This window comes from Podarcis tiliguerta (assembly GCF_965153285.1).
Source record: "Podarcis tiliguerta genome assembly, chromosome: 8".
NCBI classification, from domain to species: domain Eukaryota; kingdom Metazoa; phylum Chordata; class Lepidosauria; order Squamata; family Lacertidae; genus Podarcis; species Podarcis tiliguerta.
Window position 1 is genome coordinate 81,897,627 of NC_139541.1, and position 121,896 is coordinate 82,019,522.

Below are 121,896 nucleotides of genomic sequence, written 5' to 3' on the forward strand. Positions count from 1 at the left end.
GAATGTGGAAAAGGACATTCTGATCTAGGAGTAGCCTAGAGTACTCATGAGTGAGATCAGCTGATGGGTGGGTTAAAGTGGTTTGGGGGAAATGGCCTTGCAGGCCAACTTGTACCCCCTCCATTTCCCATAGACTGTAGGTAGCGCACAGCTACTGGATGCTACTTGGGGCGGAGATCATTGGAAGGATTTTGGCCACTATGGCACTGACGATGCTGCAGGCATCCTCAGTGCCACCATTATCACTGTGGCCGTCGTCGCTCCAGCTCAGCTGAGTCTCACAAAGCAACTGTTGATTAAAGTTTTTCCCCGGCAAGTTTAGTTTAAGAGTGCAAACTTGTTGAGAGAAAGATGAATTTTTTAAGCTCTCAGGGTCTCGAATGACAGAAATGTGATCAGATCAGAATCCCTAGGAAATAATAGAATGGGGGAAATATCTCTGTGTGCCACCCCTGGTGTTTGAAAATTAAAAACTCCTTTCCTGCCGCGTATAGGTTCCCCTCCTTTTCCCCCAAAGAGTCTACATGAAATACTGCTGGTATCCCAGGCCCTTTCCTTAAGAATTCTGTAACATTCTCTCCCAACTGCTCACACCATTGTAAGCCAGAGAAAATTGCATCTAAAAAAAAAAAAAAAGATTTAAAATAAAAATGGGGGATATAGGCCTGTTCTCCATTTTCATGTTCCTTGTGGTTTAAAACCTCAGCGCGTTGGAGAATTAAATAACTGTTTTCAAAAAGAATATAAAACACATTCTCCTGCCCCGTATTTCATTCTTTCTTTCTTTTCCCCCCTACCAAAGTTAAAGAGTGAGATTTGACTCCAAATCTGATGCTGAAATCTTTGAGCAAGGTGGTTGTTTTCAAGCATTCCTAGGAAGCTTCTGTGGAATAGTTCAGTGAAAAGATGGAAGGACAATCTTGCACAGCCTGCTCAACCCCCACCCAATTGCCTTACAGAGGCAGGAGCTTGGCATCATAGAATTTCAGAGTTGGAAGGGACCCTGAGGATCATCTAGACCAACCCCCTGCAATGCAGGAATATGTAACTGTGCCATATGGAGATTGAACCTGCAACCTTGGCAATTTCAGCACCATGCTCTAGCCAGCTGAGCTATCCAGGTGTTGTGTGTCCTGGGTTTGGGGCAATGGATGATGCCCAGCTGTTGGTGGTTTGGTTAAATAATTTTAGACTCTGGGCTTAATGGTTAGGAGTTTTTTTGCGGGGGTGGAGAGGGTGGCTTTCTTTAGATGGTAATGTGCATCACTTCCTTCAACATGTGGCATCATTGTTATTATTTTTATCATCATTTAAGGTGCTGGTTTAAACCTTTAAAGCCCTATACGGCCTAGGACCCTCGTACCTACAGGACCGCCTCTCCTGGTATGTCCCACGGAGGACCTTACGGTCTTCAGACAAAAACATCTTGGAGATCCCAGGCCACAGGGAGGTAAGGCTGGCCTCAACCAGAGCCAGGGCTTTTTCGGCTGTGGCCCCGATCTGGTGGAACACTCTGTCACAAGAGGCTAGGGCCTTGCGGGACTTGACATCTTCCCGCAGGGCCTGCAAGACAGAGCTGTTCCACCAGGCCTTTGGCCAGGGCACAGCCTGACCCCCTCCTTTGGTAATCCTCATAGAACGCTAGCCCAATGGTTGCCATTAATTTGATTCTGAATTGATTTTAGAATGAATTGATTTTAGAATGTATTTCAATTATCTGATTGTGATTTTATGTAAACTGTGTTAGTTTTACTGTTGTTAGCCGCTCTGAGCCTGGCTTCGGCTGGGGAGGGCGGGATATAAATAAACATTTATTATTTTGTTATTATTATTTTTATCATCATCAAAAGCTGCCTTGTTGTTGTTGTTTAGTTGTTTAGTCGCATCCGACTCTTTTTGACCCCCTGGACCAGAGCACGCCAGGCACTCCTGTCTTCCACTGCCTCCCGCAGTTTGGTCAGACTCATGCTGGTAGCTTCGAGAACACTGTCCCACCATCTCGTCCTCTGTTGTCCCCTTCTCCTTGTGCCCTCCATCTTTCCCAGCATCAGGGTCTTTTCCAGGGAGTCTTCTCTTCTCATGAGGTGGCCAAAGTCTTGGAGCCTCAGCTTCAGGATCTGTCCTTCCAGTGAGTACTCAGGGCTGATTTCCTTCAGAATGGAGAGGTTTGATCTTCTTGCAGTCCATGGGATTCTCTTCACACTACTGCCTTAGACTGAGCCAGATAATGGTCCATCTGGCTCATTATCGCCTGCCCTGGCTGGCAGCAGCTCTCTGGAATTTCAGACCGGGAGTCTCTCCCAGCCCCATCCAGAGATGCTGGAGATTGACCCTGCATGCCCAGACATTCTACATCCCCCTGCCATAATAATAATAATAATAATAATAATAATAATAATAATAATAATAATAAATTATTTATACCCCACCCATCTGACTGGGCTTCCCCAGCCACTCTGGGCAGCTTCCAACAAAATATTTAAATACAGTAATGCATCAAACATTAAAAGCTTCCCCAAACAGGGCTGCCTTCAGATGTCTTCTAAATGTCTGGTAGTTGTTGTTCTCTTTGACATCTGGTGGGAGGGCATTCCACAGGGCGGGCGCCACCACCGAGAAGGCCCTCTGCCTGGTTCCCTGAAACTTGGCTTCTCGCAGTGAGGGAACTGCCAGAAGGCCCTCAGCACTGGACCTCAGTGTCCGGGTAGAACAATGGGGGTGGAGACGCTCCTTCAGGTATACTGGACTGAGCCAGATGAGTCAATTGTCTATGGGTGCTTCCAGACTATCACCATTTTTGGTGGGACCCAATTCCATTCCAGTAAGTATAGCTGATTGCACAACAAAACCTGCTGGCCTGCAAGCTAATCTGAATGAATGCCTATGAAATGCCCAGCACCTTCGTTTCTCCCTGCAAACATAGCATGTTGAATGCTCAGGTCACCGCTGCCTGGAAGTGCCCTTATACAAACGAGCTTCCTACATTCCTCTGCATGCAACCAGCCCAAATGTCATAAAACAGCAAGTCAGTTTTTGACTTTGCCATAACTGTGCTGCATCAATAGGAGTATAGCAACTAGATCAAGGGAAGTAATGGTGCCACTGTATTCTGCTCTGGTCACACCTCACCTGGAGTACTGTGTCCAGTTCTGGGCACCACAGTTCAAGAAGGACACTGACAAACTGGAACGTGTCCAGAGGAGGGCAACCAAAATGCTCAAAGGCCTGGAAATGATGCCTTATGAGGAACGGCTAAGGGAGCTGGGCATGTTTAGCCTGGAGAAGAGGAGGTTAAGGGGTGATATGATAGCCATGTTCAAATATATAAAAGGATGTCACATAGAGGAGGGAGAAAGGTTGTTTTCTGCTGCTCCAGAGAAGCAGACACGGAGCAATGGATCCAAACTACAAGAAAGAAGATTCCACCTCAACATTAGGAAGAACTTCCTGACAGTAAGAGCTGTTCGACAGTGGGATTTGCTGCCAAGGAGTGTGGTGGAGTCTCCTTCTTTGGAGGTCTTTAAGCAGAGGCTTGACAACCATATGTCAGGAGTGCTCTGATGGTGTTTCCTGCTTGGCAGGGGGTTGGACTCGATGGCCCTTGTGGTCTCTTCCAACTCTATGATTCTATGATTCTATAACTCTCCATCAGGCTGCATGTTAAGCAAAGTGCAGGCTGGGGTGAGATACAGCTGGCTTAGTATCAAAGCTGTAACGTCTGCGTTGGTCAACAATTCATTTTTGTTGCACAGTCTTAGAAGGGGGTACGTGGCTGTAGGGATTGTCAGGAAGAACGCTTGCGCTTCGGAATTTACTACTGCACCAAGGAGCCAGGTTGACTCCAAATTGCCAGGATTTTGCAAGAAGGATTGAAATGCATGCCAGAAATATGGGTTTGGGCAATTATGGTGGATGAAAGTGCTCTGTCGCCCCAGGCACAATTGTCATTGTCAAACTGCTCCCCCGCCTGCCCAAAATCAGAACAAATGCTCAATAATGACTGGACATTCCTCTGCCCGGAAGCATTCAGCAAACAAATCAATATGAATGTTCAAGAAAGAGGTTTCTGGAGGAGCTTTCACTGTGCTATGGTTGTTTGCCAGGCAAACTTGGGGCCCCTGCATGTGCATTTGAGGGCTCTCCTTCTCACTCAATTGAGAAATGGAGGAAAGGACGTCTGCCCCAAAGTCCATTGACAAAGGTAAAGGGATCCCTAGACAGCAACCTAGACAGCATCTTAAAAAGTAGAGACATCACCTTGCCAACAAAGGTCCATATAGTAAAAGCTGTGGTTTTCCCAGTAGTGATGTATGGAAGTGAGAGCTGGACCATAAAGAAGGTTGATCGCCGAAGAATGGATGCTTTTGAATTCTGGTGCTGGAGGAGACTCTTGAGAGTCCCATGGACTGCAAGAAGATCAAACCTATCCATTCTGAAGGAAATCAGCCCTGAGTGCTCACTGGAAGGACAGATCGTGAAGCTGAGGCTCCAAGACTTTGGCCACCTCATGAGAAGAGAAGACTTCCTGGAAAAGACCCTGATGTTGGGAAAGATGTAGGGCACAAGGAGAAGGGGACGACAGAGGACGAGATGGTTGGATAGTGTCTTCAAAGCTACAAACATGAGTCTGACCAAACTGCGGGAGGCAGTGGAAGACAGGAGTGCCTGGCGTGCTCTGGTCCATGGGGTCACAAAGAGTCGGACACGACTAAACGACTAAACAACAACAAAGGGACCCCTGACCATTAGGTCCAGTTGTGGCTGGCTCTGGGGTTGCGGCGCTCCTCTCGCTTTATTGGCCGAGGGAGCCGGTGTACAGCTTCCGGGTCATGTGGCCAGCATGACTAAGCCGCTTCTGGCGAACCAGAGCAGCGCACGGAAACACCGTTTACCTTCCCACTGGAGTGGTACCTATTTATCTACTTGCACTTTGACGTGCTTTCGAACTGCTAGGTTGCCAGGAGCAGGGACTGAGCAACGTGAGCTCACCCTGTTGCGGGGATTCAAACCGCCGACCTTCTGATCAGCAAGTCCTAGGCTCTGTGGTTTAACCCACAGCGCCAGGTGCCCCCCAAATACCTTAAGTACTCCCCCCAAATGCCATGCTTTCTTTAGGGCTTTCATGCCTGAGTTGGCGCCATGAACAAATGGAAACGCTTAACTGCAAATTCAAATTTGGCTCCCTATTAATAGTTGCTGGTGCTGAGGATGACGACAATTGCTGGCTCCGAGACATTAGGATCTTGCTTTATCGTCGTCACTAGATGAGCAATCTTTTAGTAGGAGGCAGGTCCTTTTCCTGATAGCTGAGCTGGTGAAGAAGAATCTCCTTTATTAGTTCTGTCAGTCAACAACAACAACAACAACAACAAAAAGCTAAATGGCTTTGTGCGATGTGGGTGAGTACATCTCCTCCAGCAATGACTGCTTTGTTTACTTGCAGAAGAACAGCAGTAGCAGCCAACCTCCAGAGGTTGTTGGACTACAACTCCCATCATCGCTGACCAGTGGTCATGCTGGCTGGGGCTGATGGGAGTTGGAGTCAGTGTGGTGTAGTGGTTAAGAGCGGTGGACTTGTAATTTGGGGAACCGGGTTCGCGTCTCCGCTCCTCCACATGCAGCTGCTGGGTGACCTTGGGCCAGTCACACTTCTTTGAAGTCTCTCAGCCCCACTCACCTCACAGAGTGTTTGTTGTGGGGGAGGAAGGGAAAGGAGAATGTTAGCCGCTTTGAGACTTCTGAAGGGGAGTGAAAGGCGGGATATCAAATCCAAACTCTTCTTCCTCTTCTTCTACAGCTTCTGTAGAGCACCACAATGGCCAGCTCCCAGTTTTACCTTACTTACTTATTGTTTGATTCTATTTTTAATATTCCGTTTGGAGCTGCCTTATTATTATTATTATTATTATTATTATTATTATTATTATGACCCACTCATCCTCCATGGCACCTCCTCTCCTTGTCTTTCAGCTCTTGGGTGACTCGATAAATTCCTGCCTGCAACCTTCACTCCTCCATCTGCACTACCCTGAGTCGGCTGCCTCCCTTCTCAAGACTGCCCATTTCCCGTTGCTGCTCCCATGGGATCCCTAGATCTCCAGCTCCTTCAAAGGGTTCTACTCTTTCTCCTTTGCTTCCTCTCAGTCCTGGATGCCCCAGAATAGGGAGTCTGTGGTCCTGCAGATGCAGAGAACCAGTGTGGTGTAGTGGTTAAGAGCGGTAGTCTTGTAATCTGGTGAACTGGGTTCGATTCCCCGCTCCTCCACATGCAGCTGCTGGGTGACCTTGGGCTAGTCATACTTTTTTGAAGTCTCTCAGCCCCACTCACCTCACAGAGTGTTTGTTGTGGGGGAGGAAGGGAAAGGAGAATGTTAGCCGCTTTGAGACTCCTGAAGGGGAGTGAAAGGCGGGATATCAAATCCAAACTCTTCTTCTTCTGCTGCTGATGGACTCCAGATTCCCATCAGCCCCTGCTTGTAGGCATGAAACATCTGGTCCCTACAGTGGGGCCTTCTCTTTCTGGCCAGATGTCCCCAACTCTATGATCCAAACATTTCCATTTAGCCAAGCCTATCTAGACATGTAAACATTGCAGGTGTTTTATTTCTTCTTAGCTATTGTTGATTTCAACAATCTTTTGGATACTTTTTCGAGGCCTGCTTTAAACTGTTTTTTAAAAAGAGAATGGTAATGTTTCAGTTTCTGTTTTTGCAAACCGCTGAGAGGTGTTCCTACAACCAAGGAGGGACAGCTAAGTTGCTAGAGCGTGAGACTCTTAATCTCGGGGCCGTGGGTTTGAGCCCCATGTTGGGTGAAAGATTCCTGCTTTGCAGGGGGTTGGGCTAGATGACCCTCACGACCCCTTCCAACTCTACAATTCTGCGATTCTTTTCTATGATTCTATGGCTCTCCCAGAACACCTACACAGTGCACCTCTCCTCCTTCAAATATTTCTAATGTTTAAATATTTCCTGTTTAAGTTGCATTCTGCCCTTTGGCACAGGCCAGAGCCCTGAAAGTAGTTCCTCAAAAGTAACCTCTTCCAGGTGCTGTGTGTCTAATAATATATATCTATATCTATATATCTATATATATCTATATATCTATATCTATATCTATATATCTATATATCTATATATATATATCTATATATCTCCCACCCTCCCCAGCCGAAGCCGGGCTCAGAACGGCTAACAACTGTAAAAATAACACAGTTTACATAAAATCATAATCATTTAATTGAAATACATTCTAAAATCAATTCATTATAAAATCAAGAGTCAAATTAATGGCAACCATTGTGCTAGAGTGCTATGAGGATTACAGAAGGAGGGGGTCAGACTGTGCCTTGGCCAAAGGCCAGGTGGAACAGATCTGTCTTGCTGGCCCTGCAGAAAGATGTCAAGTCCCACAGGGCCCTAATCTCTTGTGGCAGAGCGTTCCACCAGATTGGAACCACAGCCGAGAAAGCCCTGGCTCTAGTTGAGGTCAGCCTAAACTCCCTGTGGCCTGGGACCTCCAAGATGTTTTTATTTGAAGACCGTAAGGTCCTCCGTGGGACATACCAGGAGAGGCGGTCCCATAGGTACGAGGGTCCTAGGCCTTATAGGGCTAGTTAAAACCAGCACCTTAAACCTGATCCTGTACTCCACCGGGAGCCAGTGCAGCTGGTATAGCACTGGGTGAATGTGATCCTGCAGCGAGGACCCCATAAGGAGTCTCGCCGCGGCATTCTGCCGCGGGATAGAGCCAGGGATGGGGAAATCTGTGGGGCTCTAGATGCTGCTAGAATCTATCTCCCATCCATCCCAGAGAACATGGCCTATTGTGCTTAATAATATCCAAACTGCAGGCTCCCCATCCTTGGCTTAACCCAGGCATAGGCAAACTCGGCCCGCCAGATGTTTTGGGACTACAACTCCCATCATCCCTAGCTCACAGGACCAGTGGTCAGGGATGATGGGAGTTGTAGTCCCAAAACACCTGGAGGGCCGAGTTTGCCTATGCCTGGCTTAACCCCTCAGCCCTTGACCACAACTATACCCACACCCTACATTTAAAAACACATGGCTCCCCCCAAAAGAATCCTGGGAAATGTAGTTTTCCCCTCACAGAGCATTCCCAGCACCTCCTCACAAACTACACTTCCCAGGAGTCTTTGCAGGGAAGCCATGCTTTTTAAACAGGCTTTGAATGTATGGTGTGAGGGTGACCCAGCCAGTGACTCCATCTGCCCCTATCAATCCTTAGTTTGCCTCTCCTCTTCTCTCCCTTCCCTCCTTCCCATCCCCTTTTCCCTTAAACTTGCCAAGATTAATATTGTAGGCTCCTTGGAGCAGAGACCTGCCCTTTCTCTGCCAATGTCAGTCCAGGGAGGGCGGGCGCTGGCACTGTATAAGTAATTAAATGATAATTGAAAATCAATGGGGCTTACTTCAAATGAAATGCGCTTACGAACAGGAAGAGGTGTAGGCTTATGCCCTTTACTTTGCCAGAGAATTGCTTACCCGCGTCCCCAGGACCGAGAAGAGAATAAAAAAATTCCAGGAAAGTTTCTTCTTTGGAGAAAAGAGTTTTATTGCAAATCTGTGCACAGAGACAGTCAGCAGAATATAGTTTCTGAAATCTGACTGTCCAGCAATACGCATCTGCAAGCCTTCTTATACTTTAGAGTATTTACCCACCTCCCAGACCTCCCCCCAAAACTTCCCCAATCAGCTGGCAAGTTTCCAACTTATTCCTTATATGGCACATCTATATTTGCTGGCTAAGGCTGCTAGCTAAGCACTTCTTCTGCTGGTTAAGCATTTTCTCTGCTCAGTAAGCACCCCCTCCCACCTCCTTGTACACGTGTATTCTTTTGCTAGCTAAGCATTCCCTTCGTATCTCTTCTTATCTTGCATTACTTAAAGCAGAAGCAAAGCAGGAAACATCTTGCTAGTGGTTTTTAGTTGACAGCAGTTTTTGGCTAGGCAGGAAACGACCTTCTGACCTGTAACTAACATCAGCAGTTTCAGATAGCTGGTTAGACAGGAAACGGCCTCCTGACCTGTCTGATTTAGACTTTGCAAATAACTGCATTTTTGGGTTTGAGCTTGTGTAACCATCCTAGCAGAGTGCCGGAATTTACTATGTGTAGATAATATTAATGATTAACCGTTCCCCTCTCCCTTCACTCCCTCCTCTTCTTCTGAACAACCTAATACTTAGGTTCGTTCTGGGGTATGGGCCTATACTCCCTCATCACAGCGATGACTGTGGGTCCTAGCTTCCGTGACAGGAGTCTTTGCATCATTTGCTGCAAGCATTGCAATAAGCAGGGGATACAGAGGCAAAGAAGCAAAAGGATTAATAGAGGTCCTGCTAATAATACTATAACATTCCTGAGCCAACTGCCATCAGGGAGCCAGGAATACATCCAACCCCATGCATCACTCCCTGTGGCTTTCAGCGGGTTTTCAGCTATCATTGTTTCCATGTGGTTGATGGTGGCTGAAATATTTGCTGACTGGTCTGAAATGTACATGCAGCAATGGGAATGAATTAAGGCACAAACTCCGCCCTTAGAGGCAAGGACTACATCCAAAGCGTAACGATTTTGAAGGACTACCTCCCTTATCTCTGACATTTCCTTATTAATTGCTTTTAAGGCCGAGATGGTGGAGTTAAACAAAGCCTCGGTCCAGTTTGCCAATCTATGCAGATCCCGGTAATTCATGGCTACACCCAAAGGGGGTAGAAGGGACCTAGAGATGGCTGTGCCGGTATACTGGTTAATAGGTGATTTCGCGTCCCTTTTGTTACGCAGACGGACTGTTGGGAGCTTATCCATCTTATACACCAGGGGTACGACTACTCCTAAAGTACAGGTTCCAGAAAAGGCAGAGGGGATTTCTTTGTAGGCTCTTGTGCCGCAGAGCAACCACAAATCAGACTGGAGCAGGCAGTTAGATCTGCTGCGCGCCGTCATCCAGGTAAACCAAGTATAAAAATCGACACACATAGCATCATAAATGGAAGTACCTTTTTGGAAGCAGGAGGATCCGTTAATATACTCATAAGTCCAATTGCAATATGGATAGTGACCTAAAAAATTGCTGCTGTTATGATTGAAACGGAGACAACGAGGTGCCTGTTCCATGAGTGACAGAAACACTGGGGGTGAATAGGTGCGACCATCTGACATAAGATTACTAATTCTAAATGACTCATTTATTGGAATACTATGCAGTAGTATGCCAGGCTTCTTAAATTGTGGAGGGATATGCATACAAACCCAGCATTCAGAAAGATTAAGCATAGAAGAGAAACGATCTATATCTCTAACATAGGTATTATTACTCCAAATCTGATGATAGGGCTCTGACCGGCCGGTTTTCCGTATATGTGAGTCATCTCCCAGACCCAACCCAAGTAGGGCTAGTACCAGAAGGGTCAAGGGGATGGGGGCTGGTTGTTCCCTCCCACAAAATCGGTGACGCTCATGCCAGCAAAAGAAAACACACATCCATATGACAAGAGCGGTTGAGATAACCCCTATCCACCAACCCCAATCCTTCCATGGTTCCTCCCACCAATATTCAGGGGGTGTGCTCATTGTTGAAGAGCTCACTGATATTTGTGCCCGACTATCTGTTGAGCCTCAAGGATGAGAGTCCACTGGTGAGCTGATGCTCCCACTACGTGGGTCAACTTTTCTGCTAACCCTGATGGGTGGATTGAACCACTTGTTTAGCAATTTCAATGCACACCTGGTTAAGGCTCCCACCCCTGCAATACTTGCATTAAGATAGGTTCCGTCCCATCTATCGCCTGCATTAAGAGTAGGACCTGGTCTATCAAATGAGGTTGGTACAGTGCTCTACCTCCCATATAACAGTTGACTACCCTCCCACAACAGCAAAAGCGGTCCAGAACTCGATAGAGTTCGAGCGTCTCTGCAACTTCCCGTATGAGCACTATCCACGCATGCCGGACAGTGGTGTGGGAGAGGAGCCACAACGGGGCAGTGGGGTGTTTTAAGACGGCAATCTCATCAAATCCCAGTTTCCAATAGCCATAGAGCACACCATCTCTTACCACCGGTAAGACGAACCAGTCGTAGCAGAGTCCATCAGGCCAATAAATGCGGTATGGCTCAGTGGGGTCAGGGCTGTGGGACATAAAGCAGATAACAAAAAGAAAAGAGAAAGTCCCTATGGAAATATTAAATGTCCTGGTGAGCTTCCTGGGTTAGTCCTGGCACGGAGTTGGGGACGCTGCCCGCGGGCGCCCCTCCCATCCAATTCTTCAGCTGTGCGTTGAGATATCAGCTTCCGGTGTGATATCAGCAGAGCGGTCGTCTGCCAGGCGTCTGGAGATGGTCAGCCGAAGGGAGTTCTCTGGATCTGGTGTTACTGTCCAATCCGAGATGGCTTTCTTCACTCGAGTATGGTGGACCCACGGGGTGATGCCGGCAACCTTCACAGCAGTAGGAGTAGAGAGTAGCACGGTGTATGGTCCCCTCCAGCAGGGCTGTAGGGGGGCTCGCTGCCAGTCTTTCACCCACACTTCATCACCTGGCTCGAACTGATGGAACGGTTCAGTCAACACACATGGGGTGCGAGCCTGGGTTCACCTGTTGAGATAAGAAAGAACTCGGGAGAGTGACTGTACATAATTATTCAGTTGCACATCTTGGCTAACATACGGATTTAACATTCTAACATATGGGACTGGTCTCCCAAACAGAACTTCAAAAGGTGACAAGTGGGTCCGTTTTGACGGAAGACTGCGGACCCTGAGTAATGCCAAGGGCAACATGGCCACCCAATTAGACCCGGTTTCCTGTGTCAGCTTGGACAGCTGATTCTTTAGAGTTCTGTTCATTCTCTCTACTTTTCCAGAACTCTGGGGTCTATAAGCAGTATGCAGCTTCCAGTTGATCTGGAGCGCTTTTGCCAGCCCCTGTAGGATTGCATGAACAAATGCTGGTCCATTATCAGATCCTATGGACCTTGGCAATCCATAGCGAGGGATGATTTCCCTAAGCAGGCACCTGGTTACTTCAAATGCCTTTTCAGTCTTTGTGGGCCATGCTTCGACCCATCCGGTGTAGGTGCACACTGCTACCAGCAGGTAGCGGTGCAGTCCACAACGGGGTAATTCAGTAAAGTCCACGACAAGATCTTCCATAGGTGCCGTTCCACTGTGCTGAATCCCTGGGGGAGCCAGTGGTCCGGCTCTGGGATTATTCTTCTGACACAGCAGGCATTTCCTGGAAATCTGGGCTGCCAGTTGGTAGAGGTGGGCTATATAGAAGCATTTTTCCAGCTGCTTGGTTGTAGCATCGGGTCCTATGTGGGTTGAATCATGGTACCTCTGAATTATTTGCCGCGAAAGAGACTCTGGAATCCATATCCTGTCATCAGGGGTAAGGTACCATCCTTCTTTGGTCAATGTCAGTTCCTGGGCGTCTGCAGTGTCCTTTTCCTGCTTGGTATAAGCTGGCTTGTCAGCGGTGCTTAAAATCTCTTCTGGGACTAGTGCTCCGATAACCGGGATGGGGGCTAGTTCCCGAGCTGCTTCCTTGGCCACTTTGTCTGCCAATCGATTTCCTCTGGCCACTTCCCCTGGTCCAGTTGTGTGTCCATAACAATGGATAACCGCTACCGCTTCAGGCTCCCATACAGCATCCAGAAGGTTCAACAAAGCTTGTGGGTGGGCCACCTGGTTTCCTCTGGAGGTAAGCAAACCTCTCTCTTTCCATAAGGCTCCGTGGGCGTGTAAGGTCAGGAATGCATACTTAGAATCAGTATAGATGTTTATCTTCTGTCCCTTTGCCAGGCTCAGGGCTCTGGTAAGCGCAGTTAGTTCTGCCAGCTGGGCCGATGTTCCAGGCGGGAGTGACTTTGCTTCGACCACCTGGTCGTCCAGGGCTACCACTGCATAGCCTGCTTTTCGCTGCCCAGCCTCGACAAAGCTGCTTCCATCCACAAACCATGAAAGCCAGTGGGGGTCTGCTTTGTCTTTGAGATCAGGCCTGCTGGAATATACTTCGTCCATTACTTCAATGCAGTCGTGCGTCTGCTCCTCACCTTCTCCTACCGGCAACAGGGTAGCTGGGTTGAGGGCGGTGGTGACCTGGAACTTCAAACGTGGGTGCAACAATAACATCTGACACTTCCTCATCTTCGCTTGGGAGAGGAAATAGGTACCCTTCATGTCAAGCAGTGCTGGGACTGCATGCGGAGTCACACAAACAGTGTCTTGGCCAAAAGTAAATTTGTCTGCTTTGTTCAGTAGGGTGGCTACTGCCACAACTGCTCTCATGCACGGCGGTAAGCCTTGTTCTGTAGGCGACAGGCGCTCAGATAGGTATGCCACGGGCTGCTGCCAGCTTCCCAATTTTTGGCATAGCACTCCCTTTGCTGTTCCCTGGTCTTCATCCACAAACAGGGAGAAAGGCTTCTCAGGATTTGGGATACCCAGCGCTGGTGCTTGCTGCAATGCCCTTTTCAGATCCTTGAAGGCCTGCCGTTGCTCCTCTCCCCACACAAAGGGGTCCTTTTCAGTTCCTCTGGTTGACTCGTGCAGAGGCTTGGCAATTGTGCTGAAGTCAGGGATCCATATTCTACAGAATCCTGCCGAGCCCAAGAAACCACGAAGTTCTCTGCGATTCTTTGGCTCTGGAATCTGGATAATGGCTTGCTTCCTTTCTTCTCTAAGGGTCCGTTGCAGATGGGATATATCAAATCCAAGGTATTTTACAGTGGGTAGGCATATTTGGGCCTTCTTCTTAGATACCCGGTATCCTGCTTCAGCCAAGTGATTCAACAAATCCTTGGTGGCTTTCATACACGTGTCCTCGTCTGAGCAGGCCAAAAGAAGGTCATCCACGTACTGTAACAAGACCCTGTGTGGGCTGGTGGGGAAGCTAGACAGGTCCGAGGCCAATGCTACCCCAAAAAGGGTTGGAGAATTCTTGAAACCTTGTGGAAGCCTCGTCCACGTATATTGCACCTTGGTGCCTGTTCCTGGATCCATCCATTGAAATGCAAACAGGGGCTGACTTTCCTCTGCCAGACGGCAGCAGAAGAATGCGTCCTTCAAGTCCAGTACCGTGAAATAGCAGGCAGTAGGAGGTATTAAACTCAACAGTGTGTAAGGATTGGGCACATTGGGGTGGAGGGTTTCCACGGCTTGGTTGACCAATCGGAGGTCTTGGACCGGACGATACGAGTTATCTTCCTTCTTCACCGGCAAGAGTGGGGTGTTCCACTGAGATTGACACTGCCTCAGGATGCCATGGCGAAGTAACCGTTCCAAATGTACCCATACTCCTTCTGCAGCTCGCCGGGGGATAGGGTACTGGTTCACAGCCACAGGGTTGGCGAATGGTTTGGGCTTGACTATTATAGGTGGGATGTTCTTTGCCATTCCGGGCGGGTTGCCTTCTGCCCATACACCAGGGTTTACTTTTTGCAGGAGGTCTTCTGGAATAATCCCCTCCTCTTCTTTTACCATCATTAAGCGCCAGTGTTCCCTTAAGGGTACTTCTAAGGAAAGCTCTCCTGTTTGCCCTGTAGTCATTGTCACTTCTCCTGTCGGTTGAAAGGAAATCTGGGCTTGCAATTTTGATAGCAGGTCTCGGCCCAATAATGGGATGGGACACTCTGGTATATATAAAAACTTGTGTTGGACTACTTGGCCACCCAGGCGACAGACAACAGATTGCAGGAATGGGGCTCTTTGTGATTTGCCTGTAGCTCCTATTATGTTAATTGTTTGCTTGGTGGGCTTGGACACTGGTACTGGCAAAACAGAGTGGGCGGCTCCTGTGTCAACCATAAAGGGGATAGTTTGGTTCCCTGTTTGTATTTTGACCATGGGCTCACGGGAACCTAAAGCAGCTGGGCCCGGTCTGTCCTAGTATTCTTCCTCCTCTCTCAGGCTCATCATGCCGGGCTGCCTTTGGGCTGAGGGGTACCAGGGAGGTCCCTGTCCACGTCCTCTACCCCTGCTGGCATTTGTCGATGACCAAGGTCTCAGTTCCTGTCCAGGTCCCCTGGGGGTTGGGCCTGGGGCTCGTTCTCCTCGTCCTCTCCCTCCTAAGTGGGCCTGTGGGCATTCTCCTTTCCAGTGCCCTTCCTGCCGGCAGATGGCGCACTGATTCCTCCCCAGGCGGCCTTGCCCTCCTCCCCGGGCACTTCCTCTTTTCTGAGGGATGGGTGCGGTGGCCTGTAATGCCATCAACTTCTTTGCTTGATACTTCTCCTTTTTCTTTTGTTCCTCTTCTTCCCTCTGATTGTAAGTGGTTTGAGCCAGTTCTAACATCCACTCAAGGGTGTGGCCCATGAACCCCTCGTGTTTTTGAATTTTTCGGCGGACATCGGGCGCTGCCTGAGCTACAAAAGCAGCCTTTACAATAAGGGCGTTGGCAGCCTCATCTGGGTCTACAGGAGTATACTGACGGTAGGCTTCCTTCAGGCGTTCCAGGTAAGCCCCTGGGGCCTCTTCATTCCCCTGCACTACCTCTCTGACCTTCACAAAGTTGGTGGGTTTCCTGGCTGCCCTTCTCATACCATTTAATACGTTCTGGCGGTAGGTAGTGAGGGTTTTCTGGCCATCAGCAGTCTGATAATTCCAATTCGGGGTACTATCAGGGTATCCTGTTATAATGTCTGGATCCGGTGTTCCCTGTGCTCTCATGTGTACTCGAGCTTCAACATGGATTCGCCTAGTTTCTTCTGTGGTTAGCAGCGCATCCATCAAATACTGCACATCATCAAAAGTGGGATTATAGGTTTTAAAAATCCCTTCAAACAATTTTATAATTTTAGCTGGATTCTCCTCAAAGGAAGGATTTTGATTTCTCCAATTACAAACATCTGCACTTGAAAAGGGTATATGCTGGACCGTGTAGGTCCGTGGTGCCTCCGCCCCACCAGGCCCTGGAGGTCCCGGTGGGTCATAAACCCTTCGGAGGGGCATTACTCCGACCCCACCCTTTTTCTGTGCCTCATGGGACTTATGGAAGGCTGCCCTGGTTGCTGCTTCTATCCATTCCTTCTGCCATTTCTTCCCTTGTGTTGAGGAGCATCCTGCTGCAGCCAACACGTGGGGGCTAACATCCACTTTTTCCGCATAGGGTTGTACATACTGTTGCAATCTCAAAGACTGATACTGAGTCCACTCTCTTCCCTTCTTTGCTAACTCAACCAATCCCTTTACAAATTCCTCATCATCCTCTTCTTCCTCTTCTGATTCATCAGCCTTGGGGGGTTCAGGCTGGGGGCTAGCTCCTCCCGGTGCTTGGGGACCTGGGCCTGGGGGAATTGCTAGAGGGGCAGTTGGTGGAGCATAGGGTGGTGGCGGTTTGATGATTCCCCCCTCCTCATCTTCTGGGTCTGGTATCACCGGGGGCTTTTCTGCCTTCCCTGCCGGTCGAACTGTACAAATTGTATTTCGTGGGGCGTCGCCTTGGCAGGCTTTCAACCACGGTGGATTCTTTTCTACATTGGTTTTCCAAGTAGAAATGTAAGGGATTTGGTCGGGGTGGACATTCAATATGTTCTGGTATAATGGGCTGATTAGTTGCAAATCAAAGCTTCCTCCTGACGGCCAATTAGTTTGTGCGGGCCAGTCAACTTCACATAATGTCCTCATTCTCTGTTTTCGCAATCTGATTCCCCAATCATCATGCTTTGTGGCCGCTTTCCAGTTCTTTAAAAAACATTCCAGAGGACTACATTGGCTTGCCCCAGACCCCATTTTTTTTTTTTTTTTTTTTTTTTTCAGATACTCCGCACCTGACTGGGCTGTAAATTCTTTCACAGTTCACACGATACAGATTGTGGTCTGCACGAGGTCGCCCTGGCAGAAAACGCACAACCCTGCAATCGCTCGGCCAAGGGGAACGCTAGGCCCCGACCCACACTTGACAACAATTCAGTCACTGGAGTATCTGACATGCAACATATAACATACAAATCACACCATTATAATTTCAACATGCAACACACAAAACACACCAATACAACTTCCCCTCTGTTTCCCTTTTACCCAACCTTACTGGCGGCAAACTACTGCAATCGGCCAGTTCTCCCCTCTGTTTCCCTTGTACCCAACCTTACTGGCGGCCCTCTGCACAACCAGGTGAGGCTTGATCAGACCTCGCCCCCCTTTTCCTTGGGGCCCACGCCCTGTCCCTTGGGCTTACCGTTTTCCGCTGCGGATTCCCTCCTGGCCAGTCCTCTTTCCTCCCTCGACCGAGGTCCCTACTCAGGAGCGGTGTGGCCGGTTTCCCCCACGAATCAGTAGGGTGCGCGCTGAAGCCTGCAAACTCCGGTCCGAGCTGTTCACCTGGTCGAGCCTGGCTCTTCCCGGCCCCCTTGGGGTGGGGCAATTCCCGGCCAACGCACCAAGCTGTAGGCTTATGCCCTTTACTTTGCCAGAGAATTGCTTACCCGCGTCCCCAGGACCGAGAAGAGAATAAAAAAATTCCAGGAAAGTTTCTTCTTTGGAGAAAAGAGTTTTATTGCAAATCTGTGCACAGAGACAGTCAGCAGAATATAGTTTCTGAAATCTGACTGTCCAGCAATACGCATCTGCAAGCCTTCTTATACTTTAGAGTATTTACCCACCTCCCAGACCTCCCCCCAAAACTTCCCCAATCAGCTGGCAAGTTTCCAACTTATTCCTTATATGGCACATCTATATTTGCTGGCTAAGGCTGCTAGCTAAGCACTTCTTCTGCTGGTTAAGCATTTTCTCTGCTCAGTAAGCACCCCCTCCCACCTCCTTGTACACGTGTATTCTTTTGCTAGCTAAGCATTCCCTTCGTATCTCTTCTTATCTTGCATTACTTAAAGCAGAAGCAAAGCAGGAAACATCTTGCTAGTGGTTTTTAGTTGACAGCAGTTTTTGGCTAGGCAGGAAACGACCTTCTGACCTGTAACTAACATCAGCAGTTTCAGATAGCTGGTTAGACAGGAAACGGCCTCCTGACCTGTCTGATTTAGACTTTGCAAATAACTGCATTTTTGGGTTTGAGCTTGTGTAACCATCCTAGCAGAGTGCCGGAATTTACTATGTGTAGATAATATTAATGATTAACCGTTCCCCTCTCCCTTCAGAGGAAGAAAGGGGAGCCGGGGTCAGAGAGATATCACGATGGGAACATGTTTGATCATGAAATTCCACCCCAGTCGCCTTCCCCGCCCCCTTTTCTCTCCCAAACTGCCTTGTTCTCCAAGGAAGGGCGATTATCACCCTCCTCTCTTCTGCATGATCTATTTACCATACTAAAGACAGGAGCCTTTGAACTTTTATTATCCAATACCAAGGCTGACTTTTCTTCTCTCTCTTTTTTTGGAATCCAATCCTTAAAATACTCAAAAGACCTTCCTCTAGAGATTTACTTTAAGAAAGATGTTGAGCTGGGACAAGGGGAGGGGGTAGGGGGAGCTTAATTTCCAGTATTCTTGAGTTTCTTCTCTTTCATGGCACTCAAAGGGGAAAATTGATTTCAGCAATATTACACCCTCTGCCCACCTTCCGAAAGAGCAGCAGTCTCCATCAAGTTCGCTGCAGCAGATTTGGTTTAGGTGGGACGTTGTCCTCATTTGCAGTGTGGGAGTGTTGTGTGTACAAGGCCACAGGTAGACACATCTGTGTAGACTATGAGGATATACTACAGAGCAGGGGTCAGCAACCTTTTTCAGCCGGGGGCTGGTCCACCGTCCCTCAGACCATGTGATGGGCCACACTATATTTTTTTGGGGGGGGGGGAATGAAGGAATTACTATGCCCCACAAATAACCCAGAGATGCATTTTAAATAAAAGCACACATCCCACTCATGTGAAAACACGCTGATTCCCAGACCATCCATGGGCCGGATTGAGAAGGCGATTGGAGAAGAGGAGGTTAAGGGGTGATATGATAGCCATGTTCAAATATGTAGAAGGATGTCACATAGAGGAGGGAGAAAGGTTGTTTTCTGCTGCTCCAGAGAAGCGGACACGGAGCAATGGATCCAAACTACAAGAAAGAAGATTCCACCTAAACATTAGGAAGAACTTCCTGACAGTAAGAGCTGTTCGACAGTGGAATTTGCTGCCAAGGAGTGTGGTGGAGTCTCCTTCTTTGGAGGTCTTTAAGCAGAGGCTTGACAACCATATGTCAGGAGTGCTCTGATGGAGTTTCCTGCTTGGCAGGGGGTTGGACTCGATGGCCCTTGTGGTCTCTTCCAACTCTATGATTCTATGATTCTATGACTATGAGGATATAGTACAGAGCAGGGGTCAGCAACCTTTTTCAGCCAGAGGCTGGTCCACCGTGGACAAATAATCAGCGTGTTTTCACATGAGTGGGATGTGTGTTTTTATTTAAAATGCATCTCTGGGTTATTTGTGGGGCATAGGAATTCCTTCATTCCCCCCCCCCCAAATATATAGTGTGGCCCATCACATGGTCTGAGGGACGGTGGACCAGCCTCTGGCTGAAAAAGGTTGCTGACCCCTGCTCTGTACTATATCCTCATAGTCATAGAATCATAGAATCATAGAGTTGGAAGAGACCACAAGGGCCATCGAGTCCAACCCCCTGCCAAGCAGGCAACACCATCAGAGGGTCTTTTCCAGGGAGTCTTCTCTTCTCATGAGGTGGCCAAGGTATTGGAGCCTCAGCTTCAGGATCTGTCTTTCCAGTGAGCACTCAGGGCTGATTTCCTTAAGAATGGAGAGGTTTGTTCTTCTTGCAGTCCATGGGACTCTCAATAGTCTCCTCCAGCACCACAATTCAAAAGCATCCATTCTTCGGCGATCAGCCTTCTTTATGGTCCAGCTTTCCTTCCATACATCACTACTGGGAAAACCATAGCTTTAACTATACAGACCTTTGTTGGCAAGGTGATGTCTCTGCTTTTTAAGATGCAATGTCTATATTACATTCCAGGAATTATTTTTATTAAATCAACAGGATTTCGTTTGTGTGTGTGTGTGTGTTTTAAAATAAATAAGAGAAAAGGGAAAGATAATACACAATTCTGCATGGTGTTTCTTTTGTAGTTTAGCCCATCACCCCCATTTCCAGTTATACCTGGAAATGTCTAACATTCCCCCCATATCATAAACTTTACAAAAAATGGAAATTGTGGTAATAAACCTTTGCCAAAGCAGCTCTGTAAGGCTGTTAGCGATTAAAGGTTTCTGTAGCTGAACAACCTCCGCACTTTTAACTGATTCATCAACTAATTTGCCAGTTCAAATAAATGTTACATTATCTTCATACAGGTAATCATCTAGTAATAATTTATATTTCAACAGGTTTGGGTTCTTTTTTCACTGGTAGATTTAAGTTATGGGTAGGCAAACTAAGGCCCAGGAGCTGGAGCCGGCCCAATCGCCTTCTCAATCCAGCCCACAGACGGTCCGGCAATCAGCGTGTTTTTATATGAGTAGAATGTGCCCTTTTACGTCAAATGCATCTCTGGGTTATTTGTGGGGCCTGCCTGCTGTTTTTACATGAGTAGAATGTGTCCTTTTACAATGGTACCTCGGGTTAAGTACTTCATTTGTTCCAGAGGTCCGTTCTTAACCTGAAACTGTCCTTAACCTAAAGCACCACTTTAGCTAATGGGGCCTCCTGCTGCTGCCGCGCTGCTGGAACACAATTTCTGTTCTCATCCTGAAGCAAAGTTCTTAACCCGAGGTACTATTTCTGGGTTAGCGGAGTCTGTAACCTGAAGTGTATGTAACCTGAGGTACCACTGTATTTAAAATGCATCTCTGGGTTATTTGTGGGGCATAGGAATTCGTTCATTTTTATTTTTATTTTTCAAAATATAGTCCGCCCCTCCCACAAGGTCTGAGGGACAGTGGACCAGCCCCCTGCTGAAAAAGTTTTCTGAACCCTGAATTAAGTGATCTGGGGGCATCTTTGCTTCGTTTGGGGAAATGGTCTTGAAGGGAGAAAAAATAAGATCCCCCTGTGAGAAGGCAGGCCATTCAAATCCTTATGGAAATCTCTTTGCAAGGAAAACACCAATTAGGTGCTGACACCTTGAACCTTAGGTTTTATGCAAGCAAAACCCATGCATCCTAGGAAGCCATAAGTTGTTTGTTTGTTTTCAGGGTGGCAATATCATGCCAGCTGATTGCTTCTGAGACCTGTGCTGCCCACTCATTAACTAGTTTTAGCCAATTAATTATCAACCTAAATGAATTGATCTTACATTATGTTGAAAATAAATATGCGTATTCCACCTCAGTAGCTTTCTGACAATATTGTCAGCAGTGTGAAATTCTAACCTGTATTCTCGGAGGTGAAACCTACCCACGCCTCTCCGAGAGGAAATGTTTGTTTTCATTCCCTACTGTGGCAATGCACCAGAACGAAATAAATAAAAATAAGCATGTGTGCCCTTATTTTGTGGACAAACTCCTTCAGCTTGTTTCGTTCTTTGAAACGGATACATTTGTTAGGGCTGCCATACGTCTGGATCAGGGGTCAGCAAACTTTTTCAGCAGGGGGCCGGTCCACTGTCCCTCAGACCTTGTGGGGGGGCCAGACTATATTTTGAAAGAAAAAAAATGAACAAATTCCTATGCCCCACAAATAACCCAGAGATGCATTTTAAATAAAAGCACACATTCTACTCGTGTTAAAGCTATGGTTTTTCCAGTAGTGATGTATGGAACTGAGAGCTGGACCATAAAGAAGGCTGATCACCGAAGAATTGATGCTTTTGAATTCTGGTGCTGGAGGAGACTCTTGAGAGTCCCGTGGACTGCAAGAAGATCAAACCTATCCATTCTGAAGGAAATCAGCCCTGAGTGCTCACTGGAAGGACAGATCCTGAAGCTGAGGCTCCAATACTTTGGCCACCTCATGAGGAGAGAAGACTCCCTGGGAAAGACCCTGATGTTGGGAAAGATGGAGGGTGGAAGGAGAAGGGGACGACAGAGGACGAGATGGTGGGACAGTGTTCTCAAAGCTACCAGCATGAGTTTGACCGAACTGCGGGAGGCAGTGGAAGACAGAAGTGCCTGGCGTGCTCTGGTCCAGGGGGTCACGAAGAGTCGGACACAACTAAATGACTAAACAACAACAACAATATAGACTTTAGAGTCTCTATACCGGTCCTGTCTCCAGAAGTTCCTTTTCCTATATAGATAAGTCTATTGCCTGATCAAAGATATCTCAGCCATACCTGCATATACAGTGGGCTGCAGCATTATTTGTGGCAGAAACTGCCCTCTTAGAAGAGGCTTTCACTCCTGTGTGGGAGAGGATGAGAAGGAATTATTATTATTATTATTATTTGTATACTGCCCTTCCTCTGAATATCGCAGGGTGGTTCGTAAAAGAAAAATACAAAATGAGAATACATCTTGTTAGGTTGCCCCAACCACACATGGATATTGTAAGGGCTTGCACTGTAAACAATGGTTTGCACCCACAGAGGTCCTCACACGAGTGAAAGGGGCTTCCGTTTATAGGAGTGGAATCTCCACTTTCCACCTTCTCCCCTTACGCCAGACACAAGCTCCCACGTGCCTCATCATGAGCTGTTCCTCGCAAGAAGCTTTTCATCAGCTTTATGGAACTGAGGTGGAGATGCACCCATAGAATTGCATCCACGATCCGAATCCCTTAATCTTTTGTAAAATTGGCTGCTCGATTACTTGTGGCACCTTTTTAATCCATCGAGCAGTTTCAAAACTATCAATCTAACTAAGTGGCTAATTGAAGAAATGCTGCAGCCTTAATCAAATATAATGTATCATGTCTTCATCGTGGTGTCACCTTTTTCGCATCAACTCTGCTCCTGTGCTCTGATCATCGTCAGCCTGACTCACAGAAATTGAGTGAGTGAAGTTTGTCCCTTCACCTTGGTTCCATTTGGACAGAAAGGAACTTAACCTCCAGCAGGGCTCCTTCCCTAAGTTCAGTATTATGTCCAAATCCTAAACTGTGGTGAATCTCTAGGCCGGTCCTATCATTAGGCAGAATCAGGTGGCTGCCTTAGGCGACAGAGTTGGGGTGGTGATTGGGGAAGGAGGTGATGGAGAGCATGCCATGTGGCCTAATATCTACCCACGAGTGCAGTGCAAAAAATTATCCCATGGTCAGCATTGAAGGAAAATTCAAGTGCCAGTTAAGACAGTGGAAATGGAAGAGGACACCATCTTGCCCTTTGCTTCTGGCAGAAAAATGTCTTGGGCCACCTCTGGTGAACGCTTACTTTAGTTTGTTGAAACAAGCCAGTTTCATAACCTATGGTTTGACTTGTTTCAGCAAACCATAGTTAACAGTAATCACAGTTTCTTGGATCTGGATAACACAGCAAACTGAGGTTAATTAAAATGGAAACAAAACCTTCCAAACACCTCCTTGCAGCCACAGCAGGTAAAGGTAAAGGGACCCCTAACCGTTAGGTCCGGTCGTGGCCGACTCTGGGGTTGCGGCGCTCATTTTGCTTTATTGGCCGAGGGAGCCGGCGTACAGCTTCCGGGTCATGTGGCCAGCAAGACTAAGCCGCTTCTGGCAAACCAGAGCAGCGCACGGAAACACCGTTTACCTTCCCGCCAGAGCAGTACCTATTTATCTACTTGCACTTTGACGTGCTTTCGAACTGCTAGGTTGGCAGGAGCAGGGACCCATCAACGGGAGCTCACCCCATCGTGGGGATTCGAACCGCCGACCTTCTGATCGGCAAGTCCTAGGCTCTGTGCTTTAACCCACAGCGCCACCCGCATCCCATTTACCTTCCCGCCAGAGCAGTACCTATTTATCTACTTGCACTTTGACGTGCTTTCGAACTGCTAGGTTGGCAGGAGCAGGGACCCATCAACGGGAGCTCACCCCATCGTGGGGATTCGAACCGCCGACCTTCTGATCGGGAAGTCCTAGGCTCTGTGCTTTAACCCACAGCGCCACCCGCGTCCCACAGCCACAGCAGAGGCAGGCATAAAAGCCCGATGTTTGACGGGGCTTGTTCCTATCACAGTAAACCATGGTTTATCATGATGTCCAAACCCAGTCATCATCCCCAAGCCTTTAAATGTTTGCCTCTTAAATCTCTGCATATTATTAGACGGTTGTTCAGAATACAGGAGCCAAGCCAGTTAAAAAGGCTTGACAAGCCCTATTTATCTTTTCTCTCCCGCTTGCTAATTTTCCGACCGTTTAACTTATTAATATACAATGCTTGCTCGCTCATTTTAAAGCACCTTTTTAGTATTTTTAATCTTGTTGTCCCAATTAGGTAGCCTTGTAAAAAGTTGCACGGGAACGAGGAAACATCCACACACCCCCTTTAAAAAGAACTACAGCCACACCACAGTGTTTTCCCTTTTATTAATTTATCTGGAGAGAAAAGTGATTCCCAAAGGCAAGAAAAGGACGGGGGGGGGGGGGAGAGATGCCTTTGCCCCCTTGCTTTCAGCCTGAGAATGAATTATTAGATGGGCAGAAAGAGAGGGTGGGGGGGGAGCAGAGAAAAGATTTCTTTTAACTGAAAATTGTATGTAACGAGAGGTCATAAATGTGAGTACTGCACCTTTAAATTCACAGCTGCCATGCAATAAATATATTTTACGTGGTGGGGCATTTCAAAGGCGGGCATTCCTGGCGTGTTTTCTTGTCTATAATGGAGGGGCTGGTTTAACGCAGCAACATAAACACTCTGGGTCCTGTTGATTTTATGGACTAGCACGCCTGTAATTTATGATAAAGTATCTGAGCACCGGGCAGCTCTGGACGGCTTTGGGGAGGGGGCGTGAGAGGGGGAGAGAAAGAAAGGGGGAAGATAAAAGGGGGGCGGAATTACAAGCATGCATTACTTGAAATCTGAAACAATATGAAAGGCTTAAAAAGAATGGCGGTGGCGGATTAAATTATGCCGCGATCCCGGAGGCCTTAAGACGTCCAAGGTGCAGGCTGTTCTAGCACTGCTGGCGTGTTGATGAAACTGTGGGCTGGACTTGTAAAGAGCCACTGGTCTGCTTGCTCCAAGAAGCTCAGAGCAACCTGCAGAGTTCCCTATCTCCTGTTTTCTCCTGGTAGTGTTAGGAACGCATAGGACAGTTTAGGAACTAAGATTAAGAAACTGCTAAGAAAAATTAAGATTAAGAAACTGCTAAGACATTAGCTTGCCAACAAAGGTCCGTATAGTAAAAGCTATGGTTTTCCCAGTAGTGATGTATGGAAGTGAGAGCTGGACCATAAAGAAGGCTGATCGCCGAAGAATGGATGCTTTTGAATTCTGGTGCTGGAGGAGATTCTTGAGAGTCCCATGGACTGCAAGAAGATCAAACCTCTCCATTCTGAAGGAAACCAGCCCTGAGTGCTCACTGGAAGGACAGATCCTGAAGCTGAGGCTCCAAGACTTTGGCCATCTCATGAGAAGAGAAGACTCCCTGGAAAAGACCCTGATGCTGGGAAAGATGGAGGGCACAAGGAGAAGGGGACGACAGAGGACGAGATGGTGGGACGGTGTTCTCAAAGCTACCAGCATGAGTTTGACCCAACTGCGGGAGGCAGTGGAAGACAGGAGTGTCTGGCGTGCTCTGGTCCAGGGGGTCACGAAGAGTCGGACACGACTAAACATCTAAACAACAACAACAAGAAAAATTAACTGAAACCATAAGCTTGCTCATGCCTGTAAATAAACTCGATTATTAGTTAATGTTAAGTGGAGAGCCTAAGGGAGAAGTGGGAAAATGCCGTCGGTGGGAACTTCATGCAGAAGCACAAGAGCGAGGGGAAAGCTGGCTGGGAGTAGGGGAGGATAGCTTGGAGGGGGAAGGCGGGGAGATTGGAAGACAGGGTTCCCAGGATGAAAGGCGGCGGATTAGGGGTGTAATGGCGTTGGTGATAACTTGAATCACCAAGTTTCTCTTTTTGTTTTGAATCTAACCCTATTTTTCAAATCTACTCCTTGCCCTTCCTTTCACTAATGGTAACTTAGCCAAAATATGCAACACTTTTAATGGTATAAAATGTCCGCTGAAGAAGCCAGTTGGGTAGCTCAGGCTGAAGGAGAGCGGGATTGGCTCCGAAGGACACCCAGGGAATTTCATACGTACATTGGAAGCTTCCTGGTGTGAAGAGAGACCGTTGCTCCATCTAGCTCAGCAATGTTTACACCAGGGGTCCCCAAACTAAGGCCCGCGGGCCGGATAAGGCCTGAAGGACTCGTTTATCCAGCCCGCGGCGACGCCCGATTACTGGCGCTGCGCTGTGCGGCTGCCCACTTCCAGGTCGGAGGAGCACCGGAAATAGCTTGTGTGCATGCGCAAGTGTTATTTCTGGTGCACATCCGGGCTGGAGGAGGTCTGTGCACATTTCCCAGAAGTGCGCCAGAAATAGCGTGTGTGCACGTGTATGGGCACGCGCTCCCCCGCCCCCCGGCCTGCCAAGCAATCGGCGCTGGAGATACTAGCCTGAGGTGCGGTAGGTTTGCTGACCCATGGTTTACACCAATGGGCAGCACTCCCTGATTTCAGACAGAGTTGTCTCCCAGTCCTAGCAAAGTAGATTAGATGCTCCTCCACTGAGCTATAAAGGTAAAGGGACCCCTGACCATTAGGTCCAGTCGTGACCGACTCTGGGGTTGCGGCGCTCATCTCGCTTTATTGGCCGAGGGAAGCGGTGTACAGCTTCCAGGTCATGTAGCCAGCATGACTAAGCCGCTTCTGGCAAACCAGAGCAGCGCACGGAAATGCCGTTTCCCTTCCCGCCGGAGTGGTACCTATTTATCTACTTGCACTTTGACGTGCTTTCGAACTGCTAGGTTGGCAGGAGCAGGGACCGAGCAACGGGAGCTCACGCTGTCACAGGGATTCAAACTGTCAACCTTCTGATCGGCAAGTCCTAGGCTCTGTGGTTTAACCCACAGCGCCACCCGCGTCCCTTCCACTGAGCTATAGCACTTCCCCAATTGGCTCCATACTCACGAACTGCCCATGCACCCTCCAGATGTTTTGGACTACAACTCCCATCAGCCCTGGCCCATCAGCCATGCTAGTTGGGACTGATGGGGCTTTTAGCCCAAATTTCTGGAGGGTACACCAAGTTGGTGAAGGCTTTGATGGACTTTTGTAACATTATGGAAGGTATAAGGTAAAGGGACCCCTGAGCATTAGGTCCAGTCATGGCCGACTCTGGGGTTGCGGCGCTCATTTCGCTTTATTGGCCAAGGGAGCCAGCGTACAGCTTCCGGGTCATGTGGCCAGCATGACTAAGCCGCTTCTGGCGAACCAGAGCAGCGCACGGAAACGCCGTTTACCTTCCCGCCAGAGTGGTACCTATTCATCTACTTGCACTTTGACGTGCTTTTGAACTGCTAGGTTGGCAGGAGCAGGGACTGAGCAATGGAAGCTCACCCCGTCGCGGGGATTCGAACCGCCGACCTTCTGATCGGCAAGTCCTAGGCTCTGTGGTTTAACCCACGTCCCTATGGAAGATATAGAAAGAGGTAAATTATTCTTTCATACTACTGGAAGGGATTGGAAGGTCAAGCTTAATAATGGTAATGATGATTATAATAGAAATCCTGCATTTATTCCTAGATTGGACTAGATGACCCTCCCAACTCTAGAAATCTATGAAATTGTTACTCACACCCTATTTATTGTAACTTATGGAACTCAGTGCCACAAGGTGAGGCAGTGTCTACCACACGCTTCCTCAACCTTGGCCCTCCAGATGTTTTGAGACTACAATTCCCAGCATCCCTGACCGCTGGTCCTGCTAGCTAGGGATGATGGGAGTTGTAGGCCAAAAACATCTGGAGGGCCGAAGTGGAGGAAGCCTGGTCTACCAGTTTTAGCTTTAATCATGATGGTGACAGACCAGGTAACTTTGTAGAAAAGGACAGACCTCTCAGAAACCATCGTGATAAACAGAACCTCCAGGTGCAAAGGCAGACTACCCTTGAAGGCCAGGTGCTAGAACAACCTTGCAAATAGGTCCACAAAAATGCTGGGGTCTGGTCAAAGGGGGGGAATTGCTGTATGGCTCCTGTAGCAGCCCCTTTGCACCCTGCAGCTTTTCTTTGCTGATCACAGAGTAGGAGGGTTTCGGGGTTTCCCTCCCTCCCATGCCCTGTACTTGATTTCCCTGCTGAGCACAGAGGCAGGATGGAGCCCTCTGCCCTTCCTTTGTAATGTTATGGTACGCAGGCTGAGACCCTACCTGCCCGTGGACTGTCTCGCCAGAGTGGTGCATGCTCTGGTTATCTCCCGCTTGGACTACTGCAATGCGCTCTATGTGGGGCTACCTTTGAAGGTGACCCGGAAACTACAACTAATCCAGAATGCGGCAGCTAGACTGGTGACTGGGGGCGGCCGTCGAGACGCCATAACACCGGTCTTGAAAGACCTACATTGGCTCCCAGTACATTTCCGAGCACAATTCAAAGTGTTGGTTTTGACCTTTATAGCCCTAAACAGCCTCAAAGGCCCAGTATAACTGAAAGAGCGTCCCCACCCCCATTGTTCTTCCCGGACACTGAGGTCCAGCTCCAAGGGCCTTCTGGCAGTTCCCTCACTGCAAGAAGCCAAGTTACAGGGAACCAGGCAGAGGGCCTTCTCGGTAGTGGCACCGGCGCTGTGGAACGCCCTTCCATCAGGTGTCAAAGAGAACAACAACTACCAGACTTTTAGAAGACATCTTAAGGCAGCCCTGTTTAGGGAAGATTTTAATGTATGACATATTAGTGTATTTTGGGTCTTTGTGGAAGCCGCCCAGAGTGGCTGGGGAGACCCAGCCAGATGGGCGGGGTATTAATAATAAATTATTATTACTATTTGTCAGCCCACTCTCACCCACCTGTGTGCAATTCCAGGGCACCCGTGGCTTCCAGGCTGGTGCTTAAATGCAAGGATGTTCTAGGGCCAGAGAGAGGTTCAGACTCTTGGAAGCGAAAGACGGGATGATCTTGCTCAGAAACCATGCTGTGCATTTCTTAAGCTCCCGCCACCACTACTAGAATATTACATATATACTGTATATGGGAATCAGTGACTTCCTCCGATCCCATCACTGCTCTCCTGGATGTTTTCATAGTCTCCCCTCCAATCATCATCCCTCCCCTTTCCTTCTTCAGTCCAGATGTGATCCCAACAGCTGGCACGGCTGCAGCAGGGGAGAGGGGAAGATTCAAACGCTCTTACATAGCAACAGGGGTGAGGGGTGCAAGGGACGGTCATTAATCATTTTTGTAGGGAGAACCTAGCAGCCGTCTGCTCACAGCCTGGCACGGGATGGGGGGCGGAGAGGGGAGGGGGGAGGGGGGGAGGCTTGTTTTCGGTGACGTGGCAAAGACTGGGTCTGAATCTGGAGTCTCACTGGAGCACAAGAACACAAGGCTTTCGGGGAGTTAAAAAGTCTTACGACATCCCTCCCCCTTTAGAAATTGATTTCTAAGTTCTGTTCCTTGCTTTCTGAAACTGGGATCACATAAGGTAGATGGGAAAATCAGGGTGCAGGACTCCAGGATTCTATTCTATGCTTTGTCATTGTGCTAAAATCTTGGAGTTGTTGTTTTTAAGTGTGTGTGTGATGTGAAGGCCCACCCCTTTCTGTGTTGACCTGTAACCAGCCTTGAGATTCAAAATCAGGCAATGTAGAGTTACCTGCCTGCCTGAACCCTGGATTGCAGGCACAGAAAGAAAAGACCTGACTTCCAGCCTCCTAACTGAATGTTAACGGTTAGGCAGTAGGTTCTTAAAGGTAAAGGTAAAGGTAAAGGTACCCCTGCCCGTACGGGCCAGTCTTGCCAGACTCTAGGGTTGTGCGCCCATCTCACTCAAGAGGCCGGGGGCCAGCGCTGTCCGGAGACACTTCCGGGTCACGTGGCCAGCGTGACATCGCTGCTCTGGCGAGCCAGAGCCGCACACGGAAACGCCGTTTACCTTCCCGCTAGTAAGCGGTCCCTATTTATCTACTTGCACCCGGAGGTGCTTTCGAACTGCTAGGTTGGCAGGCGCTGGGACCGCACGATGGGAGCGCACCCCGCCGCGGGGATTCGAACCGCCGACCATGCGATCGGCAAGTCCTAGGCGCTGAGGTTTTACCCACAGCGCCACCTGTGTCCCCGTGCCACCACTGCAAACTCTTACTATGTCTATGCTCAATGATCCTAAAACAAGGCCCAGGCAAAAGTGCCTTTAGTTGTATGCTGCCAGCAGAGCCTCTAGGCATAAGTGTATATACTGATTTGAACCTGAATGCAGGATTTGAGCCCAGGTTGCAGCCGCCTTGCCGATGCGAAGCAAGCCTGGATCTGACCAGTGCCAGGAATGGATGGGAGGTGGGAATGCAGTCTTGAGTTCCACCATGGAGGAAATAAATAAAGTTCAAAAGAGCTTTTCCTGGCAAGCAGCTAAAGCGAGGCCAAAGATTTGCCTGCTACCTTTCTGCACAGTAGGCTGCAGCTAAAGGCTGGCAAAAAAAATAGCCTGGTCGCCGAAGAATTGATGCTTTTGAATTGTGGTGCTGGAGGAGACTCTTGAGAGTCCCATGGACTGCAAGAAGACCAAACCTCTCCATTCTGAAGGAAATCAGCCCTGAGTGCTCACTGGAAGGACAGATCCTGAAGCTAAGGCTCCAAGACTTTGGCCACCTCAGGAGAAGAGAAGACTCCCTGGAAAAGACCCTGATGTTGGGAAAGATGGAGGGCACAAGGAGAACGGGACGACAGAGGACAAGATGGTTGGACAGTGTTCTCGAAGCTACCAGCATGAGTTTGACCAAACTGTGGGAGGCAGTGGAAGACAGGAGTGCCTGGCGTGCTCTGGTCCAGGGGGTCACAAAGAGTCGGACACGACTAAACGACTAAACAACAACAACAGCCCTCAAAACTAGGTTTGCCATATTTCAAAAAGTAAAAATCAGGACACCCCAAAGGATCCCAAAATTGAGTTTTTTTAAGGAAAACCCTAAAGTTGTTGACCTTTCAGAAATTCCTCCCAGATGTCAGTTCCACCTTTGAAATCCCAGTAATGTCCAGGAAAATCCGGACCCAAAACCACCCAACACCCCTGTTTCTCAGCTCTTGATTGCTGCCAACCCACAAAAGGGCTTGAGCTCCATCTCACAAGATTTTTCAACTTCTTGTGACATGGATATTTGACTTGGGTTGGCTGGTTCCCCCCGCAGCCCGCTCCTCAACTAATAATATTTTCACCTTAAAGTTTGCACCAAAAAAGACAGAGAGCACTTCCTTGAGTGCTTTCTTCCTAAGCCTCCTCTCAGGGAAGATAATTGAGCAATTAGTGACAAATTACCTTCAGTGGCTTTCCCCCCTAATGAAGCCTTATGTAACAAAGTGCCAATTAAAAGCCACTCCTGACGAGAGAGAATGTGCAGTTTAAGAGTTTTCCCTGTTCTTCCTGCTACGGAGCCTGTTCCCCTATTGACTTTGCTCCAGCTTGGTCCCTGGGATAAACTGCAGTCCGTTCTCTCTAAAGGGTCTGTTTTCATGACAGCCTTAGACTGGGGCAGGGGAGAAGTTTGGTTTTTGTTTGCCTTTTAATGTGAAGCTCCCCAGCACACATTTCCCGGAACAATTTGCAAACAGAAACATAACCTGTCTTTTGAATTGTGCACGTCTCCAAATTTTGCGTTGCTGTCGTTTAGCCGTCACGTACAGAAATGCATGAATTAAGGGGTGCATGCGCTGGTGAAAATAGAATTCAAACATTTGTTGTGTGAGTCAAAGCAGCGTGTTAAGTGTGTGTGTATTAGTCAAACTGGCAGAGAAATCCACACTAAAAAGCTGACAGATTTCCATGAGGATTTAAAAAAAATATATAGTAATGATCGCAAATTGCTGAGGAAACAAGAAGAAATGAACATAAACTTTGAAAAATTAAAGGGAGAGAAACCAAAAATGGACAGATGCCGGTGCCCAAATGTTTTTCAAAGAGGACTAGATTTGATGAAGTGAAGGGCCAACCAAAGTTGTTGACCTTTTTTTAGGATTGTAGTTGTTGAGGATTTTACCCCAAGAAATAAACTGCCACAAGTGGCTGGATTAAACCAACTAGTGGGCCGGATTAGGCCCCGAAACGGACTTTGGACATGCCTGGATTAGACCACCCTTAGTAGCCTTCAAATTTCATTTCACTTTTCATTTGTATACCGCCTTTCTATATTGCTATACACCAGGCAGTTTACAAGCCAGTGTAGCAACAAAATATACAGTACATCCAAGATCACCCTATAGGAATCTGATGCAATAAGTCATTATCAAAATATGGCTATAAAATAAACAACCTATATCAAATAAAGTAATATTCAATGATGAATTTAGAATAGAATAGAATAGAATAGAATAGAATAGAATAGAATAGAAGAGTGGTACCTCGGGTTAAGTACTTAATTCGTTCCGGAGGTCCGTTCTTAACCTGAAACTATTCTTAACCTGAAGCACCACTTTAGCTAATGGGGCCTCCTGCTGCTGCCGGAGCATGATTTCTGTTCTCATCCTGAAGCAAAGTTCTTAACCCGAGGTACTATATCTGGGTTAGTGGAGTCTGTAACCTGAAGCGTATGTAACCCGAGGTACCACTGTAGAATAGAATAGAATATGGGTTGACAGTCATTCTTGGTGAATCCTTTGCAATTCTCTGTGATGGGAGACTCAAGGTCCTCTGTCAGAGGATGCTCAGTGCCCTCAGCAAACTGCAGTTCCCAGAATGCTTTGAGGGGGAAGCCTTGGCTGCTAAACTGGCCTAAAACAGACACAAAGCCCGTCCACCATCTTACCTCCCCAAAACCGCAGACTCTTTTTGCTGGCATTCCAAGATGAACTTACCTTTGTCATGTCTATAAAATTTGCCCTTTTCTCTCTTTGGATGCAACTAAAGCTCTTGCTTATTACATCCCCTCACCTCCTTCTCTCGCTACTGTTGTCCGTTCTTCGTCTTGTGTCCCTCAGATCTCTTTCCTTCAGCTCACATGATCTCAGCAGCTTGTCGTTATGATCCGGTTAACGCTGCTATTCCGTTTTACCTGGGCTGCCTGTATTATAAATTCTTCCAATGACTTTCAAACGTCTCCTTTCTCGCCCCCACTTCGTTTCCTTCCTCTTTCCAGGACTGGACTCAGGAGTAATATAGGAGTCTTCCTTTTGCCTGGTGAGGACAAGACTGTAGCTCAGTGGTCTTGCGTGCAAAAGGTCTCAGCTTTAATATTATTATTATTATTATTATTATTATTATCATTATTATTATTATTTATTATTATTATTATTTGTACCCTGTCCATCTGGCTGGGTTTCCCCAGCCACTCTGGGCGGCTTCCAACAAAGATTAAAAATACATCAAAATGTCACACATTAAAAACTTCCCTGAACAGGGCTGCCTTCAGATGTCTTCTAAAAGTCTAGTAGTTGTTTTTCTCTTTGATATCTGGTGGGAGGGTATTCCACAGGGCGGGCGCCACCACCGAGAAGGCCCTGTGCCTGGTTCCCTGTAGCTTTGCTTCTCGCAATGAGGGAACCGCCAGAAGGCCGTCGGCGCTGGACCTCAGTGTCCGGGCAGAATGATGGGGGTGGAGACGCTCCTTCAGGTATCCAGGGCCGAGGCCTTTCAGAGCTCCTCCAGTGTCTCCAGGTAGAGATGGAAATGTCTCCTGTCTGAAAGCCCGGAGAGCCACTGCGGCTTTTCCTTTTCCCTGCCACTTGCCCTGGAAAACCCATTCCGAAATGGTGGAGCAAGCAGAGGTGTGGTTAAGCCGTCTGTATACACAATCATGGCCACTGGTCCCATCACCTCCTGGCAAGTAGAAGGAGAAGAAATGGAGGAAGTGAGAGATTTTACTTTCTTGGGCTCCATGATCACTGCAGATGGTGACAGCAGTCACGAAATTAAAAGACGCCTGCTACTTGGGAGAAAAGCAACGACAAACCTAGACAGCATCTTAAAAAGCAGAGACATCACCTTGCCGACAAAGGTCTGTATAGTTAAAGCTGTGGTTTTCCCAGTAGTGATGTATGGAAGTGAGAGCTGGACCATAAAGAAGGCTGATCACCAAAGAATGGATACTTTTGAATTGTGGTGCTGGAGGAGACTCTTGAGAGTCCCATGGACTGCAAGAAGATCAGACCTCTCCATTCTGAAGGAAATCAGCCCTGAGTGCTCACTGGAAGGGCAGATCCTGAAGCTGAGGCTCCAAGACTTTGGCCACCTCATGAGAAGAGAAGACTCCCTGGAAAAGACCCTGATGCTGGAAAAGATGGAGGGCACAAGGAGAAGGGGACGACAGAGGACGAGATGGTGGGACAGTGTTCTCGAAGCTACCAGCATGAGTTTGACCAAACTGCGGGAGGCAGTGGAAGACAGGAGTGCCTGGCATGCTCTGGTCCAGGGGGACACGAAGAGTCGGACACGACTAAATGACTAAACAGCAACAACAAAGAGTTGGGACCACAAGCGTCATCTAGTTCAACCCCCTGCAATGCAGGATTTTTTTGCACAATGTGGGGCTCGAACTCACAACCCTGAGATTAAGAGTCTCGTGCTCAACTGACTGAGCATTTTGCTCCCAGAAGAACAAGGTGGCACTCTCCTCCTTTCCTTGTGTATGTTGGGATGTGAATAGATCCTAGGAGAGGATATATTTATTCAGGGCTTTTTTTTTCAGGTGGAACTAGCAGCACACGGTACCGCCGTTTACCATCCCGCTATAAAGTGGTACCTATTTATCTACTTGCACTTAAGAGTGCTTTCGAACTGCTAGGTGGGCAGGAGCTGGGACTGAAAGACGGGAGCTCACCCCGCCATGGGGATTCGAACCGCCGACCATGCGGCAAGTCCATTGCCTTTATATGATAATAATAATAATAATAATTTTTTATTTATATCCCGCCCTCCCCAGCCAAAGCCGGGCTCAGAGCGACTAACAACAACAAAATAATACAACATTCTAAAAGCATTTCATTATAAAATTAATTCAAATCAAATTAATGGTAACCATTGGGCTAGAGTTCTGTGAGGATTGCCAAAGGAGGGAGTCAGGCTGTGCCCTGGCCAAAGGCCTGGTGGAACAGCTCTGCCTTGCAGGCCCTGCGGAAAGATGTCCAGTCCCGCAGGGCCCTGGTCTCTTGTGACAGAGTGTTCCACCAGATCGGAGCCACAGACGAAAAAGCCCTGGCTCTGGTTGAGAACAAGGGAGGTGTTTTTCGTGAGTTCTGGTACCTCTTTTTCTTGAAAGATAACACTGTATTTATTACAAATTTTCCTTCCTTCCTCACAATTTGTGAATTCAACAGAGTGCCATCCCTTTGCAGCTTAAAGGGAATCTTAGGCTAGTTTTAGCCATTTAACTAATCCTGAATGCTTTGAGGCAGACTGCATTCTCCTGGTATCTCCTCCCTTTCTTCCCCTTAAAACAATAATCGCACAGTCTTGCAAAACATGAAAATGACATTTACTCACTAGGAATACTAGTTGAAGAGTAACAGATACAGCAGCTTTGTTCAGACAGGCTTAAAATGATCATTGAATTACAAAGACATACTGTATTTTTTGCTCTATAACTCACTTTTCCCCTCCTAAACAGTAAGGGGAAATGTGTGTGCGTCTTATGGAGCGAATGCAGGCTGCACAGCTATCCCAGAAGCCAGAACAGCAAGAGGGATTGCTGCTTTCACTGCGCAGCGATCCCTCTTGCTGTTCTGGCTTCTGGGATTCAGAATATTTTGTTTCTTGTTTTCCTCCTCCAAAAACTAGGTGCGTCTTGTGGTCTGCTGCGTCTTATAGAGCGAAAAATACAGTACTTAAGTCTAGCTTAAGATGTAGACTGAGCATGGACTTCAAGCTTAGCAGATGTCCTCAGATGGAAAGAGGAAGAGAGTTTTCCCAGGCAGGTAGGGCAATATTTAGCTATGTGCTCCCCCTGTCAGGGCACGGTGGGAGTGTCTCTCACAGAGTTCCTCTAGCAAGTTTACAGGAAAACTCTAGTGAGCTTCAGCTCCTGTTATGTACCTATCTAGCAAAACTTGAATTGTTGGTTTGACTATGGTTACCAGACGTCCCCGTTTCCCGGGGATAGTCCCAGCCACTCTGAGCGGCTTCCAGCATGTATAAAAGCATAGTACAGTGGTACCTCGGGTTACAGACGCTTCAGGTTACAGAATCTGCTAACCCAGAAATAGTACCTCGGGTTAGAATCATAGAATTATAGAATCGTAGAATTGGAAGAGACCACAAGGGCCATCGGGCCATCGAGCCAAGGGCCATCGAGCCTGTGCCTCGAAAGCTAGAGTGTCAGGGAGGAGACATGTCCCTGATGTAGAATCATAGAATCATAGAGTTGGAAGAGACCACAAGGGCCATCGAGTCCAACCCCCTGCCAAGCAGGAAACACCATCAGAGCATTCCTGACATATGGTTGTCAAGCCTCTGCTTAAAGACCTCCAAAGAAGGAGACTCCACCACACTCCTTGGCAGCAAATTCCACTGTCAAACAGCTCTTACTGTCAGGAAGTTCTTCCTAATGTTTAGGTGGAATCTTCTTTCTTGTAGTTTGGATCCATTGCTCCGTGTCTGCTTCTCTGGAGCAGCAGAAAACAACCTTTCTCCCTCCTCTATGTGACATCCTTTTATATATTTGAAGGGTTAAGAACTTTGCTTCAGGATGAGAACAGAAATCATGCGGTGGTAGTGGGAGGCCCCATTAGCTAAAGTGGTACCTCAGGTTAGGAACGGTTTCAGGTTAAGAATGGACCTCCAGAACGAATTAAGGTCTGAACCCAAGGTACCACTGTAAAACATTAAACCTTAAAAAGCTTCCCTCTACAGGGCTGCCTTCAGATATCGCCTAAAGGTTATATATAAAAGGCTTTCCCTAACCAAAAAGCCACCTTTGTATCCAGTCTTTAAGTGTGAGCCATCTTGCCATTCATCCAATGGAATGGTAGGCTGTAAATCTTATAAACATTTTGATTGATTGATTGATTGATTGATTGATTGATTGCATGGCCTTAGGGTGCCGTGAGGCATCAATGACTCCTTTTTATTTTTTTAAAAAAGGATTAGCAAAATACGTAAGTGGAGACATTGATCGTCTATATTAATAGCAAACTCGTTTCTCCAAGCAGGAATCCTCGTTGTAGGTGAAACAGCACTAAGTATAAGAGCTAAATATAAGCATGCTCATGGGAGCCCCCTAAGGATTGGAGACATCAGGATAAAAATATTTTGGGGGAGAAATGTGAGAAGGAGGCAAAAACATATCCCACTGAGGACTGAGTGTGCTCAGTGGTCGCAGAAGGCTGGCATTTTGACTGGGAGAGAAATAAAAGTTGGAAAACTAGGGAGTAGAGAGAAAGGGTATCCTTGAAGAAGCAGTGTATGGGTGGAACCCTGAGCAGGAGCACTCTATACCACAACACTTTGTTGCAGCTCTCACTTGTCAGCGTTTACTAGTCATGGGGGGTGTATCCAGTGCTAGTCCTCAGAGAAAACTTATTAAACATTATTTACTTAGGTGCATTGATTTCAGTGGGTCTACTCTGAGTATGAGGGACGCGGGTGGCGCTGTGGGTTAAACCACAGAGCCTAGGACCTGCTGATCGGAAGGTCGGCGGTTCGAATCCCTGCAACGGGGTGAGCTTTTGTTGCTCGGTCCCTGCTCCTGCCAACCTAGCAGTTCGAAAGCATGTCAAAGTGCAAGTAGATAAATAGGTACCGCTCCGGCGGGAAGGTAAACGGCGTTTCCGTGCGCTGCTCTGGTTCACCAGAAGTGGCTTAGTCATGCTGGCTACATGGCCCGGAAGCTGTACGCCGGCTCCCTCGGCCAGTAAAGCGAGATGAGCGCCACAACCCCAGAGTCGGCCATGACTGGACCTAATGTTCAGGGGTCCCTTTACCTTTACCTTTTACTCTGAGTATGACCTAGTTCTCATCGACCTGTGATCTTCAGAAGAGCAACCTCCACTTTCGAAGACAGTATAGAGAAGCCGTAGAAACAGATATCTCCTTCCAACTGACTCTTCTTTAAATGCATGACCCACTATGTAAAATAACCAAGCAAGTATTAGAATTCTCCCCACAAACGGCCCTACTAAACATCTTCCAAGACAACAATGCCCACTTACACCACAAAGAACTCATAACCCACCTACTCTCAGCAGCCAGAAACACCATAACCAGACACTGGAGAGACCTGTCAGGAGTAAGCATGGACCAATGGTACCAAATGGTATGGGAAACAGCCTTACTAGAAAAATTAACCAATAAACTGAAACTGACACGGGGACAAATAGAAGAAGATGCCTTCTTCTTCCGGTATGGCTCCCCTTTATCACATACACAGCCCGACAAGACAATGACAAAAATCCACCAACAGCATACAAATCAATATGGCTAACCTGACCCAAAACACCCACCCACCTCACTCACACACGAAAACAAAGACCACCACAGCCAACCACAAATGAATAGCCACACCCTAGGCCAACCCCAACCTCTCTCACCACCAAAGGAACACAAGCGAACAGCAAAGAACCTGCACAAGCAATTTAAAATAAAATAAAATGCATGATCCACCCTTAACCCTTAAGTCCCAGGACAGGTTACAACAAACTAAAGCGCAACGTTAAAAACAATTTAAAACAAATAACCATCTTGGGAATACGGTGGGGCTTAAGAATATACACCTCAAGTGTCAAAGTGGTGGGTGTTCAGCATAGCCCTGAAAGCCGCACAGTGAAGGTGCTGGACACAGAGGCCGACTGAGGGCAGCACAAGCAGTTCCACCACCCTGGGTGCCAGGCCTAAGGGCGTCACCACTATGACGTGTTCAAATATATAAAAGGATGTCACATAGAGGAGGGAGAAAGGTTGTTTTCTGCTGCTCCAGAGAAGCGGACACGGAGCAATGGATCCAAACTACAAGGAAGAAGATTCCACCTAAACATTAGGAAGAACTTCCTGACAGTAAGAGCAGTTCGACAGTGGCATTTGCTGCCAAGGAGTGTGGTGGAGTCTCCTTCTTTGGAGGTCTTTAAGCAGAGGCTTGACAACCATATGTCAGGAGTGCTCTGGTGGTGTTTCCTGCTTGGCAGGGGGTTGGACTCGATGGCCCTTGTGGTCTCTTCCAACTCTATGATTCTATGTAGCAGAAAAGAGGTAAAGGTAAAGGGACCAACTCTGGGGTTGCGGCGCTCATCTCGCTTTATTGGCCGAGGGAGCCGGCGTTTGTCTGCAGACAGCTTCCGGGTCATGTGGCCAGCATGACTAAGCCGCTTTTGGTGAACCAGAGCAGCGCATGGAAACGCTGTTTACCTTCCCGCTGGAGCGGTACCTATTTATCTACTTGCACTTTGATGTGCTTTCGAACTGCTAGGTTGGCAGGAGCAGGGACCAAGCAACGGGAGCTCACCCCGTCACGGGGATTCAAACCACCGACCTTCTGATCGGCAAATCCTAGGCTCTGTGGTTTAACCCACAGCACCACCCACGTCCCTAGAAAAGAGGTAGGGGGCACCAAATGTTGATCTCGTGCAAGGCACTGCTGAAATTTGAAAAATGAAAGCCCACCCCTTCTGACACACCTCAGTGGGGAGGGAATTCCACGACTTTGGGCCTGGCACAGAGAATGTGCAACCACGACTCCTGAAAAGCATGAGGAACTGTAGAGTTTGGAGGGAACCATCCACACTACACATCTGGAGCGTAAGGCTGCCCTCAAGGAATCATGGGAATGGAAGTTTGCCTTCTCAGGGAGCTATGATTCCAAACACCCTTAAAAACATGGGCGTAGCCAATAAAAATACATAGCAAACTGAGTTTCTGCCCCCCCAAAAAAGGCCTGCCCCCCAACAAAATTCCTGGCTATGCCCATGCTTAACAAACTACATACAGTGGTACCTCGCAAGACGAATGCCTCGCAAGACGAAAAACTCGCAGAACGAAAGAGTTTTTCGTTTTCTGAGTTGCTTCGCAAGACGGATTTCCCTATGAGCTTGCTTCGCAAGACGAAAACGTCTTGCGCCTTTTTTTTAAAGCCGCCAATGCATTCCTATGGGAAACCGTCAATACACAGTGGTGCTTCGCAAGACGAAAAAATTCACAAGTCGAAAAAACTCGCAGAACGAATTAATTTTGTCTTGCGAGGCACCACTGTACAGTTTTCCATTCTGCACAACAAGAACTTATTCACATTTCTACTGTTATTTGCATACTCTGTTAGGTAGGGAGACAGCTGTGGTTTTGAAATCACAGAATGTACAGATTTGCAGGGGTGGGGGGGGGAATGCCTCTCCAAATCAGACAAACATGACCAACACACAAAGTTAATATAAGCTGTGGCCTTTAAAATCCCCATAGTTATTGGCTGCGAGAGTGCAATACACTTTGTCAACGTATATACACACTGGATAGATATCTGGTTTTAGCTGCTGATGGGTGACAGAATGTTCACGAACATTCCAATTGCTCAGGAGTTTTTGTTTATTTAAAAAAATGGAAAGAAAAGAACAAGCTGTTGCAAAATTCCTAGGAGCAGAAGAGCTCGTGGAAGGGTTCAATAAGGAAAGCCGGGGGGGAATAAATATTAGCCAACTGTTAGATTGTGCAAATGAGATTTGTGTAGACATGTAGAACAGCATGTATGAGTTGTTTCGGAACAGACCCATTGAAACAGACGAAATTCAGATAGCTGTGCCAACTAATTTTAATGGGTCAACTCTTGAGTATACAATCTGCTGTAGCTCTGGGTGTGTGTATGTCGGAGAGAAAGAGAGGATGAAGCAGATTAGATACAGAAAAGGTACTACACATTATCACACAAATGTGTCTGCAGAATGATGTGGGTTTTTACTCTCATCATCTAATTTCAAGCTCCATGCTTTTCAGTGCACCGCAGTCCACGCATTCGCTCACATGTGAGGAGTGACCAAGTTATGCGCGAATGAATTAACCCTTGTAGAACAAAACTCCAGGGCCCAATGCTACTATCCATCAAGACTTTCTAAATAGAAGGGTTAGAGGAGGAATTTGGTTCGGTGCACATGTGGACGCAGGTGGCGCTGTGGGTTAAACCACAGAGCCTAGGACTTGCCGATCAGAAGGTCAGCGGTTCGAATCCCCACAATGGGGTGAGCTCCTGTTGCTCGGTCCCTGCTACTGCCAACCTAGCAGTTCGAAAGCACCTCAAAGTGCAAGTAGATTAATAGGTACCACTCCGGCGGGAAGGTAAACGGTGTTTCCGTGCGCTGCTCTGGTTCGCCAGAAGCGGCTTGGTCATGCTGGCCACATGACCTGGAAGCTGTACGCCAGCTCCCTTGACCAGTAAAGCGAGATGAGCGCTGCAACCCCAGAGTTGTCCACGACCGGACCTAATGTTCAGGGGTCCCTTTACTTTTACATTTTTATGTGAAGCGACCTATTTCATGTTTGGAGGCAGTAATGTTCCTGCTGGAAAATGCAAGAGGGGAGAGTGCTCTTATGATCGGGTCTTACTTATGGATTCTTCCCAAAGGCATCTGGTTAGCTTCTGGGATGGAGTAATGTCAGACTAGTTGTGCCACTGGCTTGATCCAGCTGTCTCTTCCAGTGTTCTGATGTTCATCCTTCCTGAAAGATGCAATATGCAAACCAAAACCATCCTTTGAAATTTGCGCTTCTCTGAATTTTGCGATGCAGTTCTCCAACTGAATCCTGCCTGAAAAAAATCATGCAAAATGTGCAAAATTTAAGGGGAAGTCAAAATATCTAATATAATAAAATAAAATAAATTGCCCGGTAGCACCTTTGAGACCAACTAAGTTTTGTTCTTGGTATAAGTTTTCGTGTGCATGCACACTACTTCAGACACGAGGAAGTGTGTGTCGAAGAGTGTGTGATAGCATGGAACAATGCATTATATTGAAGGAAATCACTTGGAGAAATGTGTGTCTGGCAAAATTGCAAATGCCAAGAGTGTAAATTGAGAGAAAAACACACTAAAATGCTTGCAAATTTTCATGAGGATTCCTTTTTAAAATTGCACCCCTTAAATTTTGCACGGTTGCTGCAATGTGGAGAACTGAATTTAAGATTAGAACAATGAGAATCTGAGAGAAACCAAAACTGGCAAATTTGTCCATCCCTGCTAAAGACCCAAGCAGTGATTACTGTTATCCATCATGGGTACTCCTCAAATCTGAAACTAACAATCTTGGGTAATCAGCACGTCAAGCCAAGGCCAATTTCGCCTTGACAGACACTTATCTCTCCCTCATCCGTGGCAGGGAACAGGGGCCAAAAGGAAGAAGGGGAGGGAAAAAGCAAAAAGCAAAAACCTGTTTTAATTCAAAGCAAACCTAGGTGGCAATTTCTCAGAGAAGTGACTGGCGGATGTTTCCTGGTACTGCTTTCTGCGAAGAAAATTAGTAAACTGGCTCCATCGTCTCCTCCAAATTCATATAATTGACTGCTATTCTGAGATAATAAATCTAAAAGAAAAGAATAGAAGTGTTCATATTTATTGTTTTTATTTATTTAAAAACGAGTCAATAAAATACATAATATGTTGTGCAGATTCATTAACTTTAGTCCCTGTGTTACATTGTAAACATGTGTAATTATCCCCCCCCCCCCATTTACTCTTGCTTACAATTTCTTTGTTTTTTATCGGAAGATTATTGTGGATAACAAAGGTACTTTTAATGTCTGTGTTTTCAGTTCATAGGGTCCCCTCTACAGGTCTCGCTTCCGTTTTTCTGCCTACTCCTCCGTTGCTTCCCCATGTCAAATTTTAGATTCTAAACTCCTGGGGCGGAGGCCTCTTTTGTTACATTTTGTACGCACGCTGATTCTCTCTTTCCATCGTACACACACCTCAAACACAGTGTCGAGAATTAAGCTTCAAAGGGCCACACTTCCCTTCCCTCCACATAGTTTAATGTGCCTGATTCTCTGGCAAGACTTGGAGACCCTTCATGTTCGGATCTTGTTTGCTTCCTGTGCGCAGTATCTTTGATTTCAGAAAGTGTCTGTGCACATCTTAATTTCACTTTGAAAATAATAATAATAATAATTTATTATTTATACCCCGCCCATCTGGCTGGGCCTCCCCAGCCACTCTGGGCAGCTTCCATAGAAACCAAAAATACAGTAAAATATCACACGTTAAAAACTTCCCTGAACAGGGCTGCCTTAAGATGTCTTCTGAATGTCAGGTAGTTGTTTATCGACTCTTCCTAGTCAGCTCATCTGGATGCCCCAACTTCTTCACTGTCCACTTTATACATCTGATTAAGTAGGATTAACCAGAGAAAACTCTTCCTACGATAAAATTGTTAACTTGATGATGATGATGGTGATGATGATTTAAATTTGCATACCCACCCTTCATCCGGAGATTACGGGGTGGCTCACCACATAAAAACACAAAACGGTTGTGCTTACTGTGACAGTTACTCCCCTAGATGACGCTGTTGGTGATTTGGCTTCAATAATAATAATAATAATAATAATAATTTATACCCTGGCCCATCTGCAAAGGGGCATGCACAGTGATCAAGCCATACTAATTAACTAACCACAGTTAAGCTGGGGTAAGTACACAGTCCAAGGTTTTAGGGAACAACATCACCAGGCAGACAGGACTTGGGTCCTGCAGTTAGGATCAGGCGCTAGACCTCTCTCCCTGCTGGGTGTTAATCCAGATCTCTCCCCCTCCTGGTTGCTCCTTGGTGTCTTGTGGGTGTCCACACTCCCAAGAGAAAGTAGTTTAACTTCTGTGGCTCCCCTGACAGGCACCTGCCTGGTTCTGTTGGCTGTGGCTCAGCGTTGACCCGGCAAGACCTGCTCACTTGTCTAGGGCTCGGGTTGCCAGGTGTTTTGAGTGGCACTGCAGAGCATAACAAGATCCGTGCATCTTCTTGCTAGGGAAAGCCTTTACCTGCTAAAATCCTGAATGCCAGTTTTTTTTGGGGGGGGGGAGCACCCCACAACAAGGTGACAACCCTGACCTACCAGGGCTGGATTTTATTTTATTTTATATTTTAGCGGCAACCTCAGAAATAGGTGCCGGAGCTAAAAAAAAAACTCTGGGGAGCGGCTGTCCCTAAAGTCCAAGAGAGGGAGATTTCGGGGAGCAACTGGGGCCAGCCCAGGGGAAGGAGGCAAGCCGCCTCCTGACGCTGCTAGGGCGAGGAGGGATAGTCCCCCTGCCGCCTGTCTCGTCCGCCAGAAGGACCCCTCGCTCAGCTGATAACCTCGGCTCTTTCCCATCGGAGGAGGAGGAGGAGGCAGGCAGAGAACGAGTTAAAGAAAAAACCCTTCTACTTCCGGATGTGTTCATAGCTCAGGGCTGTGAAGCTGAGAGAGAGAGGGGAGAAAACCAGAGCGCACAAGAGAGAGCATCTTTCTCTCTCTCTCTCTCCCCTCCTCCTCTTCTTCTTCTTTCCACATATACAGAAAGCAAAACAGCTTCCATAGGAGCAGAGACAGGCAACGAAAGGAAACCGCAGGCAACCGATTTGATTGATTATTTTTTCAAAGAGATATATCTATAGATAGATGATAGATATATAAAAATAGCCATCGTGGGTTTTTTTTTTAGAATCCAAACTCCCAGCTTAGAAGAGAGAGAGGGAGCCTCGTCAATTTCATCCTCTCGTTTCCCTCCTCGCCAGATCCACTGCTGCTTTAAGAGGAGGGGAAACTGACAAGCCCATATTCTCTCTGTGTGCGTCCCCCCCCCCCCCAATTCCCCGCCCCAGCTCCTCTGTTTGCTGAGCCGAGGGGGCTGGGGTGTGTTGTGTTAGCTGAATCCTCCTTGGTGGAGATGCTGGGTGGGGGGGCTTTTTGGAACCTCTGAGCCCCCCCACACCTCCCTTCTTACACCTACTCTCCTCCTCTTCTTCTTCTTCTCTCTCTCTCTCCATCCTCCCCCCCCCACCCGGTTTTCCTTTTCATTCCTGTCTCCTTGCTTTGATAGGATTGAAGCCACAACCATTTAAAAGGGGAGAGGGAGGAGAAAGGAGCCGGGGGGGGGGGGGGAGAGAGAGAGAAGAAGAAGAAGAAGAAGAAGAGAGTCGATGTCCATCTTTTAAAAGGAGAGGAGAAGGAGAAGGGGGGAAGGAAAGAAAAGAAAGGGGGGAGAGAGAGAAAGGAGTGTTTTGGAGAAGGGGGTGGGGGTGTTTGATCATCACACACACCCCTTCTCTCTCTCTCTCTTTCTCTCTCTCTCTCTCTCCTCCTCCCCCCCTTCCAATTTCAAACTACCACCGGGTTGTTGATATTTTTTTTCCCCCTACGAGGACCATCAGTCACTTGAAGTCTGACACCTCGCAGCACTTGATGGGCAGCTACGACAGCCAAAAGGCAGAAGAAAGGGTCTACTTGGGAGGAAGAAGAAGATACCCGCAAGGAAGGAAATAAGGAACTCAAGCCTTCCCCCCCCCCCCATGCAAACACATCCACGCAGATCTGTCACCCCGGCAATCTCACTAGCAAGCTGGCTTAGGTTTGTTTTCTATATCTGTACGTGTGTGTGAGTGCAAAAGGTTAGATTTTTTTTCCCTCTCTCTTTTTTTGGGGGGGCTATTTTTTTTTATAAAAAAAATATTCTTCTTGCTGCTGAGCGATCCACAGAGAAACCGGCCGTCCCTGAAAGGAAAATAGGTTGTTTCTTAAACCCACCAAAACAAAAAACCCAACCCAAAGGCAACAAAAGCCAAACTATTTGAAACAGTTTCCATCTCTCACTTGGTTGGTCTTCTTGGAGCGATGGGGTCAGAGAGGGGCCCAAAATGAAAGATCTCCTCTTTGGAAAGGACTGAAGTTTCTCTGGCCCCCCCAGAGCCGCCTCCCCCCAAGGGGGAGAAGCAAGAAGGAAAGAAAGCCCGAGAGAACGAACTTCCCAGCGTCTGATGGCACAAAGGGTAAGTGATGGCGAGGACGGTGATGATAATAATAATAATGTGTTTTTGGGATAGAACTCGGTGTTGTTTGCGAAATCTGTTCTGAAAGATTCTCTTATCTTCTGGCCTAGACTCTTAGAAGCACACGACAAAAACTCAACAAGTAAAAAAAAAGGAATGATAGGTCTGCGTGTTTGTGTGTGTGTTTATAGATCTATAGTTTTCTTATTGGCTGCTCTTTCGGAAAAGAAAAAATAACTTTGTGGCTTGTGAAGTTAGTAACTCTAGAACTCACAGCGATAAACTCAGACAGGGCTTGAACCTGTCTGCTGCCTTTAAAACAGCCTTCATCCCTCCTTCCTTCAACACTTCCCATCTCAACTTCTTATTTGTAAATATTTATCTCTTCCCTTCCTCCGCCCACCCCGGGGTTTGATTGGCAAGTGTCAAATGAAATTTTTTTTGGATGGGGAAAAAGAAAAGAGAGAGGAATGCCACTTTGGAAATATATATATATTTAAAAGCATTTTCATTTCGAGTATATTAGCTGTCACCCCTAGTCGGTGTAAATAGAGGCACGCCTCGTTCTCGGGTTAACTTTGTGGTTTAAGAGAGATGGCTTAAAAAACAACAAAATAAACTAAATATTGACCGGTGTTTTGAAGCGGCCCTATAGCAAATTTGAGCAAAATAGATGCATTGGGTATACTTAAGAACAAAACCGAAAAAGCAGCCGGGGACAAAAACCTCTCTCACGCAGGGCAAACTATTTCTTGACTTTCTCAGTCTAGCCTTTTTGCTTTGATTCCACGTTGCTCATTTGAAAGCCTCAATGGGGCTGCTTTGTGGCATTTTGCGATGCCTTTCAGAAGTTTTTCGACTCCTTTTTCCTCCTCTGACCCCCCTCCGTGGAGCGGCAGAAAAGATCTGGCCGGTCTGAAAGGCTGAGGTTAATGTGTCTTCAATGTGGCCGGTTGTAAGAAATTCAGAAAACTTTTCATGGGACTCTAATTCCCAAACCGCCACCATTTATTTTGTATGGGGGAACGCTTCAGTACCCACACCCTCCCCACTGTTTTGAAATTCATCCATTGCGCTGGGGGCTGGAGAAACTACAATTCCTTGCAACAGAGACAGAACGAGCTACTGCAAAAAAAGTCTCTCGATTTTTTTCCCCACCCACCCAACTTCTCTATAGCAAGCCTGCACCAACATTTTTTAATTCAAAGAGAATCTCTGCCGCTTTATTAAAAAAAAATCCTGTCCATTCTGACTAAGTTTTCAAACTTTAGAAATCAACTGTTTCTCTAGGCAAAAGCGGAAAGGTGTGAGTGGGTTGGAAATCCTTCACATACTTACACCTAGGAGAAACTCTGATAAGATAATTCAAAATATGAGTGTGCTCGATAGTTTTGCAGCCAGCATTTGTTACCATCACCCACACCTGAACAATTTAAATTACTGTTGCTGTTGTTGTTCATCATTCAAAGGTCCCACGCACGGAGCATCTGTGGGGCATTTAAAAGGCATCCGTTCATTTATTTATTTGAAATTGTGTATTTTTGCACCCGTTGAAAGAGAGGAGTCTGTGGAGTTTCAAGCGAGGTTTTGCGAAACGAGAGAGAGAGGAATAACGTCAAGCGGCCCATAAGAGCATGAGATACGGCATGATTTAAATGAGAATAGTTGGCAGGGTGAAAAAATTTCACACTTTCTCTTTTTTTGCCCCCTCCCTTTCCCCACGAAAGGGGGGCGGGAGATGGGAGAAGAAGAGAATGTTTTTGTTCTATTTAAAAAGAACACTGAAGTTTCGAAAAGTGCCTGGCGGGGTTTAAGGAGGTTGACTGTACTCCCTTTAAGGAGGAAAAATAAAAGCGAGCGAGAGAGAGATTGGGGCAAAAAGATGTAGGTGTTGATTTCTTCTTAAGGGGGACAACTAGTCGGGAAAAGGATGAAGATGACCTGCGAGTAACCGGGGGGACGGGACAGTTCATTCAGGAATTAAATCCAAGCTTATTTAAAAGCCCGCTTGCAGGAAGCGTGGAAACCAGGCAGATTCCAGTGTTAAAATGATGATGATGTGGATAATAAAATTAAAAAATTCCTTCTTGGACAATCCAGTCCCAGGACAGAAGTATGACTGTGTGTTTGCGTGAGTTTGATCTCTCCAAAGTTTAGTGACTCCCCGGCTAGGAGAAAAGCCTTCTCACTTCTTTTAAAGTTTGCAGAGAAGCGATGCAGCCTCCGGTCCACTACCAAAAACAAAAGCAATTGGGGTTTAAGGAAGCTAGATTATTTTTTCCCTTGCATGTGTGGAAGGTGTTTTGCAGTTTGAGGGTGCATCAAACTACAAGCGAAATTAGCAGCTTCCCCCACCCGATTTGCAAGTAACTTTTTTTTTAGGGAGGGGGGAGAACTGGTGGGGGTCTTCTTCTAGGTGCTGTGTTTTGTAGGGGGCTGGGGGGGGGATAGAGACTACGGCGCCCAGTACTTGGGAGCGCGACGCTGCGCGCAGGCCTTGGAGACGGAGGCTGGAATTAACAAGGCCGGCTTCGTGAAATTGACGAGCGCTGGCGTGAAATTGACTTAAGTGGCCGAAGGCACAAAAGAGGACACATTTGTGGCGAGGGATGGCGAAAGTTTGGGGGCTGTTGTGAGAGGCGGCTGGGAAGAAATGGCCGGGGGTCTCCTGAGCGGAGGATTAAGGGCGAAACTGGCCGTTGGTGTATGGACGCTGCTGCTAAGCTTAATTTTAATTTATTTCGAGGGGGTGCAGAAGAACGGCAAACAAAACTAGCAAATGTTCGACCCAAGTGGAAAACTCGGGGAAGTGACGCCGGTGGGAAAAGATCAAAATGCGGGGAGATTTAGATAAAAACCAAGGCTTGTGTCTGTATATTTGTGCTCCCCGCTCAATACTTGGCCCCAAGTTCCTCTCTGAGATGAAAACCTTCCCAAAATTTGCTTTTTAAAAGTCGGTCATTTAAAAGGCATCTTTCTTTGTATCACACACACGAATGTGACTTTTTAGGCGTGCTCAGATATGGGTTTTCCTGGTGTCTGGCTGCGGCATTTATTCGCCCTTTGGTGATGCGAAATTGGCTAAATGCGCCCAGATCGGATGTCTAAACTTTTTCTCTCTGTCTCTCTTTGCCCCCCTACCTTGCCCGGTTTTCGCACCTGGGTCTTCTTTACCTCCAGTACGATGACTTGGTACATTACGCCGGAATGGACGGGGTCTCTCTGCCGGGCTTTGGAGACCCACACACGGGCCGGGGTCTGCAACACCACGCTCTGAACCAGGGGGGCCCTTACGGATCCGCCGGAGTGAACCACCGGCCCGGCTTGCCCCCGGGGCTGGGCACCAACGACGCCTTGAAGAGAGAGAAGGATGAAATTTATGGGTGAGTCCGGATCCCGCTCAGTCCCTCGAGGAAGGGCGGGGGGGGGGGAGGATGGAGGTTTGGCAGGGGTTCGGATGATGAGCCCAACTCGCCTTGAAAACTTGTGCGCGCAACTCTTTGGCATCGGGGATCCGTCCCCCTCCTCTTCCCCAAACCCTCTTTGGATATTGGAGAAAGGGAAGGAGAAGGGTAGGAATATGTGCGCCTCGATCCGAAGCCTGCCTCCTCGGGAGTAAATGCCTCTGTGCTCCAGGGGGCTTTCCACTCAAGGAAACGGGCCGCAGAAAGACTCAAAACTTGTTTGCAGCGGCTGCACCCCCGCCACTTACTCGCTTACTTCGGGGTGAACCAGGCGGATCCTGCTCCTGCTTGCACGGAGGACTTACTCCCGAGGAATCGTGCTGCGCTCACTTGGAAGGAAGCCGCTCTGAAGCCACAGGAGCTGCTTCCCAGCTAGACGTGCAGACGATCCGACCGCGAATCTGATATATTCCAACCGGGATATTTCTCTAAATTCAGCTGGATCTCGCTCTCACACACAAACTCTTAGCGGATCGAAGATGTTCCCTTCCGGTAGATCTGTCCTCAGGCTTCTCCCCCTTCCCCCTATGAAAGAGGGTTATTACCGTGTTTGCTTAATTGATCGATTCGGTGGGACGTGGCTTCCCTGCGGGTCTCCCCGTCTTGCTTTTCCCAGGGAGCGTAAATAGTGGGGTCCCCCACCCCACCCCGCAGTCTCGTGCACACTTTATCCTCTTTTTTTGCAGCCGGATCCTCTGGGTGTTAATTCGTTAGTATTTTTCCTATGTGCTCCCGAGTAAGTCTGCCGAGGACCGCAGCCGGAATTAACTGCCCTCTCCCTCTAAGGTCGTAATTGGTTTGCTTGGTGACTCCAACCAGACAGACTTTGATTTACAGGGGGCATTTTCTGCCTGGGTTCCGCAGGCTCTTCTTGTTTAGAAATCCGCTCAAGGTGCGTGGGATTTCTAGAACATCTGCGCGCCTCGAGATTTATTTGGGCGTCTGCGGTTTCCAAGACTTCACTTTATCCTCGCGCTTTTCTCCGTGGGGCGAAAAAGATGCGTTGTACTGTTACTGTATATCTTTCTCTCTCGCGCCCTCCATTCCGCATGTTTCTTCATGCCAAAGAATGACAGGATTCGCGTCTCCTGTTGCTGGCTAGCTAGATTTTCCTCCCTGCTGTGCGTTTACGATTCCCAATCTCAGGTGGGTCTCTCCTTTCCAAAAGGTCCGTTCCTCTTTTTGGCTGCGCGTCTCAGGATTTCCACAGCAGATGAAATGCTCTCGGGATTTCCGGGCCTCTTATTTTAGTTTCCACCAGTCCTACAGTATAGATCCCACCCCCGCCCGCTTCTGAAAGGCATTTTATTTCCTGCTAGACTCAGGAATAGGGGCGAACCCTCCGACGACCGCAAGAAATAAGAAGTGGGCAAGATACGGAGGTTTGCGCTCTTGAAATCTCGGGATTTCACTAAGACCTCGGAAAGGCAGATGACAGAACACTAGGAAGATGCCTTATTCTAAGTCCATTGGGTCAAGCTAGCTCGGAAATCTGGCTCTCCGGGGTTTCAGACGGAGTTTCCCCGCAGCCCTACCTGGCGATGCCATGGAGAATCGGACCAGGGACCTTCTTGGATGCGCAACAGATGCGCATCTACTGAGCCACGGCTAGCTGTGGAGAGCCGGAGGGCGGCAGGTTGGCAAAAGCGGAGGACGCCGGGGAGGCGGGTTGGGAGGGCACAGGGACCCCGAGAGCTGCTTTATCCTGAGTCAGGCCCCGTTTGCCTCTGTCTTGCCCGCTCGGGCTGGCAGCGGCAGTGATTCTCAGGCAGGGGAGGATTCGAACCCGCACCCCAAGAGGAGATGCCGGGGTGCGTGAAAAGCGGGTGCATTGCCACTGAGCCTCAGCCTCTCCTTCTCCTCCACATCATCATCATCAGCATCATTGCTGCTATTATCATCCTGTGGTTGAGATCACAGCAGAAAGGGACTCCGAAGTGCGCAGGTCAGCTGAAAGGGTGGTGGAGAGGATTGGGAAAAAAATACAGTGGTTGAAAACAAGAGCGCTTCCGTGTGAATCAGCCAAGGATCAGGCCCTCCCCGGTGTGCAGTGGCGTAGCGTGGGGGGTGCAGGGGGGGGGGCTGGTCGCACCTGGCGCAACATCTGGTGGTTAGGGTTAGGGGGCGCAAATCCACGGGTTAGGGGGCGCAAATTACTTGCCTTGCCCCGGGTGCTGACAACCCACGCTACGCCACTGCCGGCGTGCCTTGCAGAGGTGGCCCCCTCCCCGGTTTGAGAAGAGGCAGATGACTCAGATTTGGGGCATCAAGGAGTGGCGAGGCGGGGAGGCGGCTGTGTCCTAGGGGAGAACAGTCCAGCCACTCTCTTCTCTTCCCTCGCCCCCCCCCCCCGCCAGATTCAACCTCAGTTCCCCAGTCTGTAAAACGGGACCAACAGCGGCCTTCTCAGAGTAGGTCTGCTAGGGGTGAGAGGATTTGCGGCAGGAGCTTTTGAGCGGAAAGAGGAGGAATCTTTTTCGGGGTGTGTGTGTGTGACAAATTCATGGATCCCGTGTGAACTGGATCCAAAGACGGAGTCGCCAGCTCCGTTATAAGTTGTGAGCTTCCCAGAGGCGCAAGGCTGGGCGCTCCGGAAAAGGGGACCTCCTTGGGTGTTAAAGGGTCTTTTCGTTTCATCCCACATGATCCTTGTAGAACCCCCACAAGGAGTTCCTACAGACCACCACCCCCAGTTGAAAAAGGCATTTATTAATACGGGCATTAAAATTATTTTTCACTGCGGGTTGTGTGTGTGTGTGTGAGCATGCAGCGTTTTACAAAGTGCCTTTTCTTGCTCTTTGCGCTGGATCGGTCCCAGCGAACAGGTGGGGATCTCCGGATCGGGCTTTATGCTGCAGTTTTTTTTTCATGCAGAGGTGAAAATGTGTGTTTGCGTGTGTAAGTGCACGCATGATTTTGTGAGTGGGCATGGGCACACCCAGATCCACACCCTCATGGATTTGGATTTATTTGAGCACCCAAGAAGGAAAAATCAAAAGGACAGTTTTAAAAAGTTTAGTAGGCGTTTTTTGTTTTTTTCCTTGTTACATTTTTTTGAAGCGAGTTGACTCAAAACCTGATTCTGGGATGTGCTTCTTGGAGCACTTTGACTGCCAGTAGAGCTAGTTTGGCATTAGAACACAAACCCTGCTAAATCAGACAAAAAGTCCACTTTGCCCAGTGTCCTGTTTCTGACAGTGACAGGTCTAGCTCAGTGGCATTCGGCTGGTTGTTGAGGGCTCACTATTTGGTCAAGGCCTGGCCATTTATTTATTTATTTATTTATTTACATTTATGACAAATAAACATTTCAAACAGAATCATCTTAAATATCATATTTTGACCCACCGCTCCTCTTTCTGCGGTTCTTTATATTTACTCTATTTTCCTGAATATCCCAATCTAAATCTATTTTATATTTCATTTCCATCCATTTCATATATGTTTTCACTGCTGAACTGGTCAAGGCCTGATGTAAGATGGGTTGCAACAGCAGCACTGCTAATAATAATAATAATAATAATAATAATAATAGAGAAATGGGTAACCAAATGTATGCTTGGCTTAAGGTGGTTACCCAGGTCTGAAAACCTTTAAGACTTGCAAGCAGGCCATGAAATTAATTGTCTTCCCCAATTGTCTGTTTGCCAGCAGTGTTTTCTGGGATACACTGCCACTGAAGAAGGAAGCTCCATTAACCTCTGGCTTTTTGCTGGTTGCTTCCTTTTGGGTTATCAGGCTATGTCCCACAAGCAGCTTAAAAGTAAAGGTAAAGGGACCCCTGACCATTAGGTCCAGTCATGGCCAACTCTGGGGTTGCGGCGCTCATCTCGCTTTATTGGCCGAAGGAGCCGGCGTACAGCTTCCGGGTCGTGGCCAGCATGACTGAGCCGCTTCTGGTGAACCAGAGCAGCACACGGAAACACCGTTTACCTTCCCACTGCAGCGGTACCTATTTTTCTACTTGCACTTTGACGTGCTTTTGAACTGCTAGGTTGGCAGGAGCTGGGACCGAGCAACGGGAGCTCACCCCGTCATGGGGATTCGAACCGCCGACCTTCTGATCAGCAAGTCCTAGGCTCTGTTATTTAACCCATAGCGCCACCCGCGTCCCGCACAAGCAGCTTGGGTGACCATAAACCACTTTTCCAGGTTGTCAGTGCAACCATCATGGCCACCCCATAGAGACAGGCTGAGCTAGATGCTTCAGTGTTCTTCCCAGTTTCCCATGTGCAGTGGCCATGTGGGAGAAGCCACTTTGGTTGGCTTTTCCCACACCACCACAAAAGCCCTGCCTCCAGCTTCTACAGGAGACATTGAACATGCTCCCTGTGTGATTGGCAGAGCACACCCCAGTGATTTCAGGTCCCTGTGATATTGCAGAGGTGCCTATATATTTGGATTGCGAACAGGGTCCTTGTAAGAACATAGGAATATCAGATCAGCTTGCTGGATGAGGCCAATGGCCAATCTAATCCAGCACCCTGTTGCACAGTAGCCAGATTCCTTTGGGAAGCTGGCATGCTGGTTGTGAACGCAACTTCAGAGCCCATATCAACATTGCTGGCCCGAGGAGCCGCTTAGATGGGTTGGGTGGCTAGATAAGCCTTCTCCAAGTACCGTATTTTTCGCTCTATAAGATTCACCAGACCACAAGACGCACCTAGTTTTCGGAGGAGGAAAACAAGAAACAAAATATTCTGAATCCCAGAAGCCAGAACAGCAAGAGGGATCGCTGCGCAGCGAAAGCAGCAACCCCTCTTGCTGTTCTGGCTTCTGGGATAGCTGCGCAGCCTGCATTCGCTCCATAAGACGCACACACATTTCCCCTTACTTTTTAGGAGGGAAAAAGTGAGTCTTATAGAGAAACAAATACGGTACTTTTTTATGCCAGCTTCCAGTTGCAAAGGTGTTCTTTCTGCTCCTCATTGTGAGCTACAGACTTAATCGTTGCTCATGTGGAATCTCTCTTCCATAGGCTCTTCGGTGAGTAAAAAGAGTGGATCAGCTTTGTCCAAGCTGGAGCCCTTCAGATGTTTTAGACTCCCAGTCCTATCAGTGATGGGAGCTGGAGTCCAGAACATCTGGAGGACTCCAGCTTGGATGTATTGTCCCATGCTTTGATCACTTGGGATTGGGAGGGAGGAGGCAAATCTCAAATGAGTGTCCCAAGAGAGAAAACTGGAAGAAGCTAGGTGACGGTGGGAAGGTACAGTCTGTTTCTGAACCTGGGGACAAGATGGAGCTGCAAGGTGGCGATTTGTGAGATCGTGTTGAGTGTTTTCCTCCCGTGGTGGAAGTCTGTACAGTTCTCAGGTGACCTAGGTGTTGACCAGACATTGGCCTGCTTAAGCTCCAGCAAGGTTGTGGCATCACGGGGCTTTGGACTGTGCCCTAGGGACCTCACCTGCCTTGTTGTTGTTGTTGTTTAGTTGTGCCCGACTCTTCGTGACCCCATGGACCAGAGCACACCAGGCACTCCTGTCTTCCACTGTCTCCCGCAGTTTGGTCAAACTCATGCTGGTAGCTTCAAGAACACTGTCCATCCATCTTGTCCTCTGTCGTCCCCTTCTCCTTGTGCCCTACATCTTTCCCAACATCAGGGTCTTTTCCAGGGAGTCTTCTCTTCTCACGAGGTGGCCAGAGTATTGGAGCCTCAGCTTCACGATCTGTCCTTCCAGGGAGCACTCAGGCCTGATTTCCTTCAGAATGGATAGGTTTGATCTTCTTGCAGTCCATGGGACTCTCAAGAGTCTCCTCCAGCACCATAATTCAAAGGCATCAATTCTTTGGCGATAAGCCTGCTTCATGGTCCAGCTCTCACTTCCATACATCACTACTGGGAAAACCATAGCTTGAACTATACGGACCTTTTTTGGCAAGGTGATGTCTCTGCCGTACTTGGAAGCAAGTCCCATTTGCTTCCATGGGTGGCATCTCATGCTAGTCCCACTCACAGCAGACTTGTTGAAACTAAGTTTGGTCCACTGGTTTCAATGGGACTTCGTAAGGCTCAGTTGCAGACAAACCAGTGCCACTTAACTTCCATACAATGGACATAAGCCATCAAAATGTGCAGTGCAATCAATGTCCAGCTCATTTCAGTGGAACGTACTTCCCAGTTCCAGTGTGTGGGGCTTAGGAAGTTGCCTTCTATTGGGTAAGACCACTGGCCTGTCTCACCTGGTATTGTCTTCACGGATTGGCAGCTGCTCTCTGGGTCTGGGGTTTCAGGCAGAAATCCCTCCTAGCCTTACCTGGAGATTCGTCCCAGGATCAAACCTGGAACTTTCTGCATGGAAGGCAAATGCTGTTCCACTGGGTTGAGTCCTAAACCACGACTTCAGCTTTAGTTGTGACTAATGGCAATGACAGCATCCTCAGTACATTTACCGTATTTTTTGCTTTATAAGACTCACCTTTTCCCTCCTAAAAAGTAAGGGGAAATGTTTGTGCATCTTATGGAGCAAATGCAGGCTGCGCAGCTATCCCAGAAGCCAGAACAGCGAGAGGGATTGCTGCTTTCACTGCGCAGCGATCCCTCTTGCTGTTCTGGCTTCTGAGATTCAGAATATTTTTTTTCTTGTTTTCCTCCTCTGAAAACTAGGTGCGTCTTGTGGTCTGGTGCGTCTTATAGAGCGAAAAATACGGTACTCAGAAGTAAGTCTTGAAGAGTTCCATGGGGCTTGAGTAAATTCCCCCATCAACGTGGGTTAGGACTAGGACTTCTTTAAAAGGCACAGGACTGAACTTGGTGGTGACTCATTCATGAACAATTGTTTTGCTCACAACGCACAGATGTAAATTTGGAGTTTCCTACCAAATGTAAGGGGACGCGAGTGGCGCTGTGGGTTAAACCACAGAGCCCACAGAGCCTAGGACCTGCCAATCAGAAGGTCGGCGGTTTGAATCCCCACAATGGGGTGAGCTCCTGTTGCTTAGTCCCTGTTCCTGCCAACCTAGCAGTTTGAAAGCATATCAAAGTGCAAGTAGATAAATAGGTACCGCTCCAGCAGAAAGGTAAATGGCGTTTCCGTGCACTGCTCTGGTTCGCCAGAAGCGGCTCAGTCATGCTGGCCACATGACCCAGAAGCTGTACGCCGGCTCCCTCGGCCAATAAAGCGAGAAGAGCACTGCAAGCCCAGAGTCGGCCATGACTGGACCTCCTGGTCAGGGGTTTTTACCAAATGTAAGTAAGTAAGTAAATAATTTTTTATTTATACCCCGCCCTCCCCGACCAAGACCTAACATCAAATATCAAATACATTAAAACACAACCAAACAATTGATTAAAATACAGCTTAAAAATTAGAATCGGGATAAAATTAAACGATTGCCCACAAATTACAACCATAGGGGTCGGGAACCTCAAATATTCATCAGCTATCCATGTTGGTCCCACATGAACCAATAAAATGGCCAAAGAGGTAACTTATAGGGTCCCATAGATTGGGGGGGGGGGCGTCAAACTGGGCCTGGACTGAAGGCCAGGCGGAATAGCTCCATCTTGCAGGCCCTTTGGAAAGATGTCAAGTCCCGCAGGGCCCTAGTATCCTGCGATACAGTGTTCCACCAGGCTGGGGCCAAAGCCATTGCAGATCTGCAGCCAATCCCAGCTCCCTGTATGGGGCATAAGTTTATTGCAATCATGCTGCATTTTTTTAAAAAATGTGCTTAAAATACAACACACAACATCGTCCATGGAGCATTCTCATCCCTGGTATGTCCCACAGAGGAACTTAGGGTCTTCAAATAAAAACATCTTGGAGGTCCCAGGCCACAGAGAGGTTAGGCTGGCCTCAATCAGAGCCAGGGCTTTTTCGGCTGTGGCTCCGATCTGGTGGAGGAGACTAGGGCCCTGCGGGACTTGACATCTTTCCGCAGGGCCTGCAAGACAGAGCTGTTCCACCAGGCCTTTGGTCAGGGCGCAGCCTGACTCCCTCCTTTGGCAATTTTTACAAAACTTTAGTTTATGGTTGCCATCAATTTTGATTTTAATTAATTTTTATAATGTTTTTATAATGTTGCACTATTTTAGTGTTGTTAGCTGCTCTGATCCCGGCTTCGGCTTGGGAGGGTGGGATATAAATAATATTTATTATTATTATTATGCATTATTATTATGCATGTTTATACAGATGTACCAGTAAGTCCCACTGATTTCGATGGGACCTTGTCTGGGTTTAGGATTTGGGGTGGGGGGGAGTGTCAGAAGATTTCTTCTCATGAACAAATTTCTCACAGCTAACCTCTTTTCCGCTGTGGGGAGATTTATGGGCTGGCATATCAGGGCTGTGTCTTCTCGCTCCCACACCCCAGCCAATTGACAGCTCTGTCATTAGGAAAAGAAAGGTGTATGTTTGTTTTTGAGGGGGAAAGGCTGGTGTGGAAGAGAAGAATTACCCCTTTCTAAACCCCCCTCCCTTTGCCCATCGAAAGAAAAGCAATTCAGATCCCCCTACCGTCTTCAGCAACCCGATTATTGGGAAATGTAATATTTCTGCATGGTTGGGTTTTTTTTATATATAGCGAATGGTTAAATATTTGCTGTGTCGAATAATTATATAAATATCTCTTTTCAAGTGTAAAGGAAATTACATTTTAAGAAGAAAAGCTTAAGGGGAAGGACACTGAGAACTGAATTCTTGCACTTTTGCATGGAAAGCTCAAATCGAACCCCACAACCCCCGATAAAACCAGTGTTTCTCTTCCTAGCTGTGGGTTATCAGCCAGAGTATTTGGGAATTGGATTCTGAAGATGGCACAATAACATCAGAAGAACCTCGTAGGCCTGAGGTCTGGCTAGGCCAGCATCCTGTTCACATGGGGGGGGGGGCAACCAGATGTCCCAACGGGAAGCCCCACAATCTGAACACAAGAGCACTCACAGCGCTTGTGATTCCTAGTGACTGGTCTTCACTTTCACGAAAAAGTGCCCTTTGGTGTGTGTTCTGCTCAGTGGCATAGCGTGGGGGGTGCAGGGGGGGCGGCCACACCTGGCGCAACATCTGGGGGTTAGGGTTAGGGGGCTCAAATCCACGGGTTAGGGGGCGCAAATTACTTGCCTTGCCCCGGGTGCTGACAACCCACGCTACGCCACTGGTTCTGCTCCCTCGCTAGTTCCAGCCCAGGACAGAAATCACTGTAGAATCTGGTTCCTAAATCAAAAGTGCTCTGTCCCTCCCCAGCAAGGTTGGGAAATACAGAAACTGGTTTATAAAAGCATCACTGGGGGGTGGAATGGTGGTGGTGGGGCAACTGGCCTAAGAGGAACGTGATGGATTTCCCTTCCTTTCGTCTTCGACTTGCGCTGTGCGGTTTGAAACTTTCCAGCCGTCGTAGAGCAAGTCTATTTTTTTCCACCCTACGAGACATAAAAGTTATTTGCCCCCCTCCCGCCGCCATGCCCAGCTCTGCAACACCCTACCCCCTGATCCCTACTTACAGCTGGCAATGGTTTTAATTTGCAATTTTTTCTCTCCCCCTCTTGGAATTTGCAGCGGGGCAGAGAGGGAGAGAGAAGATGAAATGTTGCAGGGTTTTGCCTCCCCATCTTTCCTGGGGGGCAGCGGGGGATTTGTTTTTCTTGACGTAGGAGATCTAAAAGTTCCGTGGAGACGCTCACTTAACAGCTACACCGTGCTGGGCCTCAGCTACAAATATTTGCGTAACATATGGTCCGTGAACTTGTATAATGTATGGCTGGGAACACTCTGTCTTGCTAGCTATCCGTCCAAATCTAGGGGGGAAATGTGTGTGCTGGGGGGGGGGGGAGCAGCCGAAGGATGGCCTTTACTGGTTTGCAGTTGACATTGCTCCTAAGACATAAATCACAGAACAGGATGGAAGTGAGTTCCCCTCCGAACCCCCAAATGAGCTCTTTGAAATAACTGTGATCCTAGCAGAAACAGTTTCTTAGAGCCACATACTGCCTCGCCCCCTCCTTTCAACGACTCCTCTCTCGTTTTTTCAGAATTTGCTCTTCTTCTAGAACATTACTTGGCACGTAGACCAAGATTCCAAATCGCATTTTTTGCATGGATTTTAAGTATTGTGGAATTGGGTTTTGTTTCTTGCACACACACACACACGGCCCTTGCTGTTTTTATTCACTGGGCGGGGAGTTCCCTTCACACATGCAAGGTTGATATCTTGACGATGCCACGCTGTGGTGACTTTGAGGTGTGAACATGCCATGTCATACGCCGCATCCCAGACAGGACTTCTGCAGCCTTCGCACTGCTTGACACACACACACACACACACACACACTGTTTGATGGAGTCTGTCAGTTTACAAACTCGGCTTAGAGGTCTCCAGGGCTGGTGGGCCGAGGTAGGGCCAGGGGATGTAAGAGACAACAAAAAGATGCATAATATGGGTGGACACAATTCGTGATTATAGTTTTCTGGGTTCCCATGTGTCTTCTACTGAATGAGAGCCTGCCTGCAGAGCCTCTCACAGCCAAGGCTGGGTCCTGGGGCCCACATGTGAAGTTGAGATGGGGGAAAGTGGGTCCCAGGGCATGTGCAGAAGATTTTTTATTTTTTACTGTTTCCAACCGTCTCTCCAATAATTTTTTCTTTCAACAGGCCTTCCCGGATGGGCAAATGGGTCTTTAACCACAAATGTCCACTTGTTAAGATTTTAGTCTTGCGTTAAATATATGGGCAGAGTGTAAAAAATAAAACTGTTGCTGTTATTATTGTTGTTGTCTTATATGCCTGGAGATGGTGGTTTAGAAGGCAGTTAATAAATCAATGGTGATGGCATTAAGAGAGCAGCAGTATGGGTTTTCAGGTTATGGGTTGTATCCAATGTGAAGTCTTATTCAAAATAATCCACTGAAGTTGGGCAACATGACTAAGGCCCATTATTTTCAATAAGTCTACTCTGAGTAGAACTTGGGTAGAGACAACCCTATGACTCCCAGGCAGCATTCCCACCGCTGCCTGGCCAAGGAAAGTAAATAATGAGAACCAATGCAACTTTCCCCCCAATTTTCCATGAATTTCAATGTACAGTAATTTGTTTTTTCCTTTCAAATGGTCTCTAACACCAAGAGCCCTTTTGCCTCACTTTATGCTGGCAGTGTGGCTAGTCAGGAAATGAGGGGAAAGCACCAGGTTCTGTAAGAAGAGCTTATGCTCCGGGCCTCCAACTCCTTTCCAAACCTACTGTGCCCCAGTTTCTGTTCCGAGCTGAAATGTTGGCTGTTCTTCTTCGGATCTCCCGCTCTGCTAGGCCCTAAACATCTCCTCTTGTGTAACAGGCATCCCTTATTCCCGCTGCTGGCCCTGGTCTTTGAAAAATGTGAGCTGGCAACCTGTTCTCCCAGGGACACTTCTGGATCCTATCCGGGAGGAGACGTCTGCTCGTCGGATTCCTTCAACGAAGACATTGCCGTCTTTGCCAAACAGGTTGGTTTCTGGAGAGCGAGAGGTGATGGAGGGAGGGCAGAGCTGGGGAATGCTTGGCAGTAATAAAGGTAAAGGTAAAGGTACCCCTGCCCGTACGGGCCAGTCTTGACAGACTCTAGGGTTGTGCGCCCATCTCACTCAAAGAGGCCGGGGGCCAGCGCTGTCCGGAGGCACTTCCGGGTCACGTGGCCAGCGTGACATCGCTGCTCTGGCGAGCCAGAGCCGCACACGGAAACGCCGTTTACCTTCCCGCTAGTAAGCGGTCCCTATTTATCTACTTGCACCCGGGAGTGCTTTCGAACTGCTAGGTTGGCAGGCGCTGGGACCGAACAACGGGAGCGCACCCCGCTGCGGGGATTCGAACCGCTGACCTTTCGATCGGCAAGCCCTAGGCGCTGAGGCTTTTACCCACAGTAAGGAACGTGCAAATAAATCTTCTCTAAGGTAAAAGTAAAGGTAAAGGGACCCCTGAGCATTAGGTCCAGTCGTGGCCGACTCTGGGCTTGCGGCGCTCATCTCGCTTTATTGGCCAAGGGAGCCGGCATACGGCTTCTGCGTCATATGGCCAGCATGACTAAGCCGCTTCTGGCGAACCAGAGCAGTGCACGGAAACGCGGTTTAGCTTCCTGTCAGAGCTGTACCTATTTATCTACTTACACTTTGACGTGCTTTTGAAATGCTAAGTTGGCAGGAGCAGGGACCGAGCAACGGGAGCTCACCCCGTCATGGGGATTCAAACCGCTGACCTTCTGATCGGCAAGTCCTAGGCTCTATGGTTTAACCCACAGCGCCACCCGCGTCCCATATGAATTGGTTAGCCCTTCCTTATTTTTATTTCATTTAACAAAGAGTTATATACTTGGCTCAAAGCTGTTTGCACAAAATGGTGTAAAATGTTCATTAAGAAAAACAAGCTTTCAAAACAGGAAGCAGGATAAAATGACCAAATTGCAGAGAAAACCAGCGGTTTAAAAATAAATAAATATGCATAATAAAATCTCACGCCTGGGTAGACTTGCCTAAACAAGGAGGAGGTTTTTATTTTTTAGCAGGCCAGCAAGGCCAGCGGTCAGGTTTGATGGGAGTTGTAGTCCCACTGCTAGAGGGAGAGGAAGGTTGAGGAAGGCTCAACCTTCAAGGTTGGTTTACACTGTTGAGAATAATAATAATAACAATAATTTATTACTTATACCCTGCCCATCTGGCTGAGTTTCCCCAGCCACTCTGGGCAGCTCCCAATCAAGTGTTAAAAGCAGTACAGTGTTAAATATTAAAAACTTCCCTAAACAGGGCTGCCTTCAGATGTCTTTTAAAGATAGGATAGCTGCTTATTTCCTTCACACCTGAAGGGAGGGCGTTCCACAGGGCAGGCGCCACTACCGAGAAGGCCCTCTGCTCGGTTCCCTGTAACTTGGCTTCTCCCGGGGAGGGAACCGCCAGAAGGCCCTCGGCGCTGGATCTCCGTGTCCGGGCAGAACGATGGGGGTGGAGACGCTCCTTCAGGTAGACAGAGCAGAGCATCTTCCGCTGAAGGCAGATTTTCTGTGCAGTGCAGAAAGTCATGCTGGTCTTTTGCTTAGCTCCATGGCTTAAGGTAAGAGTGATTTTCATTAGGACCAGGATGCAGGAGAAAAGCATTACACCCACCCACACCCATGTGACTGTCCTGATACCGGCTGGTAGGGTTTCCTTGCCTGCTGTTTCTCAATGAAAAGCAATAGCCCATGCATAGCGCCATACATGTAGTCTGGCCTTAAAAAAAATAATCTTCTGTAGTCTTTTAATTGTATGGAAATTAGGGACATTTATATTCTTTTAATCCCACGTTTTTACCGTCCTACTGCCTTTATATCTTTTCCGTTCTGGCAGCCGGACAGAAGAGGGTGAAGGTCTGGCCAAGCTCGTAGCAGCGTTGGTAGGTTCCAGGAAGGTTTTGAGACCTCTTTGATTAAAAGTCCACTGTTTGGAATGATTGCTCAGTTAACCAATATGATGAATCAATGGAGGTCAATTTCCCCCTCATTTCGTTGGAAGGCGAACTCAAAGCCAAGATGGATCAAATGAATAGCCTAGGATGGAACAAAAAAAAGTGTGTGTTTTTTGGGGGGTGGGGGGAGCAAAGTAGGTTGTAAAGTCTGTAACGAGGTCTCTACACTTTGAAAGGAAAAGCTCTCTCAGGTGTAGAGAATACAGAGTGGAGAAACAGCTTGGGGAGGAGGAAAGAGGAGCTTAACCCCTTTCCTCCTTTATTGCAATTAAAAAGGTAAAGGGACCCCTGACCATTAGGTCCAGTCGTGGCTGACTCTGGGGTTGCGGTGCTCATCTCGCTTTACTGGCCAAGGGAGCTGGCGTACAGCTTCTGGGTCATGTGGCCAGCATGACTAAGCGGCTTCTGGCGAACCAGAGCAGCACACGGAAACGCCGTTTACCTTCCTGCCAGAGTGGTACCTATTTATCTACTTGCACTTGACGTGCTTTTGAACTGCTAGGTTGGCAGGAGCAGGGACCGAGCAACGGGAGCTCACCCCATTGCGGGGATTTGAACCGCCAACCTTCTGATCGGCAAGTCCTAGGCTCTGTGGTTTAACCCACAGTGCCACCCGAGTTACTCTGCTCCAAATCCCTGCGCCTAAGCAGCTCCTGTCCTTCTGGGTTCAAAACATTCATGTTTGAAATTCTTGCTGCTTCCAGACATCCTTCACTCTGAGCATTTGTTCTAATAAGTTTGTGGGGAACTTAAGCAATGTTGCGTTCAGGGCCGGATTTAGGCTTGATCAGGCCCTAAGCTACTGAAGGTAATGGGGCCCTTTATATGTCCAGCTGTCCTTTGTCAACAACGAATTGTCGCTGTTTTTTTGGTGTTGAATATATGGTAATTTATGGACCTAAAGCCATTTGCACATAACAAAATATGTATTTCATCAAAAGTTATTGTTGAACTGAAATACAAGTATGAAGAAGTATATTAATAGTGAAATACAATTAAGAAGAAATCTATTAATAGTGAAATAATTATTAATCTCTAACTTAAAATGATTGGGCCCCCATTACTTACATCATAAAGGTAAAGGGTAAAGGGACCCCGACCATTAGGTCCAGTTGTGGCTGACTCTGGGGTTGCGGCGCTCATCTCGCTTTATTGGCTGAGGGAGCCAGTGTACAGCTTCCGGGTCTGGCAAACCAGAGCAGCGCATAGAAACGCCGTTTACCTTCCCGCTGGAGTGATACCTATTTATCTACTTGCACTTTGACGTGCTTTCGAACTGCTAGGTTGGCAGGAGCAGGGACTGAGCAACAGGAGCTCACCCCGTCACAAGGATCTGAACCGCCGACCTTCTGATCAGCAAGCCCTAGGCTCTGTGGTTTAACCCACAGCACCACCTGCATCCCTCTACTTACATCATAGGAGCCTACAAAACATAAAACACTGTTGCTGTATGTAGGTTTTATTTTATTTTATTTTTATCCTATATTTTGGAAACGTGCATCCAGTTTTTTCCCTTTTAATTTTTTGGGGGCCCCCAAGAGAGTGGGGCCCTAAGCTATAGCTTGCTTAGCTTATACGTAAATCCAGCACTGGTTGCGTCCAGCATGTGTTATCCCACCCTTTCCAGTACATCTCCCTGCCAAGGGTGCGTCTGTAGTGTTGCTTTCATTATAGGTCGGCTTCCACCACATGGTGGCAAGTTCAGGAGGCACAATCAGCGCTGATTTGGCACAAACCCACTTGCCCCCTCCCAAATCAGACTTTCTAGTGCAAGGAATAAGCTCAGGCAGCGGGCACTGGAAACGGTGGGATTCAATCTGCAAGAAAGGGAGATTCTGGCTCAACATCAGGAAGTACCGTATTTTTTGCTCTATAAGCCTCACTTTCCCCCTCCTAAACAGTAAGGGGAAATGTGTGTGCATCTTATGGAGCGGATGCAGGCTGCGCAGCTATCCCAGAAGCCAGAAGAGCAAGAGGGATTGCTGCTTTCACTGCGCAGCGATCCCTCTTGCTGTTCTGGCTTCTGAGATTCAGAATATTTTTTTTCTTGTTTTCCTCCTCCAAAAACTAGGTGCGTCTTGTGGTCTGGTGCGTCTTATAGAGCGAAAAATACGGTACTTTCTGACAGTAAGAACTGTTTGACCAAGGAATGGAAGGTAGTTGACTCTCATCCCTTGGATGTTTTAAAGCAGAGGTTAGAGGGCCATCTGTCAAGGATGCTATGGTTGAGATTCCTGCATTGAAGGGGTTTGGACTAGATGATTCTCTGGGTCCCTTCAACTCTATTAGTCTATGTTAATGTCACCTAACCTCCCCTGCAGGCAAACTGGAACAAATGCTTAATAAACAGGGTGTCCAGAAGCTCTTAAAAACAAGCGAGTTGTCAGGAGTGCTCTGATGGTGTTTCCTGCTTGGCAGGGGGTTGGACTCGATGGCCCTTGTGGTCTCTTCCAACTCTATGATTTTATGAGTTTGTCGCACAAGTGATCCTAACGAACTTTAGCTGTGTGACCTGACTTTTTTGATGTTAAGAAGAAGAGGAGGAGTTTGGATTTGATATCCTGCTTTATCACTACCCTCGGGAGTCTCAAAGCAGCTAACAATCTCCTTTCCCTTCCTCCCCCACAACAAACACTGTGAGGTGAGTGAGGCTGAGAGACATCAGAGAAGTGTGACTAGCCCAAGGTCACCCAGCAGCTGCATGTGGAGGAGCGGAGACGCGAACCCGGTTCACCAGATTACGAGTCCACCGCTCTTAACCACTACACCACACTGGCTCTCTTAAGCAGCATAGAGAGTCAGTTGAAGTAAAATAAACTGTGTAACCTGAATTTGCCACGGTGTGATGGAATCCCAGTCTGGCAGTGCACCCAATGGGGAGAAAAGCTTTTGGGGATATTGGGGGGGGGGCAGTGCAGGCAAGCAAACAGATACAGAGAAATGGCGAGCCGAGAAATGGTTAAGAAACTGGTCTTTCTCAGTTCTAACCCCCCCCCCCTTTCTTCTTTTTTAAAAAAGGCATAAGGCATTGTTATATGTGTTAGCAATGTGCTGTTTGTCCTTGAGACTGCAGCTGGGAATTAGGAAATTCCTTTTACTGGGATTTTAGCTGCTCCCCCCCCCACCCTTGTATCTTTTCAGCCAGTTGCCAGAACAACAAAAGGGGAAATGGAGGAGTCCTCCTCACTCGCCGTCATAAAATAAAATAATAAAATGGTGCCCCCAAGGTCAGCCTTTGCCAAGCTCTTGCCCTCCAGATGTCTGGGAATGATGGGATTTGTAGTCCAAGCACATCTGGAAGGCAGCAGCAAGGCAAACTTCGCCTTAGGTGAGTAAACAACTTTTGCTCCAACCCCAGACCTGCCCAAACTGGACTTCACACACACACACAAACACACATACACACACACACACACCCTTCGCAGCTGCCTCTGGATCTCCTCTTAAAGGTCCCACCCGGGTACCAGAATTTTTGATTCTCCAAGTTGGCGGAGCCCTGTCCCAGAACAGAGAGGAAGAGGCCAGACGCCTGGGCCTGTTTAGTGCCTTGAAACTATTTACTGCTGCGATTTCTCTCTCGTTTCTTAAATGAGACATGTGGGGGGGGGGGGACTACACTTTTGCATTTTGATACAGGGAGGGGAAATGTTGAGGAATTTTAAAAGCACAGGGGGCTCCTGGGGTGGGGGGGGCGAGAGGGAGGGTGCAAACTCTTGAAAGCGAAATATATGTTCTCCTGCCAGCTGCTGCTCTCGGGGGACGAGAGTCACATTTTTTTGCCGTTTCTTTACAGTTTCTGGGAAATGAGAGAAACAGATTTTTCAGTGATGCGCATCGATTCCTTACATTTCTCTCTATCATGTTTTCTCCCCCTGTACTAACGCTCCTTCTGTTTTCTTCTCTCCCCCCCCCTTCCCATCCCGAAATGCCCGTTTTTTTAGGTTAGGACAGAAAAACCTTTATTTTCTTCCAATCCTGAGCTGGATAACTTGGTAAGGACACTTCTTTATTTTCTTGTTTTAAGTTTTTAAACTGCATTTCCCCTGTCTCTCCATCTGCCAGCCTTGCCTACTCCGCAAAGGAGCAACGAGGTATTTTCTCACATTCACTTTTAGTAATCACTTCTCCACACACACTTCCATTCAGAGAAAGTGTAGTGTAATGGCTAGAGTATTGGTCCACGATCCGGGAGACCATGGTTCAAGGCCTCACTTGTCCATGAAGGTCCTTGCGTGAGTCATGGCCTCTCAGCCTTATCCTACTTCACCAGATTGTTGTGGGGATTAAACAAGGAGGGGGAAAAAGCAGGTACGCCCCCTCAAGCGCCTTGGAGGAAAAGTTGTTATGTAAAGCCGATGAATCAATTAATAAATCAATTAATATGTGTGCACCATCTAGATGTTGCCCTCCAGCTCCCAACAGCCTCACTCACCCATAGCTGTCAACGTTTCCCTTTTTTTAAGGGAAATTCCCTTACAGTGGTACCTCAGGTTAAGTACTTAATTCGTTCCGGAGGTCTGTACTTAACCTGAAACTGTTCTTAACCTGAAGCACCACTTTAGCTAATGGGGCCTCCTGCTGCCGCCACACAATTTCTGTTCTCATCCTGAAGCAAAGTTCTTAACCCGAGGTACTATTTCTGGGTTAGTGGAGTCTGTAACCTGAAGCATATGTAACCTGAAGCGTATGTAACCTGAGGTACCACTGTATTCCGAATAGGATTCCTCACAAGAAAAGGGAAAAGTTGACAGCTATGCACCAACCATAGTCAGGGATGATGGGAGTTGTAGTCCCGCAACACATGAAGGATGATGGGAGTACACATGAAGGGCGTACGCCCATTTTAGAAACACACCATCATTCCTTCACAACTTTACACAAGTGGGCCGCAAATCTGGATTCTGAATAACTGGCCTGCCAACGATTCCACCAGTGATCCTCACTGCCTGCTAGCCAATTGGACACACCTTGTGTCCTTCCCGTTGAGGGTGATGGAGAGGCCAGCTGCTTAGCAAAACTGAGCAAATAAAATCCCTGGCTCTACAGTTGCTGCAGCCGTCGATCTGCTAGGAAGTCTTAGGCAAGCCGCTGCCTCTCAGCCTTAACTGGGGCAGCCACGTGTCCTACAGGATCAGGCCAGAGGCAGCCCATCCAGTCTTGTTCTTGCTGTGGTCACCCAGATGCCTGTGCAAGGAGGACCCCAGCACAAGAGCCATCTACCCAGCAACTGGTATTCAGAAGTACAGTGGTACCTCGGGTTAGATATGCTTCAGGTTACACATGCTTCAGGTTACAGACTCCGCTAATAATAATATTAAACGTAAAGGTAAAGGTACCCCTGACCATTAGGTCCAGTCGTGGCTGACTCTGGGGTTGCGGCGCTCATCTCGCTTTATTGGCCAAGGGAGCCGGCGTACAGCTCATGTGGCCAGCATGACCAAGCCGCTTCTGGCAAACCAGAGCAGCGCATGGAAACACCATTTACCTTCCCGCCGGAGCGGTACCTATTTATCTACTTGCACTTTGATGTGCTTTCGAACTGCTAGGTTGGCAGGAGCAGGGACCAAGCAATGGGAGCTCACCCCAACCGCCAACCTTCTGATCGGCAAGTCCTAGGCTCAGTGGTTTTACCCACAGCGCCGCCCGCATCCCATTAACTCAGAAATATTACCTCGGGTTAAGAACTTTGCTTCAGGATTGTAATTATTGGTGTAATTATTGGTGTATTTATAAACAGATTTCATATATGCATATAGTTTTAATTCTATCAATGTTGAATTGCTTTTTAATGGTGGATTATTCTATGTTTTCAGCAGTTCCTGATTTTATCTGTAAGCCGCCTTGAGTCCTGTCAGGGAAAACGGCGGGCTAAAACAACAACAATATCACAGTCTAAGAAAAATAATAGTCACCAATCTTTAGCAATGACTTATTTCTCTCTCTCTTTATAATTGCAGATGATCCAAGCTATTCAAGTTCTGAGATTCCACCTTCTGGAATTAGAAAAGGTACAGATCTTTGCTTTGCTTTGCAATTTCTTTTATCCTTTTCCCACCCGCAAACCGTACACACACACACCCTCAAAAAACCACCCCAGTCTTAACAATTTGGAAACTAGGCAGAAGAAGAGTTTGGATTTGATATCCCGCCTTTCACTCCCTTTAAGGAGTCCCAAAGCGGCTAACATTCTCCTTTCCCTTCCTCCCCCACAACAAACACTCTGTGAGGTGAGTGGGGCTGAGAGACTTCAGAGAAGTGTGACTGGCCCAAGGTCACCCAGCAGCTGCATGTGGAGGAGCAGGGAATCGAACCCGGTTCCCCAGATTACGAGGCTACCGCTCTTAACCACTACACCACACTGGCAGAAGGACATGATTGATCCCTGCTTTATTAGAGGCATCCCTGATTGGGAAAGAGCTGTTGTTTCGTACAATAACTGCTGAAACCAAATGTTGGGCCAAATCAAGTTTGCTGAGAAGTCAAATTGTGGTCAGTATGTCTTCCCTGCTGCAGCTAGTTTAGAATCCCGCACGGAAGAAAGTTGGATTTTGAAACCTGCATGAATTAGGTAGATTGAACCATTATTATTTTTGACATACGTTCTCTGACTTCTGTATAAATCATGTGGTGCATGCTCTAGTTATCTCCCGCTTGAACTACTGAATGCGCTCTATGTGGGGCTACCTTTGAAGGTGACCCAGAAATTGCAATTAATCCAGAATGGGGCAGCTAGACTGGTGACTGGGAGTGGCCGCCAGGACCACATAACACCAGTCCTGAGAGATCTGCATTGGCTCCCAGGACGTTTCCGAGCACAATTCAAAGTATTGGTGCTGACCTTTAAAGCCCTCAACGGCCTCGGTCCTGTATACCTGAAGGAGCGTCTCCACCCCCATCGTTCAGCCCAGACACTGAGGTCCAGCTCTGAGGGCCTTCTGGCGGTTCCCTCCCTGTGAGAAGCCAAGTTACAGGGAAGCAGACAGAGGGCCTTCTCGGTAGTGGCGCCCGCCCTTTAGAACGCCCTCCCTTCAGATGTGAAGGAATTAAGCAGTTATCCTATCTTTAAAAGACATATGAAGGCAGCCCTGTTTAGGGAAGTTTTTAATATTTAATACTGTACTGTTTTTAACATTTGATTGGTAGCCTCCCAGAGTGGTTGGGGAGACTCAGCCGGATGGGTGGGGTATAAATAATAAATTATTATTATTATTATTATTATTATTCTGACATGTTTGCCATTTCACATGGCTTGTTTTGGTTCTGCTGATATCCTGCTCCAACCTATTAGAAAACGTTAACTGAGGCCCACCTCCCAGTACCTGAGACCTCAGGCATTGGCCACAAACCTCCAGGCTCATCATGAGGGACAGAAACTTGTCTTTATAAAAGGAAAGTTGATGGTGGGGAGGGGGAGTTGAGGTCCTCCACAGCAGAATTCTCAGCCTCATAGTGCAATATCTCACATATTTCTTCTGTGCTTCTGCAAAACTAGTTTTCATATAGCTGGAAGTAAAGCCTGAGGTGGTCCCTGGGAAAAACGAAAGGGTGAAAAATCCCACTATCTCAAAGTATAGGATTCTTTAAAAAGAAAAATCAAAATCCAAGTTATCCTCCAGCAAAAAGAAAAAAAGTTTGCAAATAATTTCCCTTTCTCACAAGCGGCAGCAACAGCTGTCTCCAATTTTGAAGTATTTCCTCATATGGGAGTGAGAGGGGGAGAAGTTTTAAAAATAGACTCAGAGTCCAGTTCTCCATTATGTTTTTACGGCACCAGAACTCATAGGTTTTCAGATAAATGCTAATCTAGCGATGCTCCCCACCCATTCATACTGATGGCTAAAGAATATAGAAACGACGTCTTTCTGTGTGTATCTTGTAGGTTTTGTGGCTCGATACACAAATCTCCTGGCCACCACAACGCTCAGGTTTTCATCCCACAGCCACCAGTTTCTGAGCTAGGCATATATGCCCAGGACAGGTTACGGACTTTAGATCTGAGCTATCGAGCCACTATACAGTGGTGCCCCGCAAGACGAATGCCTCGCAAGACAGAAAACCCGCTAGACAAAAGGGTTTTCCGTTTTGGAGGTGCTTCGCAGGACGAATTTGCTATGGGCTTGCTTCGCAAGACGAAAATGTCTTGCGATTCCTGGGGGTTTTTTTCCGCTCCCCACCCCCTTTTTCTAAGGCACTAAGCTGCCTAATAGCCTTTTAGCAGCTAAGCCGCTAATCCCTTAAGCCTTTAATAGCCGCTAATAGCCACTAAACCGCTAATAGCGCTAATCCGCTAATGGGCTTGCTTCGCAAGACGAAAAAACCGCTAGACGAAGAGACTCACGGAACGGATTCTTTTCGTCTTGCGATGCACCACTGTATTTAGCAAAGCCACTCTGGCCTTGTCAATGGAAGCCACTTCAGTTTAGTGGCTCCGGTTTCGCAAACCTCATCCCAGGGCCCCGGTGCTGCAGCTGAGCTGAGAAGAGCTTCCTGGCTGGCTGGCTGGGTCGCCACGAGGCACTTTGCCATGCAGCTGAGCTCCTTCGCAGCTCCCCTTTTGCTTTGATCTCCCGGCTTCTAGCTCCACGTTGACAGCTTCAATTGTTCTAGGCAAACGTGACTGAAGGCGAAGCTGCAGAAAGGCATCCAGCGAGATCACACTGGGAAGCTGAGGGAAGGAGGGCTGGCAAAGCCATCCTTCTGCCCGCTGCAGCCCTGCCGCTTCTCCCATCACCTTCGGCTCAGCCTAAAAGCAGCTTCCGCCAACATGGTGCCCTGTAAATATTTTGGACTACAGCTAGAGTGCGCCAGGTTGGCATAGCTTGACAAGACAGAAGTACTGTTTTGGGGGGACAGGGGGTGGGCGGGGATGGAGGACTCCCTGGTCCTGAATGGGGCAACTGTGCCCCTGAAGGACCAGGTGCGCAGCCTGGGAGTCATTTTGGACTCACAGCTGTCCATGGAGGCGCAGGTCAATTCTGTGTCCAGGGCAGCTGTCTACCAGCTCCACCTGGTACGCAGGATGAGACCCTACCTGCCCACAGACTGTCTCGCCAGAGTGGTGCATGCTCTGGTTATCTCCTGCAATGCGCCCCCTTCAAAGGGGGTTCCTTTGAAGGTGACCTGGAAACTACAACTAATACAGAATGCGACAGCTAGACTGGTGACTGGGAGCTGCTGCCGAGACCACATAACACCGGTCTTGAAAGACCTACAGTGGCTCCCAGTATGTTTCCGAGCACAATTCAAAGTGTTGGTGCTGACCTTTAAAGTCCTAAACAGCCTTGGCCCAATATACCTGAAGGAGCGTCTCCACCCCTATTGTTCGGCCCGGATGCTGAGGTCCAGCGCCGAGGGCCTTCTGGCGGTTCCCTCATTGCGAGAAGTGAAGTTACAGGGAACCAGACAGAGGGCCTTCTTGGTAGTGGCACCCGCCCTGTAGAACGCCCTCCCTTCAGATGTGAAGGAAATAAGTAGCTATCTTATCTTTAAAAGGCATTTGAAGGCTGCCCTGTTTTGGGAAGCTTTTAATATTTAATGTTGTATTGTTTTTGACACTCGATTAGAAGCCGCCCAGAGTGGCTGGGGAAACTCAGCCAGATGGGCCGGGTATAAATAATAAATTATTATTATTATTATTATTATTATTGCCTGTCTATATATCCTGGTGAGGTCTGGCTCAGAAATAGGTGTATGAGGTGCATGTTGCTTATGCGTTTAAGTTCAGAAGAAGCTGGGTTCATTGGAGGTTGTTGCCTAGCAACCACTCCATTTGAGTGATACCTTGGGCCTCCTGCGTTCAGAAATTTGGGTGTGGGTGGTTGATATCACAGTACTTAAGATCACAGGCTGTGTGTCAGCCCAGTTGGAATTTCATCCTTTGGATCATGGGCAAGTGCAAGCCAGTGAGATTATTTGACTGAAGTTAGCTGTGTCTATTAATTTCAGTGGGTCTACTCTGAGCAGGACTAACATTGGATGCAGTTGGGTCTTGCCTGCAAGAGACAGGCCATGCTCCTTGACCTAGGCTCACGTCCAAACTGGGGACCGTTGTTTGTTTTGCTCTAACAAACCGTGGTCAGTAAGCCAAGGACAAACCTTGGCTACAGATCGGAGTTTCTTGGAAGGGAAACAAACCACAATCCCTTATTTCGATGTAATGCTAAGATAGGGATTATGGCTTGTGTCTCTCCAGCGCTAGCAGAAGGGCGGGCAGAAAAAACACAACCTGATTGTGACTGGTAAGCTTACTGTGACTTGACAGGGCCTTTTTGGTGATGGTTTCCGGGTGCAGAACACCTTTCCTGGCAAGATACACCTGTCTCCCTCACTGTTGAGAAAGTTAAAAATATTCCTGTTTAACCAAGCAGCTGGTGACTGATAGACACAGGCTGTAGCAACCCTGAGGGTGTGTCATTGCTTTATTTTTTATTATGTTCTAAATGTTTTATTTTTATTGCACCGTTTTGATGCTCGCTGCTCTGGGCTCCTCTGGGAGGAAGCTCAGGATAGGAATTTCATGAACAAAACCAATAGATAATAAATAAATGTGGCCTCAGAAAGCTAGCAAGTCAGGGGGACGGACGGACTAGACTACAACCTTTTTCCCTGATGTGACCAACTTCCATGTGAAACCTGAATGTTTATCTTTACGAAAACAGAACAATCCTTTCACCTAGAAATCTAACACATGCCTTATGAGGAACGGCTAAGGGAGCTGGGCATGTTTAGCCTGGAGAAGAGGAGGTTAAGGGGTGATATGATAGCCATGTTCAAATATATAAAAGGATGTCACATAGAGGAGGGAGAAAGGTTGTTTTCTGCTGCTCCAGAGAAGCGGACACGGAGCAATGGATCCAAACTACAAGAAAGAAGATTCCACCTAAACATTAGGAAGAACTTCCTGACAGTAAGAGCTGTTTGACAGTGGAATTTGCTGCCAAGGAGTGTGGTGGAGTCTCCTTCTTTGGAGGTCTTTAAGCAGAGGCTTGACAACCATATGTCAGGAGTGCTCTGATGGTGTTTCCTGCTTGGCAGGGGGTTGGACTCAATGGCCCTTGTGGTCTCTTCCAACTCTATGATTCTATGATTCTACATCAGGGACATGTCTCCTCCCTGACACTCTAGCTTTCGAGGCACAGGCTGCCCACCTCTTTGAGTTATTTGGGGGGCCCTGGAAAAGAGTGGGTGTCAAGTCTACCCCCCTTTAACCAGCGCAAACCCACATGTGAAAACCCCACTGGTTGCCTCTACAGGTGGGGCATGGGGTTTTTTTTTTGTGTGTGTGTGTGTGTGTGTGTGTGGAAATAAAGGCACGCTCTTTGCTAGGGTAATGAGCTCGTTAGCCACGCAGTAAAACTCAGTGTTTGTAACCTGATAAATCCCTTGTTAATGTAATTAACCCTTTGATTCACGCAGAGGGCACCTGCTGGGAAGCGGCAGACTCTAGAAGCTGGGGTTTAATTCTTTGTCCTGCGGAAAGGGGTGTTTCTGAGTTCAGAAGAGGGAGAAGGGGGTCGGTGGTGCTCTGCTGGGTCAGAGACAAGGCTGTGAGGAGGCAGAAAGGGGAAATGGCAGCCCCATTCAGCCACCACTGAAGTCTCTTAGATCTCTGACATGCTAACATTAAGAGGGTCCCAAAAATTCACTAGGCAGTTACCAGATCCAGACCTGCTTAGTTTCAGCAAGGTGCTGGCTTCACGTACCTTCAGAATAAGCCCTGGCCGGCAGCCTGTTTGTTAAAAACAAAAGCCCTGCCAAGATTCTAGAGCATGGTGCTTCAAGAGGAGCTTTGAAAAGGGCAATGGGGCATTTATTTATTTATTCATGTGAAAGCATTCCTAAACCGCACAGTATTTCAAGAATCTCTCAGTCTAAAAAACGAACAAATATACGATATATACGATATACAATATACGATATCTTTATTGTCATTGCCCCATGCAGAACAATGAAATTGAAAAACTACATAAAACATTCAAAACCCCCTAAAAACTTTGAAACCCCATTTTACAATACACTATACTATAGAGTATACTGTTATACACTATACTATAGAGTATACACTATACTATAAAGTATACTATATACACTATACTGTTAAAGCAAATGGAATGATAATGAAATAATAAGACTGAACTTTACAAAACCCACACATACATAAACAGGAACAAAAACGGAGCCTGATAAAACAGCAATATAAAAGCACAGAAAAGCGAATAAAACAGAAAATCAGAGGACTCAAAAACATGTAAAAAGGGGGGCTTTTCTTATGGGGCAGGGAAATCCTGGGCATATAAATATACCGTATTTGTTGCTCTATAAGACTCACTTTTTCCCTCCTAAAAAGTAAGGGGAAATGTGTGTGCGTCTTATGGAGCGAATGCAGGCTGCGCAGCTATCCCAGAAGCCAGAACAGCAAGAGGGATTGCTGCTTTCACTGCGCAGCGATCCCTCTTGCTGTTCTGGCTTCTGAGATTCATAATTTTTTTTCTTCTTGTTTTCCTCCTCCAAAAACTAGGTGCGTCTTGTGGTCTGGTGCGTCTTATAGAGCGAAAAATACGGTACCCTCTGCTTCCTGCTCTTGAACCAGTTACTGATGCAGGAAAGGATATTATCTGTTATGTCATCATTAGAAAGGGAAAAGTCCATTTCTTGCCCCCCCCCTTCCCTGAGTTCTTGGTTGCTTCCAGAACTCCTGAACGTTCAGGTAGAATACTTACCAGCTGGAAATTCCTGGCTTTTAAAGCAGCCACCTCTGGCTACTCTTTCATTTTCACTTTTCTTTCTTTCTTTTTGGCAGGTACATGACCTCTGTGACAATTTCTGCCACCGCTACATCACTTGCCTCAAGGGGAAGATGCCCATTGACCTGGTCATCGACGACAGAGACGGGGGCTCGAAATCCGACCTTGAAGATTTCGGCGGCTCTTGCGCCAGCCTCTCCGATCAGGTAGGACACCTTCGGGGCATGAGCTTTGGGCAGTAAGCCCTGGCTGCGGCTGAACCGTTTGCCTGCTGCAATCATAATTTGACTTTAAGAAAAAGGAGGCACGTTTTCAAGGAGTTTTCTGCCGGCCTGGAAATTTGCAAATGTAGATTCTCAGGCGCACGTCTGAATGTTGTGCTTGTGATCAGCGGCGTCAACTATATTGCAAAGTCAAGTAAATGGCAAAATGTTTTATAGGAAAAGTGGAGTAGTGTGAGAATCTCCCAGTGCCATTTCCATGCACAACTCTACTTTGATGCAAAGCATCATTTGTGAGTTTGGGATGCTTTACCTGCAATAGCTCAGGGGTTGAAAGTGCTGAAGGTTCAATCTTTAGCATCTTCAGGTAGGACTGAGAGGTGTGGGAATGTTCAGGGTGGCAAGAGAGGATATATTGATTATTAATATCCTTCTAACTTGCGCTATGTGATGGCCTGGGATTCAGACTCTGAGGCTGAACCTGAGGAATCCCAGCCTGCACAGGATTCCCTGCCTCCAGAACCAGCTGAGCCGGGGCTGGGACATGAGCCTGAAGGGTCCTCACCTGTGCTGGCTCCTCAGGTGCAGGCTCCAGCTGAGTCTGCTCTGGCTCCTGAGGTGATGGAGGACCCATTGCCTGCAGGTGCTCCACTCTCAGCCCCGTCAGAGGAAGCTGAGGTTGCCTCTGGGTCCGGTAACCCTCCAGCCTCTCCTGAGCTGCAGAGGCTCAGGGCAGAGAGGCGGAGGGAACTAAGTTCCCACAGGAGGAGTGCTCGCCTCCAGGCCAGGAGAGGCAAGTCACCAGAGGATCGGGGCCGCCCTATGCCTTGGGGCAGATAAAAGCCGGCCAGCCCAGTCCCAAGTTGCGGGAGCAACATTGTTGGTAGCCTGTTCCTGCCTGCACCCTGTCCTGCTTTTCTGCCGGAGCTCCTGACCTCACCCGACTCCCTGCCTTGGACCCAGCTTCAGCTCTGATGGACTGCCTCCATACTGCAACCTCGACCTCATGGTTAGCCCACGGGACCAGCACACACTAGCAAGTTCCTTTACTTAGCAGAGTTTACATTCCCCTTTTTTACAAGTACAGCAGATAGCTGGCTGCAGGCTTGTGTAAGCCTCTCATATTACCTGTCTCAGATTGTATTGTACGTTCCTGGTAAGTTCCTTTGAATCCCTCTTAAAAGAATAAAGACACCACAATCTTATTCAAAGTCAATAAAAGAAGTTTACTTACATCAGTTCACAGTTGGATCCCTGAAGGCAGACTTAGTTACAAATATGTACATGAGGATCTACCCCATATGGGGATTAATCCCAGTGCTTCTGCTAGCTGAGAGCTAGCAGAGCAGTCCTAGCTAGAAGCAGGTCAAACGAAGAAGGAAGCGAAAAAGAGAGAGGTGTGCTGCGTGACTCGTCCTTCTGTTACCTGGACAGGTTAGGTCACGGCCACCTTCTATCACATGCAAAAGGAAGGATGGTCCAGCCAGGAGTGACAGGAAGTTTCAACTGGCTGGACCAAACATCCCTTTGCATGTCCACTCTAGGAAGACAAGGAATGTTGTATTTGACTGCTCCCAGTGGATTACATCCCACAAGATGGACCCTTATCTGGAACCATGGAAAGCCAGTGTAGACAATAATGTGCTACATGGACCAATGGTTGGACTCGCAATACAGCAAATTCCTATTTTCCCAATAGCCAATGTGCAATTGGGGTAACAGCAGGATTTTCCAGATCGTTATTTCACATTGCAATTTGGGATGCTAGAGTTCTTGTGCTAGTTAAAGAGGATAGTGATCTGGCTTAATGCTATATACTTCATTTATTTCCTTTTATATATATATATACAATGGCACATAGCTCTTTTCCTCCTGTGGAAACAACCCTTTATAATTAGTTATTTATTACCATTAGCTGCGCCGCCTTTTTGTGATGAAATTTTAAGCCCGTGTTCGCCGTTTTCTCTGCTCTCTCAACACGCTGGAATTCTGTTCTTCCCATCTCTGAAAAGGGCAGGTTGAAACAATCACTTTAATAAATAAGTAATCCATAATGTGACCTTGCGTTTTCTTACCATTTCTGACCGACTTGCTTGGGTCAGCTTTCTTTATGCTGGGCAAGAGTTATAAGAAATCTTGTCTGGCCTCACTGCGCTCCCCTTGTTCTTTCTGAGAGTTAATGGCAACTTTTCAGAACCCAGTTGTTGTATTGGGGGCATAACATTTGCTGCTGCAATGATGTGATTCCACCCTCTTCAGTTTAGGAAATGATAACCGCAGATATTTCTTGTACAGCTGTTTCTTCCAAACATACTGAGTTCAGAAGAGTCCCTGCTCTTATCCAGGGCCTCTCCAGCTGCCTGTTTTGTGCGTGAAAGTGTGGCGATCCTTACCTAACCTGCTTTCTCTGCTGGGAGACCTGGAAAATATGCCCAATCTACTGCTTCAGTCTGTTACAAGTGCTACCTAATACTCATTCTGCTTTTGCAAGAAACTACAGCTAATCCAGAATATAGCGGCCAGACTGGTGACTGGGAGCAGCTGCTGCGACCACATAACACCTGTCCTAAATGATCTACATTGACTCCCAGTAACTTTCCAAGCACAACTTAAAGGTTTGGTCTGATCTTTAAAGCCCTAAACGGCCTTGGCCTAGTACAGTCAAACCTCAGTTCTCAAACGGCTCCATTTTTGAACATTTCGGCTCCCGTATGCCGAAAACCCAGAAGTAAATGCTCCGGTTTTTGAACGTTTTTCGGAACCTGAACATCTGCTTGAGTACAAGAAGCTCTTGCAACCAATCAGAAGCTGCGCCTTGATTGTTGAACGGTCTTCCGGAACGGATTACATTCGACAACTGAGATTTGACTGTCTACCTGAAGGAGTGTCTCCATCCCCATCGTTCAGCCCGGACGCTGAGGTCCAGCTCCGAGGGCCTTCTGGCAGTTCCCTCCCTGCAAGAAGAAGGTTACAGGGAACCAGGCAGAGGGCCTTCTTGGTGGTGGCTCCCGCCCTGTGGAACGCCCTCCCAGCAGATGTCAAGGAAATAAATAACTATCTGACTTTTAAAAGACATCTGAAGGCAGCCCTCTTTAGGGACGTTTTTAAGGTTTGATGTTCTGTTGTGTTTTTTATATTTTGCTGGAAGCTGCCTGGAGTGGCTGGGGCGACCTAGTCAGATGAGAGGCAAATAAATAATAAAATTATTATTCTTATAGGCAGGGCCAAAGCAAATGTGGGGGTTGCCAACCTCCTCCCTGTTTTCCTCTCCACCCAACAGACTGCCAGACTAGGGGAAAGCTCACTTTCGCCACAGATCTGAAGTGACCACTTGCAGAGAGACTGCCCTTGAAATCAGGCCATACCGAATTAGGCCAAGGGTCTCCATCTTGCCCAAAGACCACTGATGACTCCCCAATGTTTAGGACAGTTTGCAGCCCTAGCTGGAGTTTTGAGGGTGCGAACCTTTTGCCTGCAAGTTTTGCCGCTCGGCGATACTTTTTGCCGAGGCAGACGGAGGCGCAGAAATAACACTTGGATGTCCTCAGGCTACCCAGCTTCACATAAAGCATTTTGAAATATAGCTGACTTTGGGATCCCTCCCTGCACCCCACACCCCCTGTCCTGTCCCACAACAGGTTTAGCTGGCTTCTGGTTGCTTCAAAAAGCCATTTGATCGGCAGGGAGAAAGGAATGGTGTGTTTGCATCCTACAAAATTGAGCTTATCTCTCAAGCCGCGTTCTGCTCTTTTTGTTGTTGTTTAGTCGTTTAGTCGTGTCCGACTCTTTGTGACCCCCTGGACCAGAGCATGCCAGGCACTCCTGTCTTCCACTGCCTCCCGCAGTTTGGTCAAACTCATGCTGGTAGCTTCGAGAACACTGTGCAACCATCTCGTCCTCTGTCGTCCCCTTCTCCTTGTGCCCTCCATCTTTCCCAGCATCAGGGTCTTTTCCAGGGAGTCTTCTCTTCTCATGAGGTGGCCAGATTATTGGAGCCTCAGCTTCAGGATCTGTCCTTCCAGTGAGCACTCAGGGCTGATTTCCTTCAGAATGGAGAGGTTTGATCTTCTTGCAGTCCGCGGGACTCTCAAGAGTCTCCTCCAGCACCAGAATTCAAAAGCACCCATTCTTCGGCGATCAGCCTTCTTTATGGTCCAGCTCTCACTTCCATACATCCGCTCTTTTTGGTCTACCTTAATTTGGGGGGGAAGTGATTAATAATGGTTTAAATAAATATAACCCCTTATCTCCCAGCCTGTATGGCCACTCTCGCCCCCTCCCCTGCAAGGGAAGTGGGGGAAGGGGCAACCCAGCTCTCCTTGCAACATTCATGAGTTTGAAAGAAAAGGGTCGGGACATTTGGAAAATAATTACCTCTGACAGTTAGCTGGTAATGAAGGAGCCGTGGTCGCCTCTTGCACTGCCCCTGATCTCTCCCTTCCCTTCCCCGCCCCGCCAACTTTTTTCATTTTTTCCCAAGCCCCGCTAATGCAGTCAACACATTCATTTGCCTATAGCAACTTCCTTGCATTTTTAATGTGCCCCGGGGCTATCGGGCTGGAAGCTTCGCAGAGTGGAGGGGTTTTTTTTGGGGGGGGGCGGTTGGCGCAAGCAGACCGGGGGGGGGGGGGGGAGAGGAGGCTAATTCTAGCAACATCCGCAGCCCAGCATCTGAGGACCGACTCCTTTCTTAGCTGTTCATCTCCTCTTCCACACTGAACATGAAGGGGAAAGAAAGTCGTGTTCAGCCTTCTCCCATCTCCAGCGACTGCCTAAAGGAGCCCGTAAGCAAGGCCTGGTGGCCTGCTTCTGTTTTTCCACCCCACGCCCCGCTTTATCGCAGGTACACTGCGCCTCTACATGGAGGTTCTGATTAATAATAATAATAATACAGTGGTACCTCGGGTTACATACGCTTCAGGTTATAGATGCTTCAGGTTACAGACTCCGCTAACCCAGAAATAGTGCTTCAGGTTAAGAACCTTGCTTCAGGATGGGAACAGAAATCGTGCTCCGGTGGCGCAGCAGCAGCAGCGGGAGGCCCCATTAGCTAAAGTGGCGCTTCAGGTTAAGAACAGTTTCAGGTTAAGTACGGACTTCCAGAACGAACTAAGTACTTAACCCGAGGTACCACTGTAATAATAATAATAAATTTTATTTATACCCCACCCTCCCCGGCCAGAGCCAGGCTCAGGGCAGCTAACACCAATAAAATCACAGTAAAAACGTAATAGGGGAAAAGGGGGGGGAGGGGAAAAAATAAAGAATTTAAAATACAGGTTAAAATGCAATTTAAAATACATTAGCTATTGCATTTGAGGGCTTTCAATATGTGCCTTTTTAAAAAAAACAAGTCATCTGAATTTCCCATTTTTACCCTTTGACACTGAAGGTGTCTATATTTAGACCCGCCCTGTTCTCCCAGTTGTAAATTGCTAGGGCTAATTTTAATACTGCATTTTTTTTTACACCTGCATGAAGGGCAGGTAAGAAGCGCACTTAGGGTGGCGCAAAACGTTTGCCTGGTTTTTCCCCAGGGCCCAGCCTTGACTGGGGCAGGCCATGCCCTGTGGAACTCCTTGCCAATAGAAGTTTGGCAGGAGCCAACCCTACTCCTTTTTTTTGCCTTCTAAAAATGGCATTATTTAGACGTGCCTTTCAAAACCTGAGATTCTTCGTTTGACATTCTTATTGCAGCACTGTGTGTTCTCTTCTTGTATGAAAGTGTGATTTTTAATACAGTGGTACCTCAGGTTAAGTACTTAATTCGTTCCGGAGGGTCCGTTCTTAACCTGAAACTGTTCTTAACCTAAAGCACCACTTTAGCTAATGGGGCCTCCCGCTGCTGCCGTGCCGCCAGAGCACGATTTCTGTTCTCATCCTGAAGCAAAGTTCTTAACCTGAAGCACTATTTCTGGGTTAGCGGATGTAACCTGAAGCGTATGTAATCTGAAGCGTATGTAACCTGAGGTACCACTGTAAATAATAAAAATAAAGGTAGTGGCTTTTCCTGCAGCCATCCGTTCCACGATTGGGCAGGTGGGGGAATGTTAATATCCCAAATAATAATTGTTGAAAATTCAAATCCCCCCCCCCCCCCGTTAACATGCTTAAGCCTCCGTCCTTAAGATGGGGAGCCGAATCTCAGCCCTGGACTCTTAAGCGGCTCTCGCGAAATCCGCTTTCGGCAGAAGCTGCTGGGCCTGCACTTAATTAACCGCTAGTGTTGCTACCTTCGCTTCCTAGAGTTTGAAACAGCGACCCCCTGACCCCTCCCTTCCCGTTTATTGTGGTCGACAAGTGTTAGGTTCGCTTTCGAAATCCGCAGCTCCTTAACCCCTTGAACCCCTTAGGCCTCTCGCTTGTGGGGCTCCTGTGATCAGCTCTGCCAGGTTAATCAGGGAGGGCATGAGAGGGCGGGGCGGGGGCGCGGGGGGCCCGGGGCTTTGTTTTAGTCCCCCGGCAAGTCGGGGGGCTGCAATCCGAGCCCCTTCGGTAGCTGCGCCAGAGGCCCGGCGTCCCCCTTTGAACTCTCTTCAATTGGGCAAGGAAGGGGAGGGGGGGTCAAAATAATTACAGCCCCAGCGGAGGCGTTGTGGAAATCCCTCCTAAATCCTAGCCTCCTCCTTAAAGGATTTATGGGGAGGGGGGGAAAGGCTTGCATGGGAGAAGGAACTGGGAGCTGCGGATAAGGGAGTTGCCCCATGTTAGGGATTCCCTGAGCCGGCAGCAGCCTCTGGACAGGCGGAAGTCAAACCGGCGAAGCTGCCACCCTTGCCAGGAAAAACAAATTTCGTAGAATCGTAGCGTTGGAAGGGACCCTGAGGATCATCTAGTCTAACTCGCTGCAATGCAGGAACGTGCAGCTGTCCCTTACGAGGATCGAACTTGCAACCTTGGTGTTATCAGCACCAGACTCTAACCAACTGAGCTATATTTTGTCCATTCGTTTCTTCCAGTCTGCACAGGGTCAGGGTAGGGATAAATTAGCCTACCAGCTGTCCCTGTTTACAAACACACTAGGGATACTAATAATACCGGCCTACCTTGCAGTGATGCGGGTGGCGCTGTGGGTTAAACCACAGAGCCTAGGACTTGCCGATCAGAAGGTCGGCGGTTCGAATCCCCGCGACGGGGTGAGCTCCCGTTGCTCGGTCCCTGCTCCTGCCAACCTAGCAGCTCGAAAGCACGTCAAAGTGCAAGTAGATAAATAGGTACCGCTCCGACGGGAAGGTAAACAGCGTTTCTGTGCACTGCTCTGGTTCGCCAGAAGCGGCTTAGTCATGCTGGCCACATGACCCGGAAGCTGTACCAATAAAGCCGGCCAATAAAGCGAGATGAGCGCCACAACCCCAGAGTCAGCCACGACTAGACCTAATGGTCAGAGGTCCCTTTACCTTGCAGGGATATTGGGGGGACTTTTGAGGGGGTGCAGATTGGGGGCAGGCAGTCTGGTGCCCTCTAAATCATTGTTGGACTACAATTCCCATAACGGGGGGGCCACATGGCTAACTTTCCATACTAAGCACCCAAAGTAACTGGGAAACGGGGGTGGTGGAGAGAGAGAAACTTTCCCAGAGAACTATTTTTCTTCTCCTTGTCATACGTTCAGGGATGAGGGATGCTTCAGGGTCAATAAAGAATCAACTGCAGGGTGTTCTAATTGGTTTACATGGGTCGTCGTAAGTTTTTCTAGCTGGGTCTCTGCCACAGGCGTCTATTTTGTACGGCCTTTACGTTCATCTGCTCTTATTTTCTGTGTTGTGTTTAACTGGTTTTCCACGCCACGCTCATTGCATTTTGTACCTTGCCTTGAGGTATGGGTGGGGGAGGCGATTTAGTTAGCTAATTAGTTTAATTAAGAATACAATATCGATTTGACTCTGGTTGCATGGCCTTTGGGACAGCTGAGGACTTTCAAGGATCGGCTCAGATCTTGCAAAGCTTCTCTTCCAAGCCATTCACGGAACGCCCAAGGAATAAGAATTGCCTTGCAGGTGACAGATGAAGGGATCTATCTATCTATCTATCTATCTATCTATCTATCTATCTATCATCTATCTATTGTTATGGAAATACCGGGGGGGGGCACATCTTTAAAGTTAAATACAGTGGTGCCTCGCAAGACGAAAAGAATCCGTTCCAGGAGTCTTTTCGTCTTGCGGTTTTTTCGTCTTGCGAAGCAAGCCCATTGACAGAGTAGCGCTATTGGCTAAAAAAGGGCTAAAAACGGCTTTTTTAGGGGGGGGGATTAGTGGTTTTGCTGCTAAAATGCTTTTAGCAGCTTAGCAATTCAGAATAAGGGGTTTTGGAGCAAAAAAAAAAAATTCAATTTTTTTTCGTCAATTTTCGTCTTGCGAAGCAAGCCCATAGGGAAATTTGTCTTGCGAAGCGCCTCTGCAGACGGAAAACCCTTTCGTCTTGCGGGTTTTCCGTCTTGCGAGGCATTCGTCTTGCGGGGCACCACTGTATTACAAATATTATGCCTGAATGTATCCTTTCAACTTGACAGCTCAGGGAAGTTACCTAGCTTTAAAAATAATATAAAATCATCTCCTTTCCCAGTTTCCTCCACTCCAAAGCTTTTCCCCTTGAGAAAGGACTCCAGGAAGTTCTCAGAGGTGACAATTGCTGGGCTCATTGTTAGCCAAAGGAAGCCAAATCGCATCACCTGACTCGCCTCAGGCTCCAGACATGCAAAGGAACTTCTATTGTACTTTTGGGTGGTGGGTACTTAAGACATATTTGTCTGTGCTCATCTTATACCTGAGTCTTGCCCTGCCATCTCTGCTTCTGATAATCTTGTACCAAGGACTTGTCTGGACATGTTTGCCAAGGTTAACCCTCCCCTTTTGTGACATGTCAGTGATGTAGCAATGATGCTGTACGAACAGTATTCTGGGATATGGTGGGGAAGTTTTAAAAGTTTGCTCTTTCAGATTTGCTCTTTGAACCTATTGCGCAATAAACTTTGGTCTACAGCAATTTGCTCCGGTTGGCTGGAATCCTTCCTTTATTCCGCAGGGACCCGCGGGCTCTGCCCGACGAGCTGGGTGACTGAGCAGCCTCACACCTAGATTTTTTCCATAACTCTATCTATCTATCTATCTATCTATCTATCTATCTATCTATCATCTATCTAATCTACCCTTCTGCTGATAACCATTCTTCCTGGGTTGGGGGTGAAAGGAAAACATGGCTCTGGGTAAACTCCTGGTGCCCACTCACACAGCTAAGCTTGCCATGTGTGCTCCCTTCTCCTGTAGAACAACTCTTGGATCCGGGACCACGATGAGACGGGATCCACGCACTCGGGAACGCCGGGACCTTCCAGCGGTGGGATCGCATCGCAGAGCGGCGATAACTCCAGCGAACAAGGTAGGTTTAGCGGGTGCTGGAGGGAGGAGAAAAGCTCTGCTTCCGTGGTGCTGCGTGGTTTCTGTGTGGGCTCAAGGTAAGGAGAGCATTGCAGAGAGATCCTTTTAGGTAGAATTAAGGATCTAAAGAAGGTGTGATGTCTTTGACCAACAGCACTAATACAGCGAAGAAAGAATTTGAGGGAACAATTGTAGAAAAAGAAAAGACATCCACCTGAAATAAAAATATTTGACACGGGCCAACAAAATAGGGAAGCTCAACCTGAATTGAATTTTAAAACCTTAAAAATCGAAACTTGGTCATAAATATAAGTACCAATTCTGTGAATTGGCCATATTTCTACTGTCATTTGTAGCACAATACTACTTTTAATGTCATATTTTTATAAATTGCTTTCTGGTCACTGACCGTATTAAAGATATTTGATTTTGAAGCTCAAGAAAAATAACTAGCAGTGGTCCACGTATAACAAAGTGGTACCTCGGTTTTAGAACATAACCCGTTCTGGAAGACCATTCGAGTTCTGAAACGTTCAAAAACCGAAAACTCAGTGTGGAAGCCTCAATACGGAAAATTCAATATGGAAAACTCAATACGGAAGGCACGTAGCATGTTTGACTTCCAAGGTGAGTTCAAAAACCGAAGAATTTACTTCTGGGTTTATGGCATTTGAAAACCAAAAAATTCGTCAACGGAGACGTTCGGAAACCGAGGTACCACTGTACCAGCAATGAACCAGGTAACCTGATAATAAACTATTGTTACATGGCAACGAAAGTTCAGAAACTGAGTTGGAAAAGTCAGTTACGATTACCATAATCGTGATAGTTGTTGCTCCTCTTCCTAATTTCTGCTTTCATATTAATTCATCCATCTACGCCACAGCCCTCTGTGTCAGGCCATTATTTATGAGACCCGACTTGCAAAATAATAATAATGAGGGATGGAGGCTGAGGCAAAGAAAAAGGTGGCTTGGCTGAGGCCCCCTCGTAAGATTATAACTCTGTAAAATCACGATCCCTTAGCACAAGAGCAATGACACACTGGAGTAATTTGTACATTGCAACTGCAAACTTTCACCCAGCGATGAGATGTTTCTGGGACTAAGATGCCGGTTACGATGAAGCGAGGAGGGCCAGCCGAGTCTGGAATAGAGGGACGTACTTGTTTTGCTTTTCTACAATGTATGCAGCTGCTTGCAGAGCAAAGAGGGCCTTACAGAGTTTTCCATCTCAATTTAATAATAATAATAATAATAATAATAATAATAATAATAATAATATTTTTTTTTTATTTATACCCCGCCCTCCCCAGCCAAGGCCGGGCTCAGAGCGGCTTACAAGCAATAATAAAAACAAGATGAATGATTACAACTTAAAAACAAAAGTAAAATACAACATTAAATTAATGGAACATTAAAATATTAAAATGTAGCCTCATCGCAGGAGGAGAAGGAAAAGAAAAAAGAAAGAGAGGGAGGGTGGGAATCAAACTGATTCTAAGCCAAAGGCCAGGAGGAACAACTCTGTCTTACAGGCCCTGCGGAAAGAAATCAGATCCTTCAGGGCCCTGGTCTCATGAGGCAGAGCGTTCCACCAAGCCGGGGCCAGTGTTGAAAAGGCCCTGGCTCTGGTTGAAGCCAATCTAACTTCTTTAGGGCCTGGGACCACTAGGGTGTTGCTATTTATGGACCTTGAGGCTCTCCGTGGGGCATACCAGGAGAGGAGGTCCCGTAGGTACGAGGGTCCTAGGCCGTGAAGGGCTTTAAAGGTCACCGGGAGCCAGTGCAGCTTGAAAAGCACTGGGTGAATATGCTCCCATGGCAGAGACCCTGTGAGGAGCCTCGCTGCAGCATTCTGTACCCGCTGGAGTTTCTGGGACAGCTTATTACAGCAGTGTACAGTGGTGCCCTGCAAGACAAATGCCTCACAAGATGGAAAACCCGCTAGACGAAAGGGTTTTCCGTTTTTCGATGCGCTTCGCAGGACGAATTTCCCTATGGGCTTGCTTCGCAAGACAAAAATGTCTTGCGAGTCTTGAGATTTTTTTTCGCTCCCCACTCCCTTTTTCTAATCCGCTAAACCGCTAATAGCCTTTTAGCAGCTAATCCGCTAATCCCTTAAGCCTTTAATAGCCGCTAAACCGCTAATAGCGCTAATCCGCTAAGCCGCTAATAGGGTTGCTTCGCAAGACGAAAAAACCGCTAGACGAAGAGACTCGTGGAACGAATTAATTTCGTCTTGTGAGGCACCACTGTATTACATTGGAAAGTCAGCAAAGGTTGGAGAGGAAGGCTGAGCAAAGCAGGGGATGTGAGCACATCCAGTTACATGCGTTTCTTTTGGGGGACCCCAGTTGTCGGACCAAAGGCCCTCAGAAAATGAGAAGATAGGGCACATCAGAGAAACTAGGCTTGGCATAGTGGTCTCGACCAGAGACAAGGTGGGGGATATACCTTTGGGTTCCCAACATACCCCAGCTTACCTGCATACCCTTAAACTGTGCTAAGCGGTGCTGGATTTAGAGCACTGTGGTTGGTTCCCCCACACAGGGCCCTGAGCCGACGGGGTTCAACATTGAGAAGACCCATAATTGAGAAGATCCGTCTGTGGGCAGCAAATGTTGGCCTCGCTCAGGGTGCCAGACCCCCAAAGATTTCCACAGTTTGCACCATAACACTCACTTTTTTCCTCCTAAAAAGTAAGGGGAAATGTCTGTGCGTGTTATGGAGCGAATGCCTACGGGTGGCATGCCTACGGATTTTCCTCCTCTAAAAACTACATGCGTGTTATGGTCGGGTGCGTGTTACAGAGCGAAAAATACAGTATCAGCAGTGCTTCAGGAATTTGAGTTCTGTGAACTGAACGATGTAATCTGTATCTTATCGGCCAATGTATTTGATCGGGACTCAATTATTCTTTGGATTCGACAGTCCTTTGAATTTTGCGGTGTACGATTCTCGGACGAAAGAAATGTCTCATTTAGAAGAAAACGGATTTCAAAGGGCATGCCTTCAGATGAGGTGTGTTCAGAAACACTCGTTTTGCGATAGAGCAAGTATTTGAATAAGTAAATGAAAACAAGTATTTAAGGATGAATTTTCACGCTGATTTTTTTTTAAAAAAAAAAACAAACCACCCCGCAGGCAACTGTAAGAGCAGAATAGGTTTATGAACAAAAATGTGTGAAACCAAATCTCTCCATCACAAGAAATTATGGTCAATACAGTGGTAAAGGGACCCCTGACCATTAGGTCCAGTTGTGGCCGACTCTGGGGTTGCGGCGCTCATCTTGCTTTATTGGCCGAGGGAGCCGGTGTACAGCTTCCGGGTCATGTGGCCAGCATGACTAAGCCGCTTCTGGCAAACCAGAGCAGCACACGGAAACGGCGTTTACCTTCCCACTGGAGTGGTACCTATTTATCTACTTGCACTTTGATGTGCTTTGGAACTGCTAGGTTGGCAGGAGCAGGGACCAAGCAACGGGAGCTCACCCCGTCGCGGGGATTCGAATTGCGACCTTCTGATCAGCAAGCTCTAGGCTCTGTGGTTTAACCCACAGCACCACCCGCATTAGGCACCCGGAAAAAAATTTGGACATGCCTGGCCTAACAGCATTTGCTTCACGCAGAAGGTCGCAGTCACAGAGATAAGAAAAGAAGAGTCGTTCTATTGTCTGGAGAGGTGACTTCCTGGTTTGCATGGAAATGCTGCTTTTAACGGAGCCCAGAGACCGAAGCACAGAACCATACTGAGGCAACACCAGGTGCTGAAATTTTGTGCCCCTAACCATTTTGCACCTGCTCAACTGCCTTCTGGTTTGCAATACAGTGGTACCTCGGGTTAAGTACTTAATTTGTTCCGGAGGTCCATTCTTAATCTGAAGCACCACTTTAGCTAATGGGGCCTCCTGCTGCTGCCGGAGCACAATTTCTGTTCTTATCCTGAAGAAAAGTTCTTAACCCGAGGTACTATTTCTGGGTTAGCGGAGTCTGTAACCTGAATCGAATGTAACCTGAAGCGTATGTAACCTGAGGTACCACTGTATGGTCAAACCTGTGCTAAGGTAGGATGTTTTATTGGGGGGGGGGGATACAAACTGGCTTGTGCTGTGTTGCGGGCCCCTCTCTCATCCAGATTCTGAAGCATTGCAATGGAGGCAGCAATGCTCTGCTTTCCCTCCCCATGCCCTAAGCCAGGAAGGGGATGCATCCTGGCCTCACATCTGCGTTTTACAATCCCCGCGCATGTGCAGAGAGGGCGTGAGCCCGCCTACAACACCTGCGAGTGTGTTCCGCAGAAAGCCGGGGATCGCAGTTATGCTAATTAGAGTGTGAGCGTTTACACACACAGACGGGCCTCTGCATTCCAGCAGTCGCCATCTGTTGAGCAAATACCCTGAGAATGGGGGCATCCAACTGAAGAAAGGGAAAGCAAAGGCAAGAGGAGGGGGGGTGTGCTGGCAGCCCTTGAAGCTGGGGGGTCGCCCTGGGAGTCACTGCAGCGGAGCTGCAAGCCGCCCCGTGGAACCTCCTCCTCCCCAGACCTTGCAGAGCGCAGAAGTCAGCCTCCAATGGGGGGGGGGTTGCAAGGGGGGAGGGGGAGACGAGGAGGACCAGAGTGGGAGGAGGGGTAGATTGCCCTGGGAAAATCGAGAAACAGCATCCAGGTTTTAGAGGCGATGGGGTGAGCGAGGCCTCCTAGGAGAAGGAAGGAGATTTAGCCTGCTGACTTCCCGCCCCCCTCCCCACAAAATGGCCTGTCTTATAATAATAATAATTTATTATTTATACCCCGCCCATCTGGCTGGGTTTCCCCAGCCACTCTGGGCAGCTTCCAACAAAACACTAAAATACAATAACCTATTAAACATGAAAAGCTTCCCTAAACAGGACTGCCTTCAGACGTCTTCTAAAAACTTGGTAGTTATTTTTCTCTTTGACATCTGGTGGGAGGGCGTTCCATAGGGCGGGTGCCACCACCGAGAAGGCCCTCTGCCTGGATCCCTGTAGCTTGGCTTCTCGCAGCGAGGGAACCGCCAGAAGACCCTCGGAGATGGACCTCAGTGTCCGGGCAGAACATACACTGTCTCCATCCTGGTCGTTGCCTGCTGGTAAAAGAGGAGTGTTAGGAGACCTGGCGTGCAGCGCTTTTAAGGGACGACGACTTAACATTTTCGTTCACTACCCCCTCACTCCCTTTCGCACAGTGCCCTTCAGGAAAGTTAGTCATCAGCCCAGTTGCTAATCCCTTGCAAATCAGCAAGGAGTGGTGAAATTGGATGGACCGGTTTTTGAGATGCTTCCGGCCTGGAGAGTGTGGCTTCCTTTGACCGCTTGGAGAGCTTGGAAGCAAATATGGTGCTGGTGAGTGTGAATTAAGCTCTGCCCCATGGGTAGGCAAACTAAGGCCCTGGGGCCAGATTCGGCCCAATTGCCTTCTAAATCCGGCCTGCGGACAGTCCGGGAATCAGCGTGTTTTTACATGAGTGGAATGTGTCCTTTGATTTCAAATGCATCTGTGGGTTATTTGTGGGGTCTCCCTGGTGTTTTTACATGAGCAGAATGTGTGCTTTTATTTCAAATGCATCTCTGGGTTATTTGTGGGACATAGGAATTCGTTCACCCCCCCCAAAAAAAGTCTGCCCCCCACAAAGTCTGAGGGACAGTGGACCGGCTCCCTGCTGAAAAAGTTTGCTGACCCCTGCTCTACCCAACCTCTTTCCTTCTGTGGCGCAAGCCGGCTACATCAGTTCTTCCAGGCAGGAAAAGTTCAAAACAACCATTTAATTTTTATTTTTTAAACCAGATTAAAACACCCATCTGCATTCTTCGTACCTAGATAGGCTTGCCGAAAGAAAAAATGTTTTCAGCAGGTGCTGGAAAGGTTTCGGTGAAGGTTCCTGCTTGAGATCAATTGGCAGGGAATTCCTACGTGTGGGTGGGGGTTCACCTAGAGCTTTGAAGGCACCACCCATTGAGAGGCCATCACCAGCTGAAGCCCACCCATTTTTTGACCCAGTTCCTCACCCTGCTCTTCTAATCACTAAGCATTGGCCTGATCCCAATGCTAGTCCTGCCCAGAGCAGATCCACTGAAATGAACAAGTCTGAGCTTGGGCCATTCATTGCAATGGGTCTACTTTGAGCACGGCTTGGTTGGAGACAGCCCTGTATTCTCTTTGTCCGACCGGACATCCATAAACCTGTCTGCAGGCCTCTAGAGACAGGCCTAGTTACTCATGGTAGGAACAGAAAATAGCTGGCCCCCTGTGTGTGTGTGTGTGTCCTCTCTTCTCATTCCAAGCTGAATGGTGACGTTCCGAGGGTCAAGGGGTCGGCGCCTAAATGGGAAGGGGAGGGGCAGCTTGCTTTTTGCAAAGCGAAATGCAGGGGGGAGGGTGGTTTTTCTTGCTGCCCACCAGAGACTTGATCAGCCGACATTTTTGCCCGACATTCCATTCCTTCTCTGGTTCAATCGGCTTCCCTGGCTGCGCATGGAAAGTTGCAGGGGGACAGATGCATGCAACAAAAGCCACACACAAACACCAGCCCCAGCTTAAGTAGCAATGGGGTTAATAATAATAATAATAATAATAATAATAATAATATGCCACCTTTCGCCAGAAAACTGCAGCATGCAAGACCAATTTCACAACATAACATCTATGTAACATCCAACTCAAAATAATTATACAAATGCAATTATTTTAAGGAATGCATAAAAAGGTAAAGGGACCCCTGACGACTCTGGGGTTGCGGCGCTCATCTCGCTTTATTGGCCGAGGGAGCCAGTGTACAGCTTCCGGGTCATGTGGCCAGCAGGACTAAGCCGCTTCTGGTGAACCAGAGCAGCGCACAGAAACGCAGTTTACCTTCCCGCCGGAGTGGTACCTATTTATCTACTTGCACTTTGACGTGCTTTCGAACTGCTAGGTTGGCAGGAGCTGGGACCAAGCAACGGGAGCTCACCCCATCGTGGGGATTCGAACCGCTGACCTTCTGATCGGCAAGTCCTAGGCTCTGTGGTTTAACCCACAGCTCCACCTGCATCCCAAGGAATGCATAATGAAACGCAAATTCTCATAAAAGCAACAGCATAAATAGAAGAAAAAATCAGCAGCCGGGTATCTAAACTACAAAGACAGCCCACAGATGCATAATCTTTTGTCAAAGGTAGCTCTTGATCCTGGCTACCTATAGAAAACCAGAGTCTCCCAGCCCTCACCTGAGGACTTTCCTTCCCTCTCCCAGTCTCTCACCCTAGGTGAGCTTCGTTTCTCTTCTCTGCCTCTCTCTCAGGGCACTTAGCACTTAAAAGTTCCTGTGCATTAACCCAACTCTTTACTATGTACACCTCTAAAGCACATTTGAAGCACATTGTACTGAATAAAGGGCTTGGTAAATTTAGGAAAGGGACCCGGGTGGCGCTGTGGGTTAAACCACAGAGCCTAGGGCTTGCTGATCAGAAGGTTGGTGGTTCGAATCCCCGCGACGGGGTGAGCTCCTGTTGCTCGGTCTGTGCTCCTGCCAACCTAGCAATTCAAAAGCACATCAACTGCAAGTAGATCAATAGGTACCACTCCGGCGGGAAGGTAAACAGCGTTTCCGTGTGCTGCTCTGGTTCGCCAGAAGTGGCTTAGTCATGCTGGCCACATGATCTGGAAGCTGTACGCTGGCTCACTCAGCCAGTAAAGCGAGATGAGCGCGCAACCCCAGAGTCGGCCATGACTGGACCTAATGGTCAGGGGTCCCTTTACCTTTACCTAAATTTAGGAACCATTTTGCAACTCAGAAGTGTGTTCCTCGGGATTCCATGGGACTTACCCCCAGGTAAGTGTGTACGAGCATTGCAGCCTTGATTGCATTTTGTGTGCAAATACGACCCGCGCATCCATGTATGCGCTCGTGCCAATGTATATACCATGAAAAGGAAGAGTGGGGGAGTGAAATTGATTGGACCAGAAGCGCTGCAAAATCTGGTCTAGTCAATTTCTGCACTCCGCTGATTTGCAAGGGATTGGCCCCTTGACAGATGAACTAACTTTTCTGAAGGGCCGCTGTGAGGAAGGGAGTGAGAGTTAGTGGGCCAGTCTGGGCCGCCCCACCCATGAGGCAAGGTGAGGCAACTGCCTCAGGCGGCAAGTCCACTGGAGCAGCAGATTCTGGTGTCAATCTTTCTCCCCCCCCACACACCTTGTTCCTATGTGGAGCTTCCCTGCCCCCTTCTTCCTTGGCGGGGACGGGGGCACCACTTTGGGGTTCCTCTTGGGTGTATTGGGCTGGCCCTGGGACCTGGGTTTTACTTCCTACTCCCTCCTCCACACCAGACTTTTGCATCCAGGTTGGGGACAGATCTGAGATCAGGTAGCATCTCTCAGTGGGGTTGGTTTGGGCCTAGTGCAGGGGTCATCAAACTTTTTCAACAGGGGGTCAGTCCACTGTCCCTCAGACCTTGTGGGGGGCCGGACTATATTTTTTTGGGGGGGGGAGTGAACGAATTCCTATGCCCCACAAATAACCCAGAGATGCATTTTAAATAAAAGGACACATTCTACTCATGTAAAAACATGCTGATTCCTGGACCGTCCACGGGCCGGATTGAGAAGGCGATTGGGCTGGATCCGGCTCCCAGGCCTTAGTTTGCCACCCCATGGTCTGGTGGCTTCCAGGTGCCAACTCTTAGAGTAGGGAAATAAATTCAGACCCTCCAAGTGTCCCTATTTTCCAGGGACGCCCCTGATTTAGAGAAGCCATCCTGGTTTCTGAATCAATCCCGGAATGTCCTGCTTTTCTTTTTGATTTCCCTATTTTCATTGGAGAAATGTTGGAGGGTATGGAGTTATCCTGTACAGGGAAGGGTTTTTTATGTGTTTTTTTTTAAAAAAAAATGTTTTTATGTCTGTTGAAAGCTGCCCAGAATGGCTGGAGCAACCCAATCAGATGTGTGGGGTATAAATAGTAAAATTATCATTACGGAATGGGACATCCCTATTTTCATCAGAGAAATGTTGGAGGGTATGTAAATTAGGGGAGAAATTAGAGGGATTTTCCTCGGAGATCAGGCTCCTTTATCCCATTATAAATAATAATAATAATAATAATAATAATAATAATAATAATAATAATAGCAAAGTGTTTACACAACTACCTTAGGCTGGGATCTGTGCTCCTGTGGTGCTAAAAGGGACTTTGCTCATTTGTATTTGTGTAGTGGATAAGGAAACTCTGGATGATCAGGGAAGGCCTGGGCTAAAGTCCTACCTCTTTCCACATCTGGTTGCACTGGAAAGCCACCATTTCTAAGCCTCAGTTTTCCCTATCTGTGAAATGGGGGGATACTGCAGTGAGGACACATGAGAGAGTTGCATTTTTATCTTAGGACCTTTCACTAATAGGTTAGTCAACAAAATCTTTTTGTAATTTGATTAGTGCTGGCTAAGCAAAAGAGTCAAAGGCGCATTTTAATTCTGGGTTAGGATGTTAAGACACCTGCTTGTTTATGTTTTGAGACTAGTTCTTGTATGTGACCAACAACGGGGAATGGGAAAGTAGAAAAATCAAAGCCTTCTCTTTCCTGAAACCAGGAGCAGCAGCTTTCGTTTATTAAATTGCAAATCATTTCAAAATGGGATCTATTTTTGGTAATGTGCACATTTATTTCAACTTAATTAGATAAAAGACAGACAATTAATCAAATAAGCACCCGGAATACAAAAGCTTGTTTTTTTTCTAGGTTCAGATATTGTGTTTCTTCATTTAGGAAGAGTGTGCACTGTCTCTTCTATGGCAGAATACAGAAGTGAGAGCCTCATTGAAGCACACTGTTTACCCAACCCTGCTCTCCCTAGTCTAATCATAAACCATAAATCCACCTATAATGTGGTAAGCAGACAAGAAAGGTGTAGAAGGGTACTGCCTGACCGTATCAAAGCCCCAAATCCTGTGATCTGCAAAAAAATAATAATTATACAAAATAAAATGGTGACAGTGCTCACTTTGCCCAAATTTCTTTTGGTGAGGCTCTGCTGCCGTTGTGCACATCTCACTGCAGTGACGTTGCTGCAGCCTTTTTATTTTGGAATTTTTGGCTTTTGGGCTTGCCTGGAAATCCCGACCGCATCTGCACCTCCAGTGGCATAGCGTGGGGGGTGCAGGGGGTGCCGGCCACACCGGGCGCAACATCGGGGGGGCGCGCTCGCACTCGCAGCTCTCTGCCCCTACCTGGCTCCACGGGTTAGGGGGTGCAAATTACTTGCCTTGCCCCGGGTACTGACAACCCACGCTACGCCACTGTGCACCTCGCCCTTCTGGTTTTGTTCTTTTGCAAAGAGCTGCTGCAGTTTTTGCAAAGAATTGTCCTTGCACACCCCTTCCGCAAGCAGAGTTCTGGAAACAGAGGGCAATGGATTTTACTTTTGCATTTTTGGGGGGGGGGAGCGGGAGAGGGGAGGAAAGCAGGGTGGGGCTGGTGATCAAGTGGGGACACGGGTGATGTCTGCTGGAAGCCCCCGACAGCAGCGCTTTCTCTGATGCATAATTTACGTCCCCCTCCAGGCAGGGCTTTTAAGCTGCCTTTTAGCCGGAGGATATAAAAGCATGACAGCTGTTCCATTGGGCTAGGATTGGGCGGGTGTGGGGGCGAAAGAGACGGGATTTTATGTTTGTTAGGCGAGGCTTGTGTGCAAAGGGGGGCGGGGAGCGTGTGATAGCGGGGGGTTCCACACTGCAGGCCCCCCCTCCTTTTCTTAGGCATTGACAGGAGGAAGGAACTTCTGTCTTCAATTTTCTGAGAGCTCCGCTAAGAAAGGAGGTTGACTCAAAACGGGAAGAAGTCAATGGGGTTTTTTCCTTGTCAATTCTGCTTCTGTGTGGGATAAGAAACCTTGTTTTATTAGCTTTTAAATCTCGCCTTTCGCCCCAAAGAGCTCAAGGTGTTGTCCTTCCTTTTTTAATAATCCCGACGACAATAACCCTGTAAGGTGGGCTAGGCTGAGAGCGTGACCGATTGGCCCAAGGCAGTGGCTTTTCAAACTTCTTTATCTGGGACAAGTTTTCAGAAGAAGAAGGAAGGCTCGCCCCACACAGAATTTCTTATTGATGAGGAATACATTGGAAAATGAAAGGGAACGGCTCTTGGTCGTGCTTGATTTATAACACAGGACACAACTATGTGGGAGCCAGTGTGGTGGAGTGGTTAAGAGCGGTGGACTCGTAATCTGGTGAACCGGGTTCGCTTCCCCGCTCCTCCACATGAAGCTGCTGGGTGACCTTGGGCCAGTCACACTTCTCTGAAGTCTCTCAGCCCCACTCTCCTCACAGAGTGTTTGTTGTAGGGGAGGAAGGGAAAGGAGAATGTTAGCCGCTTTGAGACTCCTTAAAGGAAGTGAAAGGCGGGATATCAAATCCAAACTCTCTAACTACTTTATAATATGATCACGGGGCACCCAAAAAGTATAAATGCAGCTACATAATAACACAGATCATTGCCAAAATATAATTATAAGTGAGTTTTCTCCAGCGTTTCTCCAAGGTTGTGACTTTCCAGCTAAGATTGTCCTTGATGCTCTTGCTCTCATTTTGAAAACACATCTATCCATATTCTGCAAATTATTTTCTCTCTCTATACCACACTGAAATGTTTAAGTGTTTCTTCGATGGTCCTTGAACCTTCCTGCCGCATTTGCTCTCCTCTCCTGCCACACCAGTGCGGCTCACCGCACTCTTTGAGAACCACTAGCCCATGGTCACTCAGTGAGCATCAGGGCTGAGCAGGGCCCTCTGCCTGGTTCTTCCTGGTCCTAAACCAACACTCCAACCACTGAACCACACTGCCTCATCTTCAGAACCATTCATGGTTATGCAGAGGCGGTTTTAGGGACGTGCGACCGGGTGCTGCCCTGCGGGGAGCGCCGAAACAATACTGTAGAACGGAGTGTGAGAGGCAGGGGGCAACGAATTTTAGCGCCACTGGAATTTCAGAGCCCAAAGTCCTAGGCTCTGTGGTTTAACCCACAGCGCCACCCGCATCCCTTCCACTGAGCTATAGCACTTCCCCAATTGGCTCCATACTCACTCATGAACTGCCCATGCACCCTCCAGATGTTTTGGACTACAACTCCCATCAGCCCTGGCCCATCAGCCATGCTAGTTGGGACAGATGGGGCTTTTAGCCCAAATTTCTGGAGGGTACACCAAGTTGATGAAGGCTTTGATGGAGTTTTGTAACGTTATGGAAGGTATAAGGTAAAGGGACCCCTGACCATTAGGTCCAGTCGTGGCCAACTCTGGGGTTGCGGCGCTCATCTCGCTTTACTGGCTGAGGGAGCCGGCGTACAGCTTCCAGGTCATGTGGTCAGCATGACTAAGCCGCTTCTGGCGAACCAGAGCAGCGCATGGAAATGCTGTTCACCTTCCCGCCCGAGTGGTACCTATTTATCTACTCACACTTTGACGTGCTTTTGAACTGCTAGGTTGGCAGGAGCAGGGACCGAGCAACGGGAGCTCACCTCATCGCGGGGATTCGAACCACTGATCTTCTGATCGGCAAGCCCTAGGCTCTGTGGTTTAACCCACAGCGCCACCCGCATCCCTTCACCACCTCTGAGGCTGGTTAATTATCTGATACCAGGAGTGGGTCATTATCTGAGCACCTGGTGCCTCCCTGTGGAATGCGATGGCTAAACTTTGGCCTCCCAGGTATTGCTAGACCACAGGGTCCCAATATCGCTAACCACTAGCCATGCTGGCTAGAGCGGTTGGGAGACCAACAATGTCTGGAGGAGCCCTTCCCTGTCTTGTCTACTTGTGAGCGGAGGAGATGACTGTGGCCAAGTGTAGAATTGTAGAGTTGTAGAGTTATAATGGAGCCTGGGGGTCATTCAGTCCAGCCCCCTGCAATGCAGGAATCTTGGCTAAAGCATCCATGACAGATGTCCGTCCAAACCTGTCCAAGAATTCCGTCCCACTGTCCAAGAGTTCCTACTTTCAGAAAGTACTTCCTAGTGTTTAGTTGGAATCTTCCATGTGATTTGTTGTTATTTAGTCATTTAGTCATGTCCGACTCTTCGTGACCCCCTGGACCAGAGCACACCAGGCACTCCTGTCTTCCACTACTTCCCGCAGTTTGGTCAAGCTCATGCTGGTAGCTTCGAGAACACTGTCCAACCATCTCGTCCTCTGTTGTCCCCTTCTCCTTGTGCCCTCCATCTTTCCCAGCATCAGGGTCTTTTCCAGGGAGTCTTCTCTTCTCATGAGGTGGCCAGAGTATTGGAGTCTCAACTTCAGGATCTGTCCTTCCAGTGAACACTCAGGGCTGATTTCCTTCAGAATGGAGAGGTTTGATCTTCTTGCAGTCCATGGGACTCTCAAGAGTCTCCTCCAGCACCAGAATTCAAAAGCATCAATTCTTCGGCCATCAGCCTTCTTCATGGTCCAGCTCTCACTTCCATACATCCATGTGATAGCCTTTAGCTATTGGAAGATGGCCATCATATCTCCTCCTCTTTTTGAGGCTAAACGTACCCAGCTCCTTCAACCATTCCTCATAAGGCAAGGCTTCTAGACCCTTGATCGTGTACACCATTTCTCTCTCCTTTTGTGTTGATCCAGTGGATGTGTTACAGGCCCTGACTGATCACCCTGTGACAGCCGTCTCTGCCTCAAGGACAGAGGCAGCCCATCTTAAATTGACGGATCGTCTGTCTGCTTTATCCCTCTTAACTCGCTGCTGTTTTCTCTGACTGATGAGAGCTCTCCAGACCAGTGCTGACATCTAGAGAGGCTACAGCTTGAACCAGCCACTTTTTCCATGCAAGACATGTTCTCTACCATGACTGCTAGGTAAAGGGTAAAGGGACCCCTGACCATTAGGTCCAGTTATGACCGACTCTGGGGTTGCGGCGCTCATCTCGCTTTATTGGCCGAGGGAGCCGGCGTACAGCTTTTGAGTCATGTGGCCAGCATGACTAAGCCGCTTCTGGTGAAACCACAGCAGCGCACAGAAACGCCGTTTACCTTCCCTCCGGAGCGGTACCTATTTATCTACTTGCACTTTGAACTGCTAGGTTGGCAGGAGCAGGGACCGAACAACAGGAGCTCACCCCGTCGCGGGGATTCGAACCGCCGACCTTCTGATCGGCAAGTCCTAGGCTCTGTGGTTTAACCCACAGCGCCACCCGCGTCCCTCCACCATGACTGCTAATGCCTGCCTAATGGACATCTTAGCCGGTCACGTATGGTGGCCAGATCCGAGGAACACCTGCTAACCAGGAACAAAAGAGAGTAGTCCTTCGCACAGTTAAATTATGGAACTCACTCCCACAAGAGCCGGGGTGGCCACCAACATGAATGGCTTCAAAAGGGGATTAGACAAATTCACAGAGGATAAATGATCAATTTACAACGGCTATGAATGCCCCTAAATAACACACTCAGTCCCCACAGGGCTAGTTCAGATGTGTTCCCGGCACAATTTGCTTTTAGCTGCTGGTTTAGAAATCAAGGACTGTACGCCAAGATATTTAAAAAGAAGCTCCATGCCAGATGCAGGGACAAATATAGGACATATATTACCTTTATATTCTGTTCATGAATGCCCGGTCGTGTCTGTCTGCTTGCTGTGTGTAGCAGTATTTTAAACCATATGGATCCATCAAAGCAATTCATATGCATAACCTCTTTCCGGCTCTTACAGCTGCGTTGCAGCAGCTGGGTCTGTAATGTTCAGCCAGCTATGCGCGTGAGCGGGTCAAAGTGAGTAGGGGGAGAAGGGGAAACTATCTAGAGGCTCACTATTCTTAAAGACCCTGATTTCATCACAGATTTCAGTTTACAACAGTCCTCCCAAGGGTGAAATTCCACCAGCAGCCTCTAGAGGGCCTCTAACATTCGGCGCTTGATCCCATGTCTCCCTCTAGTGGCCACATGTGGTATGACTCCAAAACCTCTTTCTAACTGAACCACAGCAGATTTAGTTTTTCCCCCCAATGCTTTCACTTCCATTGGTGACACCCATCTTGGGGTTTTATTTTCTAGCAAGTCTTTGTACCTTATATCCAAACATTAAACAGTGCTTTCCTGATAATATGGTTCTTAAAGGCCCTATGAACCTTAACCTTATCATACCATAAGTCTGCATGCCAACCAAATACATTATTAAAACCTTCCAAGTCCAAAACATCAGTGTTTTCAAGAAGCACCCATTCTTTCAGCCAGCAAAAAGCGGCTGATTCATAATAAAGTTTAAGGTCTGGCAGGGCCAGATTTAGTGCCACACCAGGTACAAACATTGTGCGCCTCTTTCTCTGACCATCTTTCTCAAAGGGTTTTCCCTCTCCATTTCTGCTTTTTTTTCCTTGCAGGGGACTGTCTAGACAACAGCGTGGCCTCCCCCAGCACGGGAGATGACGACGACTTAGACCGAGACAAAAAACGGAACAAGAAAAGAGGGATCTTCCCCAAAGTGGCCACAAACATTATGCGTGCGTGGCTATTCCAACACTTGTCGGTAAGAACCTGGATCTTTGTGGGGGGAAGGGTAGGAGTGAAGGGAAGGCACCAGGATCATAGAGAACTGCCTTATGCGGAATCAAACCATTAGTCCATCTGGCTCAACAGTGCCCCTACTGGCCAAGTCTCTCCAGCATTTTGTGCAAGGGGGGGGGGGCTATTCCCAGTTTTACCTGGAAATGCTCAGTCCCATTCTCAGCTACACAGGGAAGAATTGGGAATGGGGGGCCGGACAATTCGAACAAGGGTTGATGGGAGTTTCCTGAAGCTTCCTGGAGTACAGAACAGATCAGATATGTGAAAACAGCATACAGTGGTACCTCTATTTAAGTACTTAATTCGTTTCGGAAGTCCGTTTTTAACCTGAAACTGTTCTTAACCTGAAGCACCACTTTAGCTAATGGGGCCTCCTGCTGCCGCTGTGCCGCCGGAGCACAATTTCTGTTCTCATCCTGAAGCAAGGTTCTTAACCTGAAGCACTATTTCTGTGTTAGCAGAGTCTGTAACCTGAAGTGTCTGTACAGTGGTACCTCGGGTTACATACGCTTCAGGTTACAGACGCTTCAGGTTACAGACTCCGCTAACCCAGAAATATTACCTCGGGTTAAGAACTTTGCTGAGCAGTCGCGCCCAGGCTTCGGGTAGCTCTGCGCAAGCCGCGGGAGCCCTCCCACGGCTTGCGCAGAGCTGCTTCTATCCCGAAGCCTGGGCGCGCTGAGCAGTCATGCCCGGGCTTCGGGTAGCTCTGCACAAGCCGCAGGAGGGCTCCCACGGCTTGCGGAGAGCAGCCTGATCTGGGGGATGGGGTCGGGGGAACCTTGGGCTTCCCCCGCCCCAGCCCTGCGCCTGGAGGGGGGGAATAAAATTTTGTTCCTTTATTTCCCCCCCAAAATACTAGGTGCGCCCTATGGGCCGGTGCGCCCTATGGGGCGAAAAATACGGTATTTATTTATTGCAGTTATTCATATCCTGCCCCTCAGGATAAAACCCTTCCAAGTTGGCTTACACAAGTGAGATGTAGTTCAAACGCACACACACACACACACACACACACACACACAAACACACCACAATATGAGGTATCAAGGTACAAACAATACAGGTGACACTCGGAAAATTAGAATATCATGGAAAAGTTCATTTATTTCAGTAATTCAACTTAAAAGGTGAAACTAATACATGAGATAGACTCATGACATGCAAAGCGAGATATGTCAAGCCTTTGTTTGTGATGATCATGGCGTACAGCTGATGAAAACCCCAAATTAACAGTCTCAGAAAATTAGAATATTAAATGAAATCAGCAAAACAAGGACTGCAAATAGAGCAATATTGGACTTCTGAGAAGCATGCATATGTACTCAGTACCTGGTTTGGGCCCCTTTTGCATCAATTACTGCCTCAATGCGGTGTGGCATGGATGCTATCAGCCTGTGGCACTGCTGAGGTGTTATGGAAGACCAGGAAGCTTCAATATCAGCCTTCAGCTCTTCTGCATTGCTTGGTTTCATGTCTCTCATCTGTCTCTTGGCAATGCCCCATAGATTCTCTATGGGGTTCAGGTCAGGCGGGTTTGTTGGCCAATCAAGCACAGTAATCCCATGGGCATTGAACCAGGTTTTGGTACTTTTGGCAGTGTGGGCAGGTGCCAAAGTCCTGCTGAAAAATGAAGTCAGCATCCCCGTAAAGCTCGTCTGTGGAAGGAAGCATGAAGTGCTCCAAAATCTCCTGGTAGACGGCTGTGTTGACCCTGGACTTAATGAAGCACAGTGGACCAACACCAGCTGATGACATGGCTCCCCAAATCTCTTTTCTGATGAGAGCAGCTTTTGCATCTCATTTGGAAACCCAGAGTCTGGAGGAAGAATGGGGAGGCACACAATGCCAGATGCTTGAAGTCCAGTGTGAAGTTTCCACAGTCTGTGTTGATTTGGGTTTCTGATTTGATCCCAGAGTGCCCCATTTTTCCTTAAAGGTAAAGGTAAAGGGTCCAGTCGTGTCCGACTCTGGGGTTGCGGTGCTCATCTCGCTTTCAGTGGCCGAGGGAGCCGGTATACAGCTTCCGGGTCATGTGGCCAGCATGACTAAGCCGCTTCTGGTGAACCAGAGCAGCGCACGGAAACGCCGTTTACCTTCCCGCCGGAGTGGTACCCATTTATCTACTTGCACTGGTGTGCTTTTGAACTGCTAGGTTGGCAGGAGCTGGGACCGAGCAACGGGAGCTCACCCCGTCGCGGGGATTCGAACCACCGACCTTTTGATTGGCAAGTCCTAGGCTTTGTGGTTTAATCCACAGCGCCACCCACGTTCCATTTTTCCTTAGAATGTCCCTATTTGCGTCGGAGAAATGTTGGAGGGTATGGAAGAGCAGCTCTATTAATTCTGGGGACAGCCCTGCAGTGAGAGCCCATCCCTCATGCCAACGTGCTTTACCCAGGGGTTTTCTTCGACAACAAGGCATGCGGACCATCCGTTATTAGAATGGGCCCAAAGCTGGCCTTAATAAAGGACGATGTTTCAGCCATGCCGCTGATCATTTCTGCCCACGGCGCCATTTTCTGCCAACGCCGGCTGAGTTGGGGGAATTGCTGGCTCCTTGCTTGCGGCCCCTTTTGAACTGGCAAGCAAGCGGGTTGCTAGCTAGCAGTGGGCATCTTTCCATGCCCGCCACCCAGGCTCCCTTCCCTTCCCTTCCCCTCCTCGCTCGCCACCAAGCTGCCAGGCAATTAGGCAGGGCCTCTCCCTGGTTAGTTAAACAAAGGCGAGTTAATGAGCGCTGGCCAATTAGTGGCTAATTGAAGGAGCTATAAAGCTATTAGAGGCTGGTGAAGGGTAATCAATTCTAGCCAATTACCCTGAACGCATTGGCAGGGAGTGAGGTGGGAGGGGGGCTGCCAAGGCTAAGCGGCTACAGCTAAGCTGGGCCCAGCCTGGCTCAAGTAGGCTACGAATTGGAATTGGAGCCGGGAGAAGGCTCGTCTTCCTCACCAGGCGATATCTGGTTTGTTTTTGTATTTGCTGCTTAGATTTTAAGCCTAACCTTGCCCCAAGGAGTGGAAGCATATGTGGTTCACACACACACACACACACACACACACACACACACACACACTTTATCCTCACATCCATCTTGTGAGGTAGATTCAGCTATGAGATAGTGACTGGCCCAGGGTGACCATCTGAACAGAATATGGGCTTGAAGCCCGACCTCCAAACCCCTAATCTGATGCTGTGACCGCTGCACCAGGGTCAGGGAGCCTTTTTCAGCTTGAGGACCCCATGGCTAACCTGTCGGGGGCCACACACCAGGGCTGGGCAGGGCCAGGACCAAATCAGAGTGGGGCCAAATGTCAAAGAGGAACGCTGCATCCTCCAAGTGTCCCTATTTTCCAGGGACGTCTCTGATTTGGAGAAGCCGCCCTGGTTTCTGATTTGATCCCATTTGTCCTTAAAGGTAAAGGGACCCCAGGCCGTTAGGTCCAGTTATGGCCGACTCTGGGGTTGCGGTGCTCATCTCGCTTTATTGGCCAAGGGAGCCGGCGTACAGCTTTCGGGTCATGTGGCCAGCATGACTAAGCCGCTTCTGGCGAACCAGAGCAGTGCACGGAAACACCGTTTACCTTCCCGCCGGAGCGGTACCTATTTATCTACTTGCACTTTGACTTGCTTTCGAACTGCTAGGTTGGCAGGAGCAGGGAGCGAGCAACAGGAGTTCACCCCATTGCGGGGATTCAAACCACCAACCTTCTGATCGGCAAGTCCTAGGCTCTGTGGTTTAACCCACAGTGCCACCTGCGTCCCTCGATGTCCCTATTTTTCCTTAGGATGCCCCTATTTTCATTGGGAAAATGTTGGAGGGTATGGCATTATCCAACCCCCCCGAGCCGTCTGAAGCCAGTCTTGTACATTTTAAAAATTTTAACGTTTTATTCTGTTTTTATATATGTTGGAAGCTGCCCACAGCAACTGGGGAAAACCCATTAAGATGTGTGGGGTAGAAATAGTAAAATTAGCATTATGGAATGGGGCGTCCCTATTTTCATCAGAGAAATGTTGGAGGGTATGGGATGATGATGATGATGATGATGATGATTTTGCCTCATCTTCACCATAAAGTCCCGAACAGGTTGCAATTGTTTAAAGTACTATTTAAAAATACAGTCATACCTCATGTTACGTTTACTTCAGGTTGAGCATTTTCACGTTGCGTCCCGTGGCGACCCGGAAGTACCGGAAAGGGTTATTTCTGGGTTTCGCCGCTCGCGCATGCGCAGACGCGCAAAACGACATCACGCGCATACGCAGAAGCGGCGAATCGCGACCCACGCACACGCAGACGTGGGTTGCGTTCCTTTCAGGTTGTGAACGGGCCTCCAGAATGGATCCCGTTTGCAACCAGAGGTACCACCGTAGTTGAACCAACTTACAGTCAATATAATAGCAGGGATCCTAATACACACACACACACACATAAACATGGTTTCACCAAGGCCCAGAGTAGAGAAACACACAATAACAGTGCACAACCTAGGAGTTGCCACAGAAAGTGCCCTCCCCTGCGTCTCTCACATACAGAACTTCTGATAGTGGTGGTCCTACCAAGTTCTTTTATTTGCTTTATTTTTATTTGTTAGATTTATCTACCGCCCTTCATCAAAAGATCTCAGGGCGGTTCTTAACTGCTGATCTTTACATGCCCTCCAACACCCTGAAGGTGAAAACCGTGGCATCATCTTCTTGGGCGCCATCTTCCTGTTTTTTCCATGCGGCGGCCATGTTGGGCGCTGTGATCTCACACAATTTTGTGCTGCGATTTCCCCCTGAAACAAAAAAATGTTTCTTTGGGGCACGGCGGCCTAAAATGTGCATTTTCGGGTGCCGTGCGAGATCGTGGCCATGAGAAAACTCCCCCTTCCCTTGGGATGTGGCCAGTGTCATCTATGTAGGTAAAGAGGATGGCTAAGACAGGTGCCCACCAAACCGCCTGTGCTTTTATCATTTCTGGTGTAATGCCATCTAGGCCTGGGGCTTTGGCCATTTTCAGTTGTTTTATATATGATTTCACTTCAGTTACTGAAACTGGCGGCCATTTAGCCAGTTGTTTTATACTATAATTCCGTAACGGAGGTTCAGCGTCCTCATACAAAGATTGAAAGAATGAGACCCAAAGGTTAGGGGGAATTTGTGAGGTTAAGGGGGAAACAGCCTTATGGGTGCCAGAAGCTTATCTTAAAGTTTAAGCGTCTATACGCTTATCGCATTTATAAATTTTAAATTTATTGTTGTACAATGTTTTAAATGTTTGTTTTCCTTCTGGGGTTGTACCCCCAAGCGTGTTTTATAAGCTGGTCTCCGACCGTAATAAATTATCTATCTATCTCCCCCCTCCCAAGGAAAAATGTGGTGCGAAATCTCGCGAGATCATGGCACCCAAAATGTCTGCCATTCTCTCGCGGAAAAAAATGGCATGTCCCAGTTTTCCTGGGACACTTGTGAGTCTTTTCACCCAAGAGTGTCTATAGGGAAGGAGGCAGTCTTTCTGATACACAGAGTTTCCCAGAGGTCTCCCAATCTGGTGCTAACCAGGCCAAGTTCTGCTTAACTTCATCAAGGTTGCTGCATCCTAAGCTTTCAGCCTCTGGACTTTTTCTTTCCTTCTAGATATTTATAAGTCACATCCCAGGGCAAATCTCCCAAGGTGGCCGACATCAGAACAACATCCCATCGGCAGTGGCGTAGCGTGGGGGGTGCAGGGGGGGGGCAGCCGCACCAGGCGCAACATCTGGGGGGGGGCGCTTGCACTCGCAGCTCTCTGCCCCTACCTGGCTCACTCACTCTCTCTCACTGCAGTGCTGGCTGTGCGAATCCGATCTGAGCCGCCGGGTCGCCGCCCACTGTGGAGGGGAGGGTGCCAGGCGTGCGGTGCGGTGCGGAGAGAGAGCGAGGGACTATCTGGGGGAGGGACAGTGCAGCGGGGGGGGGGGGGGCGCAAATTACTTGCCTTGCCCCAGGTGCTGACAACCCACGCTACGCCACTGCCCATCAATAAAGCTGCAATCCGGAACTAAGAACAGTTTAAAAATAAATTAAACTTTACAGCATTAAAAGGCAGCCGTTAACGCAATAGTTAGTGCCATGTTTTGAACAGCAGCTTGGAAAAGAAAAAAGGTTTTTGGGAGATGAGCTAGCTTTAGCCTTTCAAGAGGATGTTGGACTACCGATCCCATAATCCATGACCATTGGCTGTGCTGGCAAGGGCTGATGGGAGTTGCAGTCCACAGACACCGGAAGGGACATAGGTTCCCCCGCGCTGGGTTTTCAGGGTCCAGCAAAGCAGGGGCCATGCAAATCTCCCTAGGGAGAGAGTTCCACAGATAGGGGGCCATCCATGCTGAAAAAGGCCCCGTCAACTCGTGGGAGAATATATGGTGAGTTCACATGGATTGGGAGCTAAGGCTACTTTCCCCATCCTGACATCAGGTACTGATAATGAAACCTGATCTGTTGTTGTTGAGTCATTTAGTCGTGTCCGACTCTTTGTGACCCCATGGACCAGAGCACGCCAGGCACTCCTGTCTTCCACTGCCTCCTGCAGTTTGATCAAACTCATGCTGGTAGCTTCAAGAACACTGTCCCACCATCTCGTCCTCTGTAGTCCCCTTCTCCTTGTGCCCTCCATCTTTCCCAGCATCAGGGTCTTTTCTTCTCATGAGGTGGCCAAAGTATTGGAGCCTCAGCTTCAGGATCTGTCCTTCCAGTGAGCACTCAGGGCTGATTTCCTTCAGAATGGAGAGGTTTGATCTTCTTGCAGTCCATGGGACTCTCAAGAGTCTCCTCCAGCACCAGAATTCAAAAGCATCCATTCTCCGGCGATCAGCCTTCTTTATGGTCCAGCTCTCACTTCCATACATCACAAAAGCTGATCTACTGGGTTATATTGTCTTATCCGCTTCCCGAAAGGTTATATGGCAGTGGAAGCAGGATCACGGTCCTTAGTGCAGAGTGAACAAGGATGATAGCGATTTCTTTATCTGCTGTCATAGGAAAGCCTGTCATCTGTACATACTACTACACTGAAGGCTTGAACTGGTGTAGAAGCTATTTCCTCTTCATGGGGATCCCTGGGAACTACAGTTGTGTGAACGGGAGCCTGGGGAAACTCTGAACACCTATATTTCCTAGCTTCCCTTTTTGGGAGAAACCATAGATATGGAGGGGGGGAACTATGTACATTTTAAAATTGAATTCCACCTCCCCCTTTTACATTCAAGAGTCCCCCCCACAAGGAAGATAGGTTTAATTGTGCATCAGGATATCCCCAAGCTTTTTTTGAAATGGAAATAATAATGTTGTTGTTGTTGTTTAGTCGTTTAGTCGTGTCCTCCTCTTCGTGACCCCCTGGACCAGAGCACGCCAGGCACTTCTGTCTTCCACTGCCTCCCACAGTTTAGTCAAACATGTTGGTATCTTCGAGAACACTGTCCAACCATCTCGTCCTCTGTCGTCCCCTTCTCCTTGTGCCCTCCATCTTTCCCAACATCAGGGTCTTTTCCAGGGAGTCTTCTCTTCTCATGAGGTGGCCAAAGTCTTGGAGCCTCAGCTTCAGGATCTGTCCTTCACGTGAGCACTCAGGGCTGATTTCCCTAAGAATGGAGAGGTTTGTTCTTCTTGCAGTCCATGGGACTCTCAAGAGCCTCCTCCAGCACCAGAATTCAAAAGCATCCATTCTTCAGCGATCAGCCTTCTTTACGGTCCAGCTCTCACTTCCATACATCACTACTGGGAAAACCATAGCTTTTACTATACGGACCTTTGTTGGCAAGGTGATGTCTCCACGGAAATAATAATAATAATTTATTATTTCTACCCCACCCATCTGGCTGCGTTTCCCCAGCCACTCTGGGCGGCTTCCAACACAATATTAAAATAAAGTAATGCATCAAACATTAAAAGCTTCCCTAAACAGGAAAGTAGGAACCGTGAATTATCAGACAGTCCATCCCCACTAGGTAAATAGGGGAAACTGGGAGCATCTGTGGAAGTTCTGATCTCCACGATGCTCCAGAAGAAAGCCCCAAAGTGGTGACCTTGTGTATCAAAACCTGAGAGAGGCTTCAGAGTTGCCTCCATAGCCATTGCCCCATTCTGTGTGTGACCTGGGTGACCTTCGGTCATCTGTCACCGGGCTGTCAGAGCCGGGGCCCCTACGGAGGCCCTGTTGTGACTCGTGGGCAAGGACCCAACTCATCCATCATTTGGAGTGACAGCTAAAAGGCTGGAGCAGGCGGAGGGCAGGATGGGGGAGGGGGGTGGACAGTTGCCAGGTCCCCCAATACCGGGTACAGGGGGACTTTCGTGTCTTGGAACATCTGCTTGGGAACTGGGGAAAAGAAAGGGACGTGGTTTTGTGAGGGGCATGGAAAAGGAAGGTGATCCCCAAAGCGGGGGACCAGATCTGTTCCCATATTAGTTGGGAACATAAGGCGAAGAGACAGGGGCCAAAGAAAGGAGCCTGAAAAGAAAGCAAAGATTGTGACATTCAGTTCGTGCAGGGCTGGCAAAAATTGAGCATCAAAGCTTTTTCCCTGGGCCTCTTCTTGAGGGTTCTGGTGGGGTTGCATGCTTGTTTGGATACTCCACACTTGGGGGTGGGAAGAGATGCAGCATGTTGTTGTTTAGTTGTTTAGTCATGTCCGGCTCTTCGTGACCCCCTGGACCAGAGCACGCCAGGCCCTCCTGTCTTCCACTGCCTCCCACAGTTTGGTCAAACTCATGCTGGTAGCTTCAAGAACACTATCCCACCATCTCGTCCTGTGTTGTCCCCTTCTCCTTGTGCCCTCCATCTTTCCCAACATCAGGGTCTTTTCCAGGGAGTCTTCTCTTCTCATGAGGTGGCCAAAGTCTTGGAGCCTCAGGTTCAGGATCTGTCCTTCCAGTGAACACTCAGGGCTGATTTCCTTCAGAATGGAGAGGTTTGATCTTCTTGCAGTCCATGGGACTCTCAAGAGTCTCCTTCAGCACCATAATTCAAAAGCATCAATTCTTCAGCGATCAGCCTTCTTTATGGTCCAGCATATCTCCCCGCATATAGAAAACCAGCTCTTCAAGAAGGACTCAGTCTCACATTCCCCTAGTACACTCCCCCCCCCCACTTAAAACACAACAAAACACTTCTACAGGTAGGGCTGGCCTTAGCACCTGGCACTTCTAGGCAGTTGCTAGGGCCCCTCTGTCCTGGCAGGGGCCACTACTGATGTCTACAGTGGGTCCTCTTTAAAATAAAATTTAAAATATTCTATTTTAAATTTAAAATTAAAAAAATTCTTTGAGCTGGGTCTATTTCCCACAAAATGCCTCCATTTCAGTATCATGCCAGGGCTCTGTCGGAAGTTAAAATAGGCCAGTCTTTTGCAACCCAGCTTCTGTGGGACTCTGCTTTCCCGTCGGCCTCAGGCAGCAAGGCCAAGGATGATGGAATTGGAGGTTCAATGACACCTGAAGGGCACCAGTTTGGGGAAGCCTGAGCCAGGCCCAGCAGGGGATGCTCAGGGTGCCCCTGTTGTCCTCGTTGAGGCCCACTGCTGTGCGTAGCCACTTGGTAAAACTCCAGGTCCCCCATGGAATTTTACCTGTGGCCCGGTATTCAAATACTCCAGACCACTCCTTACCCCTGTAGCCTCAAGTGGTGCAGTCCACGAAAAAGCTTTGCCACTAGATTTCTGCTCATCGTATACCGTATTTTTCGCTCTATAAGACGCACCAGACCACGAGACGCACTTAGTTTTTGGAGGAGGAAAACAAGAAAAAAAATATTCTGAATCTCAGAAGCCAGAACAGCAAGAGGGATCGCTGCGCAGTGAAAGCAGCAATCCCTCTTGCTGTTCTGGCTTCTGGGATAGCTGCGCAGCCTGCATTCGCTCCATAAGATGCACACACATTTCCACTTACTTTTTGGGAAGGAAAAAGTGAGTCTTATAGAGCAAAAAATACAGTAAACCGGGCCACGGTTTAGCAGAGAGCAGGGAATGCATGTGGCCAGGAGTTTCTTCTTCTTCAAAAAACCCGAGCTTTTGAGTTATTTTTAATGAAGTTCGCCAAAATCGACACTTCCGTCATGGGCTGCCATATGTCCAGATTTCCCCAGATATTTCAGAGATTTCTGCCCAGACGCTGTTTACAAGGGCTGAATACCACCTATGTCCAGGGAATTCCAGTTGTATGTCAACCCTAGCTAAATCTTTGGCCACAAGGCTCTGGTCCACATCAAAGTCTATAAAGCACTCTGTGGTATTTTTATATAATATTTTATTGGATTTTACAATAAGTATAAAGCGACAAAAAATAGAACCCAGCACAACAAAAAATAAAAGAAAATACAACAACATATAAACACAAAACAGCAAAAAAATGAAAAGAAAAATAAAAAGAATAAAAACAATTTTTATCTCCTTGTATTCTTAGCATTAACTTGTTTCTCCGACCTCCCCAGACCTCCCTTCTCTGTATTCCAGATCAAATATTCTGTCAGCAAATTCCTTCCCTCTGTCATACTTTGATTTTATCATAATCTTAATATCTTAATATAATTACATTTCCTTATATCTTAAAATATTAGATCTTTTTAATCTTTACACTTTTTTACTAATAACCTTTTACATTCAATCTGGTGTCATCAAACATTTATTATCTTATAGTGTTTCTGTAAATAATCTTTAAACTTCCTCCAATCTTCCTTCACCGTCTCTTCTCCCTGGTCTCTGATTCTGCCAGTCATTTCTGCCAATCAAAGTCTATAAAGCACTCTGGATAGTTCAGTGTTTGAATTATGCTGGGGGGCTAAGGTTGTGATGCTAGCATGAGGTTATCGCTATGTACGGGGGCCAAGCTCAAATGCGGTTTAAGCAACCTTCCGCAAAACCCTTCGGATAATATCGGCCCAGCTTCGCTAACACCCTCCCCAACTTCTCTTCTCTTCCCCTGAACAGCACCCCTATCCCTCGGAAGAACAGAAGAAGCAGCTAGCTCAGGATACGGGACTGACCATCTTGCAAGTCAATAACTGGTAAGGATCTCAACGCTGGCGCAGAGGGGTATTTAGCCCCTTTAGCTCCATTTCTTCACCCAGTCCGGAGGTTCTCTTCATTGGTGTGGGTTGCAGCCAACTAGGTTCTTCTCGTGGTGGACATATTTAAGAATTATGAACCTGAGTGAGTAATGATCAGTCATTTCAATTACTTTGAGTAGGACACACCCTGGATGCAGCCCTTTGGGATTACACCATGGTGACTTTTTAGCTGTGTGTGTGTGTTTAAATGATGTAGGGTAGGCATGTCCAAAGTCTGTTTTGGGGGCCTAATCTGTGGGTTATCTGAGGATAAGTCTGTGGGTTGGGCTAGTCTGATGTGAGAGAGTGAGAGAATCTGTTAAGAGGAGTCAGTCAATGTTACGGTAAAATCTGGGTGTGAGGCTGCTCTGCCATCCAGCTCATCGGACTAAGTCCGCGGGTCCCTGTGGAGGAAAATGAGTTCAGCCGGAGACAGGAGCAAACTGCAGAAGATCCATGTTTACTGCGCAACAGGTTCAAGGCGAGATTGAACAGCGAGAAAGGGGTGACATGAACTTTTGAAACTTCCCTCCATGTCCCAGAATACAGTGCAAAATACATCCCAGTTACATCATGAATACATTAAGAAGAGGTTGGGTTACACAGATTACATCATGAATATATTAAGAAGAGGTTGGGTTACACAGGATTAACATATGGAGGAGGGAGGGGGGAATATGCAGAGCTGGAGATATGCGCAGATAAGCACATCCTGAGTACCGGTGATGAGAAGACAATGGTCCATTTATGCATACTCTGTCACCTGGCATTGCCCAGAGGAAAGGCTTGGCAGAGTGATTTGATAGGATTAGGGTCTTGACACCTTGCTTGAGGGATTATGGAGGACAGGGAAGGTGTCATGGAGTCCTAGAGAAATTGAGCAAATTGGCACGTTGATTTTCTATGAATTTTATAGATTTTAGTCCCTTTTGTCATTGACAATTGGAATAAATGGATATATTGTAGCGAAGAAGGAGGTGAAGAAGACATGCCCCCCCCCCTTCCGTATCAGTCAAACAGTTGTGATAATCAGTCAGAAGGTATTAGGAAGGTATAGGCCAGTAAAGAAAATAAAGTTAAGAAACTGACAAGAATATTATCTGAGAAACCAACAACTTGGTCGGCCCTCACGCATGTTCACTTCATCAAATCTGGCCCTCTTTGACAAAAGTTTGAACACCCCATATGTAGTGGGTGCACAGGATAAAGGCTTTAAAATATTTAAAAATGTGTTCGAAAATATGTTGTTAAGCCATTTTAAGGACAGAAGGAGGGCTTCCTGGATCAGTCCAATGGCCCTTCTAGTTCATTATCCTCTTCTTACTGTGGCCGCTCAGATGCTGCAATGGGAATCCATCAAAAAGGACCTAAGTCTTACAGAGCTCTCTCTCCACTTGTGATTCCAGCAACTCAAACTCAGGCTCACCCAACGACAGGAGGGTCAAGTGTGTTTTTTTAATACGATGATTAATTTAGTACATGGAACTCAGTGCCACAAAAAGGGGAGCCGGCCACTAGACTCAGCAACTCAGTTAGATGTTGAACGATGGGGTGGAGACGCTCCTTCAGGTATACTGGGCCTTTGAGGCCGTTTAGGGCTTTAAAAGTCAACACCAACACTTTGAGTTGTGCTTGGAAACATACTGGGAGCCAATGTAGGTCTTTCGAGATTGGTGTTATGTGGTCTCAGCAGCCGCCCCCAGTCACCACTCTAGTTGCTGCATTCTGGATTAGTTGCAGTTTCCAGGTCACCTTCAAAGATAGCCCCATGTAGAGTGCATTGCAGTAGTCCAAGCGGGAGATAACTAGAGCATGCACTACTCTGGTGAGACAGTCTGCGGGCAGGGAGGGTCTCAGCCTGCGTACCAGATGGAGCTGGCAGACAGCTGCCCTGGGCACAGAATTGACCTGTGTCTCCATGGACAGCTGTGAGTCCAAAATGACTCCCAGGCTGTGCACCATTCAGGACCAGGAAGTCCTCCACATCAGCCCACCCCCTGCCCCCCAAGAACAGTACTTCTGTCTTGTCAGGATTCAACCTCAATCCATTAGCCGCCATCCATCCTCCAACCGCCTCCAGTACTGTGCCAGAAGGACCAAGGGTCTGACTCTGTACCATGCAACTTCCTAAGCTCTTAGTGTGGCTCTGTGACCCAGAGTTGGGCTGCCAATAAGCAAGCGGCGTTTTGGAGAGAGGCAGCATAATCCCAGACCAAACTCTGACCCTATTATCAGTCGGTGCCTGACTTCTCCACTGCTTCTTCTGTCTCTTGCAGGTTTATTAACGCCAGGCGGCGCATAGTTCAACCGATGATCGATCAATCAAATCGCACAGGTATGGGGTTCCGTCTGGGAGAGGGGAAGTGGGGTTTTTTGGTTGTTGGGTTGTGGGATCCAGGATGCTGGGGCTGCACTCTCTCAGAGGAGGGCAACCAAAATGGTCAAAGGCCTGGAAACGATGCCTTATGAGGAAGGGCTAAGGGAGCTGGGCATGTTTAGCCTGGAGAAGAGGAGGCTAAGGGGTGATATGATAGCCATGTTCAAATATATAAAAGGATGTCACATAGAGGAGGGAGAAAGGTTGTTTTCTGCTGCTCCAGAGAAGCGGACACGGAGCAATGGATCCAAACTACAAGAAAGAAGATTCCACCTAAACATTAGGAAGAACTTCCTGACAGTAAGAGCTGTTTGACAGTGGAATTTGCTGCCAAGGAGTGTGGTGGAGTCTCCTTCTTTGGAGGTCTTTAAGCAGAGGCTTGACAACCATATGTCAGGAGTGCTCTGATGGTGTTTCCTGCTTGGCAGGGGGTTGGACTCAATGGCCCTTGTGGTCTATTCCAACTCTATGATTCTATGATTCTATGAACTCAACCTCCTCCAATGTGGGGCCCTCCAGATGTTTCGAACGACTGTTCCCACCAGTCCCAGCTAGCAACACCAAAGGCTAGGGATGATGGGAGCTGCTGTGCAGCAACATCTGGGCATCTGCAGGTCCCCCTCTGTCACAGGAGCATGCCAGTCAGTAACCACAAAGTTCAAAGTTGCAGTTCATTCCCAGTGGTCTTATTCCGTGGAAATCAGTTGCCGAGGCTGAAAGTCCCCGTCTCCCTACTGTTAGGATATACCGTATTTTTTGCTCTATAAGACTCACCTTTTCCCTCCTAAAAAGTAAGGGGAAATGTGTGTGCGTCTTATGGAGAGAATGCAGGCTGCGCAGCTATCCCAGAAGCCAGAACAGCAAGAGGGATCGCTGCTTTCGCTGCGCAGCGATCCCTCTTGCTCTTCTCGCTTCTGAGACTCAGAATATTTTTTTTCTTGTTTTCCTCCTCCAAAAACTAGGTGCGTCTTGTGGTCTGGTGTATCTTATAGAGCGAAAAATACGGTAGTTCCGTTCCACCTTAAAAGGGTACAGGCATGACTGCTGTGTGTCACATGCCTGTTTACTTCCAGCAGTCTGCTGGGAACTTCCTTTTGTATATAGCTTTTGTGTTACTGCTGTTTTTGCTGGAGAAGAAGGGAAGCAGACATGTTTTCCTCTGTTCCTGAACCATGCTGTACATTATGCTTACACATTTCTCTGTCCGCCTCTTCTGCTGTGAGATTTACACACTCTGCTGATAGAGCGTGCACGGGGCTCTAAACGTATCTGCGGCTCGTGTCGCTGATTGATGCTGTTCCAAGGGAGACCGGCTGCCGGCCAGTGGCTGGAGCCAGCTGGGGGCCTGCCTGATGCCCCCGTCTCCCCGGCAGTATCCCAACACCCACAGCCGTCTAAGTTACCTCCTCTCCAGGGCTTTTCCCAAGCAATCTGAGACGCTGCCTGCTTGCAGCCAACCTCTCTTCCACCCCTTTCATGCCTCTTCTGATTCCAGGAGTTGGGGGGGGGAGAGCTTGTTACAACAGGAGGGGGAGACCCCAGTGACTCTTTACCAACCAGACTCATCTCTGCCTCTCTGCCTCCCACCTCCCACTCGCTTGATTCAGCTTCTGTCTCTGATTCTGGACTGCTCTCTGGCACAGAGTCTCCCTGCTCATTAAGCCCTGTTGCCTCTTCAGCTTCTGACACCTCCTCTTCCTAGTCTTCTCCCTCCAACCACTCATCAATGTCCCACCACCAATCCCCTAGCTCTGAGCCTTCTTCCCATGGGGGTTCCCCAGTTGGTTCCTCCCACTGCTTCAAACCAGTCCCATGACACCCTCTCTGCTCTAACTGGGACTAAGATGTAAGCCTTTATCAACCTGATCTTCTACCCAATGGGTATGATATTACTCACTGCGAGAAGCCAAGTTACAGGGAACCAGGCAGAGGGCCTTCTCGGTGGTGGCGCCCGCCCTGTGGAACGCCCTCCCGCCAGATGTCAAAAAGAACAACTACCAGACTTTTAGAAGACATCTGAAGGCAGCCCTGTTTAGGGAAGCTTTTAATGTTTGATGCATTACTGTATTTTAATATTTTGTTGGAAGCCGCCCAGATTGGCTGGAGAAGCCCAGCCAGATGGGCGGGGTATAAATAATAAATTATTATTATTATTATTATTATTATTATTATTATTATTATTATTATTACTACTATTATTATTACAGCAATGAATCAGCAGTTGACAGGATTATCAGAAAGTTAGGAACCCTAAACTCAAAGCCCTGTTATATTACCTAAAAGATGAAATAGGGAGGACTTTGCAGTTGGTATGGAATTTATTGATGGCATTTAGAATGCGCAGTCCCTTGTGTCAGCAGGTGCAGAATCTATGAGGGCTTTTAAGAAAGTTCCCAATGGATTTTCACATGTCATGAAAGCAAGTGAGTTTTTGAGATGATGTTCCTTTCGTCCAATCAGGTCAAGGGGCACCGTACAGCCCTGATGGGCAGCCAATGGGAGGCTACGTCATGGATGGGCAGCAGCATATGACGATTCGCCCCCCAGGTAAGTGGCGACTGAACTCAAGGCAGCAAGGGAAGTAGAGAGGGCATAGTGGGATTATGAGATCAGAGGGATTGGCAGATCTGTCGATTTTGGTTTCTCAGCTTCCCATCTATCTATGTGCTCAGTTTCTCAGCGCTAAAAGGCTGGCAAGTTTCCAAGAGGACTTTAAAAATCCCACAAACGGATGTGGGAAAGGGTAGAGCTTAACCGAAGGCTGGAGAAACTGAAATTGACAGATCTGCCCATCACTTACCTCTGCCACCAGACTTAGCCAAGGGGCCTCTCAGTACCAAAGCAGACTCTGATGCCAACACCGGTTCGGTTCAGATTTTTAAAGTGGGCCTATGTCAGCCTATAGGGACGCGGGTGGCACTAGGACTTGCCGATCAGAAGGTTGGCGGTTCGAATCTCCGCGACAGGGTGAGCTCCTGTTGCTCGGTCCCAGCTCCTGCCAACCTAGCAGCTCGAAAGCACGTCAAAGTGCAAGTAGATAAATAGGTACCACTCCGGCAGGAAGGTAAACGGCGTTTCCAAGCGCTGCTCTGGTTCGCCAGAAGCGGCTTAGTCATGCTGGCCACATGACCCGGAAGCTGTACGCCAGCTCCCTCGGCCAATAAAACGAGATGAGCGCCGCAATCCCAGAGTCGGTCACGACTGGACCTAATGGTCAGGGGTCCCTTTACCTTTACGTCAGCCACAAGGGACGCAGGTGGCACTGTGGGTTAAACCACAGAGCCTAGGACTTGCCGATCAGAAGGTCGGCGGTTCGAATCCCTGCGACGGGGTGAGTTCCCGTTGCTTGGTCCCTGCTCCTGCCAACCTAGCAGTTCAAAAGCACGTCAAAGTGCAAGTAGATAAATAGGTACCGCTCCAGCGGGAAAGTAAAAGGCATTTCCGTGCGCTGCTCTGGTTCGCCAGAAGCGGCTTAGTCATGCTGACCACATGACCCGGAAGCTGTACGCCGGCTCCCTCGGCCAATAAAGCGAGATGAGCGCCTCAACCCCAGAGTCAGTCACAACTGGACCTAACAGTCAGGGGTGCCTTTACCTTTACCCTTTTTGTCAGCCACACTTTCTGAAACAATATGGGAAACCGAATTGCAGACATTCTTTGAAATTCGCACGTCTCTGAATATTGTGACGCACTTCTCCAACCAGAGAATGTGTGCATTCAGGAAAAGTGTGCAGAAAAATTTATTGCATTGGATAAAGATGACATGTGAATTGTATTATACTGCTTGCAAAAGTGTGCATGCCAGGCAAAATTGCCGGCAAACATCTGCATGTTTGGAGACATTTGCACTAAATGCTGACAAATTTTTGTGAGGACTTTAGAAATAATAATGGTTTGCAAACCGTTAACAGAAATTTGGAGAACTGAGCTTAAGGCTGGAAAATGAGAATCTGAGGGAAACCAAAAAGGACAGATTCATTCACCCTGAGCCCTGATAAATGGGTTGTCTCCAGTCCAAGTTCTACTCAAAGTAGAGTCCTTGAAAGTATTGCATTTTAAGTAATGCATTCACACAGCAGTTTATTCTGTTTCCCCCGATGTTTCCCAAACTGTGAATTTCTGCATTATATTTGAGTGTTGACATGACATAAACGACACTTCTGGAAACATAGCGGGATGTAGCCCAAGTTTCGCACTCATTTCTGTTTGCAAACAACAAGAAAAAGAGGAGCTAAATTTGCAATATATTCTGCTATATTTCCGGCAGCGGCTTTGACGTTGTGTGAAAAGCTCAAATAGAACTTGGCAATCAACAGTTAGGGAAACGTCCTAAACCGCTGTGTGAATGCAGCTTAATTTAAGCCTGTTATTTCAATGGGTCTACTTAGTTGGCTACAAACTTAGTTGGCTACAACCCTGTGTGAAATAGAAGTGGGGTGCTAGGAGACTTACAAGCTCTGTTTTGTCCCCCGTTTCCAGGACCAATGGGGATGGCAATGGGCATGGAGGGGCAATGGCACTACATGTAAAGCCCTGAACCCGCTGACAACACGAGATGGGGAAGTGAGTATCTCACGGGAGTTTGCAGTAGCTGGTGGGTTCATCTGGCTTCATTCTCCAGGAAACAGAAGTACCGCATTTTTCGCTCTATAAGATGCACTTTCCCCCCTCCTAAAAAGGGGAAATGTGTGTGCATCTTATGGAGCAAATGCAGACTGCACAGCTTTCGGTGAAGCCAGGAGAGCAAGAGGGATCGGTGCACAAATTGATTGCAACATGTGAAAGGATCTGATTTCTTTGCATTGTTTTGATCTACCTTAATAGGACAACCCCTGGTTTAGGTGGGCATAAGGGATAAGAAAAGAAGAGTGTCTGCTTTGCTACTGCCCTAAACACACGTTTATTCTCCCAATTAGGTAATCCGGGGTTCAAAAGGGGCGCGGCTGTCGCTGTGGTCTAAACCACTGAGCCTCTTAGGCTTGCTGATCAGTAGGCCGGCAGTTCAAATCCCCGCAGCAGAGTGAGCTCCCATTGCTCTGTCCCTGCTCCTGCCAACCTAGCAGTTTGAAAGCATGCCAGTGCAAGTAGATAAATAGGGACCGCTGCGGTGGGAAGGTAAACGGCGTTTCCGTGTGCTCTGGTTTCTGTCACAGCGTTTCGTTGCTCCAGAAGCGGTTTAGTCCTGCTGGCCACATGACCTGGAAAGCTGTCTGTGGACAAATGCCGGCTCTGTCAGCCTGAAAGCAAGATAAGCGCCGCACCCCATAGCCTCCTTTGACTGGACTCAACCACCCAGGGGTCCTTTACCTTTATAAAGGTAAAGGTAAAGGAACCCCTGACCATTAGGTCCAGTCGTGGCCGACTCTGGGGTTGCGGCGCTCATCTCGCTTTATTGGCCGAGGGAGCCGGCATACAGCTTCTGCGTCATGTGGTCAGCATGACTAAGCCGCTTCTGGCAAACCAGAGCAGCGCACGGAAACGCCGTTTACCTTCCCGCCAGAGCGGTACCTATTCATCTACTTGCACTAGTGTGCTTTCGAACTGCTAGGTGGGCAGGAGCTGGGACCGAGCAACAGGAGCTCACCCCGTTGTGGGGATTCGAACCGCCGACCTTCTGATCGGCAAGTCCTAGGCTCTGTGGTTTAACTCACAGCGCCACCCGCGTCCCTTTAGCTTTATACCAGGGTTCAAATCCCCATTTGACCCTATCTCCTAGCCTCCCCTGGGACGCGGGTGGCGCTGTGGGTTAAAGCCTCAGTGCCTAGGGCTTGCCGATCAAGAGGTCGGCGGTTCGAATCCCCGCAGCGGGGTGCGCTCCCGTTGTTCGGTCCCAGCGCCTGCCAACCTAGCAGTTCGAAAGCACTCCCGGGTGCAAGTAGATAAATAGGGACCGCTTACTAGCGGGAAGGTAAACGGCATTTCCGTGTGTGGCTCTGGCTCACCAGAGCAGCGATGTCACGCTGGCCACGTGACCCGGAAGTGTCTCCGGACAGCGCTGGCCCCCGGCCTCTTGAGTGAGATGGGCGCACAACCCTAGAGTCTGTCAAGACTGGCCCGTACGGGCAGGGGTACCTTTACCTTTACCTTACCTAGCCTCCCCTACCACACACGGGTTGTTGTGTGGGTAAGAGACAGAGGGGAAGAGCTGTGTACGTAACCTGGAGCTCGCCAGATAGAAATATGACAACAAATTGAAAAAGATTTGAAGTTCAGGCGGAGTGAGGAAAGCATGGCTGGCATTCACTGTCTGTTCCTTTTTTGTTTTTTTTCAGGTTTCCAGACTAGGCTGTGTGCCGGGCAACACGAACCCTAGCAGGTTTTATGGGCACCAGACTCCCGGCACATCAGGGCCTCCTGCGCCCACAACCTCCCCAGCGCTCCGTGAGAATGTGCCACAGACCATTCTCCCTCTCCCCCTCCAGCCACGACACACGGCCACTGTCCGCACTGCAACCCCCGACCAGAGGAAGCGAAACACCCCCAGCACCCCCAAACCCCCCACTCGGGACGGGCCGAGCACGGACAGCGCCCCTTCCTTGCCCTCCTTCTTCCTGCCCTTCCGCCAGTTCCTTCTCTCCCTCACTCCTTTTTGCCAAATAAAGAAGGACCGTTCCCGACAACCTGTAGCCAAAACGACAAGGCTCTGAAATATCCTGTGGGTGTCGCGTCTGCCGGGGTTTAGGAGCCAGACCAAGCTGGACTTTGATGGAAACAGATCCCCCTTCCCAGCGTTTAAAAAAGGAAAAAGAAAGAACAAGGGAGAGGTGGAGAGCGCAATCCGTCTTTCAACAAAGATGTGGAGAGGAGGGAAGGCCGATGTATTAACTTTTTCATTGCTTGGGGTCTGATCCATCATTTTTCTCGCCCCGCGCATACCTCACGCCCGCCTGCCCCCCGTCACCGCTCCAGACACGGCGGCCTCTTCACGGACTTCTTTTCCAAAGGAGAGAACGTTCCAAGCAGGGTTGTGTTTTGTTTCATTTTCCAAAAACCTTTCCTTTTCCTTCTTTCTTTCTTTCTTTCTTTCTTTCCCCCTCCCCCCCTCCTTCCTTCTGGATGTTTTAATTATTAATTAATTATTGATGTCGATGCTCAGAACGGGGAAGTAAATTAAATTGTACATTTTATTTTCCTTTTTATCTTTTTTTCCCCAGGGTTCTTGTTTTTAACGTGCTTTATTTTTGTTTCGTTTTGTTTTTTAAACTGAGAAATAATTCAAGAAAAAGAGAAAAGGAAAAAAAACCAAAACGAACTACACCTGCGGCCTTGGTCTCGTTTGTTCTCCCCGGGTTGGTTTGTTGCTGTTCTGAGTTATCAAGACAAAATGACATTCACCTCTTCCTTTCTTTATAAGAAATGACTGGTGGGATGGGGGTGGGAGGAGGAATAATCCTTAAAGCTGCCTTTTCCGGCCGGGCTGAATTTAAGGATCCTGAATGTGCTAATGTCTAAGGGTGTGTCTACACTAAAACATTTTTAATCCAGATTAACTGTTTGGACTCATCTGAATCTCAGGGCATTGGGCAAAAGAGTCCTGAATTGCAGGCAGTTGGACTAGGTGACCCCCCCCCCTCTTGTCCCTTCCAACTCTACAATTCTGTGGTTTTATCCTCCTAGGAAAATGGAAAATTAGAGTTCTCTGAAAGGTCTGGATGAGTCTTGTGTCATCTCCAACCTTGTTGTTGTTGTTTAGTCGTTTAGTTGAGTCCGTCTCTTTGTGACCCCATGGACCAGAGCATGCCAGGCACTCCTGTCTTCCACTGCCTCCCGCAGTTTGGTCAAACTCATGCTGGTAGCTTCGAGAACACTGTCCAACCAT

The 121,896-nt window shown here is 48.0% G+C and overlaps 1 protein-coding gene across 2 annotated transcripts; it reads left to right on the top strand.

Moving 5' to 3' along the window:
- Positions 1 to 44,319: 44,319 nt before the first annotated feature.
- Positions 44,320 to 121,334, top strand: MEIS3 (Meis homeobox 3). Of its 2 annotated transcripts, XM_083455748.1 has the most exons (13): positions 44,320 to 45,876; positions 49,057 to 49,259; positions 60,613 to 60,760; positions 66,689 to 66,739; positions 68,705 to 68,755; positions 75,547 to 75,696; positions 84,978 to 85,089; positions 100,449 to 100,594; positions 111,582 to 111,658; positions 113,977 to 114,035; positions 116,538 to 116,624; positions 118,557 to 118,640; positions 120,350 to 121,334. In XM_083455748.1, the coding sequence occupies exons 1-12, from the start codon at positions 45,865 to 45,867 to the stop codon at positions 118,604 to 118,606; spliced, it is 1,146 nt and encodes a 381-aa protein (XP_083311874.1). In that variant the 5' UTR covers positions 44,320 to 45,864; the 3' UTR covers positions 118,607 to 118,640; positions 120,350 to 121,334. The 2 variants fall into 2 exon arrangements, with proteins under 2 accessions (XP_083311874.1, XP_083311873.1); XM_083455747.1 differs by lacking the exons at positions 44,320 to 45,876; positions 49,057 to 49,259 and adding an exon at positions 58,854 to 59,017.
- The last annotated feature ends 562 nt before the right edge of the window (positions 121,335 to 121,896 follow it).

What these genes read in the sequence shown, in the direction of transcription:
- MEIS3 (XM_083455748.1), top strand. An exon ending in TTGCCGTCTTTGCCAAACAG is followed by an intron (nt 60,761 to 66,688) that starts GTTGGTTTCTGG and finishes CCGTTTTTTTAG; the next exon opens with GTTAGGACAGAAAAACCTTT. An exon ending in TATGACGATTCGCCCCCCAG is followed by an intron (nt 116,625 to 118,556) that starts GTAAGTGGCGAC and finishes CCCCGTTTCCAG; the next exon opens with GACCAATGGGGATGGCAATG.